Below are 144,179 nucleotides of genomic sequence, written 5' to 3' on the forward strand. Positions count from 1 at the left end.
AAAATGTATTCCCATAATGCTTGTGGCTACAAAATGAAAAAAATCTAAAGAAGTTAAGAAAACGTTGTAAAAATAAGTTTACCAGATAATAAAGATTTGTAGTTTAATAATACAGAAAAGTATGTATTGGATACAAAGCCATAAACACGAAATGTATTTAGTTAAGATAACAAAAGACTGCATTGAATCATGTTGGAAAAAGATATGTTTTGGACCATAAAACAGGGGCAACACCATGGGGCATTATAAAATTTTATTATAAGTAGGTATAATACTTTGTATTTTTGAAATGGCACTTACCTAAAAGAATTATTTATTTCTCATTAAAAATATTTTTATATATAAATGGAAACCCAATGGAGAAAATCAATAACGCAAGTAACACTAATTTATATAAGTAATTAGTGAGCTACAAGTAAATGTTTCGTATAACATTACTCATTGTGAATATGTGAATGGTAGATTTGGAGGAATTATTTCTTTAGAGTTCAATATTGAGTTTAAAATTACTTTTCCAAACAGATATTACAAATAAATCAGTTGCTACCATTTTAATTATTTTGATAATGGGAATATTGAACTAAGATATAAAGGACTAATGGAATGGGGCAAAGTGAGCTAGAAACGCCAAGTTCTCAGCTTAAATTTTTTACATTTTTTTTACGTCTTTTAACATTTTTGCAGGCTTATTAAATTCTGAAAATTTTAGGGGATTAAGAATGTGAGGGAACTGAAAGAAATGTCAGTTTTACTGAGTTATTCCATTTTCTTATCCACATATTCAACGAAAAAGAGGTGATTTCAGCCTAGCGATTTTTCCTGAAAATCTTTAGCGCATATTTTGAAATCTTTTGCACTTATTTATAATAGAATCTAACAAATGACGCAAAGGTTAATAGAGAAAGGGTCTAAAAAGTAGTAAAAATAGTTGAAAATTGATGAAAGGATAAATATTGAAACGGCCGAAAAATGACGGAAAATTGGCACTTTTCTTCGTGCTCGTCTTTTTCAATTTATTTTCTGAAGAAATCTGACATGTTATAATACCATGGTTTTTATACTTTTCTGTGGATTCTAGACGTTTTTTGTGAAATTTGTGCTTATTTTAGTGATTTGGGGAGCTTTGGGGCAAAGTGAGCTAGAAGCTCCTAATAATATCTGCTTCCATGATGTTGAGTGGTTGCCACTTGCTTTTTCAGATCAAATCGCAATGATCGACACAGTTTTCGTCTTACTTCCGACAGTCTGGGGTAGCCACATACGACGAAAGTGAACATTTCTCACCGAGAAGAACTTGACTGCTGCTAGTGCATAGCCCCCTCGTGGGCAACCTGTGAAGCCATTTAACCAGGTACCTTTCCACACTATCCTGGTAGTTGGATTGCGCCAAAACAAAGAGCCTATTTGTGCTGGTCCAGTACATGAAAGGGGTGGTGGAGTGGCACAATCACACCATGGATTACTGTTACATCATGCTGCATTATACATGCAACCCCTGCCTCCATACGTCCAACAGGAACGGCCCAGAATTAAGGAGAGGATACTGTCGCTGTCACACCGCAAGCTACACGATGTGGTAATGACATTGCACCAGCCTTACCAGCGTAACGTTCTAAGAACCAACCACAGCATAGCCAAAGACTTTCGCTGCCATCGTCAGCTCAGCATGAGTCTCACCACACTGGATGGCCAACAGATTACCGCCCAAGTGACCTTCGTAGACGTATTTGTGCAACATTACATCCGTTTCTACAATGGAAGGAACGTGGACTACGGAGCGACTGATGAAGAGTCATGACACATGACCTGCAGCCTAGATGATAATTTGGCAGCATCATTGATCAAGGAAATCATGCAAGACGTTATCAATGAACTACCTGAGAAAGAAGTGGTTAACAAGCCGCCTCGACGAAATGGTTTCCCAATTGAATTCTCTCGACGTTTTCGCGACTTGATGACGTCACGATAGGTGGATATGTACTGGGAACTCCCTCCAACGTACAGAATTCAGCATCATCCACCCAGTGCCAAAACTGGTTGATGTAGCACAAGTCCTTCCTATGCCAGTGGTGCTGGGGCGTCAATTCCCGACGGTTTTTGGTCATTATATTCCCATGGTGTCACTATCCAAGGTTTTCTATGTCCCCCTTCCCCCCCTCCATGTGAAGATGGACTGAGCCTCGTGTGCAGGAGAGGACGATGACCTTATGCATGAGCACAACGATGAAACGATCGACAGAACGCCACACATCCCTCATGCACAGCCTCTTTTAAGTCCTCATGCCTGCCTCTACTTTACCACCAGTGACTGTCGTACATGTTGGACCCCCTCTGCCCCATATTTCAAACTTCGTCGTAGAATATAGCTATGTCCCAACCACATGATCACTGACAGTCAATGATTTTTCCAAGACGCTACTACAACACAGTCCCAACAACGTAATTGATGTTAAGCTCCCAGAAATTGATTGGCCAACAGTGTGGTGGTCTATCTGCATGCCCTTTCATCCCACTGCAGTCAGGACATTGTTATATCGTGGCGGCAGTCACAAATTTGGGACAAAGCTTCATCTCCACGTTAATGGATTAATTAATTCCGGCTTTTTCCTGAATTTTCTTCATCTGGATATCAACGAACACTGACTGACGTGTGGAACATACAACAAAGGGTGCCAATTGGTGACATGCATCATTGTATGTTATCTTCGCACTCCACCTGCAGTTGTTGTATCACAGATGTTTCTCTATCCAGTCTGAACTCACTTCCAACCTTCCAAATATACTGAAATCACATGGTTTGAGGGCATTTTAATGTTTATCTCTTCAAAAATGAGGTAAAAACGAAACCTGGTTACTGGCAGTACTACCAGAACACCCACAACACCATCCAACACACACCATGATACATATGGTACTTCTCTAACTACTTGACAGGAGTCCTTTCTGAACACTCCTCGCCCCCACCCAATTACAGTTTGGGGCTGCCAGGCTTGTGATGGATCTTTACACCGTGGACCAATGCTGGGGAAGCAGCCCTATAAATGAAAAAGTACAACATCGACTGCAGGTGGGAGCCGCGGATGAATAATGGTGTCCCCCTTTTACACCGTATTAAAATGTGTGCATCACTGGAACCCTTCAGTGACATGAACACAATGAGGACGACACCATGGACAGGCCTCATATTTTCGACCCACGCCAAAATGCCCCCCCTCCCTCCCCCTCCCACCCCCCGCCCCCAAAACTTCCTGCCAGAACGCTTTGTTCCCGTTTGGAATAAATTTTTCACCTCGCGGTTTAATGATGCAGCGTCGCCAGCTGACACTACTCTGACAGGCAGTGGAAATACCTAGAGTATATGCCAATAAGTTTGTGAATAAAATGTCTGCAACAGTTGCTCTTTTCTTTTTATTTCAAACTGGTGATGACATTTTCTTCAAAGCCAGTGATACAGCTGCAGAACTTTCAATGTGCTGGGCACGAAATACACCAGCAAGTTTTTACTGGCGTTTCCGTTTAATTCGCGTGTAGGTCTGCGGTGTAGAGAAGAAATAAGTGCCAAGAATGAGGTGAATGTCAGACCAAGTGGAATCTGTCACTAGTATGCTTTCTTACTCTAGAAATTAAGTTTTATTAAGCAACCCATAGTGCTGTTAAGTCAGAAGGCACTTATCTGTTATTGTACTTCAACTCGAGATGTTGATTATGTTATTGGGAATTCATCTCGGATCTCTCATTTCACGGGGGATTTGATCCCTCTGAAACGATTCAGTACCATCTATAAGTAGGTTCCAGAAGAGGTTCTTAATACTTCAATGGTTGCACAAAGTGAGCGTATATTGCTTAGAATCCTAGTCCAACATAAATATTTTCAGCACGTTATTTCAAGGTCTAGCTCGTGAACACCAAACTACTAGCTAGATATCGATATGGTTTCTGAAGTGTATCTGTGTGATGTCAAAAATAATGATGCCATTTTTTTTTTTACTTGCAGTTAGACACAGAACTAGCCATCGTATCATTCCTGTTTCAAACGTCCCAAATGCCTCCCTCCCCTCGCCCCCCTTCTGATACCTCGTGGCAGAACGCTCTGTTCCTGTTTGGAATATATTGACCTCACGGACTGACGATGTAGCCGTGGCAGCTGACACTACTCGTACTCTGACAGGTAGTGGAAATACCTAGAGTACATGCCAATAAGTTTGTGAAGAAAATGTCTGCAACAGTTGCTCTTTTCTTTTTATTTCAAACTGGTGATGACATTTTCTTCAAAGCCAGTGATACAGCTGCAGAACTGTCACTGTGCTGGGCACGAAATTAACCAGTAAGTTTTTACTGGCGTTTCCGTTTAATTCGTATATGGGTCTGTGGTGTAGAGAAGTATAATACGCAAATGTCCTGGCTTAAACTTGAACATTATAGATGAAGAGCAAGGGGAATTACACGGGTGACCCTTCTCTTGAGTAGCTGTCAAAATTGCATCAAGATGACAAAAGACATGGGATAGAGATGTGCATATATACAGATGGCGGTAGTATCGTGTACACAAGGTATATAAGGGCTATGCATTGGCGGAGCTGTCATTCGTACTCAAGTGATTCATGTGAAAGCGTTTCCCACGAGATATGGGCGAACGACGGGCATTAGCAGACCTTGAAGGCGGGATGATACTTGGAGCTAGACACATGGGACATTCCATTTCGGAAGTCGTTAGTGAATTCAATATTCCGAGGTCTACAGTTTCATGAGTGCGCTGAGAATATCAAATTTCAGGTATTACCTCTCATTGTGGACAGCGTAGGGCCGACAGTCTTCACTTAACGTCAGAGAACAGCTGCGTTTGCATAGAGCTGTCAGTGCTAACAGACAATCAAAAAAGAGTAAAATAACGGCAGAAATAAATGTGGAACGTACGACGAACGCATTCGTTAGAATTTGGGATTAATGGGCTACGACAGCAGGTGACCGACGCGTGTGCCTTCCATAACAGCATGACATCGGCTACAACGCCTCTCCAGGGCTAGTGTCCATATCGGTTGGACCCCTAATGGTGTGGCTGTGTTTACATGGAATGGACTGCGTCATCTCATACAACTGAACCCATCTTTGACTGGAAATTGTTTTCTTTGCATCATGAGACGCTACTATGACTAACATCCATTTTAATATTATACACTTGAGGACAGTTTTCCTTACGAATGTTTTCGTTGGCAAATTCTCTAACACAAAATAACGCAAGTGACAAAAGTAGCACTGAATGTAATTTGCGAACATCCAGAAAGAATTTTATATGCTGAAATTACTAGTTTCAAATCAAACTGTTTGAGGAACTCTTGAGCACTGGCAGAAATTTAAGACTGAAATAGCCGGCCTGGATGACTGAGCGGCTCTAGGTGCTACAGTCTGGAACCGCGCCACCGCTACGGTCGCAGGCTCGAATCGTGCCTCGGGCATGGATGTGTGTGGTGCCCTTAGGTTAGTTAGGTTTAAGTAGTTCTAAATTCTAGGGGACTGATGACCTGCGAAGTTAAGTCCCATAGTGCTTAGAGCCATTTGAGCCATAAGACTCAAATACATGTTGTCAACAAACCTTAGTCAACCACCAGGTAGTCAGAAATTTCATCCAGTGTGGAGTATTCTTCACTAAGACAAAATCGTTCAACCGTATGTGTAGTTGTGTAGGCTATTGGAGTGAATCCAGCTTCATTTTCTACAGGTCGGTTCTCCATTCTCACCTTAGACAACCGCTTTTAACTGGCATTAACAGACTCTCTTCACCTCTGGCAACGTCACTTGAACAATTTAGTCTCGCATACTGGTTTTAAACCTAAATTAAACAGAACGTCCTTTCTCTACCGAGTGGGGAGCGTGGTATGGTCTATGCCAGGAATATGGTTAATGTCAGACCAAGTGGAATCTGTCACTAGTAAGCTTTCTTACTCCAGAAATTTCATTTTATTAACCAGCCCATCGTACTGTTAAGTCAGAAGGGACTTAGTCGTTATTGTGTTTCAACTCGAGGCGTTGATTATATTGCTGGGAATTCATCTCGGATCTCCCATTTCGCGGGGGATTTGACCCCTCTGTAACGATTTAGTACCTTCTATAAGTTGATTCCACAAGATTCTTAATACGCCAATGGCTCCATAAAATGAGAGTGTGTGTTGGTTAGAATCCTAGCCCGACATAAAAATGTTCAGCATGTTATTTCAGTCTCTAGCATGTGAACACCAAACTACAAATGAGATATCGATATGGTTTCTGAAGTGTATCCGTGTGATGTGAACAACAGCGACGGGCATCTTTTTCGACTTCGACAGTTAGACACAGAACTATCCATCGTATCATTCCTGTTCCAAACATCCCACTCTACCTTTTGGGGAAAAGTTCGACACCTAACGTCCCTTCGTGTGAAGTCAACGTTAATGAAGCGTGTTTTTGGATTTCCCGTCAGTACAGAATTATTCGTCGCTTTCTTTCTAGTTAAAAGGTGCACACATCTATCTACTGGTAGAAGTCACCGATATTTAACGCCATTTAGTGGCTACAAAACAACGCGATATGTGCCAGGTTCGGATTCCAGTAAGCCAATACGATTTCATCTCATCATTTTAGTTTCACCTCGTTACTAGTGAAAAATTTCGGTATGTGACATTTGGTTGTGCTTACATATCAGCCGAGTATGTGCTGGGTTTAAATCCACATCCTATTCAAAATCTTATGCCACGTCGTTTCAAGTTTAGACATGTGCTCCCTTTGTTACTTGTGAATGAAATATTTAAGATTTTACGTTGTTGTTTAGCAGCTAGAACAGTCGCTGGACAGGAGTAGCAGGTCACATTGCAATACATAAATTTTTTTCATGCAGTTTGAAGTTGGCTCATGCTTTTTGAAATATTACTTGTCATGATGTATTAGCGTTTGAATGCGCTAAGAACTGTGTCGTCTATAATAATGTACTTCTTGGTATTTTTATTATCGTGGTTTTAATTCGCATCTGGACTGGTTGTCATACCGATCAAAGTTCTCTAGTGGTCTTGCAGTAACTAATTTGTATAGTCAAATGACTATGCCGGAAAGAGATTAGAGGGCCTGCAATACACTTTCGTTGTGAGGGTTGCACAGAAAAGGTGGAACGCAGTTCATACTTTTGAGCGTGATAGAACATTGGCCATATGTAAACTTTCAACACTTATTTGTACCTCTTCCGGAAAATACTTGAGGTTTGAAGCCTGTATGAATATTAGATCCAGCAAACCAAGATATCTTTCTGTTTCTCTATTTCTAACGTGAAGTGCATGATTAGTTAAACTTATAGGTTGAGTACACAGCATATACGGTTGTTTCCTGCTGACCCAGTGAGTTGCACCCATCTCAGTATCTCCCTAGTGGATAATGACATCGCTAATGGTATCTTCCTCTTCCTCCTCTTCTTCTCTTCTGCCTCCATCCCTCTAATTGGGTGCGTGCGAGAGCCATTTAAGACTCTGTTACAGGTTTAAACGTTTCTGAGAGAGAATGATCTCGTTCCAACCGTCCTAATTGTAGTAGCCGTAATTTCTGCCGAACAGCCTTTTGTGCCTCAACAATTTTGCATCTTCTAAACACGCTGTTGCATTCTAAAATGATGACTGCAGTGCCTGTTGTTACAACTGGGAGGTGGGAATATTTTAGACACCATCTACACCTGAACAAGAGTGAGAAAAGAGGTGGGCTTAGCTTCTTCCAGAAACTGAATTGGGGGCAAACATTGCACATAACAAGATCTCTGTGTTACTGGTGTTAGAGATGTATATTTTTTAGGTTATAATTAGAATACATGAAGAACGTTACGACGGAATTTAAAAATAACAGACGAGTCCACAGAATGCTTAAGAAAGCTCAGAAAGGTAAGGTTAGTTTATTTCATCATACTATTAGGGAACTGAGCAATATGGTAGAAGAGCTTCCATCTGTTTGGAATGTTTAGAAAGCTCTCAAAAGACAGACATTCTGTATCCATCTCAGCACCTTACAACCACTGGACTAGGAAAGTTCAATACAAAAGTTTAAACTCTAGGACCTTACTTGTGTTGAACTAACATGAAAAAGTAATTTTTGCATATATTACGGCAGAACACAAGCTCAAAAGCCATGACCCGATTGTATTAATCAGTACATAGAAGTGTGTTCATATGAATTAAAACTGAAAACTTTTTCACGTTTAATTCTAACTGTATACTGATACTCACTGGGACACTTTGAACTGTTTATGATGATTCTGGATGTCTTGCTACGTAATCTGTTGGACAGCAAGAATCATTTAGTGGCCTGTGCTGATCGCAATATTGCTTTTATAAAGGATTTTGATAGGAAATCGATCAGGAAGCTTTATTTATAAACTATAATTTGATCTCAGTAGTTAACTTCCCAACATTGGTGGATAAAGGCTGTTGGACCCTAGCTGACGATATTTTATTTCATAAAGCTTAAAGCAAGAAAACCACTGTATACCCGCTAGCAAATCATCCCTCTGATCATGATGCACAGTCAGTTTGGATAAATAAGGTAGTGGCCTTCACTCTTGGCACTAGTAAGTCGACATAGGTTATAATAACTGTCTCCACAACAAATATTTTTTTGTGAATAATTAACAGCAGATCATCTGAGTGCAGATTATGATGAACTGTATGCTGATATAAAATTTTACCTATTCCTTTCCAAATTAATATGACTGTTTGGAAACACCTCTCTGCTTTAAGTAATTAGAATGAACATCAGTCATTTAATAAACCATAGATCACTGCAGGGATTAAAGTATTTTGTTAAACGTAAATTGGCGTATGTGTCTGTTGGCAAGAGCTAGTAGAGGTCCTGAAGTAGTTGCACACTACGAAACATACCCAAAATACAAAGAATAATCGTTACAAAATCAATGAAGTTGCACATTATATCACAAATTAGTAGTTCCATCAACTTACTACAAACTATATGGAATGCAATGAGGTTGGAGAGAGGACGACCAGCTACGGAATGATATAACATCTCTACCGAATTAAATGGAAGGGCTAATATGTGTGCCAGAGGTAGTCAGTGTGTTTAATAACAATATCTTAAACGTAGTAGAAAACATATGGACAAACAGTCGAAGAGAAAAATCACATTAGTATGTTGAAAAAGCAACTCTCATACAAATCAACCATTTGAATGTATCACCAACTTCTCCTTCAGAAATTAAGAAAATTATACAACCTCTCAAAAGTGAAAGATCATCTGGGAAGTATCGTGTTTTCAACAGAGCAGTAAAGATTTATTCCCATGTAATAAACTCTATCTTATCTGAAACGTATACTGCATCACAGACTCAAGGCATTTTTCCAGAGAGACTCAAGTATAACATTGTTAAACCCCTCTATGGACAGATGAAAGGCGAGATGTCAGTAACACCCGACCTCTTTCACTACTGACTTCGTTTTCCAAATTTTTTGAGAAGGTGATGTGTCCTAGAATACTAACCCTCCTAAAAAAGCAATAATATCCTCAACAAATCACAGGTGGGATATCGAAAGGGTTGTTATACTAAGAATGCTATTTGGCCCTTCACATACCAAATTTTACAAACGTTGAATAACAAAATGGAGCTAGCGGGTATTTTTTGCGATCTATCCAAGGCAATTATCTATATGAATTACAATACTGTAATGGGTAAACCAAGGTTTTAGGGAATTGATGGCGTAGCCAACCAAAGAATAGGGGCATTTTAACCGAAGTAATAGAGAAAGTTGTAGTCAGTAATTAAACCAGTGAAATCGGGGGAGAATATTCTGACTAAGGAGAACACGTAAGGGTTTTCCGAGGTTCACTCCTAGGCCTGCTTTGTTCCTTATTTACCTAAATTATCTTCTGTCTAATATACAAAAAGCAGAAATAGATCTTTTGGAGATAACACTAGGAATGTAGTCAATCACAGCATACATATAGTAAAAGATGAAGCGGTAAATAATGTTCTTAGATGTGTCATTGACAGTTTTTCTGGGAATAGACTCACTCAATTTTGAAAAGACTCAACGTATCCAATTCTAAACATCTCAAGATACTACACTAATGATAAACGTATCATATGGGAAGGAAATAATAAATGTGGCAGAGGTTTGAAAATTATTAGATTTGTATATTGATGACAATTTGAATTGGAATAATCACACTTTTTAATTACTAAAACAACTTAGTAAAACCACATTTGCACTCTGAGTCATTATAAATCTTGGGGAGAGACAGATGAGTTAGTTGACATATTTTGTCTATTTTAATTCAATAATATCGTAGGGAATAGTGTTCAGTGGCAACTAATCTCTCAGTATGAAAGTCTCCACTCCCCAAAAACTTCCTGTAAGAATAATGTATGATGCTCACCCACAATCGACTTGTAGACATCAGTTGTTATTAGCACAAAAATGGGTTCACAGTGCTGCAACCAGTGCTGCAACCAGTGCATCAGTGCTCACTGATGCAAAATGTCTCACAGACATCTAAGAAAATTTTGAGAGCAGACTGGCAAAGTTTCACCTTGACAACTCCTACTATTCTGTAGAAGAATTTCTACACACATCAAAAACAGTTTAGTATCACCCCGGTTCCCACAACTCTATAAGATAGTCTTTGACTCTTAATATTGTATCACAGACGAAGTCCCCTTGGCTCTTCAGAGATGTCACTAATCCCGCCCAAAGATTTAAACAACCATACATGAGCAGCGCCTATTAGACGGAGGGGTTATGACAGCCGATCAGTTCCAGTCATTCCACCAGGAAGGAGGTACACGGCTCGTGTTGTCTGTAGTTCAACCACGCCTAGACGATCAAAACCGCGGTTCGATCGCGTCCGCATTGTTACTTGGTGCCAGGAAAGTCTCTCGACGACGAAAGTGTCCAAGCATCTCGGAGTGACCCAAAGCGATGTTGTTCAGAGATGGAGGAGATACAGAGAGACAGGAACCGTCAATGACATGCCCTGCTCAGGCCGCCCAAAGGCTACTACTGCAGTGGAAGACCGCTACCAACGGATTATGGCTCGGAAGAACCCTGACGGGAACGCCACCATGGTGAATAATGCTTTTCGTGCAGAGACAGGACGTCGTGTTATGACTCAAACTGTGATCAACAGGCTGCATGATGCGCAACTTCGCTCCCGACGTCCATGGTGAGGTTTATCCTTGCAACCACGACAGCATACAGCGAGGTACAGATGGGCCCAACAACATGCCGAATGGACCGTTGAAGATTGGCATCACGTTCTCTTCACCGATGAGTGTCGCATATGCCTTCAACCAGACAATTGTCGGATACGAGTTTGAAGGCAACCGGGTAAGGCTGAAGGCCTTACACACACTGTCCAGAGAGTGCAGCAAGGTGGAGGTTCTCTACTGTTTTGGGGTGGAATTTTGTGGGGCTGACGTACGCAGCTGTGGTCATGGAAGTCGCCGTAACGGCTGTACGATACGTGAATGCCATCCTCCAACCCATAGTGCCACCATATCGGCAGCATACTGATGAGGCATTCGTCTTAATGGATGACAATTCGCTCCCCCATCGTGAACATCTTGTGAATGAATTCTTTCAGGGTAACGACATTGCTCGACTAGAGTGGCCAGCATTTTCTCCAGATATGCACTCTATGGCTTATGCCTGGGATACATTGAAAACGGCTGTTTATGGATGATGTCACCTACAACCACTCTGAGGGATCTACGCAGAATCACCGTTGAGGAGTGGGACAATCCGGATCAACTTGTGGATTGTATGTCACGACGAATACAAGCATGCATCAATGCAAGAGGACGTGCTGCTGGGTATCAGAGGTAAAGGTGCGTACAGCAATCTGGACCACCACCTCTGAATGTCTCGCTGTATGGTGGTATAACATGCAATGTGTGGTTGTCATGTGCATTAAAAAGGGCGGAACTGATGTTTATGGTGATCTCTATTCAAATTTTCTGTACAGGTTCCGAAACTCTCGGAACCGAGGTGATGCAAAACTTTTTTTGATGTGTGTATTATCGTTGTGTTGGAATTACTATATCTCTCACTTGCGGTTTATCTTTTTTCTTTTTTGTAAAAGAACTTGTACAAGATTAGCACGTAAGGCTATTTTTTTTTAAATTTTGATGCAAATATAAAATGACTAATTCAACATCATTTCAGTTCACTGTGCAAATGGACCCTGGATCATTTGAGCACTACCAAGGAGACAGGAAGCTTACTACCGCAGTGTAGGAGGCTGCGGCCAGTTGAAGCGCGCTGAGGCGTTGTATACCGACTTAATCAACTGACTTGTCCACCTATCATGAGGTGGGCCGAGTCACACCTCACAATCCTGGCAATGAAATGGAAGTTCAGCGCAGTTACTGGATGTGCCATGATGTTTCTTCATCGTTGAGACACAGGAGATGTGACTCCTATATGTTTGGAAGCCGTGCATCAGCATAAAAGACGTGACATTAACCAGTATAAATACCTATCGATTTTAGCAGTGATATGCACAGTCTGGTGTTGCCCACTATGACACAATGGCCACTCCAGTCACTGCCAAGTTATGGGTCAACAAGCAGCTGAAGTCAGCTCCTAGTGCAGCTCTGCCAACTATCGACTTGGTGTCATGCGACGGATGCGTTGCTCCCAGTTTCTCTTCAGCTGCTGTAGAAATTCTGCTCTGGAGGGAGCGTTTCGTGTCCATGGCGGTACGGTAGTTTCAGCACCAGCCGTCATCAACGAGAGAGGCGAGCTTTTCTTCTGGGTCCTAACACCTCCATGAGAATCCTGGTAGACAGACGCGCTGCTGGCACATGTCACCACCTTGTTCAGTCACGTCGCTGAATGGGCAAAACAGAAATCAGTAGTCTTCTACACCATAGTAGCCTCTCACCTTAGAGCCACTAAAGTTTGGTGTCGGAAGTCCTTCGTTGTCAACCGTTATCGACAGTGCACAGCGTTCAGACGGCTCGTGATGAGGCATAGATAATAATTGGTGTGTTGTAGCGAATAAAATGTTATTAAGAGTTGCTCTGTTTTACTTGGTGTGTATCGGAGACGAAGGCTCACAGGAGCAGATCCGAGAACATCAAGTGTCACTTAGCAAGAGGTTAGGCAGTTATTGCTTAATGAGGTGGCATAATTGGAGCCAAGTACATCAAACATACTTGAGCAGTTTGCAATTAGGGATAAACAGTTAGCATTAGCCAAACAACCAAAAACTCCAATAGAATCAGCCATTCCCAACTTGAGCACGCCATTCTGTGGAAAGTCAACTGAGGATTATTGTATTTCTTGGATTATCTGGAATTAACAGCTAAAGTTGGAGGTTGGTCATAGTATCAGTTACTGTAGATACCCAAGTTACAGCTGATAGGGAAAGGAAAAACATACGCCAGATGTGCAGCTGCGTTAAGAAATACATAGACATTTAAGGAGTTGAAACAGGGCCCCTGGAAAGATATTTTTACGTAAGTAGTTAATAGTTTAACGAGGAAGTATGGTGTGTCCGATGGAAAATACTGCGTAAGGAATACGTAAGATGAATCAGTAAACGTACGAGATGGGGGATAATGATGGAGTCTAAAATAGGGCATTAGATGCCTTTATAACTGTCCTTCTTCCAGATACGTTCAGACGGTTTTGGACAGACACCCTGAAGGACTTATCTTCTGTGGTCAGCTTGGCCACATAGTCTGATTAAACTGAAATAGCTTTGAGAATAAGTATTAGTCGAGGGTTCTCACGCCAGCTCAAAGCCCTGTAAATTTGTACGAAAAGGGCCTATCAGACTGCACTGATGTCTGTAGTATAAATGTATCAGGTGTAGTATGGCTCGACACCACCAACGGCAAGAGTAAGCAAGTGGGAAATGGACAAGGGTTAAACAAAAAAGGAAACCGTATGTCCACCCGGGTGGCGTTTAATGTAAATTTTGATGCTAGAAGTACGTATGCAGAGGCAGGATGTGGTACAGTGGAAGTAGTGAGAAGCAAGAAGCACAATTATTTATTTGGACAAAGGCGCGCATGCATCAGTGGTAAGTGTAGACCTGGTATGTCGAAGGCAATTGAACCCACTAATCCATAGAGTGTGTGGCGTTAGGAATGTAGTGTGAAGTCTTTGGATTCAGCAGTGGTGAATTTTTAGGATGGGAAAGAAAATTTTAAGCAACTTGTGGAAGATGCGCCTGATGTAAGTGAAGGATACTGCATGATCCCAGGGTTAGACATTCTGATACCTCAGCATGCCAAAGCATAACATAAAGGAGATGTGTGTTTGAGCTTAAAGGGATAAAAACGCAGCCTCATAAAGCTGTGACCTATGAAATAATGTCGCAAGGTTCGTCTTTCTTAAGGCGCGAACTGCTTGAAATGCGATCAATAACAACACGAAGGCTTAATTCACGTCATATTACACCCCTACCACTGGGAAGTGTGATTGGGCAACTGTGGAACCAGAGTGGCCGGTGAAAATGTTATTTGTGGTAGAACCACTTGCAGAAAATTATGTTCTGAACACATGATGTTACTTTTTGAATAGAAACGTTGTATGCGTTCAAGGGAAAGATGACGGGAAGTTGTTATTCTGAAATATAGATAATTCTGGTGCCTAAGAGATAGAGCTGACGAAGGGAATACTTACATCTGACCTAGATATCCCAAATGATAATGATTGGGAAATGAATACTGCACACCGTAATTACACGTGGACCACTCCTAAACCCGCATTATGTAAAGAAGGCAGTGAATCAGGAGAGCATGGAAAGAGTGGAAACGGAGAAGCTGCCGTTGCCAGCAACACCTCTGACCCTACATCGAATTCTTAAAGGGAATGAAGCACCAGTATACCTTTAACTTTACCATGTATCTTGGTTTTTGCAGTGAATTATGAAATATTTTAGTAACCAGTAGCTAGTATATATGATAACAGAGGAAACCACTTGTCCATGGGGGGTTGCTGCGGTGGTTGTGCCGAAGAAGGCCATAGATGGATCTAAGAAATATAGATTATGCCAATTTTCTTGTAGTGGCCATTTTCGCAGCAGCTGTATATAAATTGCAATTGTTTCAGAGAAAGTGACTTTTTTGCATGCTGCACATCGAAATCTTTATTTTCATTTTTGCACCCAGATGCGATATGCATTTTATACAGGACATCTTCAGTAGGTGTCCTGAAATATTACATGATTTGTTAATTTTTACACATAGGTTATGATTTAACATCTAGGTTATAGATCTAAGAACAGTTCCTTAACGTTTTTCTGTGCAATGGAAATGTACCTACAGGTAACTTCTAATTAACTGCATCTAAGGAAGCTGCTTTTATCATCTGGCAACCAGGTGGACATCTTACAGTTCACTTTCAGTTCACTGTTTACATTACACATCACTGTAACTGCCTTTTTTTAAATACAGAATGTCATTTCTTCTTCTAGGTGTTACCAACATTCTCAGTTTTCTGCATTCAACAGTTTTGTGAATGTGCGTGTGTAAGTGTGTGTGTTAATGTGTGTGTGTGTGTGTGTGTGTGTGTGTGTGTGTGTGTGTGTGTGTGGGTGTGTGTGGTAAAGAGAGAGAGATATTTTTTTTAAATAAAAATTATTAGTTTTATTTTTATCACTATTCTTTATTGATTTATTTATTCTTAAAAATTATAATAACAATAATTATTATTTTATTTTCCTGTATATAGTTATGAGAGGAATCAGATGCGTAATCATTTGTTGGGATTTCTGTCTATTCTATGATCAACTGAATTGTCTGTTTCGAATACTACGTTTATCTCTTGATTTTTGAAAATATTTGTTATTTTATGTGTGAGTTTGTGTTTGTATGTCATTGTGTACCATCTTGAATCTTCTTTCTTGTTTTCTTGAGTTCTTTGTATCGTTATTGGTCTGTCACTGTTTGTGCCCGTCTGTGTAGTGTTTTGTTGTACTGTTGTTTGTGGGTATTTATGTACTGTGTTCACTGACTGTATTTGTTTTTTTTATTTTTTGTTTAATTTGGTGACTAGATCCCTATTGTACCCATCGTTTGTTGCTATTTGAGTGGTGATGTCTAGTTCTTTCTGGTAATTTTCTGTGCTGAGTGGTACTGTGTTGAGTCTACGAAGCACGTATGTGAGTGCTGATTGTTTCTGAGTTAACACAACTTATAAAAGATATAAAAATCCCAGACACAGCTACTCTACTCTCTTTCGACATAGAATACATGTACTCTAACATTCCAATAGCAGAAACAATAAATACCATAGAACGAAACCTGAAGGACAACAGCCAGCTACCATATGAACACGTCAAAGAAATACCCAAATTGGTGGAACTGATAACTGAGAAGAACTGCTTTCATTTCGATAATAAATGCTATTTACAGGAAGATGGGTTATCAATGGAATCCCCAGTATCAGGTGCCCTAGCAAACGTTTTCATAAACCATTCCTAAAATATCAAAAAACAGAGATATCTACCAAAAAGCAGGAATATACCAACTGCAGTACAACACATGTGATGGGAGGTATATAGGACAAATGAGCAGATCATTTGACACCCGGTACAAAGAACATATCATAGCATGGAAATATAAACACTCAAATTTTGTAGAACATTTGAGAGAAAATAATCACAAACCTACTACAAGAGAAAATGATACGAAAATAATTAGAATAAACAATGAAAGACGTCTCCTAACATTACATAAAATTATCATTTAAGAATAAATGAAGGAATAAAAATAGTACTGAAAATAAAATAAATAATTTTTATTTTATAAAAAAAATAAGAATCTCTCTCCCTCTCTAATATTCACACTCACTCACTCACACACACACACACACACACACACACACACACACACACACACACACACACACACACACACATTCACAAAACTGTTGAATGCAGAAAACCGAGAATGTCGATAAAACTTAGAAAAAAAATTAAACTCTGTATTAAAAAGATGGCAGTTACAGTGATGTGTAACGTAAACAGCGAACTGAAAGTGAACTGTAAGATGTCCACCTGGTTGCCGGATGAGAAGAAGCAGTTTGCTTAGATGCAATGAATTAGAAGTTACTTGTAAGTACCTTTCCATTTGATAAAAAAACATTAACGAACTGTTTTTAAATCAATAACCTAGATGTGAAACCATAACTTACGTGTAAAAATGAACAAATCATGTAATATTTCCGGACATCCACTGAAGATGCCTTGTAAAAGAAGGCGAAACGCGTCAGGGTGCATAAATAAAAATTAAAATTTTGATGGTGCCTGTGTATTTTAGAATGTTGACTAGTGTTTACTAACATACTTAGAGTTCCAGCCTTAGAGGAGACCACGCTCAGTAGCAGCAGCCGCGAGTTATCGATTGCCCACAGATTGTATATATTGTTTTGTTTAGTGCGATTCTTACTTACGTCTAGTAGAAGTGAGCAGTAGTTGATTATTAGATACTTTTAGTAGCGCTATTTATCTTTGTAGTTTCGTATTTTTCTGTTGTTTATCTTTAGTGAACACAATTTCCTGTGGTAGTGTTACATTAACTGTAGTTCTGAAAATAACTGATTACAGACGGATAGGGACCGCAAATGTTGTGCGTGGTTGCAGAAGGAATTGGCCATTGTCTGTAAACAGCTGACGGCTGAGTTGGCCATGCTCGACAGGCTCGGGTTGCTGTTCGCACATACTGTGGTATCTGAGACGAATGCTGTGGCACCTCTGGAGCTTGTAGAGTCGCCTGGAATCCTTGACCGCACTGTGTTCTCCGATCTGCGCGTCCTCGTCGATCGCAACTTACCTGATCGTGATTGGCGATCAGTGACAGGGTCTTGAATCTGTGGGTGGATTGCGAAAGTGGATACTGACAGCACGACTGTGTCTCTAATCTTAAAATCAGTATCGAGATATTGCCTGAAGGTGATAGTACATTGAATCAGCATGGGCATCTCCTGTGTTTGAACCGTGGATGATCATCCTGACCGGTCCGGACAAGCTAAGTGGATCGTATATCTTCTCATTGGGAGCTGCTGTGTTAGACAGGTGATGGAACCCCTCGGGAAAATGACGTGCAGATTGCGATACAAGACCAATGTCCACTGTGTTGGCCTACCTTACGGTGTCAGCCGAGATGTGGAGGGTGCTCTGTCGGCAGCGATTAAGAGCGCTGGGTGCACCCAGATGCCCATTGTGTCTCATGAAGGCACAATGACGCCTACAGCTTGGGTGCAGAGGCCGTCCACGGCTTCTGAAGGTGGCTGGCTGATTTCATGAAGACAAATAGTCTCGCCATCAGGGAGGAAGTTCCAACGTTCCCAGAACAAATCGTGGTCTTCTGGCGGATGCTCTAAATCAGAGGCTCAGACGATTCTGCGACATTATCAGATGGAAATTTCTTGACCTCTGCTATTGGGTGGAGGATTGTAGGGTGCTCCTTAATAGGGCAGGCGTGCAGTACACTCAGCAAATGGCTACTAGGTTATCGGACTTCTACATCTACATCTACATCTACATCTACATCTATACTCCGCGAGCCACCTTACGGTGTGTGGCGGAGGGTACTTATTGTACCACTATCTGATCCCCCCTTCCCTGTTCCATTCACGAATTGTGCGTGGGAAGAACGACTGCTTGTAAGTCTCCGTATTTGCTCTAATTTCTCGGATCTTTTCGTTGTGATCATTACGCGAGATATATGTGGGCGGTAGTAATATGTTGCCCATCTCTTCCCGGAATGTGCTCTCTCGTAATTTCGATAATAAACCTCTCCGTACTGCGTAACGCCTTTCTTGAAGTGTCCGCCACTGGAGCTTGTTCAGCATCTCCGTAACGCTCTCGCGCTGACTAAATGTCCCCATGACGAATCGCGCTGCTTTTCGCTGGATCATGTCTACCTCTTCTATTAATCCAACCTGGTAAGGGTCCCATACCGATGAGCAATACTCAAGAATCGGACGAACAAGCGTTTTGTAAGCTACTTCTTTCGTCGATGAGTCACATTTTCTTAGAATTCTTCCTATGAATCTCAACCTGGCGCCTGCTTTTCCCACTATTTGTTTTATGTGATCATTCCACTTCAGATCGCTCCGGATAGTAACTCCTAAGTATTTTACGGTCGTTACCGCTTCCAATGATTTACCACCTATGGCATAATAGTAATATGTTGCCCATCTCTTCCCGGAATGTGCTCTCTCGTAATTTCGATAATAAACCTCTCCGTATTGCGTAACTCCTTTCTTGAAGTGTCCGCCACTGGAGCTTGTTCAGCATCTCCGTGAACACGTCAAAGAAATACCCAAATTGGTGGAACTGATAACTGAGAAGAACTGCTTTCATTTCGATAATAAATGCTATTTACAGGAAGATGGGTTATCAATGGAATCCCCGGTATCAGGTGCCCTAGCAAACGTTTTCATAAACCATTCCTAAAATATCAAAAAACAGAGATATCTACCAAAAAGCAGGAATATACCAACTGCAGTACAACACATGTGATGGGAGGTATATAGGACAAATGAGCAGATCATTTGACACCCGGTACAAAGAACATATCATAGCATGGAAATATAAACACTCAAATTTTGTAGAACAATTGAGAGAAAATAATCACAAACCTACTACAAGAGAAAATGATACGAAAATAATTAGAATAAACAATGAAAGACGTCTCCTAACATTACATAAAATTATCATTTAAGAATAAATGAAGGAATAAAAATAGTACTGAAAATAAAATAAATAATTTTTATTTTATAAAAAAAATAAAAATCTCTCTCCCTCTCTAATATTCACACTCACTCACTCACACACACACACACACACACACACACACACACATACACACACACACACACACACACCCACATTCACAAAACTGTTGAATGCAGAAAACTGAGAATGTCGATAAAACTTAGAAAAAAAATTAAACTCTGTATTAAAAAGATGGTGGTTACAGTGATGTGTAACGTAAACAGTGAACTGAAAGTGAACTGTAAGATGTCCACCTGGTTGCCAGATGAGAAGAAGCAGTTTGCTTAGATGCAATGAATTAGAATGAATCTCGCGCTGACTAAGTCGTGTGCACCGTTTATTTACTTATTTATTTTAGTATAGATAAACCTCTCCACAGGCTCGAAAGGATGTGTTCTGATTTCACACAGACAGGGTAGCATTCGTCATAGCAGTTTGGAGAAAGAAAATGTTAACACAGTATTAGCTACGTGCAGGTGCATCTATGGAAAGTATCACAACTAGTCTCTCTTGTATATGTCCAAAGAGTTCTATGCACAGGAAGCTGGCTGAAACCAAATATCAGTAGAAATGAAATTCTAAATCTCGATTGGAATGTGTATTCCAAAAACAGACTAAACGCTTGTGGCACGTCTTTATAGCCATCTAAAATTCGATAATATGTTGTGACATTAGTACAGATTTTGTATTCGAAATAATTTGGTGATCTACAAGTATTGAAGGTGGCCCAAACATGGTCATCGAATGCTTTTATATATCCTCTGTCTGAGAAGCAGTACTGACGAAATATTTGAAGGGAACGTGAAGAATATTTCACGTCAATTTCCTGTTAATGTTGTAGTGTTAAGAGGAGAATTGAACCTACCAGCTATAGACTGGAAGACGGATGTGATTACCGTGGGGAGTAGGGACAGAGAATTGTGTGAAATAGTTTTAAACGTCTTATCCGAAAATTACCTCGAGTAACTAATCAGAAAGCTGACTCGTTAAGGTAACACAATAGATCTGATGGTGACATAAAACCCGAATTTTTGAAGCAGTTACAGTAGAAAAGGGAATCAGTGATAGTAAGGCCGTTGTCGCCGAGCGGTTCTAGGCGCTTCAGGCCGGAACCGCGCTGCTGCTACGGTCGCAGGTTCGAATCCTGCCTCGGGCATGGATGTGTGTGATGACTTTATGTTAGTTAGGTTTAGGTAGTTCTAAGTTTAGGGAACCGATGACCTCAGATGTGAAGTCCCATAGTGCTTAGAGACATTTGAACCATTTTGATAATAAGGCCGCTACTGCATCACCGACTACGGTTATAAATAGGAATACCAAGAATGATAGGACGATATTTCTGCTTAGTAAGAGCAAAAACAAAGAGATTTCAGATTACCTGACCTGTATCACTATCAACGTTGGGTATCATTGCGCAGATTTTAAGCGTATTATACAATATATTTCATACACGTATGTGCCGAGCAAAGTTTTGAGGGATGGGAAAGACCCACCTTCATTCTACAGCTATGTTAGAAAGCTGCTACGAAAGCAAAGAGTGCTCCTCTGTGAGTAGAAACGTAATAAAGACCTACAGACGAATAAAAAGTAAACGCAGCGAAAATTAGCCTAAGGAGAGCCACCTGTGAAGCGTTGACCAATTCTGAAGTGTAATTTTGTCTATAGACTTCACAAAAAATCTTAATAAGCTTTGGTCTTAAGCTAAATCCAGATACTCTGGGATTATAATGACAGTGAAGTGGAGGACAACAGATAAAAGGCCGAAATATAGCATGTATTTTTTCCATAATTGTTTCACGAGGAAGATCGAACTGTGATGCCTTCTTTAAATCGTCACACGACGAAATGTGATGCCTTCTTTAAATCGTCACACGAACTAGGAAAAGGCTGATAACCAAAAATGGACCATGGGGTACAAATGCAACTACCATGGCTCAATACGGAAAGGGACGGGACCTGACGGTGAACTATTACAATTGTACACAGAGTACGGAGGACGAACTTAGCCTTCTTCTATCAGCAGTGTACCGTACATCTTTGGCGGAGAAAAGTGTTGCGGATGATCGGGAAAGCCGGCCGAAGTGGCCGTGCGGTTAAAGGCGCTGCAGTCTGGAACCGCAAGACCACTACGGTCGCAGGTTCGAATCCTGCCTCGGGCATGGATGTTTGTGATGTCCTTAGGTTAGTTAGGTTTAACTAGTTCTAAGTTCTAGCGGACTAATGACCTCAGCAGTTGAGTCCCATAGTGCTCAGAGCCATTTGAACCATTTTTGATCGGGAAAGTATTCACGTTGATAAGAAAAGTCGTCGAACAGCTTCACAAAACTTTAGGCCTCTCCTTCTGACGTCGTTCAGTTGTAGAATTTTTAAATAAGTTTTATGCTCGCGTATTATGACATTTCTGGAGAGAGAAAATCTCTATAGGAATCAAAATAGGCTCCCAAAACAACAGTCATGCGAAACCCAACTCGGTCTCTTCATCCATGAGACTCAGAAGACGGTAGATACCGTCGCCCAGATGGATGTAATGAGGCATTCGATACAGCTGCGTACTGCCGCCTAACGAGCAATATACGAGCGTATCGAATATCAGATCAACTGTCTGATTAGGTTTGACTGAAGAGTTTCTAACAAACAGAACACGGCGTAATATTCTCAACGGAGAGAAGGCTTTAGGCGTAAAAGTGATTTTGGGTGTACCTCAAGAGAGTATTATATGCCTATTACCTTTTACAATGACATAACACACCTCATCGGGTGTTCCATGAGGCTTTTCGCGGATGACACTGTTGTATACAGATACGCTGCAACGTTAGAATACTGTGCCTAAATACAGGAAGACCTGCAGACGATGGACGCTTGATGCACGGAGTGGCAACTGACTCTCAACATAAAGAAATGTAATATATTGCGTGTACATAGCCAGAAGGACCCATTATTGTTTCATTACTTGATTGCAGAAAAATCTGTAACTAGTTATTTCCATAAAATATCTAGCAGTATGCGTACAGAGTGATTTAGAGCGGAACCTCAACATAAAAGTAATCGCCGAAAAGACAGACGGCAGACTCATGTTCATTGGAGGAATCCTCAGGAAATGTAGTTCATTAAGCAATGAAATAGCTTACACAATACTTGTTCGACCAGTTCTTAAATATTTGTCAGCAGTGTCCGGTCTGTACCAGACAGGATCTGGTAGAGGAAGTGCAGAAGGTCCAAAGAAGAGTAGCACTCTCGTTAAGGCTGATTTAGTGAGCATAAAAGCGTCACAGAGGTTCATAGCCAATTCCAGTGGCAGATGCTGCAAGAGGAGCGTTCTGTATCACACTATGGTTTACAGTCAAAGCTCCATGAGCGAACATTTCCGGAAGAGATGGGTAATAACTGCTTTCTCTTGATTGTTTCTAACGAAACGACAACGAAGATAAAATTAGAGAGCTTCGAATCAACAGGGAGGCTCAAGGGCAAATTTTCTAGCCATGAACTATCCACGACTGGAACAGAAATGGGGGCAAGTGACAGTACTCCACAAAGTTCCCTTCCCCACACTCCACAAGGTAGCATGTGGAGTATAGAAGTAGAGGTAAATGTAGATGCAATTAACGGTGAGTTAGTTAAGGCAGGCTTGAGGTTGATTTTTGCTCCCAGTTCATGCTTCCATCCAGGCAGTGAGGTGTTATGGGTCACGTGGTGGACGCTTAACGCTTACACTGCTCCAGACGTAAATATACGCTAATCGTTTCAGTGCTACAGGCGAATATATACTATTTGCTATAAAAAATACTTACAGCGGTTCCCTGCTACAGTCGTATAGTTAAGTATAACGCCGACAACCGGGCCATCTAGTCGGAGGTAACTGTTGCGCAAGTATGCATTTAATTGTTCGAATACTAGGAAATACCTGAATGACTATTGAATGCTGAATTCTCTTTCTGCTGAGTTCCTACGTATCGCTATATTACCTAGTTTGTGTGCTGCCGTTTCCGCGTTACCGAAAAAAATGACGCGACGTTACCGTCCGTTTACAGACGATGACCTGCTGAGTATTCTAAAACAAAGTGCGGCGAGGACATCATCATGCCCAATTCAGTTGATTATGGGTGGACAGATAATGACGACGACGAATAAATCTGTCACCACAAATATAAAAAAAATATTTGTGAACCAACAAACGTTGAACCAGTAAATGCTGATCCAAATTTTTATGTTATCGTCGATTCTTTCTCCGATTCCGAAGAAGAGCCTAAGCGTATGCCTGAAAAATCTTCTAAGAGACACCAAACAGTTGATTTTAGATGGGAAGTCTCTGATTTGGACACTAAAGTGTATAATTTCGATAACGTTCCGGTTGAAAAATCGTCAATTGAGATGATTTATGTACTGTATAAGACAGCTTCCTATTTTTTTTTAGCCAAGAAATTGTGAGCTACATAGCTGAGCAATGTAATTTATATTATGAACACCTTTGCAATGATGCCAGTGAAAAATCAAGACAGCGACGTTGGAAAAACACAAACAGTGACGAAGTTTACTGTTTCCTTGCTGTAAATTTTCTGATGGCTCAAGTGGGAAACAATGAAATAAACATTTATAGGACCAATGATCAGTTACCGTCTACTCCAATGTTTGCGCATATCATGCCGAGAGATAGAGATCTTCTGTTACTTAGAATGTTACATTTTGCTGATAACAGTAACGACACTGGAGATGACAAAATCTGCAAATTACGTCAAATGGTGGATCACTTAAGAAACGTTTTTCCAGGTGCTTCCTATCCTTTTAAAAATTTTTGCTTTGACGGAAGTTTAGTTCTCTTCAATCGTCGTGTCTTCTTCAAGCAGTACATTCCTTCCAAACGCCACAGATTTGGTCTAATTTTTTTTGTGTTATGTGATTGTGAAACTGGTTATATTCATGACTTTATTATTTATGTGGGTGCAGCAACAGACGTAAGAAGAGAAACTGACTTCGGTGTAAATGTTGGAATACCTGGAAGCATTGTTCTCACTTTACTTGAACGTTACCTTGGTAAAGGTCACACATTATATGTTGACAATTGGTACACTAGCCCAACGTTATTTTCTTATTTGCATTACAGAGTGACTACTGCCTGTGGAACTGTGAGAACAAACCGCAAAGGCATGCCTGCTCTGTAAAAAAAACTTAGATAAGGTGAGATCGAGTTTATGTCAACAGATAAACTTCTTGCCCTGAAGTGGCAGGACAAGTGGGTTCAAATGGTTCAAATGGCTCTGAGCACTATGGGACTCAACTGCTGTGGTCATAAGTCCCCTAGAACTTAGAACTACTTAAACCTAACTAACCTAAGGACAGCACACAACACCCAGCCATCACGAGGTAGAGAAGGGACAAGTGGGAAGTGAGGATGCTTTCAACTCTTCATACAAGCGAAATTACGTCGACTAACAAAATTGACAGAACCACGAATGAAACAAAAACAAAACCAGCTTGCATCGTTAGCTACACTGAAAATATGGGGGCCGTCGACAGGAGCGACATGATGCTAAGTTCAGTAGAAAGTCTACGAAAAACTGTAAAATGGCACAAAAAAGTATTTTTTCATTTGGTGGATCTGTTTCTGCTCAACGCACATGCATTATATAAAACTCAAACGTGGCGGAATATTTTAGTATCTGATTTTCAACAGAAACGTATCAAGTAGATGCTAGAGATTCACCACCAACCGCAAAGAGAGGGACGTCATTGAAGGAGATCGGCTGGTAGTGACAATCCCTAACCGAGCACAACTTTATCTCGCTAATCCCTGAAACTTAAAAGAAGAAGGCTGCCCAGAGAAGGTGTATTGTATGTGCAAAACATGATAAACGAAGTGACACAAGATACATTTGTGTAAAATATAATGTGCCTTTATGTTTGAATTTTTGTTTCGAGAGATATCACACTTTGAAGTATTACTAATGTAATACGTTTTGTATTTTTTTCTCCTAATAAAGTACCTTTTTTGAACAAAATAAGACTTTCTGAACAAAGATTTAAAAAAAGGAAACGATTTACACCGACAATACTGGATTTTGCGTCTCATTTTTATCTCAACAATAACGGTAGACTGCTACAGCCGTATATATACGCCCCGGGTGAAAACAACGCGCCCAGAACGGGAGCCGCTGAGAGTAAATGCGCCGTGAAAGGGTTAAGAATATGCTGCAGAGTACTCTTCGTGTCATTTTAACAGAGTGGAGAGGAACATCTCTAAGACAAAAAATTAAATGCTTCATTTGATATATAGGATGATGTATTAGTCGTGTTATTTATATGACAAGAAATTTAAGGCTTTCCGGTTGTCACCGGTTGATCCATTGTTGTGTAAGACGCTATTTGTGAGTTTGCCAGTAACATTATAATCCCTTAGCTGCTTTATGAGCGCTGCGCAGATAGGTCGCATGATGGGTCTACTACCTTCAGGTATCGCGACCTGCCTGATTTGCAGTCAGATTAACAGGATTAAACATTTTCAGCATGAATGAAAAAATTCAGAGATATCGTGGAGATTTGAAACAACCCTTCATGAGAATGCCAGGCCAGAGAATTCCTCAGAAGATATTGAACTACAAGCCGAATGGGAAAATAGACATTGGAAGACCTAGAAAAAGATGAGAATGATTTCAGAAAGGCAGCAGCCTAATGCTGGAAAGGAAGACGATGATGAAATTTAAGGTGATAACTGACCATGCAGCTCTTAACTGTTTGTAATGTGTAAACAGCATTTCTAGTTGACTCTCAAAATAGACGCTAAGGCGGAGCAACTTCGAATAAGAAGTAGTAGATAAACTTCGTAAGAGACCTAAGGAACATATCAGGCCAAAACAGTATAGGGTAGGACGAGGGTTAATGTTATCAAACCCTTATCTACCAAAGGTAAGATCAAAATATTTGTTACCAGAGACTGTGAATGGTAATAGAAACTATGTCACCAATTAATTTCAAACTCCAGTATTACCGACACATAAACAATAGTTCATGTTGGTCGCCTGCAACTTTTTCAAGGCTGGAATTTCGTCAGAAGAGCTGTTGCAACATGAGCACACGCACAGTGGTAGTTTCGCTCTGTTTTGGGCAGTCTTTGTGTACCTCTGATAGAGGGCTAATCATCAGTGTGATCCTCCTTTGTATAAGATACCATTAGAATGGTTGACTGTCGGTATGTAAAATAGTGAAGTAGAGTACAGGGAGTTTCAGGTAAGTGTAAATGTAGTTCTTAGGAATGTAAATTTTATTATTAAGAATACATGACACTGAAAGGGCGTGGGTCCCTGAGTAAATTGCTGGTACAAGCACTGTTAGTTGCTCGAATGGAGAGTAGTTCTAATGGCTAATATTAGTCCAAATGATGTTAGTAATTCTGTTATGTTTTTATAAGGTTAATGAAATTTTGGTAGTTATCACAACAAGGTTAAATTCTGTGTAATGTATGAAAGAATAAATAAGAATGGTGGTGCAACATCCAATGGACAGGAACTGTTGAATGAATGTATGGGCTCTGATCTTTCTGGCTCAAGACACGTAGTTTTATGGAGAATAATTTAAAAACACATATTGCGTTTATGTATGGACGTCTTTGCTTACAAACGAATCATTGGTATAGACCAGTGGATTTGATCTTTCCAGATGGGCAAGGTGTGTAGTGCTGCTTCTAAATTTTGACCCCTACCACAGAAACAGCAGCTCTGGTGCTGCTGTGTTGAAAACTACTGATATCTGATGGGTGCAAAGGGAATGTTATGGGGATTTCATCAAGAGGTCTGTTTACCAACGACAATGCAGATTGAACCACGCCCAACAATTTCAGTGGTGTAGCAAAAGTTGTGAACAACTTCGGGACTTGCCATGGGGTTTCTACATCATTGAGGGACATACGCGTCGATTCATACTGCTAGAAAGTCATGCATAAGTGTAACAAACGTGTCATTAACCAGTGTAAATACGTTAGCAGAGAAACGCGTAGCCTGGAAGCCCCAACAACGACGTGAGAGCCAAGCTAGTCAGCCTCAGCAGGGCCACCATGTCTACCAGACCAGCTCCAAGTGCTATGTCTACCATTTGTGGACATGTAGCCATGCATCGGATGAGCTTCTCACAGGCTGACCTTAGCAGTAGCCATTTCTGGGTGGTTTGGTCCTACGCATCGTGTCACCTGAGAGAGCATTCCATCACCTGTCAGTCACCACTGACTTCAGCGGCATGCTCTTCTTCCAGTTTCTCACATCTCCGCAAGAATTCTGGTAGACACACAGTGCTGGTACTTTCTGCATGCGGCCACACTAAACTGGTGTAGACGTCAGTGAGTAGGCCAAACAAGTCAGCAGTTCTGGGCATTGATGGCAAAGCCAGCTACTCAGCTGGAAGCTGGCTTCTACAGAAGTTGTTGGGTCCTACAAGCTGCACACCAAACGAGGTGTGATTGCAGTGTCACCGCACTACGAATGTTATAGCACAAGTTCAATGGAAGTATTTTACTCTCCAGCTGTGTTTTCCTAGCCACCACCAGTCAGCACAAACATCTCCATTGTCCACCGTAGCTCAGTTTCTATACTGTAGTGGCCTCTCACACCTCAGCTACTGCATAATTAAAAGACTTTGAGGTAGTGTACTCTCAGACTAATAGTGTTGACCGATTATTATCTTTTATTCTCCTTTTCTGTATAAACTTCAAGAATATGTAATCTTTCCGTCAGGTCTTGCACCTGGGATTCGTACAACTCAACTTTTATAGTTATTGCCTTGATAAACCCATCCAGTTTCATGAATACTGTGTTGAGACTTTCTTTGACTGCTTCAATTTTTCCCTCAACGTATGATTCACATTAATGGGTTCTTTCATTCAGCTGTTCCACATAGGCCACATATCACGTTTTATAGTTGTGGCTTTGATAAGCCTATATGATCCCATTAATCTTGTCTGTGGACATTCATTGGTTGCTTCAGATTTTTTCATCAACAAACAAACATGTGTTTGGATTGCGTATCATTTGATCAAAATGAATGGGTGACATGCATGCAAATTTGTCTATGGTGCGCTATATACTGACACAGTTATGTATTGTTACACTATATTTCAAAAGAAAACTCCGGAAACTTCGTCGATGGCAGATGTAATTCAATTTTATTGCTCGATCAATAACCAGGAACCCGTGCAGCTAGAAATTACAGCTATCTATGCTCATGATTACCAATTCAGTCATGGTAGTCCTCACATGCGCTTCATAAAACTGTTTAAAAGTCATCTAGTTTTGTTGTAAAGCTACAATATCGTTGGAATTACTCCTTATGAACTGCTTAGGATTCTTAGAATATGTTTGGCTCAACTAGAGTAGTCACCCTACGTAATGTGACGGACATAGAAAGACTTCCGTATTTTATACCAGTTTCCACAGCAATATCTTCAAACACAGTGTTTGGCTTTACACTTTCTGGTGATGGGAAATTGTTGCTGCTGAACTTTGAGCTTGTTACACTGTTAATTGTGGAAAATTTCTTCTGTAGTAGCTGGTATTTGGGCTGAAATAAAATATTTACATATCCTCGAAGTGAATCCCATCGAGGTGTGTTAGCAACGACATAGTAACAGTAGTCTTGTCACAGTCTGATCACCCAACGATTACAGATTGGATTTTGTTGGAAAAGAGTTTCCCATTCTTATTCTTCTTGTCAGTAGCACTATGTGAGCAGTCAGCTACTATGAAGTGCCTCAGACGTGTCTTTATCACCACCGCAACTGTGGTTGTGACTAAACATCTACATTAGCATACAAGGGCCTTAATAAGGAAAAAACACAAAGATGTATCTTACACTCTTTGGATATATAAACTCTTACATTTTTAGGTATATGAACATGCTTAAAGTAGTAAATTTCCACGTTTTGAAGCACAGCATATGTTATAAACTTAAGAGATAATTTACCTTGACCCTTACAGAATTTGGAACACTAAACCCATCGAATTAGTACTTTTTCTCTCGTAGGATCTATAAACATATGGCTGCCAGCTTATTCGCTGGCATAGACTGTGCTGGATCATTTGTCATACACTGAGTGATCTCTTTCTCAATCAAAGGTTTAACAATTCGTGAGGAGTCCCCTGTGTAGATTGTATGACCACATGCTATCTCTGTGGGAATAAGAGCACTTCTGCTGAACACTGTACCAATTTGCATTGAAGTACGATATAGACAAATCAACTCATCTAGGAATTATATGACTTCTGTATCATTGTATTAATGTTTTTCAAAGACACCAATGGATAGAAGTCACGGTGCTGCATCGTTTCCAAACTAACTCTTTCATTTCCACTATTGTTAAATCCTATCAATACCAACACACTATCCGTAATGTACATTACTTGAGGGGGGGGGGGGGTTAGGTGCCTGCCACAAAAGTTAAAAAGGAAAAATTTGTTGAATTTTGTTTACTCATATTAAAAAAAATAATTTTTGATAAAGTTACTGATGTGTAAATAGGATCCAGAACCTCAAAATTTGGGAGTACTTTTTGACTACATAATGACTTTAAAACGGATATTAGTGGTTGCTGACTTTTACTTACAACACACTTTTCAAAAAGATATAGATGTGTGAGTAGGGTCCTGAAGGCGAGTATAATGGCTATGACATTTATTAAGGAAAGTGACCTCACTACTAAGACTGAAATTATTGAGTAAAATCTAACTGAAAAATTTAAAACATTTATAGAAAATAATAGAAGAATTCATCAAACTCACAAATACGTTTTCAAACTTTTAAAATATGAAATAAGTGACTACAATATGATAGTTTCAAAAGGTGAACCTAAAGTACTGAACCTCCCCCCCCCCCCCACACCCAAGTGTTATGAAGTTTTAAGTCATGTGTTAAATTAAACAGGATTATTTTTCTCATCAGGTGATATATGATGGCTTTGTTTCACTGGGACAAAAATAACGCTAATGAGTTGCGCACATATTTGTGAATATATTCTACTACTGTCGTCATTGCAACTAATAGTTCCATGGTGAGTGCATTAAGAAAGACAGGTGCGTTGCTGCAACTTTCAAGTGTTCTCCTTGAGAGCTATTATGCGACTGTGAGAAAGCTACTTCAGCTATTGTTAAAGTAAAACACTTACAGCAGTGTACTCAAAACGACTCTCTATAAGCCTCTGTAAGAGACCTAATTTATCGTATCTTATCTTCGTGGTTCTTGCGCGAAATGTATCGTGGTAGCAGTAGAATCGTATTGAAGTCAGATTCAAATGCCGGTTCTGTAAATTTTCTCAATAGTGTTCATCGAAAAAACGTTTCCTTCCCTCCAGGGATTCACATTTGAGTTCTCAAAGAATCTCCACAATACTTGCTTTTTGTTCGCACCTACCGGTAACAAATGTAGCAGCCCCACTCTGAATTGCTTCGGTGTCTTTTTTTAATCTGAACTGCTACAAACCCCAGTCTCGTGAGCAGTACTCAAGAATAGCTCGCATTCGCGTCCTATATGTGGTCTCGTTCACTGATGAACCATAGTCTCCCAAAATTCTCCCGACAAAACCGAAGTCTATCATTCTCCTTGCCTACCACAGTATTTAAACGAAATGACTGAGTCAGGCTGCCCGCTGCTAATGCTCGGTTCGAACATTACAGATTTGTTTCTCCTACTCATCCGCATTAACTTACACTTTTCTACACTTACAGGTGTCTGTCGTTCATCACACAAACTAGAAATTTTGTCTAAGTCATCTCGTATCCTCCTACAGTCAGTCAACGACGACCCCTTCCTAAACACCATAGCATCATCAGCAAAAAAGCAGATTGCTGCCTTCACTATTCACCAGATCATTTATGTATATAGAAAATAACAGCGGCCCTATCACACTACACTGTATTGGAATCATGAACAAAACCGATCTGGTTACAGAAAAGAAGGGTGTTGCATTATTTATTGAATGCCCCTAACATCTCATTCGGTGTTGCATGTTCTGAACCAGCTGGGAGAATGAGGGAGCACCAAACGTAAAAAGCGGTTGTGGTCCCTAGAACTGGGCAAAAATACCTGATCGCGTCTCTCAGATGCACAATGACATTATTCAGAGGAGCAGTCATTCATCTGGAAGAGTCTAAAATATGCCTTTCAGCTTGGTTTTCTTCTGCTCTCACCAAAGAATAGCCTCAATTTCAGAACTCTGAGGAAGTCGTAATGATATGATTTCCAAAGACTCAACAACATGGAGATCATCGATTGTGAGAAGGTTTCATGAATGCAAAGCTCGAAATATTACGTAGATGTTAGGAAATTATATTTTATATTGTAGTTACACAGTATGTTACTAGCAGTTTCACTTCATTACTGTTAGTAATCACAATAAAGGCGTCATAAATATTGAGAAAATGTTGGACAACATTTTAAGCGTATAAGTGTATTTATCACATGGAGCTAGTTTCAATACGAAATTTCATTTGCGCAATACATTTTCAATGTCAATTTGATTTTTCAAACCTGCTGTTGGCAGTAGTGAATGAACCATCGGTAAAGCATGTTAAGTTAAAACCCGTCAGTGAATTTAAATTGGCTTCTGCTTACTGTTCATTCAAGTATCCTATATGTAGAGATGTAACAGCCAATCAGATTGGGTTTAAGGATTCTAGATACTTTCTGAAAGAGTGTTTTACCATCTTTTGGAACAGGTTGTGTAAAATCAACCAACACTTTAAAAGCATTTTCCCTAGTCTACAACATTCTCTTGATAAGTAAGATTAAATACAAGAAATGAATACAAATACAAAGAAAGTAAATTTTTTGCCACCCAAAATTAATCATGAATGTTACTCAAGTAATTTGTAGAGCCGGGAGAATTATGAACACAAACCAGTTGCATATTAAAAGAAATAAATCAGCAGATTTTTTGTGTTAATGAAAGTAAAGTATTTTATGCAGGACTGTAAAAAACTGCCAGTAGTGTTAATAAATAAAAGTTCAATACTAAAGTTTCACTGAAAGGATAAAGGCTGTCTGAAATGATAAGTGCTAGCTGGTTTGTGTTCTGTAAATTAGAATGCATGATGTGCGTCTGTAACCTCCCCCCCACTTATCGACCTTAATGACAGTGAAAAATTAAACTGCGTGTACCTAATGGAAATTTGGGAAAAGCAATCGTCACCGAAGTCAATTTGTCGGTAAAGAGGGAGGAAATGGTTGCATCTAAATGAAAGGAAAAATGCAAATGAAACTGGTGGAAATTAATTTTGAAAAGGGGTAAAGTTAATAAAGAAAGTAAATGTGCAGCCGTTACGTTAACAATTAACTAGCGGTAATTAGATATTTGAGATTTGGGGGAAATTAAGGTGGTCAGTCCTAATGACAATTACTATAGTAACTGACAAAAGAAAGGTTATTGCACATATAATTAGCACTAGAAGCGTGGCAACTGAAGGTTGACACGCGTAGTGTGAAAACTGAAAGTTTGTCAGAAGTGATAAATTTCGCTACACTGTGACTTAATTTAGCAAAAGAATTAATAAAACCGGAAAATCGAAAGTTAATTTAGTGACTGAAGTTAATAGTGAGCTTTCTTTCTGAAGGTCATCGAAATTCAGTAAAATACGGTTAGTCTTGGACTACCTCAACAATCATTTCAAAAGCTACTTGAATCTACGCAATTTAGAAATAAGTGATTTAACTTTGAACTTGAATTAAATGATTCTGAACAATTTGCAATAGTAAAATTTAGTATGTACCAAGCTGAGCTGCAGTCACAGGTAACTAAAATACGGTAACAAAACTCGCACTCTTAATTTGTGCTTGTGCAATCTAAATATTGTAGCCAGCTATGAATGCCTTAACTGAACTTTGAAATTAAAGCAGTGAAATCGAATGATGCTGGAGTTTGAATTTCAACGACACTCGGGCTCATTTCAGAAAAGGAAGGGACCCTGCTTGGCAATGCAATTGGGACAATGAGCAACAAAGGTTCATTCTAAGTTGCTGTAATTTTGCGATGCAACAATTTTAAAAGTTTGAAAAGCTGAGGTCTGCCATACAGTTCTAAAACTTTACGTGCTTCCAGTCTTGCTTGTTGGCTGATTGAAGGTTTGAAGCCGTCGATCGAGGAGGTAGCGACAGTCACTCATTGTCGGCCGTCGCTGTTCCAGAAGCTGGATGTTGGCGCGCCTTCATCTCGACACGGTCACCAGACGAAACGGGCTCTTGATGTGCGCCAGCTAATGCTTCCTGTCCGCGACACCATGTCAGAAACTATCATCGCAGGTCGAGCGCAATTACATGTTGCCAAACCACGAAAGCGAGGCAACTCGTGGGAGCTTCACACAACACACCTGCTTCACTGCACCACCCCAGCCAAACTCTTTCTCTCTGCGCTCCATGTGGCAGAGTTAACACTACCAAAGATCCTAAACACTTTGGTTCTCCACACGACCTATCGATGTATTCGTTCGATAGCATAGTTTTCTCTAGGCGAGACCCAGCGTATAAATACAAATAATATTCACAAAACAAACCAATTATACATAGACATAAATGCATATATATATACAAATAGTAAAACAATTACAATATACAAAGGTACAGAAATGTTATATCTTCAGGTAACAAAATAAGGAAAACTCTATTGTACAATAGATGGAAACAGGAGGATATGCATTTCTGGCGTTACATGTAAACAAACCAGACTTCGTCACCATACAAATGCCTAGAAAGGAAAAGCACTTGCAAATATTCGAAAAGCTAAATGAATGTAACTGTTAACTAGTGTCATATCCTTCTAATTCTGAGTGGAGGGTCATAAGAAAAAAAGAGGAGAAGAGGGACGAGGAGAGGAAGAGAAAATAATTTTAGGTTGTACAGTTTATGGCACAAATTAACGTCACGAGAAACGAGTAAATCTGTTACAGTTACAGGTTACTACCATTTATCTGGAATGAATATAGAAAATTAATGCAATTTTTCTTTTGGTATTCAGCTGTGAAATTTATGTTCTTGTGTACGTTATTAAACAAGTATATATGATTGTGGTCACCTTCTCTGAAATGGAGGTGTTATCTAGACTTGGGAATAGAAAATCACAACAGCCACAAGTTGAAGATTTACAAAAAGAAGACATCTCCAGCAGCACAAATGCCACCACATCATTTATATAAATGTACACAAGAATGCTGCATACAAAAAGGAGGTTCATGGAACAAAGAAAATTCAGTTGAACAAAGAGGACAAGGATATACAATTAAACATCATAAAGCAAAGTGCAGCATATTATAAGTTCCCCAGGTCAGTGATAGAGTAAATTCAGAAACAAATAGCAAGAAGGAAAGAACTGGTAATACAATGTAATGTATGGCCAGCATACCTTATGTAACTAATATTTCTCGAAAGATGGCGAACATTCTTAGGTTACATCTATAAAAATAGCTTTCTACAAAGAAACCAAATTACAACAGAAATTAGTGCACACTTGAAAGTTGTTAAGGAATGAAAAAAAAAATTCTGAGGCCTAGGAATACATAAAACCACATGAAATGCTTGCTCAAGGTACAACATAGGGCAGATGGGTAGTGTCTTTCACATTAGATATACTGACCACATCAACTGTTCCACCTGTAATCAATTCACCAAATTGGCAATACAAACAGCATTAAAAAGCAATGAACACCCCAAAGCGTAGAATAAGATCTTAAGATTCTCCGCGACTTCCGAAATTTAGATACAGAGAATTTGGTGCAGGAGATGGAAATTCTTCTACACAACAAACTAGACAGAGAATGAATTACGTTTTCAAGTATTTCTCCTCTGCATGTTAACATGCAAAAGGATGTAGAACTGTGTACGTACTTGGAGTTGATAAAGGCTCAAAATTGCTCCATAAGTGGTACGAACAGCTTTTCGAAAACAATCCATTCTCAGAAGAGACAATACAAAAAGGAGAACAACTTATGCAAACCATCATCACGAGCAGCAAAATGGGGCAATCTCTTCGAAAGTTGGGATATGAAGGGTAGCAGCAGACAAGCCTGAAAAATACTGAGAAACCTTAATGGCGATCCTACGGTTTCATCTTCTGGAGTGACCAAGGTTACCACTAACCTAATAGCACACCAACTGCTTTTCAATGACAAAACCACAAAAAGAAGAAAAGTAACAAAACTCGAATAGCGTGAAGAGGACATTCATCATCTTGGCACTTCATTCACATATGAAAAACTGAGAATCTGCAGTTCATCGAATGAAAAGTAACAAAGCTGCAGGCTTGGATGGCTTGAGATCAGAGCAAGGAAAGAACTTTGGCCCCATAACTATAAGATCCTTCTAATGATGAACACTTGGGTTTCTAGAATGATGAACCCAAAGGTCAGGTGCAACGTAAAAGTCGTGGCATTGCTTAAAACGGAAAAAGAACTGAATTACCCAAATAACTTCAGACCTGTACCATTTCCGTGTCAACTGTTTAAAATTCTGAACAGAATGATTTTGAAACGAAATTCTGAGTCTGTCGATAGGAGGATAAAGAACAGTCAAATTCCAGTCCAGGAAAGTCACGTAGTGGTCAGATACTAAATTTAGTCCAGCACACTCAGGCAGGGTATGAAAGGAAGCAGATTACAGGAGATCCCATTATCAATCCTACAGTTGTTTATGACATCGTAAATAATAAGTAACTAATAAAGAAGCTGTACACAACAGCTGAGGGCGACGAAGTGAGGCAGTTTAGTCAGTTTTTGCTGCAGAACAGACGATTGTTTGTCACTCGAAATGCCGAAAGGGGTCGATGCAGAACCGACGATTTTTTTTTCTCTCAAAATGTCGAACGGAGTCGATGGAGAACGCAGTAGAATTGTCTTCCCCTTGGAAGTGTGTTGGGTCCAGTAGTATATAACATATATACCAACGATCAGCCACTCAACACAGGAACCCGGCACTTTCCCTACACAGATGACACTGTTCTCGTTGATCAGGAAGATACATTTGAAGAAGAAGAATCCAAGCTAACGTCTACTCTCGAAGAACTTGCTAACTACTTTGATGACAGCCATTTGAAACCCAATCAGAATAAAATTCAAATATGTGTGTTCCAGACACACTACGAGGAGGCGAGAAGAAAGTTGAACGTCATTTGGAAATGACGTGGTCTAAATCACTGTGCCAACCCCGAATACCTTTGTCATTATCGTTTGTATTATTGTCAACAGAATTTCTACTAGCATCAGTTAAGTGACTTTCACTAAGTTTAGAATAATTCTTCAGTTTTCCTGTTTTAGTAATTGATCGAGTTCTTTTAAAGTTATATATTTTAGTTCTGCTTTATTTATTTTTTTATTCATTTATTATCAACAAATTCATACAGATCTTCTCTGGTTATATTTAAGGAACCATTTTCTTTAGAATAATTTTCTAAATCATTATATCTCGATCCATACTTTCCTTTACAGTAATTTTCCAAGCACTTAACTAGCTCAGCTTTGTTCAACATTTTTCTCCATTGTGTGTATTGATATGGATTTAAAAATTTAAAAATTGGAAAATGAGAATTTGTTTTTTTCAAAATAGTGATATGAAATTACTTGGTTAGAGACACCTGCGAAATTAAATTCTTGGTCCACAACCTGGATATTTAGTTTTTTCTGTGTACGCAAATGAGAATTTTTGGGAAACACTACTCACACAGGTTGGATTTGAAACTTTTAATTGTGAAATTAGAATCTTGGTCGACATCCTGAAACTTTGACTCAGAAATGCTCCTTCAGCCAGAACTCACTTAGAAATACTGCTCACAGAAGTGACAGTCAACCTCATTACCTTAAATACATGTTGTTTCCTAAATCACTGTGCCAACCCCGAATAGCTTTGCCATTATCGTTTGTATTATTGTCAACAGAATTTCTACTAGCATCAGTTAAGTGACTTTCACTAAGTTTAGAATAATTCTTCAGTTTTCCTGTTTAAGTAATTGATCGAGTTCTTTTAAAGTTATATATTTTAGCTCTGTTTTATTTATTTTTTTATTCATTTATTATCAACAAATTCATACAGATCTTCTCTGGTTATATTTAAGGAACCATTTTCTTTACAATAATTTTCTAAATCATTATATCTCGATCCATACTTTCCTTTACAGTAATTTTCCAAGCACTTAACTAGCTCAGCTTTGTTCAATATTTTTCTCCATTGTGTGTATTGATATGGATTTAAAAATTTAAAAATTGGAAAATGAGAATTTGTTTTTTTCAAAATAGTGATATGAAATTACTTGGTTAGAGACACCTGCGAAATTAGATTCTTGGTCCACAACCTGGATATTTAGTTTTTTCTGTGTACGCAAATGAGAATTTTTGGGAAACACTACTCACACAGGTTGGATTTGAAACTTTTAATTGTGAAATTAGAATCTTGGTCGACATCCTGAAACTTTGACTCGGAAATGCTCTTTCAGCCAGAACTCACTTAGAAATACTGCTCACAGAAGTGACAGTCAACCTCATTACCTTAAATACATGTTTTTTCCTAAATCACTGTGCCAACCCCGAATAGCTTTGCCATTATCGTTTGTATTATTGTCAACAGAATTTCTACTAGCATCAGTTAAGTGACTTTCACTAAGTTTAGAATAATTCTTCAGTTTTCCTGTTTTAGTAATTGATCGAGTTCTTTTAAAGTTATATATTTTAGCTCTGCTTTATTTATTTTTTTATTCATTTATTATCAACAAATTCATACAGATCTTCTCTGGTTATATTTAAGGAACCATTTTCTTTACGATAATTTTCTAAATCATTATATCTCGATCCATACTTTCCTTTACAGTAATTTTCCAAGCACTTAACTAGCTCAGCTTTGTTCAATATTTTTCTCCATTGTGTGTATTGATATGGATTTAAAAATTTAAAAATTGGAAAATGAGAATTTGTTTTTTTCAAAATAGTGAAATGAAATTACTTGGTTAGAGACAACTGCGAAATTAGATTCTTGGTCCACAACCTGGATATTTAGTTTTTTCTGTGTACGCAAATGAGATTTTTTGGGAAACGTTACTCACACAGGTTGGATTTGAAAATTTTAATTGTGAAATTAGAATCTTGGTCGAAATCCTGAAACTTTGACTCGGAAATGCTCTTTCAGCCAGAACTCACTTAGAATTACTGCTCACAGAAGTGACAGTCAACCTCATTACGTTAAATACATGTTGTTTTCTGGTCCACCCTGCATTGCAGTGGTCACTACATCCTGTTTTGTCCCCTACTGATCAATTCATTGCTCTGAAGAGATAATTCTATGTTCCTGCACGTTATAAGAGTGCAGAATGGCAACTTATTGTTTGTGGTTAATTCAACATTAGTGCAAAATATTTTTGGGTTATGTATGAATGCAGAGTGTCGCGGCGATAACATTGAATAAAATGTTCTCGGGTTTCCAACTGTGTCAATTCCTCAAAATACACGAGCTTTCGGCCAAGCACTCTTTGGCCATTGTCAAGAGGTATGACAATGGCCATGGAGTGCTTGGCCGAAAGCTCATGTAGTTTTAAGCAACTGACACAGTTGGAAACCCAAGAAATTTTTATTCATTTTTGGGCTTGACTTTCTTTTTGCTTTTGGCTTCCATATGGTTGACAAAGTACATTTTGTGTGTCACTCAGTCAGATTTCAAGATCAGGACATAAGAGCTGTTGTTTGGGAATACCGTGTGTTCGACACGCACGTCCTTTAAGCCATTTGCAAAATTCACATTTGGTTGCCCCACCCCATGCTCCACTCCCAGCACCATGTGTGATTAGGTGGGGGCAAAGTTACATGATTGCTGGGACCTTGGCATAGTTCCTTCTTTTTCACCAAGTCAGGAGGCCACTTCTTCGATGATTATTTAGGAACTCAGTGGCGCCATGCAACGTACTTGTAACCCATTCACTGGTCAGAGACGTTATTGGACAAGTTACTCTAGAGGGTCTGTGTTTTTCACTCACTGACTTGTGCACTGTGTACCTGAGGTTGCCTCTGGACGCCGCTTCTCGGACTTTCTTAGTGCTCAACAACTGCTTTGGGTTTTGTGAGTTTAAGCGCTTACCTTTTACAGTACTGACTGTGCCTGGAACTTATCAACGATATTCGAGCAGCTGATTCAGGAGGTCCTTTGTCGCATAAACTATCTTGACAACATTTGGGTCATGGGCTTCACACGAGAGGAGCACTTATGTTATGTGCAGGCAGTTATCCAACGTCTTTCTGGATAACAGCATCATGGACAAATGGAAAAATTTACTTTTTCACCTGAAGGAGGATTTTTTGCACTACGTGCTCAGGAAACATGGCGTCACCTCTATGGACAAAAACCTCAGAGCCATCAATAGCTCACTGGTGCTGAAGAACTGGAAGGAGCTCTAGTCCTTTTTGGGTAAAATTTCATAATCTCCTTAGTTCGTTCGCCATCTTTTTAACCAGCTGCGCCAAAAGAGCGTCAAGTTGGTCTGGTCTGGGGATTGTCAAGAGGTGGTTCTGTTCTTCGAACAGAGTTTGAGCTTCACTCCGTTTCTGGCTTCATTTAAGCAGGATAAGCCTTTACCCCTGGCCTGTGACGCATCCCAGAGTGTCACGGGTGCAGTCTTGTCATATCGGGACCAGGACGGCACTTAAAAGGCCATCGTTGATGACTGAAAGACACATTTCGTTGAGAAACGTAATTATTCATAGGTGGAAAAGAAGGTACTGGCTATAATTTCCAAAATTCGAAAGCTCATAATTCAGCCCATCTTCTATGCTGTTGGAAAGGACTCCTCACTAGTACACTATACCGGCGTGGCAAAACCGTGTGAGTAGCGGTGAATGGCGATTACTCGCTTCCAACATGCATGCAGAAACATGTGGCTGGCTGTTTCCGCACTCGATATCATGTGGTTTCACTCGGTATCACACGGCACTCAATCAATGAGTGCTGGGCAACGGTCTCCTGGCACTGACACTTGGCTTAGAAATATGGATTCTAACACACTGGTAACAATGAGGCGTCATTACTGAGGCCAACAAACACTGGAATGCATTTTGACTGAAATTTTCTCTTAGCTGTCGATGTTACATATTTTTTATGAAGAGAGTGAATGCCGTATAGCCAGAAATTACCAAGCATCGCCACAGACGGAGATTATTCGATACTGAATGTTACTGAAGGTCACTGGCATCGCTGTGAAAGTATAAACTGTCGTGAATGAAAGCTGATCAAATAATTATCGCATTCAGTCTCCAGCTAAAATCGCAATTACATTGAGATACATTTCGGAAAGCAAATGAGACAGATTTATTTTCATGGAAATTATAACGGGTTATAATACGTTCTTCGGTCATAATTAACAAAAAATTTTAAAGCAGTCACGATGCAGTATCTGTTAACCCCAGCAAGAAAAGTAAGTAACAGGACTTATTGTAGTTGATAACATTAACTGCAATGACAGTAAAGAGAAAGGAAATAGAAGATATATTATTAAACAAAGGTAGCTATTATTCGAATACACTTTTATCTGGATGATTATTCGTATAAGTAGCTCACCGAAACAAATTTATCCGCCAATAATTTATTTGTAACTTAAATTACGAATAGCATAATGTAATGGCACAAATTTTTGATGCTCACTTTTTGTACAGGATTCTGTAACTAATATGTTTACCTAGGCTCGTTGTAGTTTTGATTTGATGAAGAATATCTTAATGGTTTGTGTGGAAGCGTATTACAGTGGCTCAGTGGTTTAAGTTATAGACTACAAAACAAACTTTGGGTTTCAATCCTATTTTCACCGTACGGTTTTCTGTTGCTTATTGCTTTTTCCATCCACGACAGAGAGAAAATACCAAGTCAAGTTGCACTGTGTTTCGGAGTACTTGTTGAAATGTAGGTCATCTATAACTGGCTGTATAAACCTGTTCACAGATGGGAGGAAGTCAAGCCCACACCATCATGTCTAGTAAAGCACTGCAGTGTTCAAACTAACCTTAGAGTTGAGCACTGTTTGACTTGATTTACATCATAACAGATGATACATAAAATTACTTGGCCTTAGCAGTAACACTACCGATGTTGCCCCATTCAACTGTCTCTGTGCCTGCCAGTACTTCTCCCAGACATCTGCTGAAGTAAGTATGCGCTCTACATTAAGTAAGCAAGGATGAAAATGCTGCCAACAAAAACTATTAGTCTTTAACTACCAATATTGGTAACATTATTTAATAATCTGTGTCTCCCTGATATAGTTAAGCAATTTGGTCGAGTTTGTAGTGCTATAAAATGAGTGAACCAAGCAAGAACATATTGGTTGCTAACGACTAACGGCACCTCCCTTTTAATGTTATATCTCCTAAATCGTTTACGGAACGCAGCTGAACATTTAAGACATTCGAAAACGTTTTAGGATTATCTCTCAGTAAGCTTTCCGTTAGATAGAGGCTGGAATAATTTTTCGATGCAACGTGTGTATAAGGAAGTTAAACAGAACTTCGAGTCTTAAAAAGTTCCCAAGATACAGTGAGTTAGTGTACTAAAATAATTCATAATATGGCAGCACACTGGCAACTATTTTATGCAAGTAGTATCAAGAGACAACTGGAAGAATTTTTAGCCTTTTTATACCAACTGCAGTTATTGCAGCATTGTCTTACCCACGAACAATTAGATCATCTGCGTTGCTGTCGATAACCAAGACAGGCTTAACGGCAAACTACAACATACGTAAAATAGTCAAATAATAGTCGAAGATATTTAGTCAGGAGTTTCAACTCATTTTAAGTCGTAAATAGAAAATTATATTTTCAGCATGATTTTGGAGATAAGCGTCACGTGGAATCCCACCGAATTATTTGCACAAAAGACCACAGCGGAATTGATGATTTCTCAGTTTCTGTTAAAGACGATTGTGATCTGAATATCTTGTCTTGTTATCCTGAATAAAGCTGATTTCAGAAAATATAACACATCTGTATGATATATACATGTGTAGAATACATCGTCGACAGTGTGCCACAATGGCAAACTTTCGCGAATCAAATAAACTTTCAGCTGACATGTTTGAGAGAAAGAGTTTACTCGGAAAAATAATTTCAAAACAACAAACAAGGCATGTGTTTAGTAAAAGAGGTGGACCAATAAATGTCATAGGATTTAAAATTTATGTATTATTAGTAAGGTTACTTATTGACACAGAGTACGCGGAAGAACTTGCCCCCCTTCTAACAGCAGTGTACCTCAAGTGTCTAGAGGAACGTAAGGTTCCAAACGATTGGAAAAGAGCACAGGTAGTCCCAGTCTTCCAGTAGGGTCATCGAGCAGATGCGCAAATTTATAGACCTATATCTCTGACGTCGATCTGTTGTAGAATATTAGAACATGCTTTTTGCTCGCGTATCACGTCGTTTTTGGAAACCCAGAATCTACTCAGTAGGAACCAACATGGATTCCGGAAACAGCGATCGTGTGAGACCCAACTCTCTTTATTTGTTCATGAGACCCGGAAAATATTAGATACAGGCTCCCAGGTAGATGCTATTTACCTTGACTTACGGAAGGCGTTCGATACAGTTCCGCACTGTCGCCTAATAAACAAAGTAAGAGCCTACGGAATATCAGAGCAGCTGTGTGGCTGGATTGAAGAGTTTTTAGCAAACAGAACACAGCATGTTGTTATCAATGGAGAGACGTCTACAGACGTTAAGGTAACCTCTGGCGTGCCACAGGGGAGTGTTATCGGACCATTGCTTTTCACAATATATATAAATGACCTAGTAGATAGTGTCGGAAGTTCCATGCGGCTTTTCGCGGATGATGATGTAGTATACAGAGAAGTTGCAGCATTAGAAAATTGTAGCGAAATGCAGGACGACCTGCAGCGGATAGGCACTTGGTGCAGGGAGTGGCAACTGACCCTTAACATAGACAAATGTAATGTATTGCGAATACAAAGAAAGAAGGATCCTTTGTTGTATGATTATATGATAGCGGAACATACACTGGTAGCAGTTACTTCTGTAAAATATCTGGGAGTATGCGTGCGGAACGATTTGAAGTGGAACGATCATATAAAATTAATTGTTGTTAAGGCGGGTACCAGGTTGAGATTCATTGGGAGAGTCCTTAGAAAATGTAGTCCATCAGCAAAGGTGGTGGCTTACAAAACACTCTTTCGACCTATACTTGAGTATTGCTCGTCAATGTGGGATCCGTACCATATCGGGTTGACGGAGGAGATAGAGAAGATCCAAAGAAGTGCGGCGCGTTTTGTCACAGGGTTATTTGGTAACCGTCGTAGCGTTACGGAGATGTTTAGCAAACTCAAGTGGCAGACTCTGCAAGAGAGGCGCTCAGCATCGCGCTGTAGCTTGCCCGCCAGGTTTCGAGAGGGTGCGTTTCTGGATATATTGCTTCCCCATACTTATACCTCCCGAGGAGATCACGAATGTAAAATTAGAGGGACTCGAGCGCGCACGGAGGCTTTCAGACAGTCGTTCTTCCTGCCAACCGTACGCGACTGGAGGTAATAACACACACCGTTGGGTGGCTTGCGGAGTATAAATGTAGATGTAGATGTAGAATTAATGATTTTATTCGTGTAAATAAATAATGCTTAGAAAATTTAAATATTTGTTATTCACAAGTAAAAAATAATTTTTGAAGTATATTTGTCATTCGTCATTTGAGTAAATGTGATCAAACTCATGTGGTAAGCAAAGCACATCACAAATGTGCACACTGACAACTCCGAGCGGGACCGATGGCCTTCGTAGTCTGGTCCCTTCAATCCCCACAAACCAAACAACCAACAACTCGGTTCCTATGAACAAGACAGTGCGATCACGTGATAACAGCGTGGCCACTGCCAAGCGCACTGTGGCTTGTATTATCATGCGAGGAAGTATTGGTCACATTTGACTACTCCCGCCACCGTTCGCAAAACGTTTCGGAGTCTCTGTCGCACACCACAGGAGCGTAGACGCCACGTGGATACGCCTCGTGCTTGCAGGTTTCTGCTGCCCACCGATTGTAGACGTGAACGTTCTTCCTCGGCAATACTCGTAATGAAATTCCACACAAATGCACTGCCCAGCTTGCAAATGCAGATGGACCGTTGTGATTGGCAGGGGGACCAGATCTGGAATGCGACCAACAGGATGCTCTCGTTTCCATCATGCGCTATTTCTTGCAGATGATTATGCTCTATCTTACTTTGGCGGGAAGTTTTGGCCACCGTCCCGCTTTTCTGAAAAACAGTTTCAGCTGTCCAGTTGCGGTCGTAAGGGCGTGGCCTTTACTGAGCAGATTAGGTGTGGTGTACGTTGTTTCTACTCCGTATTGGACTCATCGTTGTCCAGGGGTTCATTGTTCCAATGGATTTTGTGAGGCTTTTTTTTCTTTTTTTTTTTATAGCATGTGTTGTTGGTGGTCGACACATTGTCAAATTTCCCGTACGTTGCTAGGCGGTACTCCACGATATAAATGGTAAGCGTTCGCAAACTATCATTTTTCTCAATCGGGAACTGCCCCCAGACCCTGTTGTACGATAACGGTTGGCAATTAGTGGAGCGGTAGTTCGAAGACTTCGGCGTTCGTAGTGGTATCCAGTATCTGACCCCGACCCCATTTCAACTGGCGTCTAACTAGGAGGTGGAGTGCTTTGTGTTTATTTCTCGCCGACTTTATTCACACCAGTGAATATTACAAGGAGAGATATTCTTGCCAACCTGTTGCAAGTTTGAAAAGTAAATTCATTACTAGTTTGACAAAAGGACATTGAACCCCAACAGGGAGGTCCATACAAGGTTTTCAAACAAAATAAGGCCAAGCCTCAGCGCGAAATCCTCACAACCCGGCATACTACCCCACACTAACTATGCTCATTGTATTTCAGTGAGTCATATTCTGGAATATCGGGAAGGAGTAGTTCACACACACAAGCACTCTAGTAGTACTGATGATGCTGAGATCACTAAACCTCTCAGCAATCAACGAACCACACCAACTCCATGAATTTGTTATACCTTAACTTTCCATAACGAACACCCGCAGTACCACTAAGTGTACCATCGTCCCGGTCGCACTGCACCACTAGCACTGACATAGCCTGCACTACGATCTGAACCTGTGTGAATCACGTGTCAGGCCTACACATGACGTGTACGTCACCGGTTGTGGTTATATACATAGATTTACGTCCAGTTGTATCCACTCGTCAGGACCACATTTATTTGCCCCACCCTGTGCTGGGTCGCCTTTTCTCGATGGCGTCGGTCGGGGCACAGGTGATCGCCTACCAATCTGGGTATCGACGTCGTGGGCAACATTATCCTTCACTGGCACGATATCAGGGTTCTGAATTCCTTTCGGCGTCCGGTGGTGGTTCTCGACAAAGGCGCAAAGGTGTTGAACCTCTTCTGAGCCAGACACTCCCCCCCGCCCCCCTATACCACCACCACCAACAACAATGTATTTGGCGACTGCATCGCATCTTCTGATGCGTGAGCTATGAGTGCGACTGCTTCTCTGGACAACGGCGGTTGCCGGTCTCGATAATGTTGCTACCATCCCTGCACCTCTTCTCCACTCCCTGGTCAGAGCTGAGCAGGCCTTGGATGGAGGGCATTTACATGCACCTGCTTACAGATGGTAAAGTCGGATCCAACAAGGAGCAGATGGTGTCAGCGACTCACTGATGCTGGTCAGGTGTTGCAGCAGAAGACATCGTGGCCGACATGTCGAAAGTTATATGAAGGCATACTGCCCTCATGTGTTTACTTTCCTTCACGAGAAAAGGGGTGGCCTTCGAGGACTGGGATATGAGCTTATAACTCTCCCAAGCCTCCATCGTGATTGAAGCTCCTGCAGTACTAGGAGTTAGTTTCGTCATAGAACAGGTCCTACTAATCTGACTGACGGTATGCCAGGTCCCCATCCCAGATGGAAGTGTGGAACTATACCATGGGTGTATCCACCAGTAGACGAAGTCAGCTCCACACACCAGCACGCACAGAAGGGTCAGCAGCAGCAGGTCATCGGCGACTGCATACAGCTTCTGCTGGAGCCTAATGGGTGACTTGGAGAGGATGTCCAGCTGTCCCTCTAGGTGGCGCCTCAGGTTGAAAGGGCACTTCCCCACCGACGACAAATGCAAGCCAAGGGAATGGAAAGTTGCCGCCAGCCACCCCTACGTGATGGTGTTATCGACTATGAAGGTCACCCCCTTGTCAGCATGGACCTATTTTACGCAGCCATAGGCCACGAGCGCTAGGGAGATACGCTCAGAGCTACCTGCAGCCCTAGATGATTCAGGGATGAGACTTTCGAGTATATAAAGCCCTGCAGCCCTCTCAGCAGAGAGGCTAACAGCAAGATGTTGTCTCTGATGACAGTCGCTTCGATCTGGTAAAGACTTCTGTATTCTCGCTGGTATCCAGTATCTGCCTACTCTACTGCCCCGTTCCACATGGCATCTCGCTCGCTCGGAGGGGGGTGCTTCTTGCATACTTTTAGGGTCTGGATTAAACCATGTGTGTTTGCCTCGTCTCTAAATGCCGGGCGAAGCTCGTTAACAGGTAAAGTATGGCATAACGTTTACATGGGCACCGATCATATGGCCTCTTAGATTTATTGCAATCGAGTTGCCTGCCTCAGTCCACATAAGCCTACCATGACTTCCTCATGTGGCTCCCACTTGGGCTTGGCATTTCGGCCAGCAGCAAGAGTTGTTCCCATTTGTAGTGGTAGGCCACAAATTCACCAGTTATTTGTACTGAATAGCGGTAGGCAATATCTTCTAGTGTCCAGTTAGCACCGCCCTCTCCTTCAAGTGCTGAAACTTTTTATATGTAGAAAATACAGGATTATTCCAGCACAGGATACGGTTTGAAGCAGGAATTTAATGTGCTGAGGGTTTTCACGACTTTCATTCTATTTTCCCTTATGTTCTGAAAGAAATATAAACGCCATTTCAAAATTACAAATCAACTTCAATTTTCTATGATAACAAAAACTATGTGTTATTTAAAACAGGAGTACGCATCACAAATTGGTATTAATTGGACTCACAAGAGTTTTATTACTTATACAAGCTCCCTACACGGAACCTTACACTGAAATTGATGCACAGGCACATGTAAGTGCAAACAATAATTTTGCAAAGAATGTTTCGAAATTTATGAATAACAGCGTATTTTGCAAAACTATGAAGAATGTACAAAATACGATAGACATAAAACTAATATCATCCTGGGCAGGTTGACACAGAGCAGCTACAGTGATTGCACATCTAATTTTCAAATGAGCATTTTTTGGGGGGGGGGGGGGGGAAATATAGTCGGTACTGAATTAAACAGACTTAATGTAGGTTTTGTTAAATGAACTGCAGTAGGAATGGCCATTCTAGATATTTCAAAGACTCCGATTAATAGTCTTCCGTTATGAACTATTACTAAAATGCGTCCAGTGAAGCCCGTGAAAGTGTTCTTATGTTTGAAATAATGAGAAACTGCAGCAGTTACATATTTTTGTCATTCTCATCACGACATGTTTCGAAAATTTATTGTCATTGTCAAATGAATTTTTATACATTAAAACGTTGTGTTGTATGTATGTGTTACTTATTGCCTGTTTTAACGTTAATTTCTTTTTATTTTAACAACAACAAAATTTCAGAACGATTCTCATATGTAAAATATTAGTTATCGATCACGCTGTATTTGTTACGAAATAGTATATGCATACCCTAATGCCGTTTTATCGGTACAGATGAAGTAATTTAGAAGTGAAATAAAAACTTTTATGTAAAATGTATCTACGATTAACACCTCTCCTCGAAGATTGTTTTATAATTGTCTTTCTGTCCTTTCTGAATGGCGACTACGTTAGACGATACCTTTTGCTATTCTGAGTAATTACCATTGTGTAAACTACAACGGCTTTTATTTAGTTCGATGAGGATTCAGCCATTTCTTCCATGACAAATGCAATATGAAACTTTACTTTGACCGTTTTAACTGAGTCGCAGATTGTACACTTTGTGACCCAACGGTCGGGGGCCGTTAGCGCTCTGTCATTATCTATTCAGTGAATCTGCATGTTCATACGAAGTCTTATAAACCTTTTGCAAAGTATTCTTAAATGTGTGTTTGAATATTTATTTAAGCGCGAATTGTCATCAAGCAAGCCGCTGACAAACATCGAATTTGGCCTACACTTTCATGTGGAACTCAAAAATGCCACAAAGTTGAATAACTTACCAGGAAGTATTAAAAACAAAAGTCTTACATCTAAATGACTGAACAGTTTTGGCAGGCAAAGATATTCGGTCCATAACAAACTTTAGCTGTTTCCTTTTACTTGCAATTTTAAATTACATAAATGCAAATACAGCGAACTAAAACACAAAAGGTATGCTTCACTCTCCTGCTAGGTAGTTGTCTTTTCGAGCTTATACTGCAATCCTAAAATGGACAAAAGGTCTGTTCCGATGTTTTTTACATGCTAAAGGTAGACACAACCACGCCCGAGGAAGGACTCGAACCTTCGGCTAGTGGAAGCGAGTCATTTGTGACATGGCGCCTCTAACCGTGCGGCCACTCCGCGCGGCGATGAACACTAAAACACAATTTAATAAGAAAAAGGATCTAATATTAACTACAGACAATTTCCCACTTTATAAGTCCAATGATCAGGAACCAGAACTGCATGGTTATTAGTTGCAAACCAGTTACAGGGTTCGCTCAGGGTAATGCACACCAACAGGTGTTCAGAATCCCCGCACACCCCACATTCGCTATATTCATCATCAATTATACCCCACGTCTTCACATTAGTCGTGCACCTTATCACCCCTGTTCACATCCTAATGAGTGATTTATAGGTCGGCTATTGGAGATGGCTGTCTGATGGGAGCGTCGCTTTTCTGTCCAGAATCTTCCAAGAGATTTCTTTCCACATCTCCAGCGATGTTTGCTGAACGTGGAAGTGGTGCTGTTGTAAGTAGGAAACTTCTTCTAAGTTAGAGTCGTGATTGCTAGGTGTGTGTTCAGAACAATGGCTGTCTTGGATCTATTTTTCTTCATTTCTTTCTCTGCTGTTACCTGTCTTCGTACATTTGGATACGTTACTCCCAATATCTAGTGGACTGGTGTTAGTTTTAGATACCTTGCGACTATGTGGCCAGTCTCATGAAGAGTCACATCAACTTGGTTAGCATATGCAGAGTTCCTCCAGACTTTTACTGCGTACTCTGCAGCAGAGAAACACAGAGCAAGTGCGGATGTGCTGATGGCACCGAGATGCACTCTCCATGTGGTGTTTGTCGGGTTGTGGATAAGGTTTTTCGTGCTGCATACCTTCTGTCTGGTGTCTATACATCGTCGTTTGTAGGTTTCCGAACATTACGGAAGCTCTCCTGCGAACCTTGCAGAACTAGCACTCCTGAAAGAAACGATATTGCGGACACATGGCTTAGCCACAGCCTGGGGGATGTTTCCAGAATGAGATTTTCACTCTGCAACGGAGTGTGCGCTGATATCAAACTTCCTGGCAGATTAAAACTGTGTACCAGACCGAGACTTGAAATCGGGACTGGCAGAAGTAAATCTGTGAGGACGGGGCGTGAGTCGTGTTTGGGTAGCTCAGTGGTAGAGCACTTACCCATGAAAGGCAAAGGTCGCGAGTTCGAGTCTCGGTCTGGCACACAGTTTTAATCTGCCAGGAAGTTTCAATAATGATAACTGTTTGAGTAAAAAATCTTTAAATTATATTCATGAAATTTATAAATGAAAGTATTAAATATTTATATAGATCTTAAAAAACAAAAATTAATCTACCTTATTAATAGATCTGATAGTAAATGTAATAATATATATAACAACAACTACTTTCAATACTTACAATAGGTGAATATGAAGAAATTAAGCAAAATGGATTATCAGAAAAATTTACTAGTTTTCAATTTTCTAACTGATGTAGATATTTCCAAATAAACTAAACACATTTATTGAGAAGCTTCTGCTTTCACATCAAGAATTATAAAAACATAGATCATAAGTGCTTTTTTTCTATAAAATATGCATTGTTTCCTTCAGAAAAAAATTAAGGAAGATTTAATAATTATAAAAAATAGCGATCGGAACTACACGAAATTAATGAAAAAGAGAAAATAAATTTTCCTGTTCAGTTTACAGATCTTACAAAATATAAAAAGAAATCAATTATTTCAATTATTGTTTATGTACATGAAGTCACTGAAGAGGAAAATATTAAATATCCTCTTTATCATACACAAAATAATTAAGAAAAACTTGTTAAACCTCTTTTGATTTGAAATGAAAATATCTCACATTATTGATGCATAAAAGGTTTATCTAAATAAATAAATAAAAACAGGCAAACACAATTAATGGATATAACTTTGTGATAGATGTTGAAGATATTTTAATTCACAAGAACCATTAGACATTCATGTAACCAATTGAAAAGAAAGAACAAAAAATAGATATGCCTCCGGAAGGTCAAAAATTGATTTTAAAAATTATAATCGCCATTGACTGATGACCTAAGATGTTAAGTCCCATAGTGCTCAGAGCCATTTGAACCATTTTATAATCGCCATTAAGGTTTCCCTTTGAAATTCATACAGATTTCGAACGTTCATTAAAAGATATTTAAACTTATCAATTTCATTCACTTCATATGCAAAACATTCTATTAGTGACAGTAAAAATCCAGTTTCATATACACTTAATTATGCACCCAAAAAATTTGTCGACTGTTAAATGACGAATCAATACAAATTACAGGAGTTTATAAACGAAATGCTCCTATGTAATTAGTAAAAAAGATAATCTAATTGCTTATAAGGAATCAGAAACTTGTAATAATTGTGAAAAAGAATTTAGTAGTGGCTTAAAAAAAGTAAGACATCATTGTCTTTAACTGGAAACAATCGAGGAGCTGCACATGATGATGGCAATCTTAATTAACAAAATTTCATTACAATCTTATGATGCCAAAATATTGTGAAAATATAAATTTATGTTAGATGAATACTGATTCTTTCCTTTACAATATAGCAGCTGAAGAATTCTCTGTGGATGTGAAATTAATGATAAATTAATTTGATGCAACTGATTGTCCAAAACATAATACTAATGGACATTTGCAAGGCAACATAAAGTTCTTAGGAAAAATAAAGCATGAAAATTGTGTATAAATTATGATCAAACAGAAGAGTTTAAAATAAAAAAGTATGCTTACGAAGTTCATGAAAAACGACAAAAATCCAAAGTAGATAAGAAATCAGTTGACAGAAAAGAAATTATCCTCGATGATTATAAAAAACATTTCAGTTACAAAACAAAAAAATAGATAAGTAAATTTGATTCGATCATTTAAATATGTATTATATACAGTTCAATGTAAAAAAATTGGTTTAAGTTCTGATGATGTAAAATGTGTAGTATTACTAGACGGAATTAATACATTACCATATGCTCATTAAAAAAACAGTATAAACCAAAAGATGACCGAACTAAATTGTTAAAATAATTGAAAAGTTACACAGATGATGAAAATGATTTTTTAAGAAAATTAAACATTTGCATGAGGATTTCAGTAAAAATTATAGATGTAACTGTTAAATGTTGTGGCAATTTTTGATGCTTTGGTACATAAAATATACAAACACATTATCAACAAAAACATTCAACTTTTAGATAATCTCTGGCTTCATCCTGTTCATGTTTTAAACTTAATTTCTCATCTTTTGATGATCACTGTCACGAACATACTTAGAAGAATTTTTAACTCCCTCTCTACACTTTGAACAAATAAATGTTTCAAATACCAATTATGAATAACTTCTCATGGTCTCTTTGTTGGACTATGTTTACAGCCTGATTTTTAACGTAAATTAAGTCTTGTTAATTTAATAACTTAATGAAGTTCTTTCTCTTCATTGCATAGTGGACAAATGAATATATTTCCACATCGCATTTATTTGGAAAAATTTAGTAGAATTAATATTAAAAAAATATAATATGATTTTTAGATATAAATGTAGTTGAAATTTAAGAAAACATTTGCAATAACAAAAATATTTTAATAATTAGTGTCAAAATTAATAAAGCAAAACATATAGCTTTTCATTTAGAATATAAAAATAAAGAAGGACTTTATACACACAGATGGAGATGGTAAAGATATTTTAAAATAGTTATGACCCTGCAACTTGCAAGGTCTAACGTATAAAGAAAATAAGACAATGCATAGTAATGAATCTGGATTATATTCTTCAGTATTGAAATCAAAAATAAGATGAGAAACAATTTAAAAACGGTTTACTCATGATGTTTTAGTGTCTATAAATTGTATAGTGAATATCAAAGGAAATAGAAAAAAATATAGTACGAAATGTAAATAAAACCAAAGTAAATTTGTAAAATGTTTTAGAGGAGTAATTTATGTTGTAATTAGAACCATAAACAACGGTACTGAAAAAATAATTGGTTTGTTATCCCATGTAGTTACTAAATTAAGTGATGAAAACTTAAGGCCAGCTTATAATATTAAAATTTTACAGGATTTTCATTAAGAATATTATCTTATTCAAACACGTTTAAAAACGGTCAAAATAAAAAATAATTTATTAGACTAATCCTAAATTGTGAATAAATTCTAAGACTTATTTATGTATCCCATTCAATAAAGTTGAGTCAATGAATGAAAGACAATACAGCAATCAATCACAACTGATACGTTATCAATACTTTTGTAGAGTATTCATCAACACAATTACTTCAAGACAATAATCTAGCAAAGATTTCTTAGAATATAAAACTATACAGTAGTACATCGATTATCCGAAGTAATTGGGGGACATGGATGTTTGTTAGGATAATCGAACAATACGTGTTTATTTTCCCAAAAGAAGTACTGTACAATAAATTTATAATAAAAAAAGGCATCTCATTTAGTATTACAAAGTATTATTGAAAAGCAACTTCAGTAGGAATATTCAGGGTGTTACAAAAAGGTATGGCCAAACTTTCAGGAAACATTCCTCACACACAAATAAAGAAAAGATGTTATGTGAACATGTGTCAGGAAATGCTTAGTTTCCATGTTAGAGCTCATTTTAGTTTCGTCAGTATGTTCTGTATTTCCTCGATTCACCGCCAGTTGGCCCAATTTAAGGAAGGTAATGTTGACCTCAGTGGTTCTGTTGACATGCGACTCACTGCTCTACAGTACTAGCATCAAGCATATCAGTACGTAGCATCAACAGGTTAGTGTTCATCACGAACGTGGTTTTGCAGTCAGTGCAATGTTTACAAATGCGGAGTTGGCAGATGCCCATTTGATGTATGGATTAGCACGGGGCAATTGCCATGGCGCAGTACGTTTGTATCGAGACAGATTTACAGAACGAAGGTGTCCCGACAGGAAGACATTCGAACCAATTGATCGGCGTCTTAGGGAGCATGGAACATTTCAGCCTATGACTCGCGACTGGGGAAGACCTAGAACGATGAGGACACCTGCAATGGACGAGGCAATTCTTCGTGCAGTTGACGATAACCCTAATGTTAGCGTCAGAGAATTTACTGCTGTAAGAGGTAACGTTGACCACGTCACTGTATTGAGAGCGCTATGGGATAACCAGTTGGTTCCGTACCATGTACAGTGTGTGCAGGCACTATCAGCAGCACCCTCCACAGGTACACTTCTGCGAATGGTTCATCCAACAATGTGTCATTCCTCATTTCAGTGCAAATGTTCTGTTTACGGACGAGGCGTCATTCCAACGTGATCAAATTGTATATTTTCACAATCAACATGTGTAAGCTGACGAGAATCCGCACGCAATTGTGCAATCACGTCATCAACACAGATTTTCTGTGAACGTTTGGGCAGGCATTGTTGGTGATGTCTTGATTGGGCCCCATGTTCTTCCACCTACGCTCAATGGAGCACATTATCATGATTCGGTGACCGATGGATAAGTAGAGGCGGACCAATTCCATGGCCTCCACGCTCCCCTGACCTCAACCCTCTTGACTTTCGGTTATGGGGGCATTTGATAGCGCTTGTCTTCGCAACCCCGGTAGCAAATGTAGAGACTCTATGTGCTCGTATTGTGGAAGGCTGTGGTACAATATGCGATTCTCCAGGGCTGCATATGCACATCAGGGATTCCATGCAACAGAGGGTGGATACATGTATCCTCACTAACGGAGGACATTTTGAACATATCCTGATAAAGTGTTTGAAGCCACACTGGTACATTCTGTTGCTATGTGTTTCCATTCCATGAGTAATGTGATTTGAAGAGAAGTAATAAAATGAGCTCTGATATGGAGAGTAAGCATTTCTGGACTCATGTCCACATTACACATTTTCTTTCTTTATGAGTGAGCAATGTTTCCTGAAAGTTAGGCTGTACCTTTTTGTAACACACTGTATAGTATGTGGCATAGTTTATTAAACAAAATTATATACATATTATATACGCATTTTGTATGAACAATACACACAGTATACAAAATTAACATTTAAAAAAATCCATTATTTTGGTCTGTCTAAGCAAGCCTACAAGTTCACGAGCAGCTAAGTCACGTTCACTTCTTCACGCAGCAGCACACAAGTGGTCGTAACAGAGAACAGAAGGTTACTGTTTGCACCGTGAGAAGCTCTTCTCGGGCATGTGCCTTCAGATAGGCGGACGAATTTTACGACGAAAGAATTTCCAAGCTCGTCCATCGCTACGATAAGTGCCTTAATTTAAGTGGCAGCTATGTAGGAAAGTAGTATTTAAATGTGACTTTCGTCTGTATATAATAAAAAAATTCCAATACTATATTTATTTTTAATTCCAAAACGTAATGCACTTTGAGGATAGCCCTCGTATAATCATTTATGAACATTAAAAATTTTGAACCCTACACATGTTTATCAAATTTTAATTCCACTTCTAATTTCCGTTTTCTGTTAAAATTCTTCTAACTACTGTTGCAGCTACTTTCTCTCCTAATGAAGCATCACTTGTAGTCTATTTCTCGCCATGAAATGAAGTTTTTTTAATCAGCTGCACCACTTTTATTCTAATCCTTTATTATCTGTATAAGAAGTGTCATCATCAAGTGAATTAATTCCATTATCTCCTCTAGATAATAGCTCTAATATGATTCCCACACCACAAAATCAGTAGTCTGGAAGATGCATTTCGAATGGCAATTTGGTAATAAACATATTAACTAAACCTTTTCAATATTTTCCAAATTTCCCAAATGTATGTGGTATATTATTCAAAAATTGTTTCTAATATAGCAATCTTTAGAGATTATTAATAATAAAATCACTAAATTTGTTTGTAAACATTCGCGTTTATACAACTTCTTCATTATGATAATTTTTTTTGTCCTGCTAATTCTGAACCACGAATTACTGTTAATCTGTCAATTAAATCACCATAATCGTTCATCCAAACATATTTCAATAGATTTAGTGAATATTGTTTTACTTGGTCTTCACCAACTTTTTCTATAGAGTCTTTAAATTTCTTTCTGAAAAACTAGGAATGTATTCTTCAACATTATTCTCATCAACTAATTATGTTTATTTCCCGTGCTTGATTTTATTTTATTAGGTTTACATTCCTCATAATCAGCATATGAATGAACTAAAATTCTTGCATTATTTTGTAAGCCAAGAGAATCAAATTATTTACCAAAATTATCTGGAATCATATGTTTTCTAATTAAAAGCGTCACTAATACATCTGTTTCTTCATATTCTTAGCCACCAATATTTTTGAACAGCATTCAATTAAAGTGATAATTTACCAGTATATTTATAAGGACCAAAAGATCATAATCCAATAATAGAATATTCATTATGATTCATAAAATTATAAAATTCTTTCAATTATATTAAGTTCCTTATACACTCCTGGAAATTGAAATAAGAACACCGTGAATTCATTGTCCCAGGAAGGGGAAACTTTATTGACACATTCCTGGGGTCAGATACATCACATGATCACACTCACAGAACCACAGGCACATAGACACAGGCAACTGAGCATGCACAATGTCGGCACTAGTACAGTGTATATCCACCTTTCGCAGCAATGCAGGCTGCTATTCTCCCATGGAGACGATCGTAGAGATGCTGGATGTAGTCCTGTGGAACGGCTTGCCATGCCATTTCCACCTGGCGCCTCAGTTGGACCAGCGTTCGTGCTGGACGTGCAGACCGCGTGAGACGACGCTTCATCCAGTCCCAAACATGCTCAATGGGGGACAGATCCGGAGATCTTGCTGGCCAGGGTAGTTGACTTACACCTTCTAGAGCACGTTGGGTAGCACGGGATACATGCGGACGTGCATTGTCCTGTTGGAACAGCAAGTTCCCTTGCCGGTCTAGGAATGGTTGAGCGATGGGTTCGATGACGGTTTGGATGTACCGTGCACTATTCAGTGTCCCCTCGACGATCACCAGTGGTTTACGGCCAGTGCAGGAGATCGCTCCCCACACCATGATGCCGGGTGTTGGCCCTGTGTGCCTCGGTCGTATGCAGTCCTGATTGTGGCGCTCACCTGCACGGCGCCAAACATGCATACGACCATCATTGGCACCAAGGCAGAAGCGACTCTCATCACTGAAGACGACACGTCTCCATTCGTCCCTCCATTCACGCCTGTCGCGACACCACTGGAGGCGGGCTGCACGATGTTGGGGCGTGAGCGGAAGATGGCCTAACGGTGTGCGGGACCGTAAGCCAGCTTCATGGAGACGGTTGCGAATGGTCCTCGCCGATACCCCAGGAGCAACAGTGTCCCTAATTTGCTGGGAAGTGGCGGTGCTGTCCCCTACTGTGGAGACGTCACGCCCCACGTGTTGAGCAATTCGGCGGTACGTCCACCCGGCCTCCCGCATGCCCACTATACGCCCTCGCTCAAAGTCCGTCAACTGCACATACGGTTCACGTCCACGCTGTCGCGGCATGCTACCAGTGTTAAAGACTGCGATGTAGCTCCGTATGCCACGGCAAACTGGCTGACACTGACGGCGGCGGTGCACAAATGCTGCGCAGCTAGCGCCATTCGACGGCGAACACCGCGGTTCCTGGTGTGTCCGCTGTGCCGTGCGTGTGATCATTGCTTGTACAGCCCTCTCGCAGTGTCCGGAGCAAGTATGGTGGGTCTGACACACCGGTGACAATGTGTTCTTTTTTCCATTTCCAGGAGCGTATCTTTGTCATTAAATTTTCTTTCTTTTTTATAAATTTGTAACACATCATTTATTTCTGATTCACATAATGTGTAGTCATACTTTGATGGACTATCATCATACCATTCATGTAGTGGAATATTATTAAATTCTTCAAAATAATGTTGATTATAAGGAACCATTTGTTTCTCAATTTCTCTATTTTCTTCAATTGCTCTTAAAACTTATTCTCCTAATCCTTCAGTATCTTGGTTACCTTTTTCTATGGCATCGATTAGTGACTGATGCTATTTTTTACATTTTTCATATTGGGTTTATGATTGTTATTTCCATTTCTTAAACTGTTCCTTTAATTGTTCCATTAGTGTTTTATTTCGTTTGGCTTTTTAACGTTTTCTGTATCGTGTTTTGTGAACATTAATCAAAAATATAAAATACGATAGTCACTTTTGTTTTATGTTTGATGATTATGTTTAGTATTTACATTCAACGTTTCCTGGTTAACATTTGTGGTTAAAGTTTTATGTTTAACATGTATGTCCTATGTTTATATTTACATTCAATTTCTATATTTAGAGTTAATGTTCAATGTTTGTTTAATGTTTCTGGTCAATGTTAATGATTAATGTTCATCTATAAAATTCTTTATCTTTTCTGTATATTCACCATCATTAATTTTTCTTGTATCATCTATTGTTATGAAACCAAATTTGTCTTTATTCCAACAGTTACTACAGAATTGTGTAAATTCATCAATTCTTATATCACCACCAAGAAATTTATGTTGAATATAATTGAAATTTGTGCTATCTTGTCAAAAAATATTTAAAAAATTAAGTTATCTCTAACTAGATATTTTTGGACTTTTGAATATGTTTGACTTAAATAATGACAATCTAATCATTTAAGATATCCTCTATAATCTAACTATGTCTACAATTTCAAATATGAAATCATAAAAAACTACAGCTAAATTATCTTCACATTCACTCAAAGTAATAACTTATTCATTATTTTCAATAGAAGTAGTAAATTTTTGAAAGTATTTTTCTTCAAATTTTTCGCATATTATTCATAATTTTTGACATTTGGGTTCATGTAAACTCTTAGAAGAAACATACAAATGATTACTTTCCAATTTAACCATCCTGGTGCTAAAATGTAATTAACACTAACTAATAGTTTTTTTTCCACAACCACTTTGTCCTGTAATTGTGTGTGGAGTAGTATTTGATAAAGTTTACCCTGCTTATTTTTTAACTTTTTTTGCAATTTTTTTTGGTTTCAATCTATCATTTATTTACGTAATTTTTACTATAGTATATAAACCTTTTATTTCAACTGGATGATAATTTTTCTGTTGCAAAGAAATAGATTAACTATTCCATTAGAAGAAACTTATAAAAATCTTTCCTTAGTTAGTATTTATTCAACTTTTTTAACACCTAATATTGCAGTAAAGATAATTAAATTTTCTGTATTGCAGAAACAATAGAAAAATCTTATTGGCTGATATACTTTGAAAATTTATAAAAGTTTATTCATTCAACACATTATATCAAAGGAGATAAAATTTTAAACTGAACTGTTAACAAAAGAAATAAAACTGCACATTAATAAGATTGTGTTGGTAAAGATTTAGGATTTAATAATGAAATTGTTGAACCTAATAAAAGAAATATTGGTAAAGTTGTTCCTAAAATTAATCCATTACAGTTAATTGAGATAAATTTTAAATTGGGTGTTGGAACATTCATTAAACATAATGATCACTTTTATCAAGAAACTAATGTTGTAGCTTCATTTAAACCTAATTCTGAATTTGTGGGCCTAATAATCTGTGAAACAAAACATCCTATACAACTTCCTATTTTTGCTACAGTATAAAAATTCACAAATATAAATGACTTCAGTGGTGCTTATGTAACATTCGTTTTAGAAATGAATGAGTTAATTTTGTCCTTAATTACTCATGAACCAATCAAAAGTTATCAACTACACCCATTTACCATTAATGCAAACACAAAAAATAATTGAAATATTCCTTACAGGGAACAGGAATTGACATTAATATTAATGATTGATTTATTCATCCTAACTGTTCACTACTTTATATGACTTTTGATGCTATTCATATATGAGGGTAAATAAAATCTTAAATTTATTATGTTATTATAATTAAATTGGAAATAATATTTCATCTAGAATAGAACATCCATTTTTTCCATTTGCAACTCCTATTTGTTTCTCTTAGTCCCTTTCCAATGAATTACATATGGAAGAACATATTCATAGCAATACAAAACTGTAAACTAACCAAAAAAGGTTCCTTAATTATTAGAATTATTTCGTTGATGTTTTAAAGATTATAAGAAATTATGATGGTGAGTTAAGTGTTATATTTGCTTGCAGTTCGAGGAATGATTAAAAAGTGTCCAGTCTTCATTAGACTACATATAACGATAATTGTACACATCCAAAAGAGGGTAAAATTGTTATAAAAATCATGGTAATTCGTGTTCCTGTTGTTAAATATGAACCAGAATATTCACTTGAACTAGAACTAGAATGACTGAAAAATCCATCTACGTATTTCTTTCTTCAAGCTTGAAACTACTTAATTAGCTGGTATCAGTGAAAAAGAAATTTTAAATTAGATATTACTAATTATTATAGTACTACGGAAATTGATGTGCCTTACACTATTTTCGTTGTTTTCGAATTAATAGAAAAAAAAATCAATTAATTGTTTCATCCTTATTTGATCATGTTAAATTACACACTGTCTACATTAAAGATGAAATAAATAAAGGTTTTACACAGGAATTATGGAATCTTGATCCACCAAATACCATCTTAAAAGCTCATAATTCTTTTGGAGTTTTGAAAACAATAATTCAATAAAATAATGATGTACAAGTAAGTCCATTTAATTTTATTCAAAATCATCCAGTATATATAACTGATACAATGAGAGAGATGAATGTTTTATGTAGTCTACTCACAAAACAAATATGAAATCATGTGCATTCTTAATGAGAATATTCCAAATCACAGTATCGCATATATTATTATGTATGGTGAAAATCATTTAACTGATGATTCTCAATATGGAATGCTTACTGAACATTTTTTAATTAAGTTAATGTATGAAAAATTATAAAAATTAAAAATTTATCAAGTTCTGGTTTTGATTTGATTGTGAAATATTTTCTGAAATGCAGAGAAGATGAAAACTGAAAATTGAATAATTGAAATATTTTCCATTCTTTTTTTATTCTTTAAATTTTTCTGTGTAAATAAAAATGTCCATGACCAGTTACACTGAAAATTTAATAACTAGACTTACTAATTATAGTATTTGTTGTTTAGATGTTTTCACTAAATTGTCAGAACTTAAAAAACATAAATCTTACGTCATTTCAAAAGCTCAACTGTTACCTACTAAATTTGGGGAAAAAATGTAATATTTTTAGATAAAAAATATAAAATTCCACTGCCAGATCGATATAATAAAATCTTTAAAAATGATTGAAATGAATGAAATGAAATTGTAAATTTAGAAATTGTTTGTTGAGCTATGAAAGGGAATAAAGATCATCTAAGTCATGTTACTGAATTTGAATTTAAAAAAAAAATGTATTTTTCTTTTAATTTAACTAAGGTTTTGTCACGGAACTGAAATGAGGGTAGGCAGCCAGTAATTTGGAGCCCGCGGATCGGAAACGGACGCACTGTTGTGAGACTGCCAGGGAGTGCACCCTAATGCCATCTATTGGCGAAACCAGGAATTAGCGCTACCTGTCAGACAATGCACTAAGCTCTCGGAGTCAAATGTATTCTTTTCTTGGTAATTATAAGTTATTAGTGTATAATTTAATATTGTAAAGCACTAGTAGTAAATTACTATGACTGGTATGAACTCCAGGGTAATAAAGATAAATTTTCTTAAATACCAAATGATTACAGTGAAATGGTGGTAGGGGAACGCCCCCACTCTTGGTGATACGAGCATAGCCAGGGGTAGCTGGAGACACAGGGACTGAACAATGGAATGGCCTGGGGAGTGTTGACGTGATCGGGCGTAGGTAACTGTGCTCACGCAAAAGTGATTGTGCAACAGCGAAGAGGCGAATATCGTCGCCGCTTGTGGAGTAAAACGCGACGAATGATTATCGAAGCAGCCTCCATGACACTGGGACTGATTGTAATAGTTCCTGCGCCCAGATTTTATGGCGGACGTGCAGTCGCTAATACGAGCGCTACGGCTCGTAGTTCCAGCCGCCATTAAGGGCATGAGGCCTGAAGAGCTGCGTTAGCCACATGCATCTCACCACCAGCATCGACACGTCTGCCCAAGGCAAGACTGCTTGCAATTGTTAATTCGAACTTTGTATAAATGTAAAAGGAGAATACCAGTTTTCTTTCATGCAAGTACTGAGGACAGAATATAGTAATAAGTAAAATTACGGCCTATGCTGTTCATTGTAAAGTGTAGTAACCACAAACATAGTATAGTGAAATCAGACTGAGGCCACCATCGCCTCTTTCATTTACAACTCTTTTTGTTGTTGAATACTTTAGCGTACAAGAATGTTGAAAAGAGCATTGGTCACACCAGAATGAGTCGCCTATTTATAGTTACTTAATTTTTTCTGAGTAACCTTTCAAGTAAAGTCACTTAAGTAATTCTATATCAATTGTCCAAAGAGTAATATCCAAATTCATTACATAAAGTTGAAGGATAGAATTTTGTTAACCCAAATTGCATAAATAGTCTTCGTAGTAATTACCAAGCCAACTCACAGAAATTGAAAGAGTATTTGCTTTGTAGAATCACCTCAAATGATCAAAAATAGTAAAATTCAGAATTAGGTTTAAATTCAACTCAAGCCATTCCACTTTGGAACGAGCCAAAAATTGATTTATTCCTTTGCTCCATCAGAGCTGGCGACTGTAGTTATAAGTATTTTCCGGAGGATTCGACGGTAAGTCTGCTGCTCTCGTCGTGCCGATAGGATTATCCACTGCTGCTAGCAGTGGTGACTGGATACATAAGCTCACTACCAAGTTAAGCGGGTCAGATAGGCAGTGTTACCATGTGAACTGTAGGGCATTGTAGACCGTGGATCGAACCCGTTCAATCATCACAGCTCTTTGGGAAATAGTCCGGTTAGGAGTGTGCTAATCATTAGGTAAATACTGGCGAGTAACGGTCAAAATGTACACGCAAGTGAATTTAGCAAGGTCCACGTAGCACATAATTAATGTGGTGCAATGGCGAGGGTAGGAGTGGAGTAAAAGTGAACTCAGCTTGTGGCAGCTGTGCTGTATTCAAATATTAACAACGTGAATTCACTACTACCTCTTACCATTAGGACTGAGCTATTTACGGTTAAAATAAGTAGCAGTAAGCGCAAAGGTGTGACAGCTACAAGTCCGTACTGGTTTTATACATACGGAATTAGGAAGCGGGTCATTCCATCAGTGGAGGAGGTTAAAACAACCGAGTCAGTTGAGAACATACCCCATTTACTGATCGAAAGATTCGGCGGTTCGGTCGCAGTTTCCTTAAGTATCATTTTCTGAGTTCTTATTAAGAGCTCAACTTTGTTTTCCATTTTTGTTTCCATTGAATGTATTTAAAATTTAATTTTTTTATATAGGAAAATGACTTCTTTTTGGTTTGGGGGACTGTGAAATTACATTCTTGGTCGAAATGCTGGAAATTTAGATTTTTCAGTATAGGCAAACGATATTTTTGGGACCCATTTCTCAGGTGCATTAGATTTGAAAATTTTAATTCTAAAATTAGGTTCATGTTCGGCATACTGGAAATTTGACCTGAAATACTCTTTGAGCCAAGACTCTCATAGGCACACTAGTTCCATGTGTTGCTGAAAATCAAACAGTCGCTCATTCACTGCTAACATCAGTAGAATGCCCTGGGGCATTGCATGAGGGGCGTTGGACTACACCTCCAAGTCCAGGGGAAACACTGGGGATACTGCACATGACTTGTACTTGTCGTACTGTCCTACTGATTAAACTACACTGCTCAAAAGAATGAGGGGAACACATATATCATATCTAACAAGTTATATCTATTTTGATACATGAGGACCTATGCGCTTGCTGCATAGCTAGAGATATTCGGTTTCAATGTAAGCATCTACTGAAGCCATTCGTCATCTGTCTGCTGTTCTGTTCGTTACAGTATCAGGGGCCCTCTCAGCAGGAAGTGAGTATCGGTGTCCCATTGCTCTCTAATTAGGTAACAGACAGCGGTTGTCGTTTGTGGACATTGTATTCACCAAAGCACATGCAACGTGACATCTTAATACAGTGAAAGTTTTCAATGGCAGTCTACTTGACCCAATAAGGATGGATATTCCGTTGTATTCCTACAGATGGCAATATCTCACCATCTGTCATCCATAGATTGTGGACAAGCTACAGGGAGACAGGTCGCACAGAAGGGGAGTTGGACAAGGTCACTAACTCATGAAAACCCCACATGATGAACAATACCTGGCCATTTCTAAGTTACGGCTTCATATGGATACCACCAGAGCACTACGAGACCGTCTTAGAAAGACCACTGGAATCGCTCGGTCTGGCAAGACAATAAGGAACAGGTTACGAGGTAGGTTCTAATGACCTACACCTCCTATTCGAGTAGCCTGCTTGACACGAGAACATCTTCCAGCTCTCTTTCAGTTCTTCAGTTCCACCGCTCCCATGTCAACTGAAAAATTCGTACTGGTGAAACGTGTTACTCTCAGACGAATCCAGATTTCCTCTGACGTAAGATGAAGGCCGCATTCCTGTATAGAGACGCTGCGGTAAGTTGTAACTGCCAAACGTTGTCCAGGAAATCGATAGATCCCAGCAAAGCTCTTTGATGATGTGGAGAGGCATCTATGCTCATAGTCGAACTGTGATTGTCTTTGTCCATGGTCGCATTATCGCCAGACAGAACCAGATCCTGTTGGACCATGCAGTGGCTGCTGCATACGGTGGTGGCCCTGAATCCCTTCTCCTGCACCATAATACCAGGGCCTATGTGGCAGAGGTCACCAGGGGTGGCTTGCGAAGCCTGAACATCCAAGTAATGGAACGGCCAGCGGTGAGTCCCGACTCATGCCCCATAGTGTATGCTTTACAGCCGTGTACATGGTCGTCCTATTTGACTACAGACTCTCCCAAAGCTCTCAAGAGGTCTCACTGAAGAATGGGACAGGATACCACAGGGTAACCTCCGTAGGTTAAACGGAGAATGCCACATGTGTGTCAGGAGGTAGTAAACGTTCACATGTAATTAAAAGTCTCAAATCCTGGCCAATTCTAGTTATCTGAGCGAATGAGGATGTAATCGAGCTGTACTGAATTTTTGAAGATAAAAGTGCAGTTCGGTAAAATATTCAGTCCATAATTATTGCTCAATGGTGTATGGCAAACGCTCAATGTCATATTGCCCATAATCTTTTGAGCTGTGTATATTCCACCACATGAGTCTGATGACCAACATAATTCGTAGGAAACTAAGAAGGATCGGCAAAATGCCTCAATATCGGTAGAGGGCTTCACATTCTGCAAAATTTCTTATTATCCCGCTCTGCCAGACAACAACAATGCAGAAGTATCAACTGGATCAACGAAACGCCTTACGTAACAAAGCAGCTAGAACCGATACATGTAGTTTTTCCACTTTTCAACTACCACCATGTCACAGAGGTTATCTCAAAGTTTCCGGAACTGTGGTTTTAATTATCAAAGTAGATACATGCATTGTAATGGGTCAAACTAATCGTCAACTTCCTATTAAACTGAACTGTTAGAGGCTGTAGAAAGTACCATTCAACTGTTGATGACGGCAAACGGGGTCGGGAACGACGGGAGCTGGGAGCCAACTTCTCGACACAAGCCTGGGCTGCTATCAGCAGAGCGTAAGTATAGAGCAATTCCACATTCTGTTTGAGCAGTTCCTGCAGCTGCTTCCGCTACAGTTTTTTATGTAGCTTCTGGAGGAGCACTACTCCTTTCAGCGTTGCCAAACTGGAGATTAATATTTGTCGCAATTAAACACTATGAAATATCAGACGAGCGTCGTACGCATAATAATATCTGATGTCGGTACTTTAGTGTTCGTACAAGGCATGCAGGCAGCACAGACGTCATATATACGAGCTCACGGTGGATCGATAACGAGCAGAGAGGTGAACTCTGGAGGACGGAACGAAACTAGATGTGTGAGTTAATTTAAGGCGAACAGTGATTCCGAAAGCCACATAGAGTACAGAGGAAAACACAACACACGACCAGCGCCAGCGACTGACAACCAAGCACACCGAAATACAACACTGCGCGAAATGACGGCCTGGCCTGCGAGCGTTAAAATCAGCGTTAGAACTGCCAGGCCAGCTTATTGCCGCCAGCGGGTAAATACCTGGATCAGTGGCTGTGCCCATGCTGCTCTTCGCAAGTGCTCTTCATAGCTACACCATTCCGCTGCGATAACCACGACAGCTCCTCTGCATCTATCTCGGCGTAGGCTGCTGGGGATACCAAACAATTTGTAAATGACTGATTGTACAAAAACCAAAAAAAAGATACATACAATTTCAACTGATTTTTGTGTGAAAATTATAGTATGTAACACAATAATTTTAGTTATGTCATGTGGAGTTTCCTTTCTACAGCCTCTAAAAGCTCAGTTTCACAGTTAGTGGATAATTAACTTGACTCATTATAGTGCATATAACTTCTTTGATAAAGAAAAGAGATTGTTCCCGAACTCTTAAGATAATCTCGGTGAAAAGGTAGTACACGCACTTTGACGTAAGGAGAAAATAGTATCCACTCTGTCTTATGGCACTGAATATAATGTAAGACAAAGATATCAATAAGAATGAAGCAACGAAATTTGCTTATGATGTAGTACTTTATTTGGCAGGCACATTTTTAGTGAATTATGAATGTGTGTGTGAGTGAATGAGATGGAGAGAGAGAGAGAGAGAGAGAGAGAGAGAGAGAGAGAGAGGGAGGGAGAGGAACAGAGACAGAGAGAGAAAGAGTAAATTTGTGCATGCTTAGGTACTTTGATAAATAAACTAGACATTTTAGACTGGGAATACTGCATATTACACCATTATAGTCAATACCATTACATATTTCAGATCATTAGCATGCTTTCCAACCTGACGCCAACACACGGAATTCATGTAGTTTGGGTGCCTATAAACATAGCCACTATGGTAGTTGTAAGGCTTCGTACTGATTGGATGTTCCATCTCATTGCCTGGTAAATATTGAGCTGTCATTGGAAGATCTAAATTTGTGTGTGTGTGTGTGTGTGTGTGTGTGTGTGTGTGTGTGTGTGTGTGTGTGTGTGTGTCTGTGTGTGTGGGAGGGTGGGTAGGATGGTGGGAAAATCCGATGAAGCTTTGCACAGACGTGTTGAGCAATGTCTCTGGTATGTCCATCGATCACGTCGCATCACCCTTTCAGTTTTCATTTCTGAGAGCAAAATGGGCACTTAAGGATGCCTAGAACAACAGAGTCTCCCACCAAGTTTAAAGAGCATGCTATCATTGGATCTCATCAATCTGAGGAGTTCCGCCTGTTTCATGCAGCCCGCATAGCGTAACTGTCATCCATGATAGTAAAGTGCGGCAATGTTGCAGGAACTCTGAAGTAGGACGAACAGACATTTATGGTGAAGGAGGTCAGGGAAGGAAGTGATTGTCAACGAATGATCTTGCTCAGCGAGTGGATCAGGTGACTCGAGAAAGTCGTCTGCGAAGGGAAATTCAGAACAAGTGAAGGGGTACGTTGGCATGAGGCACTGTCTTTCTTCATGATAATGTTCTGCTACACAGTGCATTTGCAACAAAAATGCTCCTTCAGCGTGTTCGGTAGGGTGTTTCTGATCACCCAGCGTACAGTCTTTGCTCATATGAAACATAGGTTACGAGGAAGCGTTTTGGCGCAGACAGTGGGCTGCAGAGCAGCGCAGAGGATTGGTGGAAACCACAGGCGGCTGTCTTCTATGACAATAATACTGGAAACTTAGTACCGCGCTACGACAAATACCGAATTCGGCGCAGTGGCTATGTAGAGAGGTAGCTGGAAAGTGTAGCTAAATGTTGAAAATAAAATTTTTTATTTTCATTGTGGTTTCTGTATCACGACCGATGGGATCTTGGAAATGTAAATATCTCTCCTAAGATACTTGAGCTGCTTAAACTGAGCGTCTCCTTGGCCTCTATTTATTGGTTCTCTCAGAGCTTAAATCGTTGCAAATATTCAGTTGATGAGAAATTTTAACACTGCAACGCGTCAGCAATCGTGAATAATTTAATGATTATAAAGAATCCGCCTCGATTGCAAATAGAAACCAGATGTTGACCTAGGTTTCGGTGCGAATAATCACGCCTTCTTCGGAACACACTATAACTATAAACTGCCTAAAGAGGCATGGTGCAACGTTAATACAGAACGCCCAAAAGGGCAAAAGACTCGCATAAAATGTAAAATAAACGGTACGTTATACCATGTCATTAGTTGTACTTAGCTCAAACGCTAGAAGCATGCTTCCTCACTCCAGGCAACGTTCGGTGAGCCGCGGGCTCTCAGGTAAAATGAGGTGGCGTCGGCAGCTAGGCTGTGATAATGTCAGAAAGGAACGCGCATGCGCAAATTGAGAAATCGTCTTCTTCCATGTGATTGTTAAAAAATGTGTTACAAAAGTAATCCGATGACCGGGCCATAGGCGCAGGACGTTAATGCGCGTCGAGGACGCTTTTATAGAACTATACAACGTGGGTAGGCTCAAACTATGTATGTGGGATAGCAAATTCCACTGACGGTCAAAACGCATGCACGAAGGACAGACAAAATATCATCAGCTAGAAGCAGGCTAAAAATATGGCGGATGAATAACCCATTCTTCAATTACTTGGGGTCGGTGATATTATTTGATGACTGCGCTTGGATAAGCGTGTAAAGTTACTGTATTAAATTGTAAGCGGTATTGACCAGAAAAGGGTCCGTGGAATTTGCTATCCCACATATATAGTTTCAGCGTACCCACGATGTATAGTTCTATAAAAGCGTCCTCGAGCTAGGACTTATACACACACGCGCATTAACGTCCTGCGCCTATGACCCGGTCATCGGATCACTTTTGTAACACATTTTTTAACAATCACATGGAAGAAGACGATTTCTCAATTTGCGCATGCGCGTTCCTTTCTGACATTCTCACAGCCTAGCTGCCAGCGCCACCTCAATTTACCTGAGAGCCCGCGGCCTACCGAACGTTGGCTGGGATGAGGAAGCACGCTTCTGGCGTTTGAGCTAAGTACAACTATTGACATGGTACACACGTACCTTTTATTTTACATTTTATGCAACTCTTTCGCCCTTTTGGGCATTCTATATTAATGTTGGACCATGCTATTTTACGCAGTTTGTAGTTTTAGTGTGTTCCGAAGAAGGCGTGGTTATCTGCGCCGAAACCTAGTTCAGCATCCAGTTTCTAATCGCAGTCGAGGAGGATTCTTCATAATAATTATACAGTTGATGTTTGTCATTGATAAAGGGGAAGATAGATACTTACATGATTAACTAATAACTGCACCATAAATCTGTACTTTGATACTGCAGGGAAGCAGCCTACTCACGCCGTATAAAATTCACATCAGTCTTTCCACTGTGTGCCAGCCTAGTCCGCTGTAACTAGCTCTGATGTCATAAATGTTGCGCAATACTTTAAAAATCGAGTAAATAACCTAAAACGTTTCTAGCATGTCAGGAGTAATACTAAATCAATATGTGTTGAATATCAGTTCAATAACTTTAACCATTTTCGAAATTACGACGTTTTTCTGTAAAAATCATTGGCGCAACAGAAAAGAGCTAGAAACTTAAAAATTTGTGTTTAGATTCCTTTTTCATAATAATTTAGTAGAAACTGTATTCTGGATCTCACAAATTAAAATTTCAGTTGAAATTCTCGATTTTCTTGCTTTTGTCTTAGAAATTAAGGAAGCAAGATAGATTAAGTAGGCGAATAAATAAGGCTAGGATGTTTAAATTTAAGTAGAAGGGAGATCGGCTATAATCATAAAGATGTGAGAAGTTTCAACTGAATAACTATAAAATTATAGCGATAGCGTATCTCCAAAGGGCAAGTTCAGAGCTCATCTACTGCGTGTAGTATAATTAAAGTAATTGTCTGGCCCAAAATATTTTACTTAGCCACGTCAGACTTTTATTATGATTACTTACCTGTGTGCCGATTGCACATTTAAATTGAGAGCTTCATCGGCCATCAGCATGGGAAGCAATGATTTATTCTATAACTTGAAGTGGTGCATTACTAGCCCAGCAGCTAGTCCGGAGAGCGGATTTGATCAGGCGTTCCCTTAGCCGTCTGCACCGCGACTTTATATGTAAGAACACTGCGCGAGGAAGAAAGGCCCCAGTTCTCTCCAGACGCTGATTAGCGCACCACCTGTGCCAGGAGTCGCGTCGCATCGGTATCATTGCTATAAACAGCCTTGGATGCCATAATAAGTTACTCGGGATACGCGTAACCATGAAATCGTTTTCGAGTGAAATGTTAATTCTGGGATGACTTTAATGATCTATCTTCAGTTTGCGTATGTCGTATTTTCACATGCCGCCACGGGACAGACATTCTACCATTATTTAGCGTGGCGTTTCATGAACATTATCATCAAATTATGGCGAGCATTCGCTTTAACATTTAATTTGAACAGTTATAGTTGCATCAGCACATTAGACTCTGAACTGCTCTGGTGGTTGGATTGTGTGGATTCTTTTTGGTCTGTGACTTTCAGAATATAGTGAACATTTAAGAGAGAATGGCTTTTGATTATGAATCCCAGACAATCCCCTAATTCCTCAGAGCTATAAGCTGTAGCTATAAATGTCTTTCTCAGATGAAGTGGGCTCTAGGAATTTTAATTACAGGCTTCACGTTTTGCTAATCACTTTCTGGTTGCCAATATTGTAGTTAGAGGGCCAGTGCTGAGAACGGCAAACAACAGCAATAAATAAATAATAGGAACATTTATAACAAACTATTCCACCTGCCGCCCATCATATGTTGCTAATCGGCTGGGAAATGCATCTTTACTACATTACAAACATTATAATATACAATTATTCCACCCGCCACCCCACATATGTTGCTAATCGGACGGGAAACAAACTGAGTAAAAGTGAAAGCGATTTTTAAATATTCGGATTCTGGAGTGAAATGCGACACGCAACTGAGTAATAGAACAGTGATAGTGTTATGTGTGCACATGGACGACGCAATTGGATTAACAACGCATCTGGATTGACGGAGCTGGCACTGAGTCTAGTGGCGCTGCCGGCATCGCGAGAAGCCAGTTTCGCCTCACCGCAGCAACCGGAGCTGAGCCTGCAGTTGCGGGACGCGCAAACACACAGCAGCCGTCGAAATGCCGTCTGCAGTTCAACGCGCCGCGTCGCATCAGTAATCCTGGTACGCTGTGCCGGCAATGCTATACGTCGTGCAGAAGGAACTCAGTTAAGTGGAAAGCTATTAAAATTTTTACTAACCTGCACTAAAAGACCGTCAGCGATGGAACCGCCAGAAGAAACTGAGGTTAAGCTTAAATCAGAACCTATGTCTGTTGAGGGAACTGTAAATCCAGATAACGGTTCAAGTGTAAATATGCATGGAAATAGTAATGTTAAAGTCAAATATGAAGTATTGTCTCCTGACAGTAGTGTGAAAAGGGGCAATGATTCAATAATAGAGACCCCTGTAGTAAAGCAGAAATCAGAAATTGTTAATTTATTGGATGATAGTTTCTCCGATGAATTAAAAATGAAACAGTCATCAGAGATGGTAGAGTTTAAGAAGGGGAAGTGAGATATGACTGATCAATCAGAAGTTTCATTTAGTTTTGATGATTCTGGTGTTGGAGCTAGTTTTTCATCACCTGAGTGTGATAAAAAGCCAGCTAGTGAGCAACCCAAAGATACTGGGGCTATTGATTTAAATGTAATATTGCAAGCAATAGCTGCCAGTAATGCTGAATTAAAGTCTGAAATAACTGAGGTCAAAAGTAGTAATGCAAAAATGTCAGCCAGTAATGCTAAAATGACAGCTGAATTAAAGTATGAGATTGTGGCCAGCCAAACTAGTTTCAATAAACGATTGGAGATAATGGACAATACCTTCAAGGCTGGTTGCAATAAGTTGAAAGAGTATCTGGACAGTTTCAATTATAAAATTGATTACAATCATGAGGATATTAAGAAAAAGGTTGCCCAACAATTTTCTGAAATGTATAAAACAATAAAATCCGAAGTTGCTGAGGTTCGCAAAGACTTCCAAATGGAAGATGCGAAGCTGGAGCACAAGTTAACAGAAAAGATCGAGGCGGAATCTGAACTGTGCTCAGATAGGTTTAAAGATGTTAATATAAAAGTAAACATATGTCAAGCAGAAGTAGACGCAATCAAAACTGGTACTACTCATATTGTGCAAAGAGTAGATACTGATGAAATGAAATTAGAAAATATTAGTAATAACATTGCTAACATTGAGAGTAAAGTAGCTTCAGTAACTTCTGATAATGGTAGTATGCAACAAATTGTTGCTGCAAACGCCGCTTTTATCGGGTGTCGGCGGTTCTTGCGGTTCGATCCAGATAAAAATATCCACCCGCTAGATTTCTGGAACGATTTTGAAGATGTGATTACATCAACTTGGTAATGAATATTGGTCAAGTAATAAGCAAAATGAAGTGTTGAGAGAATTTTGGAGTGGAAAACGCTTCAATGCAGGCAAGGAATCAATTAAAGAATTTGCTTGGTCATGGATCTCACGTTCGTCACATTTGGCCGAAAAGCTAAAACCTGAAATGATAATACTAGGTCTTGAAGCCAAATTGCCATGGTATTGGCCAACTAGAACTACATCTGCCCCTAGAGACAACCTGGATCGTTTCATTGAATATTTAGAACGTGTAGAGCGTGTGGCTGCCAATGAGGAGCAAGCACGTAATAACAGAAATGCTAGTAACACTAGTAGTAATTTTAAGAACGAGTAGAATGGCAATGTAAACATCAGAACAGTAGGTGTTCGCCATCCTAAGAGAGGTAGGAATTGGAGAAATAATTATCAGAACCAACAATGGCATCCAAATGATAGTAATTTTGTTCCGAACAGAATTATGCAGGTAAAGAACAGTGCGGAAAGCAATGCTGTACCTGTTAACTATGATGGAAATAAAGGAAACAGTAGTAGGCCGAGGCAGGAAAACTAGTTCCCGTCTATGAGGACACTGGCGCTCACCAGGCGGTTACTTTTTCTAAGCCAGTAATTACAGTAATTGATGAGACAGATCAGAATACTCAGACTGAGGATTCGGATGATGGGTCGGTAGCACCTAGGGATACAGCAGAAATATTAGATCACTCACAGTATTTGATAGATACCGTGTTAGAGACGCTTTCTAAGTGGGAAGAGAAAGAGAAGGCGCAACAGTGTAACGGTAGGGAAGAGCTTCAAAATACTGAATTGTCAGGTGAAGAAGCAGAAGAAATTCATGCTTATATTTACGATGAGGATGATGTGCTCTTATCTAAAATGCCTGTGCAGGATGTTCATATTGTACTAATAGATTTAGGACAGGAGGTAAGTGAGAGTGTAGACGATAGCCTGTTGGGGGTCGATGAACCCAGTAGCTCTGACCAGCTGTCACTTGAGAAGCAACCCGACGAATAATGAAAGTGGTTTAGCTGTAACTAGTGTTATGGCCGGTCTGGAGGCGCAGAATCACTCAGACTACAGTCATTTGGGTCATGTTCAGCAAACTAAACGTAATGGAGTCGTGCAGTGTTTCGATTTGAAATTAATAGACCGACTGGAAAAGGCAGCTGAAAATGTAATTCAGGGAACCCCTACATACTTTGACCTAAATGTAATGAAGACAGATGTCGATCACTTTAGTTGGAGACAAATCCAAAAGGAACTATTGGATGAGTTTGAGGAACCACCTGTACAAACTAGAATAAGCCACCCTATAATAATAGTGAATATGTTGGGTATCAATGTACGTTGTCTCTTACACAGTGGAAGTGAGGTGAGTGCGATATCTCAGTCCTTCTTTGATGCATTACCTGGTAAAGACAAGCTTACAGTAATGAGGGTATCAGGACTAAGAATAATTGGTGCTGCTGGCAAGGTGTCAAAAACGGTAACACAAGAAGCTTTGTTGCCCTTTAACATTAATGGTAATTTAATTGATGATCCATGTTTAATTGTAAACAATCTCAGTATTGAGGTTTTAATTGCCATAGATTTCTTGTCGAAATATCAGAGTGCTGTTGACTTTGAAAGAAGACAGTTAAAATGGTCTTGCCGATAACCGGAGTATTTACGGTACCTTTTATTGATAAACATGTAGTAACTAATGATGAAACTTGGGAGCTGCCTATACGAGTTCTGAAAATTAGGAAATATTGGGACGAAGGTATTAATCTTAGTAAAAGTAAGCTAAACACAGAAGAAGAAGAAGAAGAAGAAGTAGAAGCAATTATTTTGGACAAGAAAGAAGCTAAATTGCAGGAAATCGATAAAATTTCAGCTACTCAGAAGGAAGAACTGAGACAGGTTTTAAAAAGGCATCATAAGGTATTTTGAAATCGACCTGGCGTGGTCAAAGGTTATGAATGCCAATTAAAGGTGAAACCTGGCCAAGTGTTTTTCAGGAAGGCATACCAAATACATGTAGCTAGGAAGGAGGTGGTTCGAAGGGAGATACAGAGAATGCTAGAGTGGGGTGTGATTGAAAAAGCGGTCAGTGAGTACAATAATCCTCTTGTTGTTGTACCAAAAAGAGACGGGAGTGTCAGATTGGTCTCGGACGCTCGTTGATTGAATGAAATAATGAAATAGTGGTTAGGGAAAGTGATAGACCGCAAAACATGGACGAGTTATTGCAAAAGTTCCGGGGAGTAAAATTCTTAACCTCTATGGATATCACGTGTGGATATCGGAATTTGCCACTGGCAGAAAGTTCAAGGATGTACACAGCTTTCTTGTACGAAATAATTTGTTACCAATACCGTGCGGTACCTTTCGGACTTAATATCTCTGTCTGTGCCTTCGTACGTGTGATGTGCCATGTTTTAGGAGCAGCCTTAAGTAATAAAATAACAGTCTACGTAGATGATCTGTTAATAGCAACTCCTACCTGGGAAGAACACATAGTTTCATTAGAGGAAGTGTTAGAGGCTGTTGAGAGAGGTGGCATGAAACTATAGATTGAAAAGACAGAGTGCGTTAAAGAGGAAATAGGTTTCTTGGGATATATGATAAGTGGAAAAGGTATTTTGCCTGACACAGGCAAGCTAGCAGTCATTGAAAAATTGAAGGCTCCCAGAAACAAGAAGCAGTTGAGATCGATATTCGGTCTTTTCGGCTTCTATAGGCGTTTTGTTAGTGATCAGGCTTTTAATGCGCCCTGTTTTCACCTCCTGCTGAAAAAGAATACCCCTTGGGTTTGGACAGCAGAATGTGAACAGGCGTTCGAGGTGCTAAAACAATCTTCAGTTAATAGTCCTATTTTACGTCATCCTGATTTCGAAAATCATTCTGTATGTCTGTTGATGCTAGTGGCTATGGTATAGCTGTGGAGATATTCCAAGTAGAAATAGAAAACAAACAAGAAGTGCACAAGACTATATCTTTCGCAAGTCGATCTTTACAGGCAGCAGAGAGAAATTATGGCATCTCAGTACTGGAAGCATTGGCAATTGTATTTAGGGTACAGAAGTTTGAGCAGTATCTATTGGGTCACAAGATAATTGTTTACAGTGACCATAAGGCGTTGACCTTTTTAAAGACCTGTAAGTTGAGGAATGCTCGTTTGGTAAGATGGTCATTGTATCTCCAGCAGTTTGACCTTGAGGTTAGATATATTCAAGGGAAAGATAATTTGGTAGCTGATGGGTTATCTAGAAGTGCGGAGCTCTGTGAAACGCGGGAATTACAGCAACAGACCTAAGTGAAGTACGAATGTTTGCGTTGCACGAAGTAAAAGAAGAAAGTGCATTAAAGAGGGTGATTACGAACTTGAGACGTGAGCAGAATGCAGATGACCAGCTGAAATTTTAAACAGCTATTTGGGAGATGCGAACTATCATAAGGTTTCGCAATACTACTGTCTGCATAAAGGTATTCTGTTTAGGAGGAAAAAGGTAAGTGCTTTCCCTCACAACATGTAGTCTTACTAATTGACTATGTACACCTGAGGTATGGGCACCATGGTGCAAAGAAGTGCATTGCAAAATTAAAAGAGAAAGTTGTGTTTCACAACATGTACCGGCGTGTTGCCAGGCGTCTAGCATCTTGTGTAGTGTGCCAGAATACAAGGGGATATGCATTCAGTAGAGCCAACTGAAACGCTAGAATTACTGGCTTGTGATTTGTTTGGCCCTCTTCCTGCTTCGAGAGGTGGGTGCACCCATGTTTTTGTTGTTGTGGATGGATTTAGTAAATATGTTAAGCTATACCCAATTAAAAGAGAAAATGCAAAAACGTTGGTAGAAAAGTTGGAAAAAGATTTCTTCGTAAACGTTGGCGTTCCGAAGAATTTGCTGTCAAACAATGGGCCTCAATTTACTTCTGATAGATTTAAAGAATGTCTGGATAAGGCCGGAGTGAAACATCTGAAAATATCTGCGTATTTCCCCCAAGGAAATATGAGGGAACGTATTATGAGAGAATTTAATAGGCTTTGCAGGACTTATTGTGGTCGGAAACACTCAAGTTGGGCAGAGCACATGAAGTATTTTGAGAATGTAATTAACAACTTAAGGCATGATGCAACTGGTTTTGCGTCTTGAGAATTGATGTTTGGCCAAGAACCGCACAATGTGATTGCAGATATGGTTGAATTCCCTATTCTAGCGCAAATATCCACAGACGAGAAGAAGTTAAGGCCTAGGGCAAATATAAGAAAAAGAGCATTGGAAAGGAAGAAGCGTCATGATGCAAAAGTTGTGCCCACCAGTTTTGAAATAGGTCAGTTAGTCCTTGTCAAAACCAAGGAAAAACCTACGAAAATATATGCAGAAACAAAGAAATTCATGTTCGTATACCAAGGACCTTTCAGGAACATAGGAAAACCACATGCCAATGCATATAGGCTAGAGTACCGTAAGAGTAAAAAGATATTAGGTCTCAGGTACGTGATCGACCTAAAGAAGTTCATAGGTAGTGAATGAATTCTGTAGGGAGGAGGTTGTTCTGTAACCTCTACACAGTGTGGCAGCTGTGCAGTCCCAGCTGTGTGAGATCTTCTTTCCCATTTCAGATTTCACTCACTCTTCATCTTTTCTATCCACCTAAAGATTCGACCTCTCCTTTCCAACACATTAAATTTCCCGTTACGGTTATCAAGCCAATAATAAACTAATGAATTCTGTATGGAGGAGGTTGTTCTGTAACCTCTACACAGTGCGGCAGCTGTGCAGTCCCAGCTGTGTGAGATCTTCTTTCCCATTTCAGATTTCACTCTCTCTTCGTCTTTTCTATCCACCTAAAATTTCGACTTCTTCTTTCCAACACATTAAATTTTCCGTTATGGTTATCAAGCCAATAATAAACTAATGAATTCTGTAAGGAGGAGGTTGTTCTGTAACCTCCATACAGTGAGGCAGCTGTGCAGTCCCAGCTGTGTGAGATCTTCTTTCCCATTTCAGGTCTCACTCATTCTTCATCTTTCCTATCCACCAAAGTTTCGGCTCTTACTCTCAAATACTAAAATCTTCCGGTATGACTATCAAGCCAGCATTAAACTAATGAATTCTGTAGGGAGGAGGTTATTCTGTAACCTCTACACAGTGTGGCAGCTGTGCAGTCCCAGCAGTGTGAGATCTTCTTTCCTTTTCAGGCCTCACTCACTCTTCATCTTTTCTGTCCACCTAAAATTTTGACCTCTTCTTCTCAACCCGTTAAATTTTCCGTTATGGTTATCAAGCCAATAATAAACTAATGAATTCTGTAGGGAGTAGGTTGTTCTGTAACCTCTACACAGTGTGGCAGCTGTGCAGTCCCAGCTGTGTGAGATCTTCTTTCCTTCTCAGGTCTCACCCATTCTTCATCTTTCCTATCCACCAAAATTTCGACTCCTTCTCTGCAATACAAAAATTTTCCATCATGGCTATCAAGCCAAGAGTTCTGTAACCATTCTATCCACCGATTAGTGAAGCAAATACCTAATGTGACAAACCTAACAGTGGCATAAACCACAGAGAAGTATGATGTAATTAAGATACAAAGGTATCTGAGTAACAAGTATGTATAGAACCCTTGTAATATTATAAGTACAAAGTTGTTGTTTTATTGGAAATGGTCCACCAACAGTAATTTAAAAAGATATACAAATTCGTGTACAAGCAGGATCTGAAGTAGCAGTGAAACCTATTGTATGCTGTAGAGATAACTAATTAATAGTAAAAGATATTGCTTAGTGTTATGAAAAATATGCAGATAAGTTGTAAGAATGAACTCACCTTGTGTAGCAAGGAATGGCAGTGTAATAGAATTGAACAGTGTTTGTGGTTGAGACGTGAAGGACAAGTCCTTGAAATATTTATAAGGTTGGAGCTGGCCGTTATTTGGTGTAGTGTGTGACAGAACACACCTACATGTATTGAGGTTATGAGTTGGAGGCGTGAATGCGACCATAGGTACCCTTATGTTAGATGAGACAGAGCAGCTCATGGTGTCCTATAGGTTTACGGAATTTAGCATTACGCTCGTCGATAATTACTTAATGCACTTTAGTGGTAGGTGGTAGGTGGTTTCAGCGTCCGATCGAGTGGAAATGGATTGCCACGTGAGCAAACTGATCAGCTGCAATACACTATAGATATGAAATAAATGTGCTATCCTATGCGTTAAATGTTAATAGAGTGAGTGTTAAATAAGTACATACACTAGCAACATAATGGAGTAACATAATGGCAGACGTGAAACATTATTTATAGCTCAGCATAAATACACTTCGATAAAGTAAGTACATAATTGCAGATGTGGAACTGACACAGCAGCAGAGGACCAATAAGTGGATTTAGTGGTCAACTAAACGTAGTGTGTTTTGAACACTCAGAACTGTACTATTACCACAAGTTACTCACATTTAAAAAGAAGCTGAGAAGACAACTAGTAATCAAATATACTCATACTATCTCTAAGAATAAGGTAATCGAAGATGAGTCAGTTAAGTAAATAAAACACAGATTTATCAGAAATGCACCGAGCATTGGTTCAGTGTTCCAGCTCAGAAATAATAAATAGAAATTAAATAGGATTTATGATTGTATGCCTTGATCATAAATTTTCTCTAGTATGTGACTAACGGCGTTTTGAGCCATTTGTTTACCGATTTTATGACAGTTAAGTAACCGCGAGAGTAAAATTGAAAAAGTTCTGTTAACTTTGTTCCAGTAACATACTGAAAGATAAAATGTATATATCCACATTTCATTGTGACCCACCCTTAGATATTAAGTGAATAGAGTCTGAGGCATTCTTTTTGTTTGTTGTACAGGACAAACCAGATAATGGCAGCCTGGTAGCTGCGTGAAAGTGTGGAGTGACTTGGACACAACTCACAGTGACCCCCCCCCCCCCTTTCCCGATGTAATTTAGAGTGAATGTGAAGGACGCGCACCATAGCAACTTCCCCTCTTCTACCCTTGTGAATGGAAGTGTAAAACGCCAGCCAAAGCGGCTACAATCAGGTGTGTAAAAATGAAATGGTCATGATTTGTGAAATTTTCTTTCAGGTTTAGAAAAGACTGTTAAGATATAATTATCTGTTTATGTATCATGAATAACTGTGTTATTTTCTTCGAATTTGTGTATGTAAAAATGCATTTAATGGATTTAAGATTTTCATAATTTTGCATAGCTTATGTGTTTGTCTGTCTAAGGCAATATGTATGCCAAAGTGTGTCATTGATTTTGCTTAAATTTCAAGTAATAATGTTGCTTATTAAGCAGTGAACATCCCAGAAATTTAAATAATTGAAGTGGGTAATCAGTTTTCTTTTAATATTTCTATATGTTTACATTTCAATTTTAATTTTCATAGGGAGTTAAGCTGTACTCTTGCTTCCCTTTCTGTAATTAATTTTTTTTCCATTTACATTAAAAAAGAAGTAAGTAGAGGCTGATGTAGGGAAGCAGCCTACTCACGCCGTATAAAATTCACATCAGTCTTTCCAATGTGTGCCAACCTAGTCCGCTGTAACTAGCTCTGACATCATAAGTGTTGCGCAATACTTTAAAAATCAAGTAAATAAAATGAAACGTTTCTAGCATGTCAGGAGTAATACTAAATCAATATGTGTTGAATATCAGTTCAATAACTTTAACCATTTTCGAAATTACGACGTTTTTCTGTAAATATCATTGGTGCAACAGAAAAGAGCTAGAAACTTAAAAATTTATATTTAGATTCCCTCTTCATAATAATTTAGTTGAAACTGTATTCTGGATCTCACAAATTAAAATTTCAGTTGAAATTCTCGATTTTCTTGCTTTTGTCTTAGAAATTAAGGAAGCAAGATAGATTAAGTAGGCTAATAAATAAGGCTAGGATGTTTAAATTTAAGTAGAAGGGAGATCCGCTATAAGCATAAAGATGTTAGAAGTTTCAATTGAATAACTATAAAACTATAGCGATAGCGTATCTCCAAAGGACAAGTTCAGAGCTCATGTACTGCGTGTAGTGTACTTAAATTAATTGTCTGGCCCAAAATATTTTACTTAGCCACGTCAGACTTTTATTATGATTACTTACCTGTGTGCTGACTCCACATTTAAATTGAAAGCTTCATCGGCCATCAGCAAAGGAAGCAATGATTTATTCTATAACCTGAAGTGGTGCATTACTAGCCCAGCAGCTAGTAGGAGAGCGGATTTGATCAGGCGTTCCCTTAGCCGTCCGCACCGCGGCTTTATATGTAAGAACACTGCCCGAGGAAGAAAGGCCCCGGTTCTCTCCAGACGCTGATTAGCGCACCACATGTGCCAGGCGTCTCGTCGCGTCGGTATCATTGCTATAAACAGCCTTGGATGCCATAGTAAGTTACTCGGGATACGCGTTATCATGAAATCGTTTTCGAGTGAAGTGTTAATTCTGGGATGACTTTAATGAACTACCTTCAGTTTGCGTATGTCGTATTTTCATGTGCCGCCACGGGACGCTTTAATGAGCTACCTTCAGTTTGCGTATGTCGTATTTTCATGTGCCGCCGCGTGACAGACTTTCTACCATTATTTAGCGTGGCGTTTCATGAACATTATCATCAAATTATGGAGAGCATTCACTTAAACATTTAATTTGAACAGTTATAGTTGCATCAGCGCATTAGACTCTGAACTGCTCTGGTAGTAGGATTGTGTGGATTCTTTTTGGTCTGTGACTTTCAGAATATAGTGAACATTTTAGAGAGAATGGCTTTTGATTATGAATCCCAGACAATTCCCTAATTCCTCAGAGCTATAAGCTGTAGCTATAAATGTCTTTCTCAGATGAAGTGGGCACTAGGAATTTTAATTAGAGGCTTCACGTTTTGCTAATCACTTTCTGGTTGCCAATATTGTAGTTAGAGAGCCAGTGTTAAGAACGGCAAACAACAACAATAAATAAATAGTAGGAACATTTATAACAAACTATTCCACCCGCCACCCCACATATGTTGCTAATCGGCCAGGAAATGCATCTTTTATACATTACATTCTACATTTAATAACAATTATTTCCACCCGGCGCCCCACAATACGTTGTGAAAAATTATTTGGTTCTGCTTATAGATTACTATATTCATATTAGGTGTGTATGTGGAGGACTCAGTATTGCGCCACAATAGTAAGATCCTATAAAATTACAAAATGCTGCAATACTAATTTTACTTGTTGTCATTTCAGTTAAACAACTTCTGTGATTGTGGCTGTAAGCTGCAGGTATTATTATTTACTAGTATTTTGTGTAAGTATTGCTTAACCCAAGCAAATATAACTATCTTAATTTTAAAACTTTTATCAGTTGTGGATGGGGAACACTGCAACTCTCATGAATAACGGTTTACAGAAATTCATGTAACCAATCACATTTTCCACGTTTCCTGATGGTAGAATTTTTTTAAATTTACTATTACTGGTGTCATACCGCCTAGCAAGTCATCATTTCATGATATTGCGTTCTCAGAGTTTGTTTATTCATTCAGGGAGTTTTCGTATACCTATGGCAAGACAGGAAATTCCAAACAAGTAAGCACTGATTGTAGCAAAGTATTTGGAATAATTTAAGTCATAGTATTGACTTGAGGGTATTACATACGGTAACTTATTTGCCTTAATTATGGTGCACCAATCTGCCGGCCGCGGTTGCCGAGCGGTTCTAGGCGCTTCAGTTTGGAACCGCACGACTGCCACAGTCGTAGGTTCGAATCCTGCCTCGGGCATAGAAGTGTGTGATGTCCTTAGGTTGGTTAGGTTTAAGTATTTCTTAGTTATAGGGGACTGATGACCTCAGATGTTACGTCCCATAGTGCTCAGAGCCATTTGAACCATTTTGCGCTAATCTCTCAAAAAAACATAGTTTTTGTCCTCAGTTATGTTAAAAGCATAGCACTGCTGAAGGTCTGTGAGAACAGCTCGCACTTACTTAACAATATGTAAACAAACCAAAGGGTGTAACTTAAGATGATTTTCAAAGATTTCCCGTTCGAATAGACATTTTCTTTCGTCAGTATATACAGGTAGATTGTAATTAATATCCCAATTGCAAAATGCTATGAAAAAGAAAAACCAAGCGTATTGTGCAATGCGTATGCCCACACAAGTTTGGCGTTCAACGTTTGGGGCTTTGTTTGTTAGATAAGCCATTCCACCGCGGGAAGGTAGTACCATATCGGATAGGAAAAGCCGGTTTCAATCATCCTGGTTAGAAAAGCAAGAATGATACAGGTTATATCACTCTCAGACCCAAACGGATCCGGCCGGAGTGGTCGAGCGGTTCTAGGCGCTACAGTCTGGAATCGCGCGACCGCTACGGTCGCAGGTTCAAATCCTGCCTCGGGCATGGACGTATGTGATGTCGTTAGGTTAGTTTGGTTTAAGTAGTTCTAAGTTCTAGGGGACTGATGACCTCAGCAGTTAAGTCCCATAGTGCTCCCCCCTCTGTCCATGTCCTCCTCGCCCTCTCCCTGTCCATCTCCTCCTTCCTCTCTGTCCATTTCCTCCTCCCCCTCTCTCTGTCCACGTCATCCAGCCACCAGTCTGTGGCTATCTCCCCCCCTGCCTTTCGCTGTAACACATATCCTTCTGCCCCTCCATTTGCCCATCTCCTCCTCCCTCTTTTCTCTCCATCTTCTACATCCATTCCCTCTGTCCAACTCCTTGAACACCTCTCTGTCACCTCCTACTCCACCTTTGCCTGCGTTATCCACCAGCACACTCCATCCACCTCCTCCTGACCCCACTCCATCTTCTCCTCCCCCTTCACTGTCATTCTGCTCCTTCCCCTCCGGCCATACGCACCTGGCTCCTCAGCCCATCTCCTTCTCCCATCACTAATTCAATCTCCTCGTCTTCCTCTATCTGTCCATCTGCTCCTCCCCTGCTCTACCTGGCCATCTCCTGCTCCCCTTCTCTCTGTCCACCTCTTCCTCCCACCCATAGGTCTCGTCCTTCCTTCCCACAGTCCATCTTCTCTTCCCTCCTCTCTCTGACCACCTTTTCCAATTTCTTTTCTCTGTCCACCTCCCATTCTTCCCTTTTTGTTTGCATCTCCTCCTCACTCCTTTCTCTGTCCATTTCTTTCTCCCCTCTCCCCATCCATCTCCACCTTCCACTCTCTCAGCCTGTACCTTCCTCCCCCTCGTTTGTACATCTCCTCCTCTTATATTTCCTGTTCATCTCCTGTCCTCCCTATGTGCTCCTCTCCAACTCTTCATTATCCCTCCTTCTTCCTACCTGTCTGTTCACCTCCTCCTCCCCATTGTCTTTGAACATTACAACCCCCAACCAAATGGGAATTTGCTGGTGTTTAATTCCAGATAATTTATAAGTATATCAAATTTGGTTGAAATCGATCTATGGGTTTAGGAGGAGCTTTTTACCAGTGACATCGTCTGACTATGCATGTATCACAAATATTTAACGTATCTCACACATATTTGTACACATATTTCTCCTGTGTCTGTATGTGAATGGGCCTGCAGTTCCGTTTTTCCACAATTCAATGTTTGCAACGTCGTATCTCCTGAACTACGTGTCGCACAATGAAATATTTTTTCGTGTACACCCGGTGGCATACTTGGATACGGTCTAAACGACATCGTGTAATAGGGCTACGAGAAGCTGCATCTTCCCATTGTGACATTGCAGAAAATCTTGATAAGAATGTAGCCAATGTACATGATTGCTGACAGAGGGAAGACCGTCATGTTCAGTATATGGCACCGGCGCGTAGCACTGCATCTGCAGCAGCAATCTGAGCAGAAGTTGGCACCACAGTGATACAAAGAGCTGTTACAAATCGGTTACTTCCAGGTCAGCTCCAAGCCAGACGCCTTGTTGTGTGTAATTAAACGTCCCAAAACCATCGCCAGTTTCGTCTTCAGTGGTGTTAAGGAAGAGCTTATTGGCGGGCAGGGTGGGGGTCTATTGCGTTTTCTGATTACAGCTGGTTTTCCTTCAATGGCAGTGATGGCCGTATGTTGGTTAGGAGGAGGCCAGTTGTGGGCCTGCAAACAACGTGTCTGTGTGCTGGACACATTGGACCTACAGAGCGAGGTGGCGCAGTGGTTAGACACTGGACTCGCATTCGGAAGGACGACGGTTCAATCCCGCGTCCGGCCATCCTGATTTAGGTTTTCCGTGATTTCCCTAAATCACTCCAGGCAAATGCCGGGATAGTTCCTCTGAAAGGGCACGGCCGACTTCCTTCCCCATCCTTCCCTAATCTGATGAGACCGATGACCACGCTGTCTGGTCTCCTTCCCCAAACCAACCAACCATTGGACCTACTCCTTCAGTTATGGTCTGGTGTGAAATTTTGTATGACAGCAGGAGCACTCTCGTGTCTATCCCAAGCACCATGATTTCAAATTTGTACGTCAATCTCGTGATTCGACCTGCTGTGTTACTATCCATGAACAGTATTAGAAGAGGTGTTTTCCAATAGGACAATGCTCGCCCAGGTACCGATGTTGTAACCCAACATGCTCTTCAGAGTATCGACATGTTGCCTTGGCCTATTGGATCACCAGATCTGTCTTCAGTCGAGCATATATGGGACATTGTCAGACCACAACTCCAGCATAATCTACAAACAGCATTAACTGTCCCTGTAATGAGCGACCATGTGCCGCAAGCATGGATCTCCATCCCACAGACTGATAAGCGGCATATGTACTACACAAGGTATGCACTTTTGCATGTTTGCATTCAACATTTTAGCTGTTCCACCGGTTATTAAAGTACCAGCATTTCACATTTGCTATGGTTTATCTCGCACTGCAATGATAATCACTTGAATATGTATCCTAGACAAATGTGTTCCCGAAACTTCATTACCGTACATTGCCCCATCGAGGGCAACCTGATAATTATTTTTTAGTGTTGTGATTTTATCCCGTCCGTGTATAATTAGAACTTGGGAAGTAACCCCAAGTCGTTTAACAAAACTGTTAAGTCCATCGTGGCCACTGGTTGAAAAACTGTCTGTTGGCTTCTGTCTCGGGTACTTCGGCCGACGTTTGTCTGATGATTATTTTTGTGACGTTTAGGCAGCAGGAGTCGCTGGCATTGTCCATGCTTCACCCTGTACGGCAGGTGGTTGACGAGCCGAGTTCGCGGCCGCAGACTATATCTACCTTTCGTGCCACCGTCTAAGGGCTTCCCCGCGATCATTTCCTGTGCGGTTCTCCTCTTGCTACCTGCAGCTGTCGTTCGCTGCAGCACGGGAATCAAGGATCGGTTTACCTTGAGACACTCTTATTTCTTGTTAGAGCTGTTGCCGTGTGTGTGTATTTCAATAGCTTCTCCGAACAAGAGGGTGTGATAGCTCTTATCTTCAGCCAGAACTTCCGTGTCAGAGAATTGTACTCTGTGGTCGGCATCACACAGCGCTGCTGTGCCACGGCCGATTTCACCACACGCCCCAACCTGCAAAGTCACTTATGTTCGCTGATCCTAGTGTTGACTGATCGTCCAGTCATTCCAACACAAACCTCTTCCGCATTTGCGTGGTATGCGGTATATTCCCGACATTGCAAGTGGGTTCCTTTTCTCCTTTGCCGATCTGAGATACTCTTTGATCTTATTTGTCTCTTTGGAAATAGTCTTCACGTCGTGTTTGCGCAATATACCGCCGATTCTGGCCGTCACTCTGGAATGTGTCACTTTGCTGAGTGTTTGACTATGTTATACTTCTGATATAACCTGCGGAATACCCATTTATCCTCAAAACACTTTCCAGGTGTTCCATTTCACGACTGAGGTGCTATGGCTCACATATTCGTCTTGCTCACGTTACGAGTGTATTAATCCTACCGCTTTTCTAGCTCGGGTGGTAATATGACACTTTGTGTAGGTGTCAGTCCTTGTGTGTCGGTTTTCTACGAGGGCCGTTCAGAAAGTAACCTCCGGTTGATTTAAAAAAAATACACCAAGTTAAATAAAAATATTTTAATATATACATCTTACAACTACATCTTTGCACTATTTTTCTACATAGTCTCCATAGCGATTGAGGCACTTATCGTATCTCTTCACAAGCTTTGAAATTCCTTCTGCATAAAAATCACCCGCTTGTGCCTGGAGCCAGCCTGTGACCGCATCTTTGAGCTCTTCGTCGTCATCAAACCGCTGTGACCCGAGCCATTTCTTCAAATGCATGAAGAGGTGGTAATCACTTGGCGCCAGGTCTGGGCTGTAAGGTGGATGGTTGATAACGTCCCACTTGAAGAACTCAAGAAGGGCCGTTGTTCTGCGAGCAGAGTGAGGACGGGCGTTATCGTGCAAAAAAACGATACCGGAAGTCAGCATACCACGGCGTTTGTTCTGTATAGCCCGTCGTAACTTTTTTATTGTTTCACAGTACACGTCTTGATTAATGGTCGTACCACGTTCCATGAATTCAACCAACAACACCCCTTTGGCATCCCAAAACACCGTTGCCATCAGTTTTCTGGCAGAAAAATCTTGCGAGGCTTTTCTTGGTTTGGTAGGCGAATTTGAATGTGCCCACATCTTTGATTGTTCTTTTGTCTCAGGGTTCACGTACTTAATCCAGGTTTCGTCACCGGACACGATTCTGTTTAACAATGGTTCTCCTTCGTCCTCATAACGTGACAGAAAGTCTAATGCAGAGGCCATTCTTTGAGTTTTGTGGTGGTCGGTAAGAATTTTGGGCGCCCATCGTGCACAGAACTTACGTTAACCCAATCTTGCTGTCACTATCTCGTACAAGAGAGTCTTAGAAATCTGTGGAAAACCAGTAGACAACTCCGACATTGAGAAACGTCGATTTTCACGAACTTTTGCATCAACTGTCTGAACGAGTTCGTCAGTCACCAATGATGGTCTACCACTCCTCTCTTCATCATGAACGTTTTCTCGTCCACTTTTAAATAAACGTACCCATTCGCGGACAACTCCTTCACTCATAACTCTTGGTCCGTACACGGCACAAAGCTCACGATGAATAGCTGCTGCAGAATATCCTTTGGCTGTAAAAAAACCTTATGACAGCACGCACTTCACATTTGGCGGGGTTTTCTATTGCAGCACACATTTCAAACTGCCACAAAAACTAAACTAGCGCAGGTACGACGTTCACTCGACCACGGCTTGATGCCGACTGACCTGTTGAGTGCGTGAACGCACAGATGGCGTCGCTACTCCCCCCACAACCCGCACTGTGACCAATCGGAGGTTACTTTCTGTGTCTCAGACTTTCCCCTTCCCTTGTGACCAGCACATCTAGAAAGGGTAGTGGTTTATCCTTTTCTACTTCCATGGTCAGTTTTCTGTTGACATGGAGGCTGTTCAAGTTCAGATGGTTCAAATGGCTCTGAGGACTATGGGAATTAACTGCTGAGCTCATCAGTCCCCTAGAACGTAGAACTACTTAAACCAAACTAACCTAAGGACATGACACACAGCCACGCCCGAGGCAGGATTCGAACCTGAGACCGTAGCAGTCGCGCGGTTCCAGATTGTAGCGCCTCGAACCGCTCGGCCACACCGGCTGGCGCTGTTCAAGTGTCGCAGGAAGTCACCGAGCTGTTCGTCACTATGTCTCCGCACAATAAAGGTGTAACCGAAGTACCTCTACCACACCTTAGGTGTACAAGGTGCCAAATCAAGTGCCTGTGCTTCAAAATGTTTCATGAAGAAGTTGGCCACCACTGGACTAAGAGGACTAGCCATGGTGACGCGTTCCAGCTGTTCGTAGAAGTTACTATTCTACGTGCAATAGCACGTGGTGAGACATGCATGGAAGATCTTGGTGTTGACTTGAGAGAAAATGGAATCAATATGCTCCAGAGAGTCACTGAGTGACACTTTCGTATACATAAAAAAACATCAAAGCTGACCGGGCGTCAGAACCCGAAACAGAAGCCAAGAAGCAGTTTGTCTCAAGTCGTTTGCTTCTAGCAGCCAGTAGGTACCAATATATAATTATTGTTGTGTATTTAAAGTATTACAAAAAAATGGTTCAAATGGCTCTGAGCACTATGCGACTTAACTTCTGAGGTCGTCAGTCGCCTAGAACTTAGAACTAATTAAACCTAATTAACCTAAGGACATAACACGCATCCATGCCCGAGGCAGGATTCGAACCTGCGACCGGAGCGGTCGCTCGGCTCCAGATTGTAGCGCCTAGAACCGCACGGCCACTCCGGCCAGCTAAAGTATTACTACGAGCACTATAGAATATGTCAGTAATACGTAAATTAGTAATATAGTCAACGGTAAATAATTTTGAATTTATTAAGAGAAAAATAAGCGTTTTTACTCATCCTTGACGTGACGTATATACGATAAAGTGATGTATTGCACGTAAAAAAAATTATTAGTACAACGTCTACCAATTCCATAATCGGAGTGTCAAGTATTTGTTCGTTGCAAAAGCCACGTAACAAGAGTGATGCGAAAAGGAGTCATAGTGAGTCCCACGGATAAACCGTTCCGTTGCGGTAGAAAGGAGCTGCATGTGTAGCCCTTGTGCGCACAAATACGTACTCGTCGCGTTGGTGCCTCATTCCTTTATACTCCTGAAGAAGTCACTGGGTCACGCCACGAGCTATGACGAAATGGCCAACGATGTATGTGTCATTTGCAGTACCCGTCCTTTGGTATGCTTCCCACTTGGCAGCCACCCACACGTAAGTAAGAGGACTGGAATTTCTTGTCAGTTATCACGGAAAGGCTTGCTGCGTGGAGAAGTTCTTTAAGCCCTTTGGAAGGTGCTTTCTTTTGAAAGAGAATGTAGGCGTTTCGTGACACTCCCATGCTTCCATGATTCCCATGTTTTCCTGAGTCTTCCTTATGTGGTGCCTGAAGGTCTGTAATGTTGGTAACTGTGACCTTTCCGACGTTTGTGAGGAGAGCAGTAGTATTTGACTTACCCTCCATTTATGTAATGGTGTTCGTGGTGATTCTGATGTAATTGAGTTGAACCACCTAATTCCACTGCGGCAGCTTGAAATTTGAAGTAAACATGGTAGTGAAGGTAGGGGCTTTCAGAGCCTTATAGATGTTCTTTGCAGCACAGTACGTGATGCTCCTCAACCACTACGAGTATATTACCAATTCTTCGAAGTACGCAGTACATTCTCCTCTCCAGACGTGAAGGTCCTCTGAAAATATAACCCAACTTGCAGGAGTCCAATACATATCTCCAACGTAGGCAGCCTTGCCACATTTTCAAACAGGCTGCCTATCTCGTACGAGCTAGAACTTTATGCTTGAAATGCTGGCATTTAAAGGAGCACATCGCATTTGGTACGCACGGTTTCACATTTTGGGAATGTATCAGTCGTTATGATAGGTAGATCTAATGCGACCATTTTTTTGAGATGACTGTCTATCCATTTATTATGCTCCTGATTGCTTTTATGCATTCCAGGGACCAGTCGTCTTTCAGTTCCTCTTTAGTTATATCCGCAAGGTCTAAATGGTTCAAATGGCTCTGAGCACTATGGGACTTAACATCTGAGGTCATCAGTCCCCTAGAAAACTACTTAAACCTAACTAACCTAAGGACATCACACACATCCATTCCCGAGGCAGGATTCGAACCTGCGATCGTAGCGGTCGCGCGGTTCCAGACTGAAACGCCTAGAGCCACTCGGCCACACCGGCCAGCATCCAGAAGAAGAGTTACTACTTTCCACCTCGATATTACCAGAAGACTGGAACTGTAAATTGACTCAGGAAGATCCCGCACTTTTTAGGAAGCCTTCGGCATGTGAGATACGGCATACGTCCTCCAAGGAGCGTGCCAACGGCAGTTTAGTCTCAGTAGCCGTCTATCTCACAGACGTACAGCGCATCTTGAGGTTGAAGTTTTATTTAGAGATGTGTACTACTCCCGCGGTATATATTGTTGGTCCTCGATCACCATTATCAGTAACGTACAATGTTCCACGTCCAAGCCACACATCAGTAATTGAAACACGAGTGGTCTCAAAAGTCCCTAGTTATGGAACCCCTGGCTCGTCAGAATCAAACTCATCTAACTAATACTGTGCTTACCAGTTTCTACGACCCTAGGGGCACGTATGGCTTATCAAATGTGCTATCGACGGCGTCTATGTTGACCACACACGGCGCACTGCACGTCGCCCAACGCTCAGCTGAAGACGTAGCATTTAAACACGCCACCAATATGCGCCTCCTCAAGCATTTATTTTCATAGCTCGCAGAATTCCTGCGTATGGCGCTACGGACGCCACCAGAGTACTCCTCCACTTCTACTCAATGTATGTAAATGTACCCATCCGCGCGTCTCTTTAAGATCCCGAGCTCTGCCCCAGATCTTGGAAGACTTGCAGTGAGCAGACAACTACGAAGATTTTACGATGTTATTAATATTCAACGACCATACAGAAACACTTCCTGAAGAGTGTGAAACAAAGAAACCCAGTGACACTAAGAATATGCATAAGTATACTACGCAGCACAGATAAACGTGGTGATTTTTTAGTCATTTATTAAATCAGAATGAAATTTTCGCTGTGCTGGACAAAATATGACTCTGGAAGAGGGACTGTGTGACCACCCCGTTATCGATTTCATTCATATGGACAGTGTATGTAGGTTACCAATAGGACTTCCAAATACGTTAACAAGGAGAGGTAACCCTCAACTGATTCCGAGAAAATTGAATTAGAATGTTTTAGGCGTGCCTATATCCTGTGTGTTGTCAGTAGCACTCAAGAAGTCCGCTGCCGAGCGAGTAATCACTTAGTTACACAAGCGCGAGTCAGTAGATCGATTTTTACTATTGGTACGTTTATTCAGTCAAATGTAATTGTAATAGCAGACTTATTATGACTGTGCAAATTCTCAAAATCCGTCCTGTATAATCTATTGGTAGATTGACGACTCTAATCATGTAATGTCGCGGAAAATAATTTCTGTCCATTTTCACCTGCTTGTCATTGGGCTCGTAATCGTCTGATGAAGATGAGACGACTTCTTCGGATTCTTCAAACGGACCTTCTTAATCGATTTCTTGCTGGGCAATTAGTTAATCTTGTACCATGAGTTGTTTCCCTGCTAGCATTAAAAAGTGTTGCGAAATATTTCTTCTCCAGTATCCATGTATTTGTGATTTATTACTGCGGAAAAATTCGAATAATTATAAATCAATCCGGCTCTAAAATCAATTCCACTTTCCCCTACTGAAGAAGTGCCGTGCACATCACTCATAAACCAAATACCTTGAAGCGCTGGGAAGTAACTAGCTTGAGGGCTAAAATACGAACGAACTAATATCTGCGTTTGTAAACGGGCTTCCAACGGAAAGTCGTTCCTGCAGATGAAAATTTTTCTTGTGGGTCAAAACAACCTGCAGGACCACGGAGAAAATTGGTTCATGCCGCGAGTCATACCTTAAATGGATATATACTGGGAAAATGGGTTCATAGTTGGTCGAAACGTACCTGCACAGACACGGGGAAAATGGGCTCGTGGTGAGTTGCAGGAACACGGCTATAACTAGAAAGTGCTTAAAAATTTTAGAATAAAACTAATTATTCACCGTACAGTTCGTGAAAATAGTAAAATATTCATTAGATATCGATAATTTTCACTGTAATAACCAATCCGTCGTTATAATTATGTGATAAAGAAAAGGGAGTATCAGCATCGACATTCGATCAACAGAGCTCGCACATGTCAAATCTAGCGGTCTACTTCGACACAGACGCTCATACACAAATTATAAACACGTCTAACATTTTCAAACTGTATTTCCTCGAAAACGGTTGAAGATTGTAGCTTTCTCTTTATCTTTACATATGTTGAACTTCTGGCAGTCCACCTCCGTAGCTGCTCGGTGAAAGCAATTGTTTTTATAACGGAAGAGGCCGGGTTCGATTCCCGGCCGCGTAGGAGATTTTCGCCGTTCGGGGAGTGGATGTTGTGGCCTCTTCACATTCGTATTTTCGTAATTGACGTTCCACGACTAAGATGACTGCATGGGTACGTCCAGAAAGCCAATAACAAAATGATACGAAAAGGTACTGGTTGTGTGCTACACACCTAATCAGCATGTATCAAATCGGTGTGGGATGTTCGTACGATTTATTTGTGAGCGTCCGCTGCACTGAATCGTCGTCGTTGCAGGATTCTCTGTATTTATTCCCACCAATAACTTATTTTAATAAGTGTACGTTGAAAATTGTTGATAGCTGAATTTCCTAAAGCTAGATAACGTTATAAAGAAGATTTTTACGTGATATATTTCAAAACAAGGAGCCACATGCAGTATTATATCACATTGTTTACCCCAGTAACACGATAACTGTCGCCTTGTTCTTGATTCACGTGATGAATCTTCTTACACGTCAATATTGCTTTAACGGCAGTTCAGCAATACTTTGAAAGTGCCTTTCTCGAAACCTCTATGTGTTACGGCCTAAGGTCAAACACCGGCACGCCAGTCGGGAAAGAGAGAGCAGAGAGGGCTGTGAAGAAGACGTCAGCCACTTGCACGCTGACCGTCCTCTCTCCAGGCCGACGACGTGACAGCAGCGGCCTGTATGCGACGAGAACATAAGCACCGCGCCTGACCGGTCACGACCAAGTTCTAGAATAGCATCAAGACTAGTCATTTCGCTTCTACTATGTAGCATTGTCCATACTGAAGAAACTTGCTTCTTGTTTATGTCGCCCTTTGACATCTGTGTATTTCTCAAACTTAAGTACTGTCAGCTACTTTTCGTAATAAAGCTCTTAATACGATTTGCTCGAATTGTTGTTTAGCGATACCGGAAAGCAGGTTTCCTAGACACCCCAGATTCAACGATTAGTCAGGATTCAATACAACGGATCTTCGTCGTATCATTGACGACCTCTAGATGATTTCCTTTGTTGGTGGCACGCCTCTCAACTCTCACGAATGAAGCTGAGATTAAATTCAGTTTCTTAAATATTCTTCCCAGTATAAACAGTGTAAATAACGTAGAGATTTAGTACGCACATATCTAAAGGGCGCAAAAAGAGATTTTTGTACCATTTTAGTGATCTACGAACACAGTCCGTTGAGGTAAGTAGCATGTTGTATTTCTCCACTTCACTCATAGTCATGTGTAATTCACCGCAAATTTCAGTTTAAATTTTTCAGTAGTTTCGCGATACATTTTCGCTGATTTCATTGCGTCTGTATGGCATCCGTCATTTTTGTCATGCCGCTTCAAAGCCAACGTACTGCGTGTTGACCCAAATCCCATCTCTTCTTTTGGCAGTCTGGCTTCAAATTTTGGAGTACCTTTCCTGTTCATGGGAACAGTACTTTTCACATTTTATCTTCTTTCATACAATTAGTGGAAGAGAAATTGACTTTTGTACCAGTACTAACTTAGTTTACGTGTTCGGTTTACCAGCTGAACTGCATATTTCCAATAATCAGCCACATGGATGACTTTGTCATTTGCTATGATGCGGTCTGCCACTGTGCAAGTTTTGCCCATTTTTGGGTATATCAGTGGATGTTGATGGTTTTATGTTGCACCCCAGTCGTGGAGTCGTTCTCTTTGCATCCCCATTTTCTCAGGCTGGTATTGCGCCGAGTGACACCATTTCGTAATGGTTAAGCGTCCTCAATGTCGGAAACGGTAGATGATTCCCAGGAGCGAGTTGTTCTTTAGGCTTTATCAGCGTCTAATTAATAGAGTTTTGCCATAAATTTTCTCATTGTATTTCAGGTGGCCCGTCTAACGGTCTCTGTACCGATTGTTCACATATGGTGTGTGTTTTACCGTGCGAATTTCCTACGAAGCCTCGAAACGTATGCGTTTGACGCTAGCACTCCTGCAATGCTGAGCTTCAGTCCCATATATACCTTGTTAATACTGGAGGGACGACGATTGTGCACAGACATACAGTGTCTGAAACTGGCAGTAATAGGGTTAATGTAATTATTTTCTTTTGTTTTGTGCATTTCAGAAGTATCAAAAAACAACCGAAAACATTTTTCGTGTGTTCTTAATTTTTGTATAAAATATGGCAACCACGTAAGAGCCATCATTTACTGCACTTATTCAATTTCAGAGCCAACAAATTGAAACTTTACTGTCGAGCAATCACAGTTTGCTGGGTGCGCAACGAGCCCAGCGGCCAACTACGACTGAAGCTCCGGGGGCCTGGTGCCACTTACTCCCTTCCATTCCCTCCATGCAAAACAAGAGGACAGGACGGAATACTAAATTCAACGGATGTAAATCCTCCCACATTAGGTCCATGGTGCAGCAACTGTTATATATTTTCAGTAGGAAAGAGACAGTCACTAATGAACTAAAGAGTTCGCACAAAATCGTTAATTAGTTGGACGTAAAACGTCAGCTCGACAATAACGAAACAAATTTTCATAACTTTCGTAAACCAACTACCGGTGACTCAATAAATCATGCATCATCATGCCACTTACATCGGCACAACATGAGCTTCTTTTCAGAGCCCTGATAGCCCGTCAAACCGAACTTCCTTTAGCCCCAGGCACTATGACCCTGAACTAGCCAATTTACAGTTCGTTGCTAGTACTATTGAAGACAACTTGAATATTGTCGATAAGTTGTACAAACAAATAGTAGAGGAAAGTGGTTGTCTAACTCATGCTAATTTAGTAATTCCTAAAGCAAAATTTGTGGTCCTACTGTTACTGGGTAATGTTTCCTATCAGCTCGCCAGGGTGTTGAAGAGTTATAATGTTAAAGTAGTTTACACTATCCAGAACAAGCTACAGTATCACTGATACATAATGAATGACCGAGCGACGGGCTCATTCATTAGCACCCTGGACTTGCATTCGGGAGAACGACGTTTCAAATCCGCGTCCGGCCATTCACATTTAGATTTTAAGTGATTTCCCTAAATCGTTAAAGGACATTCCGGGGTGGTTCCTTTGAAAGGGCACGGCCGATGTCCTGCTCCATCATTGACATAATCCGTGCTTGTGCTCCGTCTCTAATGACTTCATTGTTGACGGGCCGTTAAACTCAGTCTTCCTTCCTTCCTTATACATAATGAGCAGCCGTGCAAAGACAAATTCTCCCATTCCGGAGTTTATAAATTAACATGCGCTCGATGTCGCGTATCTTAAATTGGGCAGACTGGCCGGATGTTAATAACGAGATTTTAGGAGCTTATGCTCACGAAAAAGGTGCAATTAAGCATAATTCTTAGTTGGCTGGGCATTTAAAAGCCAGCGGACACGCAGCAATTCTACTACACTCATGCTCATAAATTAAGGATAATACCGATACATGGTGAAACAACGTTCTGGTGCGCGGTTTGCGGATTTCAATCACGTCGGGGTATGACCATGCGGTGCATTTCATTTGCGGTCGTCGCACGGTGGCGCTGGCAGCCGTCCACATATGCACAGGTGAGTTGGTGCGTGTCAGAGTACGGTGCAGCGAGTAAGTGTGCAGACTTTTTCAGACTTGCTAATGGCAACTGTGTGTTGAAAATGGCTCAAAGAACACATATTGATGACATTATGTGGGGTAGTATACTAGGGTGACTGTAGGCTGGTCAAACACAGCAAGTCGTTGCACGGGCCCTCCGTGTGCCACAAAGTGTGATCTCAAGATTATGGCAACGATTCCAGCAGACAGGAAACTGTTCAGGCGCTACAGTACGGGACGTCCACAGTGTACAACACCACAAGGAGACCGATATCTCACCATTAGTGCCCACAGACGGCCACGGAATACTGCAGGTAGCCTTGCTCGGGACCTTACCGCAGCCACTAGGACAGTTGTCTCCAGACACACAGTCAACAGCCGACTGAACAGACATGGTTTATTCGCTCGGAGACCTGCAAGGTACATTCTACTGACCCCTGGTCACAGGAGAGCCAGTAAAGCCTGCTGTCAAGAACACAGCACATAGTCATTGGAACAGTGGACCCAGGTTATGTTCACGGACGAGTCCAGGTATAGTCTGAACAGTGATTCACGCCGTGTTTTCATCTGGCGTGAACCAGGAACCAGATATCAACCCCTAATTGTCCTTGAAAGGGACTTGTATGTAGGTCGTGGTTTGATGGTGTTGGGTGGGATTTTGATTGGTGCACGTACACACCTGCATGACTTTGACAGAGGAACTGTAACAGGTCAGGTGTATCGGGACGTCATTTTGCACCAGTATGTCCGCCTTTTCAGGGCTGCAGTGGCTCCCAACTTCCTCGTGATGGATGATAACCCACGGCCCCACCGAGCTGCCATCGTGGAGGGGTACCTTCAAACAGAAGATATCAGGCGAATGGAGTGGCCTGCCTGTTCTCCAGGCCTGAACCCCATCGAGCACGTCTGGCATGCTCTCGGTCGACGTATCGCGGCACGTCTTCAAACCCCTAGGACACTTCAGGAGCTCCGACAGGCACTGGTGCTAGAATGGGGGCTATAGCCCAGCAGCTGCTCGACCACTTGATACAGAGTATGTCAACCCGTTGTGCGGCCTGTGTACGAGTGCATGGTGATCAAATCCTATATTGATGTCGGAGTACATGCGCAGGAAAGAGTGGCGTTTTGTAGCACATGTGTTTTGGGACGGTTTTCTCATCTTATCACCAATACCGTGGACTTACAGATCTGTGTCGAGTCTGTTCCCTATGTGCCTATGCTATTAGCACCAGTTTTGTGTAGTGCCACGCTGTGAGGCAGCACATTCGACAATTATCCTTAATTTCTGAGCATGAGCGTACAATCATTCCAAATTTTGCATCGTGCATCAAAGATCAAAAATTGACTTCGCTGGAGGAACTGGAGATTGTGAAACACTTTCGTTTAGTAAAATGTAAGTCTTAATGACCAACTTGTTACCAAGAATCAGACTTATTATGATTCAACGTTTCCAATTTTTGGAATATGGTAGCTGAGGAATGGCAAAACTCTCCTCATAAAGATGTTGATCTATTTCTGTGTCATGTATATTACATTTTTTTACGGATTTTTTTATATATTTATGTCTCTTCTGTAAAGTAGCTGTAATATACTTGTTTTTCTTACTAACTTCTTGCATTTACCTTTGATTCCAAAAGATGGCACCATGTGTTAGCTATTTTATTTCTTCTTTGTTCCTACACCTCCTTCAAACCTACTTTTCATTTGCACTGACTTTATGTACCACTATATGTTTCACTTATTTCTTATTTACTGTATTTTTAAACATGTAAGCTACAGCTAGCGGAACTTTCGCCCGCTGTGCCTTGTTTGCCAGGTTCATAAAGCGTCCGCACATGCAGTCATGTATCCACGGCCACTACAATATGTATTCTAATATCTTTGCCAATATTAGAAGTGTGGCCCTGTCTTTGCAACACTGCAAGTCTTTGCCGAAGGTAAACACCGACGGTTTTGGGTATTTATGACTAATGCGTTACCCGCAGTGTCTAAATAAATTCTGAAAGTGCTTCAAAAAGGCGAAACGCGTCAACAGAGCTTCTGTTGTCATAGACATCTTGACTGTTTTCTCCTACTGAAAATTAGGAGGAATGTATCGCTGAAATAAAGGGAATGACTAGAAATTGTAAATTTAACAAAGGTGGTGGATTTTCTCTTCGAGACAGAATGCTTCCAGATTCAATCATTCGGGACCTTGCTGACAAGACGCTACAGCCTGAGATTGTAAAGCTTCGTAGTCCTGGACCCATCGATGTACTTAAAGTGACTGAATCTCAGGAAGTACGAGACTTCACGGAACCAGACTTCATAGTGCCCGTTGTTGCAACACTGAGCGTGTATAGTTCTAAGCGAACACAGACCTGCATGCCACCTGCTAACAACAGCCACAGGCAGCAGCATAGGCACGACACGAGATGTTCCGCCAGCTTTCCTGCAAGTTCATGCGCTCCAAATTCCTACGTAAGCTGTTGTGTCTCACATCACCGCAAACACTGCTTTTTCCGCCAAGCCGACTGCTGAAACTGACATAAGTCAGGACACACGTAGCAAGTGCGCCTGCAACAGACTTGCAGGTAAATTATGTTCTACATAAACCTAGATTTTTGAGAAAATGGAAATAAATATGATCTCACATACCAAATCCTCACCCGCCCCTCCAGATAATACTCTCAGGAACCGTAGACGCAAGCACCAAGGTCGCAAAGCTATACTCACAGTGCCAAACCTTTCCCACTTACATCAACTCACCCCAAACAGACGAACAGGAAACGCTACTTAACTCACAGATCAGGCAAACGTAGGGTTTGCAGTCTAACTGTACTGTTTTAGTTAGATACTAGTACGTCAGTCACATTAATTAATCCGAATAACTGCGAGCAATTGAGACACCGCAAGCTCCTGAAACCACTCCTGCATGCCAAGGCCAATAACGTTGAATGTATCTCTATTCTTTGGACGTGCACTTAGCAAACCAAATAAACGGTCCAGTCACGTCAATGTAACCACCACTTATGTTTGACTTCAACTTGCAATAATTTCTCTCAGGCGGCAGGTGCCAGCACTAGTATTGGAGGATATATAAGGCACATCAATGGACACGATAAACATAGCACCTGTTGTTATTCGGAAACGGAGCGATTTATCTGAGGTCCAAAGGGGATGATAATTGGCTTTCGGGCCTGGGGTACAAGCATTTCCGAAACGGCTTAATTCGCATGCCGCTGTAGTTAAAGTATACAGTGCGTGTGATAATGGTACTATCCAAAACCGGTGCCGCGACAACAGTGGAACACCACGGGCCATAGATAACAAGTGTGAATTACGGCTGCCGAGATGTGTACGGGCAAGCAGACGTGCAATAGTTGAGCAACTGACCACCCAAATGAACCAAGGGGATATGAACAGTAACCTCTCAACGACTGTTTACCGAACTGTGCAGCCTATACGACGATGCATCAAGCGCATGGTTCATGCACCAGCGCTGAGTACTGTTTTTCGGTGACGAAGGCTGCAATTTGCACGCCATTATCGCAACTGGTTATCGATTGATGAATCATGTTTCGTTACAGAGTGTCGGTTAGACCGTCAGAGAGAGCAGCACCGCTAGTTCCTGCTACTAATAAGGCGAGTACACCATTCGCTTGTTACATATTTTTACGAGCTTCAAACAGGAGCCACTGCAGTAATGGGTAGGAACTGTGATTTTTGTGTACAGATGCGAACTGAGTTGGCGACCTTTCGCTCACAGCTCCAGGCAGCTCTGGATTCCGTCACACAGCCTGAGGCTGCTGCCAAGGGGCGTCACTGTGGGGGATCGAACAAGGGGAAGCGCGGGACGTCGAGCACGTCCCATGTGTGCTCCGATCGGTCCAATGCTGTGGCTGCCCGTGTACTGGCTGCACTGAGGTTGACCCCTCACCCGTGGTCGAGTGGAAGATCATTCCGAAGTCTGGCAGGCAGCGAAAAACTTTCCGAGGGACTGATCGTAGGGCATGTCCGGCTCGTTTGACGAACAGGTATCGGGCGTTACCTGTGGCTGACGATGTCTCTGAGATGGATGCAGTTGTTCAGCGTGTTCCAGAGGAAGTTTCTCGACCCGCAAGGTCTGGGCGTTCACAGAGGGTGGGTTTGCCGGTAGTTGGGAGCTCCAATGTTAGACGCGTAATGGGGCCTCTTAGATTTGGATTGTTTTGGGGGAGGAGACCAGACAGCGAGGTCATCGGTCTCATAGGATTAGGGAAGGAAGTCAGCCGTGCCCTTTCAAAGGAACCATCCCGGCATTTGCCTGGAGCGATTTGGGGAAATCACGGAAAACCTAAATCAGGATGGCCGGACGCGGGATTGAACCGCTTCCTCCCGAATGCGAGTCCAGTGTGGGGCCCCTTAGGAACTTGGCTGCCAAAGGAAGGCAGTGTGCACTACATGTGCATTCTGGGGGAAGTCATTTCGGATGTGGAAAGGGTGCTTCCGGATGCCATGAAGAGTACAGGGTGCAGCCAACTGCAGGTGGTGGCTCATGTCGGTACCAGTGATGCGTGTCGCTTTGGATAGGAGCAGATTCTGTATGGTATAGGTCGTCTGCCGGAAATTGTAAATCTGCCAGTCTTGCTTCAGAGATTAAGGCGGAGCTCACCATCTGCAGCATCGACGATAGAATCGATTGTGGTCCTTTGGTGCAGAGCCGAGTGGAGGCTGTGAACAGAGGCTCAGACGCTTCTGAAACCGTGTAGGCTGCAGATTCCTTGACTTGCGCCATCGGGTGGTGGGTTTCCGGATTCCGCTTAGTAGGTCAGGAGTCCAGTACACACAGCAGGCGGCTACAGGGGTAGCGGGGCCTGTGTGAAAAGGACTCGGCGGCTTTTTAAGTTACAGGGTCTCAGGGAACCACAGAAGGAACGTCCGTCTAAAAGCAAGCAGGTAAAACACTGTAAGGTAGTTGTAGAAACGATTGGGATTGTAGTTGAAAACTGTCGTTGCTGTTTTGGGGAAGAATCAGAGCTCCAAGCCCTAAGAGAAAGCACTGAAGCTCAAATTTTTGTAGTTACAGAGAGCTGGCTTAAGCGGGAAATAAGTTCAGTCGAATTTTTTTCACACGATCTAATAGTGTTCAGAAAGCATAAATTAAATACAGTTGGTGGTGGAGTGTGGAGTATTTACTGCTGTCAGAGGTAGCTTGCCTTGTAGCGAAGTTGAAGTAGATAGTTTGTGTGAAATAGTATGGGTAGAGGTTATACCTGACGATCGGACTAAACTATTAATTGCATCGTTCTACCGACCACCCGAATCAGAAGATATAGTTGCTAAACGGTTCAAAGAAAACGTCAGTCTCATTTCAAATAAGTACCCCGCTCAAAGAATTATAGTCGGTGGTGACTTTAATCTACCCTAGACATGCTGTGAAAAATTATACGTTTAAAGCCGGTGGCAGGCATAAAAGGTCATCCGAAATTGTACTGAATACTTTCTCAGAAAATTATTTTCAACAATTAGTTCATGAGTCCACTCGAAGCGTAAATGGTTGCGAAAGCAAACTTGACCTTTTAGCAACAAATAATCCTGGACAAATAGTGAGTATTGTGACGAATACAGGGATTAGCGACCACAAGGCAGTTGCTGCTAGGCTGAATACCGTAACACCTACAACCATCAAAAACAAACGCAAAGTACATCTGTTTAAAAAAGCTGATAAGACGCTCTTAACGCCTTTTTAAGAGACGGTCTTCTCTCCTTCCGATCTGATCATGTAGGTGTAGAAAAGTTGTGGAATGTTTTCAAAGAGATAGTATCGACAGCAATTGAGAGATATGTACCATTTCAAACAACAGTGATGGTACTGATCCCCCATGGAACTGACTATGCAAATGTACACGAGATGTGGCTCAAATTCAAAGATATAGCAGCAACAGCAATTGAGAGATTCATACCTCATACATTAGTAAGAGATGGAACTGATCCCCCTTGGTACACAAAACAGGTCCGAACGCTGTTGCAGAGGCAACGGAAAAAGCATGCGAAGTTCAGAAGAACGCGAAATCCCGAAGATTGGCTAAAATTTACAGACGCGAGAAATTTGGCTCGGACTTCAATGCGAGATGGCTTTAATAGGTTCCACAACGAAACATTGTCTCGAAATTTGGTAGAAATTCCGAAGAAGTTCTGGTCGTATGTTAAGTACCCAAGCGGCAAGACGCAGTCAATACCTTCGCTGCGCAGTGCCGATGGTACTGCTACCGACGACTGTACCGTTAAAGCGGAGTTATTGAACGCAGTTTTCTGAAATTCCTTCACCAGGGAAGACGAATGGAATATTCCAGAATTTGAAACACGAACAGCTGCTAGCATCAGTTTGATAGAAATAGATACGTTAGGGGTTGCGAAGCAACTCAAATCGCTTGATACGGGCAAGTCTTCAGGTCCAGATTGTGTACCGATTAGGTTCCTTTCAGATTACGCTGATACAATAGCTTCCTACTTAGCACTCATATACAACCGCTCGCTCACCGATTGATCTGTACCTACAGTTTGGAAAATTGCGCTGGTCGCACCAGTGTTTAAGAAGGGTAGTAGGCGTAATCCATCTAACTACAGACCTATATCATAGACGTCGGTTTGCAGTAGGGTTTTGGAGCATATACTGTATTCAAACATTATGAATCACCTCGAAGGGAACGATCTATTGATACGTAATCAGCATGGTTTCAGAAACATTGTTCTTGTGCAACGCAGCTAGCTCTTTATTCGCATGAAGTAATGGCCGCTATCGACAGGGGATCTCAAGTTGATTCCGTATTTCTAGATTTCCGGAAAGCTTTTGACACCGTTCCTCACAAGCGACTTCTAATCAAGCAGCGTGCCTATGGGGTATCGTCTCAGTTGTGCGACTGGATTCGTGATTTCCTGTCAGGAAGGTCGCAGTTCGTAGTAATAGACGGCAAATCATCGAGTAAAACTGAAGTGATATCAGGTGTTCCCCAGGGAAGCGTCCTGGGACCTCTGCTCTTCCTGATCTGTATAAATGACCTGGGTGACAATCTGAGCAGTTCTCTTAGGTTGTTCGCAGATGATGCTGTAATTTACCGTCTAGTAAGGTCATCCGAAGGCCAGTATCAGTTGCAAAGCGATTTAGAAAAGATTGCTGTATGGTGTGGCAGGTGGCAGTTGACGCTAAATAACGAAAAGTGAGAGGTGATCCACATGAGTTCCAAAAGAAATCCTTTGGAAATCGATTACTCGATAAATAGTACAATTCTCAAGGCAGTCAATTCAACTAAGTACCTATGTGTTAAAATTACGAACCACTTAAGTTGGAAAGACCCCATAGATAACATTGTGGGGAAGGCGAGCAAAAGGTTGCGTTTCATTGGCAGGACACTTAGAGAAGATGCAACAAGTCCACTAAAGAGACAGCTTACAGTACACTCGTTCGTCCTCTGTTAGAATATTGCTGCGCGGTGTGGGATCCTTACCAGGTGGGATTGACGGAGGACATCGAAAGGGTGCAAAAAAGGGCTGCTCGTTTTGTATTATCACGTAATAGGGGAGAGAGTGTGGCAGATATGATACGCGAATTGGGATGGAAGTCATTACAGCAAAGACGTTTTTCGTCACGGCGAGATCTATTTACGAAATTTCAGTCACCAACTTTCTCTTCCGAATGCGAAAATATTTTGTTGAGCCCAACCTACATAGGTAGGAATGATTATCAAAATAAAATAAGAGAAATCAGTGCTCGAACAGAAAGGTTTAGGTGTTCGTTTTTTCCGCGCGCTGTTCGGGAGTGGAATGCTAGAGAGGTAGTATGATTGTGGTTCGATGAACCCTCTGCCAAGCACTTAAATGTGAACTGCAGAGTATTCATGTAGATGTAGATGTAGATGGTACAAAAACGGGTCAGATCGTTGTTGCAGAAGCAACGGAAAAAGCATGCCAAATTTAAAAGAAAGCAAAATCCCCAAGATTGGCAAAGTTTTACAGAAGTTCGAAATATGGCGCGTACTTCAAACCAAACTGCGAGCCTACGGAATATCGCCTCAGTTGTGAGACTGTATTCATGATTTCCTGTCAGAAAGGTCACAGTTCGCACTAATAGACGGAAAGCCATCGAGTAAAACAGGAGTAATATACGGCGTTCCGCAAGGAATTGTTATATGCCCACTATTGTTCCTGATCTATGTTAACGACATAGGAGACAGTTATAGTACCGTCTTAGATTCTTTTCAGATGATGTTATCAGTTACCCTCTTGTAAAGTCATCAGATGATCAAAACGACTTGCAAAATGATTTAGATTAGATATCTAAAATGGTTCAAATGGCTCTGAGCACTATGGGACTCAACATCTTAGGTCATAAGTCCCCTAGAACTTAGAACTACTTAAACCTAACTAACCTAATGACATCACACACACCCATGCCCGAGGCAGGATTCGAACCTGCGACCGTAGCAGCCTCGCGGTTCCGGACTGCAGCGCCAGAACCGCACGGCCACCGCGGCCGGCGATAAGATATCTGTATGGTGCGAAAGGTGGCAATTGATCTTTAATAAGGAAATGTGTGAAGTTACTCACATGAGTACTAAAAGAAATGAGCTGAATTTCTATTACGCGATAGGTCACACAAATCCGAAGGCTGTTAATTCAACTAAATACTTATGGATTACAATTACATATAACCTAAACTGGAATAATCACATAGATAATATTGTGGGTAGAGCAAACCAAAGACTGCGATTCATTGGCAGAACACTTAGAAGGTGCAACAAGACTACTAAAGAGACTGCATACAGTACGCATGTCCGCCCTATTCTGGAGTATTGCTGTGCGGTGTGGGATCCGCATCAGGTGGGACTGACGGATGTCATTGAAAGAGTACAAAAAAGGGCAGCTCGTTTTGTATTATCGCGAAATAGGGGAGATAGTGTCACAGACATGATACGTGAATTGGAATGGCAATCATTAAAACAAAGGGGTTTTTCATTGCAACGGGATCTTCTCATGAAATTTCAATCACCAGTTTTCTTCTCCTATTGCTAAAACATTCCGTTAGCACCCACTTACATAGGGAGAAATGATCATCACAATAATATAAGAGAAATCAGGGCTCGCACAGAAAAATTTAATTGCTCGTTTTTCCCTCGTGCCGTTCGAGAGTCGAACGGTATAGAGACAGCTTGAAGGTTGTTCATTGAACCCTCTGCTAGGCACTTTATTGTGAATAGCAAAGTAATCACGTAGATGTAGATGTAGATGTAGGCGGCCCTGCAACATTCGCCGGAAGTGTTCAGGCCGGAGGAGGAGCGCTATGGTATGGGGAATGTTTTTGTGGCATTTTGTGGCTGATCTTGTCGTTCTGAAAGTCACCATGGATGAACAGACGTGTGCATCTTGGGGACCACTTCCACCCCTACATGCAGCCTGTCTCCTCGGCAAGATGGCCTCTTCCACCAGGAGAATTCAACGTGTCAAACAGTTTGCAGTGTACGTACGTGGTTCGTAGAGCGCCTGGACGAGTTTACCGCACCCCCTCAGGCTTCCAGAATCCCCGGATTTAAACCCAATCGAGAATCTACCGGACCGCTTCGATTGCGCTGTTCTCGCCATGGAGCCTGAATTAAAAACCTAGCACAGCTGGCCACGGCGCTAGAGTTGGCACTGCTCCACATACTGTCGGTACCTTCCAGAAGCTTGCTGAACCTATTCCTGCATGTCAGCACCGCCGATGTGTTTATGCAATTTTTTGACAGATGTAAAGGGTAATGTGACGGGACCGTGTATACAAATGCAACTGCAATAGTGCCTCTCATGGTAGACCGGTCGCGCTCTTGTCCCAACGTTTTTGGCATGGATTTCATTTTTTGGTGTTAGATATTAAGACTAATGTGAATTCTATCGCTGCTCAAGTTTACCATGACTGCTCTGAATAATTGTGAGAAAAATATGGACGTCGGCTTGATGGCACATGCAACAGACTGAGCATTTTCAAGCTCACATTACGTTCAAGGACATAGCTCAAACTAAGTTCTATCGTGCACGTGCATTACCTCACTCCGTTAACTATGAATCTGATTATGAACGCAACAGATGGGAACAAATCGGTGTTTTGAAACCCATTTCTTTAAGCCAACTGTCGTATATTCTAGTTACCATCATAGAAACGAACGGGAAATTCGACTACACGCACACTTTAAAGCAACACTTAATGCTCGGAGAGTTACTGACTCTTCGCCGCCTCCAATTTCCGAGGAGCTCTTGAGTCACATAGCAGATGGAGATTCTTATCCAGAACTGGTATAGCGGAGTCTACCCATCAGCTTCCCTCGGATGGGGAAACGAAGCAATTTATGATGGTCAAAACGCTTTTGGGTAGAAGGCCTGCCAAAAACAATCGTATTTGACAATGGTCTGCATGCTTTCTCTTTGAAATTTCAACAGTTTTGCCAAAAACTGGATTCAACATATGCTAGCGGGTCCAGTCTTTCCTCAATCGGATGGTGAAGCTAAGCGTTTCTTTTGCTGTTTCAAAGCTTAAACGCACAGTCTTCGTGCTTCGCGCTCGACGGAAGATGCTTTGTTATTCCTTGAGCACTATTCGCATTTATTTCTCCATCAACACCCCACTTAAGACGCTAATTTCGCAACGACGTTCTGCACGATGGGAAAATGGGGACTCCGGCAACGTCACTCAGACGACTGGTTGAGCTAATTACACCGTTCACTTCGAGAAAGATATTCACTGACGACACCAAAATCAACTTTCTTTTCGTGATTATTGTGCTCCTGTCGAAGATTTGCATGTTTCAGAAACGTTCCCAGCAACCCAGACTGCAGGCCTTGCTGGCACCTCATGTTTGCTGTATGGGAAGATAGGTAATTCCGCCGTGGAGGTCCAAGTAAGTAACTTTTCGTGGTTGAATATAAGAAGTTCATACTTCAACACAACACCAAACTAGCACGAGTTCTAAAAATGACAACAAACAGTTAGCTTAAGAAAATTTTGGAAGATAAGAGCTTATCAGCATGGGATAAGATTCTGAAATAAACTACTAAATCGCAACACATGAAGAAAAAGAAATGAAGAAATAGTTTTACCCAAAAATCTCTGATCCACTATTTTCGAGAAGGAAATGTTTTTCGATAGGTTTCAGACACAATTTTTACGTTATAAATCTCTAATTTACTTGTACGTCGTCTGCGACCGCCCTCACTTGGATGCACTGGTTGTCGTCAGATCGCCGAAGTTCAGCACCGTCTGGCGTGGCCAGTACTTGGGTAGGTGACAGTGCAGGTACGCCGCGTGTTGTTGAAGTTTTTCTCATTTATGGTAGAGGAAAAGGAGGGGTTGTGATGTAGAGTTCCTGATCAGCAGTATTTTCGCCACTATCCTACATTAAGTTCTGAACCATTCCGCAGTGTCTCATGAGGGGAGGGCATGTGACACTGTTGATGGAGATCCTTCCGTCGGATGGAAACGCTAAGCTCAGCGGTTTCCTTGGCGCTCTTCGAAAGAAGTACACTATGTGCGGGCACATTGTGTCAAACTCTCGAGTCTCTCATCAGCTCCAGCACGAAAATGACACTACACTACATATACAACGTTAGTCACCTACAATTAACAGATAGAGTTACACAGACAGCTCTTGTGGTTCGCGAATGACAGGTACTTGCGGAAGCGGAGGATAAGGAAAACATTTCCACTTAAGTGGCTGAAGCTGCTCGTCTGTCTGTTGTAGCAAAATGGTTCGAATGGCTCTGAGCACTATGGGAATTAACATCTGAGGTCATCAGTCCCCTAGAACTTAGAACCACTTAAACCTAACTAACCTGAGGACATCACACACATTCATGCCCGAAGCAGGATTCGAACCTGCGACCGTAGAGATCGCGCGGTTCCAGACTGAAGCGCCTAGAACCACTCGGCCACTTCGGCCGGCGTCCGTCGTAGTCTCCCAGCCATTGATGCAATAAGATTTTACTATACTTTTCGATGTGTCAGAAGGATAGTACTAATTACTTCTTTTTTATTTTTAATGAGAATTTATAACACACCAGAGCACAGTGCTGTCCTCATAGAAAGTCATATGCTGCAGTTCACCTGTTGTAATACAGCGACTCAAAAGAAACAGGCTAATTGAATTATTAAACGAGGGTATGTGCTTGCCAGTTTCTGTGCTTTGTGCTAGGCTTGTGCACCGCGACAGGTTTCATCAAAATGGATGAAAGATCCAACTGTTAAGTACATATGATCGAACAAGGTAAGCCACCCTGTGTGGGAACTTGAAATAGAACCTCTAAATTTGCCAATATTAAGCAGACATGCGACCCACGACAACTACGAGCAATGGAACAATGTTTTTTCTGAAAGCAGGTAGGTTGTTTCAGGATTCATATATTATCACCTACTCTTTTGGCTACAACATAATATTTCTCAACGCAAGCACCTAACTGGAAGGACGTGTATGCCCGCATGGTACCACTCTATCGGTTGACATCGGAGCCAACGTCTTGCTGCATCAATAGCCTCCCCATCATCCACGTACTGCTTCCCGTGGAGTGCATACTTCATTGGGTTCAAACGAATGGAAGTCGGAAGGGTCGAGATCCTGGCTGTAGGGTGGGTGAGGAAGAAAACAGTCCAGTGCAGGTTTTGTGAGCACGTCTCGGATGCGTAGACTTGTCTGAGGCATCACGTTACATACATCTACATCTACAACTGCATGATTACTCTGCTATTCACAGTAACGTACCTGGAAAAGGGCTCAGCGAATCACCTTCAAGCTGTCTCTCCACCGTTCCACTCTCGATCGGCGCGCGGGAAAAACGAGCAATTCAATTTTTCCGTACGAGCCGTGATTTCTCTTATTTTACCGTGAATATCATTTCTCCCTATGTAGGCGGATGCTAACAGAATGTTTTCGCAAACGGAGGAGAAAACTGGTGATTGAAATTTTATGAGAAGATCCCGTGAAATTTCATGAGAAGATCCTGCCGCAACGAAGAACGCCTTTGTTTTAATGATTCCGACTCCAATTCACGTATTATGTCTGTGGCACTAACTCCTCTATTTCGCGATAGTACAAAACGAGCTGCCCTTCTTCCAACTTTTTCAATTTAGAATGTTTGTAAATGTAATCCATAAGATTTCTGTTGAATTTACAGCCTTCAGATTTGTGTGACGTATCGTGCAATTTAAATTTAGCGTATTTCTTTTAGTACTCATGTGAATAACTTCACACTTCTCTTTATTCAGGGTCAATTGACACTTTTCACACCATACAGATATCTTATCTAAATCATTTTGCAATTCGTTCTGGTCATCTGATGACTTTACAAGAGGGTAAATGACAGTATCATATGCAAACAATCTAAGACGGCTACTCAGATTGTCTCCTGTGTCGTTAATTTATATAATGAGCAATAGAGGGCATATAACACTTCCTTGGAGAACGCCAGATATTAATTACATTTTACTTGATGACTTTCCGTCTATTACTACGAACTGTGACCTTTCTGACAGGAAATCACGAATCCAGTCTAAGAAATGAGGTGATATTCGATAGGCATGGAGTTAGGTTAGAAGACGCTTGTGAGTAACGATGTCGAAAGCCTTCTGGAAATCTAAAAATATGGAATCAATTTGATATCCATTGTCGACAGTACTCATTACCTCATAAGTATAAAGAGCTAGTTGCGTTTCACAAGAACGATATCTCTGAATCCGTGCTGACTATGTGTCAATAAAACGAAGAAAACGTTTTATTGAAGTACGTCATAATGTTCGAACTCAGTATATATTCCAAATCCCCTTAGCAAATCGGCGTTAGTGATATGGGCCTGTAATTCAGCGGATTACTCCTACTTCCCTCTTTGGGTATTGGTGTGACTTGGGCAATTTTCCAGTCTTTGGGTACGGATCTTTCTGTGAGCGAGCGGTTGTATATATTTGCTAAAATTGGAGCTATTTTATCAGCATACTGTGAGAGGAACCTGACTGGTATACAGTCTGGACCGGAGGCCTTGCCTTTATTAAGTGATTTAAGCTGCTTCGTTACTCCGAGGATATCTACTTCGATGTTTCTCATCTTGGCAGTTGTTCTTGAATGGAATTCAGGAATATTTACTTCGTCTTCCTTGGTGAAGGAGTTTCAGAAAACCGTGTTCAATAATTCTGCTTTAGTGGCAATGTCATCAGTGACTTCACCGTTTTTATGGCACAGTGAAGGTATTGATTGCGTCTTGCCACTGCTGTGCTTTATGTATGATCAGAATCTCGTTGGGTTTTCTGCCGCATTCCGAGACACAATTTCTTTGTGGAAATTATTAAAAGCACCTGGAATTGAAGTACACGCTATATTTCGAACTTCTGAAAACCTTTGCCAATGCTGGGGATTTTGCGTTATTTTAAATTTGTCATGCTTTTTTCGTTGCATCGGTAACAGCAGTGTGACCCGTTTTGTGTATCATGGGGGATCAGTACCATTACTTATTAATTTATGTGGTATATATTAATAAATGCCGTCGATACTATATCTTTGAAACCATTCCACACCGTTTTTACGCTTACGTGTTCACATCGGAAGGAGTGAAGACTGTGCCTTAAAATAGCATTAAGAGCATTTTTATCAGATTTTTAAAATAGATAGACCTTTGGTTCCTTTTCGATGGTTGTAAGTGTTACGATATTCAGTCTATCAGCAACTGTCTTGTAGTCGCTAATCCTTGTATTCATCACAATAGTCCCTATTTACCAAGATTATTTATTGCTAAGAGGTCAAGCATGCTTTCGCAACCATTTAAGCTTCGAGTGGGCTCATGAAATAATTGTTCAAAATAATTTTCTGAGAAAGCTTTTGGTACAATTTAGGATGACGTTTCATGCCTGCCGCCTGCTTTAAGCGTATAATTTTTCCAGCATATCGAGGGTAGATTGAAGTCACCACCGACTATAATTGTATGAGTGCGGTTCCTATTTGAAATGAGACTCAAGTTTTCTTTGTACGGTTCAGCAACTGTATCTTTGGAGTCGGACGGTCGGTAAAACGACCCAACTAATAGTTTAGTCCGATTGTCAAGTATAACCTCTACCCATACTATTTCGCAGGAACTATCTGCTTTAATTTCGCTAGAAGGAAAACTACTTCTGACAGCAATAAATACTCAACCACCAACTGTATTCAATCTATCCTTTCCGAACACCGTTAGATCGTTTGAAAAAATTTTGGCTTAATTTATTTCCGGTTTTAGCCAGCTTTCTGTACCTATAGCTATTTTAGCTTTAGTGCTCTCTATTAGGACTTGGAGCTCTCGTTCTCTTCCAACACAGCTACGACAATGTACAACTACAATAACGATCGTTTTTACAACTACATTACTGTTTCTTGCCTGCCCCCTTTTAGAAAGACTCCTTCTCTGTGGTTTCCTGAGACCCTCTAACCTAAAAAAACCACCCAGCCCCTTCCACACAGCCTCCTCCCCCCTCCCCCCGCCTCCCCCACCAACCTACATGTGTAGCTGCTTCCTGTGTGTAGTGGACTCCTGACCTATTAAGTGGAACCCGGAAACCTACTACCCGATGGAGCAAGTCAAGGAATCTGCAGCCTACACGATCACAGAGCCGCCTGAGTCTCTGATTCAGACCCTCCTCTCGGCTCTGCACCAAAGGAACATAGTCGGTTCTATCGACGATGCTGCAGAAGGTAAGATCCGCCTTAATTTCTCGAGCAAGACTGACCGTCTTTACCATTTCCGCTAGCTGGCTGAAACCAGAGAGAATCTCCTTCGATTAAAAGCGACACACGTCACTGGTACCGACATGAGCCCCCACCTGCAGTTGGCTGCACCCTGTACTCTTCATGGCATCCGGAAGCACCCTTTTCACATCCGGAACGACTTCCCCTGCGTATTCACACGGAGTGCACACTGGCCTCCTTTCCCTCCTTGGCAGCTATGTTCCTAAGCAATCACAGTTCCTATCCATTACTGAAGTCGATCCTGTTTGAAGGTCATAAAAATATGTTACAAACGAACGGTGTACTCGTCTAACTAGCAACGGGAATTCGAAGTGTTCTCTGATTGACAGGCTGAGCTACACTAACCAAAACAAACAAAAGCCTGTACGATACGAGGGTCAATAACAACGGCGGTACTGTATGCTACACTGTTATTAAAATAAAAGGTTGTGCCTAGTAAGTACTCGAACACGCAAGAAATTACAAAAATAAATTAGTAGCTTCATTGGTATCTGCAAATGAGTCGCTCCTGTTGGAAAGTCGTAAAAATATATAAAAAATGAACGGTGTACTCGCCTTAATAGCAGGAAGAATTCGAGGTGCTCTCTCACTGACGGTCTATCCGACACATGTCATGGAGAAGGAGATGTTCGTTTGCATTTTTGTGGAGATGAACACGCCGAAGGAGGTCGTTTCTTCAGTTTCCTAAGGGTAGCGCAGTACACTACAGAGCTGATCGTTGCACCATAGGGAGGATATCAAATAGAATAAACCCTTACCGAGCGAGGTGGCGCAGTGTTTAGCACACTGGACTCGCATTCGGGAGGACGACGGTTCAATCCCGCGTCCGGCCATCCAGATTTAAGTTTTACATTATTTCCCTAAATCGCTCCAGGCAAATGCCGGGATGGTTCCTTTGAAAGGGCACGGGCGACTACCTTCCCCGTCCTTCCCTAATCCAATGGGACCGATGACCTCGCTGTTTGGTCTCTGCCGCCAAACAACCCAACTCAGAGTGAACCCTTCATAATGGTTCAAATGGCTCTGAGTAGTATGGGACTTAACTTCTAAGGTCATCAGTCCCCTAGAACTTAAAACTACTTAAACCTAACCAACCTAAGGACATCACATACATCCATGCCCGAGGCAGGATTCGAACCTGTGACCGTAGCGGTCGTGCGGTTCCAGACTGTAGCGCCTAGAAGCGCTCGGCCACACGGGCTAATAAACGCTTCAGATTCGCAGAAAACCGTAGCCATCGCTGACAGTGCGGCTTTGAAGATTTTCATCGGAGAAGAGGTTGTGTGGCGCCACTTCATAGACTATCGTTTTGTAACCTTTACGCGGTGATGAACCCATGATATGCAAAAAAATTTCACCATCAGCACCATAACGAGCAATCAGTTTCGCACAGTTAGTACTCCGTTACTCTTTATGGTCTTCTGTTAGGCGGCGTGGAACCCCGCGGGCACAAATCTTTGAGTACACCAAATGGTGGACGGGTGTGTGAGCACTATCAACAGAGACGTCCAGTTGTGTAGCGAGGTGTTTGATTGTGATCCGTCGATTATATCGAATGAGAGCGACCATACGTCGCTACACTGTAAGACTCAAAGTTTTGTCCAGTCGTCCGGCACGCAAGAGATCGAATATTTTTGCACGACCTTGTTACATTGATGACAGACGCTTTGCCGAAAGATTCAGTAAGCTTTTGCTCACTGCCAGTTATCCGTAGACATTCTCCAAGCGCCTATAAGTATGTGTGATGCTCTGGTTTTCTGCCAAAGGAAACTCAATAACAGATATCTGCTTTTAACACCTCTCCGTTACAGACGCAATTTTGAAGGCTACGCGCGGTGCCACTACCTATTGGAACTTCATGACTATAGACGCTGAAGCGAGAGTAATCCACCATGTCCTACAACAAATTCCACATCTCTTCAACAGAAATTGGCCCAGTAAAAATGGGTTGCATATTGTATTGAATGTCCCTCGTATGTCAGCCTGGTAGTTTGTACCAGGAGAGAGATTGGCTCTTAAATCTTGCAGGAAACACTTAAAAGTACCAGAAACTGAGACATTTATGATGAAAGTCTTTGAAAATGGCGCAAATACAGGTGAATAGCGATCAAAATTATTGTTTGAACAGCTTGTCCAGCTGTAATTGTAAATAAGCCTCAAGTAAATCAGTGTTCAGAAAGAATCTGCAGTATCCTGCCCGTTAATTACACCAGTTGTGGGACGCGTAAAAAATCCATGACATTTTGAGGGATTACTATGGCTTTGAAGGTAACACACAGACGTGAACCTCCTGGGTGCTTTGTAAAAACTAACTTGCAGAAACGGGTTGTATCACCCCATTTTCTTTCACTGTTGCACCTCCTTTGAAGCCTGCTCACGTATAGCATGGGGGACAGGCCTACCACGATAAAATTGTATTTGCGCATTGCCTTTAAGTGGGTCTCCAAATCCTTAGCCGTCATAAACCAGCTTCAAAAAGTTTACTGTACTTATTGTACAAGTCAGAAACATCAGTATGAGGCATTCATACACTGATTTGTAACACATTGTCTTCTTAGCACAGGTGATCATATCGACCAAGTGGAAGCCAGAAATGTTCACACTGTTTCTAGAATATAGTACGTGGAATGTAACGTACTTTGTTATGTCACGAAAACTTGCTGGCAAACTGTGTATGCCAAGTGCTGGTATTTCACCTCCGTTAAATGCATACAGGATAGAAATAGAATTTTTAGCTGTATCTGAGCCCTGTTTTGATTCACTTTAATATAAACTGGAAACTGAGTACCTTGTGTACTGTGAACAAGAGAAATAGACACTGCCTCAAAATCAACTTCAATTGTGTCGACAATACTTAGAGCTTCACTAATGGACACTATTGTTTTCAGACCCGGATTTGTCAACTTTAAGATAGCAATGCGTATGCATCCATCTGACATGTGTTGTATGATTGCATCACACACAATAACATCACTACATTTCTGCCCTCAAGAACACTTGGAACTTTTTAGCTATCTAAGTTTAGCAGTTCACTGTTTTAATGACTCTTCGGGTTGTTCCTTATAAAGAAAAAATTTGATCTATCCACAGTGGCATGAATCTGTGCCTCTACAATTATCCTAACGGGTTCTTTATAGTCGACAGCTTCTGGACGCGAATCTGGAAGCAATTTGAGACACAAGCGATGTACATCGGCTGCAACAGAGGACAGAAAGAATACAATGCGCGCCAAATTTTTAATCCTGTAGGTGGAGCTGAGAGCTCCGTGTTGAGCGCGATATTCCAACAGAGGCGAAACTTGGGCGCCGCAACCGGCTGTGATGCTGCTTGTTGCGACAGTAAATTTCGTCATCTATTGAACACTCAGCAGCATTCGTTTAACCTGCTGCCCCTGGAACTGAACAACTTCATTTAAAAACGGTTCACATTGGGACCCAGACATTGTTAAACACTTTAGACTAGCTACAAAGATACAAGAATATTATTTCTGCTGGGACTAACGGAACATGAAGGACGTTCACACACCCTGAGGAGAGCATGACACTATTCAGCAATTCTTGCCGTCATGTTCATATATGGCGGACTAGAAAACACACTTGAACACAGAAGAGACTACAGTCGTCGCCAATTTTATGTACGGCGTAGGAAACCTAGACAGCCGTACAATAGATATTACTTCCGAAAGAGGTCGAGTGGAGGCTACAATATATACGGGGTGAGTCACCTAACATTACCGCTGGGTATATTTCGTAAACCACATCAAATACTGACGAATCGATTCCACAGACCGAACGTGAGGATAGGGGCTAGTGCGATTGGTTAATACAAACCATAAAAAAATGCACGGAAGTATGTTTTTTAACACAAACCTACGTTTTTTTAAATGGAACCCCGTTAGTTTTGTTAGCACATCTGAACATAAGAACAAATACGTAATCAGTGACGTTTGTTGCACTGTAAAATGTTAATTACATCCGGAGATATTGTAACCTAAAGTTGACGCTTGAGTACCACTCCTCCGCTGTTCGATCGTGTGTATCGGAGAGCACCGAATTACGTAGGGATCCAAAGGGAACGGTGATGGACCTTAGGTACAGAAGAGACTAGAACAGCATATTACGTCCACATGCTAACACCTTTTTATTGGTCTTTTTCACTGACGCACATGTACATTACCATGAGGGGTGAGGTACACGTACACACGTGGTTTCCGTTTTCAATTGCGGAGTGGAATAGAGTGTGTCCCGACATGTCAGGCCAATAGATGTTCAGTGTGGTGCCCATCATTTGCTGCACACAATTGCAATCTCTGGCATAATGAATGTCGTACACGCCGTAGTACATCTGGTGTAATGTCGCCACGGGCTGCCACAATACGTTGGTTCATATCCTCTGGGGTTGTAGGCACATCACGGTACACATTCTCCTTTAACGTACCCCACAGAAAGAAGTCCAGAGGTGTAAGATCAGGAGAACGGGCTGGCCAATTTATGCGTCCTCCACGTCCTATGAAACGCCCGTAGAACATCCTGTCAAGGGTCAGCCTAGTGTTAACTGCGGAATGTGCAGGTGCACCATCATGCTGATACCACATACGTCGAAGCGTTTCCAGTGGGACATTTTCGAGCAACGTTGGGAGATCATTCTGTAGAAACGCGATGTATGTAGCAGCTGTTTGGGCCCATGCAATGAAGTGAGGACCAATGAGGTGGTCGCCAATGATTCCGCACCATACATTTACAGTCCACGGTCGCTGTCGCTCTACCTGTCTGAGCCAGCGAGGATTATCCATGGACCAGTAATGCATGTTCCGTAGATTCACTGCCTCGTGGTTTGTGAAAGCCGCTTCATCGGTAAACAGGTAGAACTGCAACGCATTCTCTGTTAATGCCCATTGACAGAGTTGCACTCGATGATTAAAGTCATCACCATGTAATTGCTGATGTGGCGACACATGAAACGGGTGAAAGCGGTGACGATGCAGTATGCGCATGACACTACTTTGACTCAGTCCACCGGCTCTCGCTATGTCCCGTGTACTCATGTGTGGGTTCATGGCAACAGCTGCTAACACACCAACTGCACCCGCTTCTCCTGTGATGGGCCTGTTACGGACCCGTTTGCGTGCTACGACCATACCTGTTGCATACGTTTGGCGGTAGATGTTTTGCAATGTGCGGCACGTTGGATGAACTCTGTCCGGGTACCGTTCTGCATACACCCTGCAGGCTTCAGCTGCATTTCGTCGACACTCGCCATAAATGAGTATCATCTCCGCTTTTTCAGAGTTCGAATACACTATCGTCACAGTTCCTACAACACTACACTATCACAGACGTCTGGTAACACGGTGTACTACAGTTGGTCTGCGTGCGGAGACGAATGCATAATAACAATAGCAGCAAGCGCTACATGCGGACACTGCGACAGCTAGACCAAACCACAACAGTGCACTACAGCCACACTCGTAAACACGGTCATCATCGTAAACATGTCCCTGCAGATGCTGCTCGCCGACCGTAGCCCGTGTTTGTTACAACAAGCAACTGAACGTCGGAGGGTTCAAGCGTCACCTTTAGGTTACAATATCTCCGGATGTAATTAACATTTTACAATGCAACAAACGGCACTGATTACGTATTTGTTTATACGTTCAGATGTGCTAACAAACCTAACGTGGTTCCATTTAAAAAAACGTAGGTTTGTGTTAAAAAAAACATACTTCTGTGCATTTTTTTATGGTTTGTATTAAACAATTACACTAGCGCCTCTCCTCACGTTCGGTCTGTGAAATCGGTTAGTCAGTATTTGATGTGGTTCATGAGAAATATCCAGCGGTAACGTTAGGTGACTCACCCTGTATATTGAATATTAGTTTCAGAAAAACTCAGTAGGTAACGTCCAAGTACGTGTGAATAACGATATACAATTGATATTATAGAAGAACGTAATGAGAACCATGTAGTTCAAATGGCTCTGAGCACTTAGCGACTTAATTTCTGAGGTCATAAGTCGCCTAGAACTTAGAACTAATTAAACCTAACTAACCTAAGGACATCACCCACATCCATTCCCGAGGCAGGATTCGAACCAGTGACCGTAGCGGTCGCTCCGTTCCAGACTGTAGCGCCTAGAACCGCACGGCCACTCCCGCCGGCAGAACCATTTAGTGCTTCCTCGGAATGACAGTCAGTTACCTCTCTACAATTAACAATGAATTTTGATGCAGAGCTCTTAGTGTGATGCTGCTATCAGAGTGGACTATCAAAGAGTGAGCTTCAGAGTATTGGCGCTCCGCTCTGACGTAAGAAGACTTCCAGCAGTGGCGGCGCGTCATAGCGAACCTCTGGAGAGCGTGTCTTCGGAGACGTTTCTCAATCGTGGCTCCATCTGGAAACGACTGTCTTTAGTTTGCGGTTCTGAAGTGAGGTACCTACTTTCAAATGATTTTTCACTCTTTAGACGACATCGCAGCACATAATTCAGCAACCACGATGTAGCACAACTATACAAACATACTTAAGAGGTATCCTTAACCCCAAGGTGTCCTACGTGCCGGTGCGCTGGAAGGTTTTTGAGACGAAATATTGATCAGTGAACAACTTATGGCGCACCTGCCACACCTCAACTATGTAAGGCTTACCCTGTTAAGCAGATCTCCGTCTGGCTGCAACATTATTACCCGTAAAGCTAGTGGGACGTAAATAAGAACTATTAATTATATGCAATCCACCGGTAAGTACTCGCAACAAATCATCGAAGAGACCTGTCAAATGTAGGAAAAACTCACATTATATGCGTAATTAATAACAGTTCACATTTGTACCAAAATATGTCTCTAATAAAATTAATTGGTACTTCATAAAATTCTTCATTTTACATCCAAAACGTATTAGAGATAGTAAGTCGATGAATGGCCCGAGCAATGGTATGACGCTCATTGGAACATCAACTTCTTAGAGTGGAGAACGTCTTCTTAAATGTAAGGAACCGAGTGAATACATTGTTACTGTCGAAAAACACAATGTACTGAATTACAAATATGTTATTACATCCTGCCGTGATATAACTGCAACTAAGATTAGTGAACTTCAAATTGAATGGTCCTAAAGTCTATAGAGAGCTACTTGGCATTATCAAATTGGTAAATTGAGATTGAAGTGCGTATTTGATTTAGTAGTTTTGGCATGGTATACAAAGAGGGATTAATTCGGCATGAAATAGCGACAATATATTCCAGATCTCTTGCGTTGCTATAAATGTCACGGTTATGGACACACTACTCGCAGTTGTAAGCTTTGTAAAGAGTGGTGAAGCTAGAAAGAAGTGTGGGCGGCAGAACAGACTGGGAATTTAGGGGTAATTCGATGAAAGAATAACTGATACAAAATTGATTTATACAAGTTACATGACACCGTTTCAGAGACTTTACTGGTTTCATACAGAAATGATTTTATGTAGGTAGATTGAAGCGGTGATTGAAAATTTGTACCACGGCCGGGAATCGAAGCCATGTCTCCTGTTTATAAGGTATGTGTGTTAGCCACTGAGCCACCTGAGGACGGCGGTTCAGATAACTGTATGGATTACCGTCGCACGCCTCCCTCCTCGATCCAAATTCTTACTGCCGCCCCAGTCTTCTTTAAATCCTCCCCTTACACACGAACGCCGGCCGGGGCGGCCGAGCGGTTCTAGGCACGACAGTCTGGAACCGCGCGATCGCTACGGTCGCAGTTTCGAATCCTGCCTCGGGCATGGATGTGTGTGGCGTCCTTAGGTTAGTTAGGTTTAAGTAGTTCTAAGTTCTAGGTTTCTGATATCCTCAGAAGTTAAGTCCCATAGTGCTCTGAGTCATTCGAATTTGAGCCTTACATTCTTACAGAATAGAGGATCCAGCCTGAAACCCCCATTTACGTTCGGCGCTGAGGTGCTGTTCTAGAACACGGAGAGCCTCGGCAGTTTTGTTCGTCTGTAAGGGGAGAATTTAAAGTAAACTGGGGCGGCAGTGAGAAGGGAGGCGTGCGAGGGTAATTAGTGCAGTTGTGTGAACCACTGCGCCAGGACGGCTTTGTGGCTAACGTTCCCGCCTAGTAATCTGGAGACCCGGGATCGATTGCCGACCTTGACACAAATTGTTGCTTGTCGCTTCAGTTTATATACACAAAATGATTATTGGAGAGAACGTTTACAGAGATCCTACAAACGGGGAGGCCTTGTGGAAAACTTCAGTCCCTCCAAAACCTATCCGACGCTTGCCAAACCCAGTAACATAGAGCGACATACCTCCCAGTATCGCAATACAGGCAAGTCGTCCAAACTATTTGGTAGAAGCTCAATGGTTGCCTGAGAAGCGCCGCAACATCAGCGCTAACACCCTAACATTCGTACTGGCGGTACGTCATCTGGACCCTCGCATCCCTGCCCCAACCCTGGGAGAACAATCGAAAATGTCGAGGGTGTAACAATGATTAATAATACTTTGTGCCCTCCTCCCTCGTCACAAACGTCCACGTGACGTAGTGATTTTGCTGTAACTTGGGGCTCATAACAAAGAGAGGGATTGTTAAAAAAGAATAAGATTTTAAAGGAGTTACATTATAAAATTCTGTTTTCAAAGGCCATAAGAGCAACTATAAAAGTAACATTTTTGTGACTGGCCTTCCGATGAGCAGTGGCTGTGACGTGGCAGAAACATAGAGGTGTAGAAAGAACAGAGTAGCTGCCAGGCTGCTACATGCTAGTACGCACGTAGAGGCTAGTGAAGCACGTACGACTTCTTCGAGCACAGTGACTGGGGACGTATTACGTTATCACCCTACAAGGAAGGCTATGGACAATTGTAATCTAAGACTTTTACTCGGTACAGTGAAGTTGAAATTAACAATAAATACTGTGTTTCTTGTTTCCTTTCGCTGTGAGAATGAAGTGACAACATATTATTGTGTTAAGAGGAACAATGACGAAGTAGAAGTTAAGAAATTCATACCTCTTTCTGGAAATTCTGGGATTGTCACCAACTAAATACAGAGTGTTCGGAAATTCCCGTTCCATACGTTTAGGACTTGTGGAGGGGAGTGAGTACATAATATTTTCAATAGGAACCCATTACACAGGGTAAATCAAGGTAATGCAGCATAATCTGTCCCTAAACTGGGATAAACATATTTTAGGGAAGAAAGTATTGTGTAGAAATATATCTTCGAAATGCTGTTAGTAATACGTATGGGATAAAACGAAACTTAGTACCACAGTGTACAAACCACTTACTTACATTCCAATAACCTATGTAATATAAATAAACATCTTTCACCTATTTAAGCATAAGTACTATTGGGTTAACTACACACAATCATACATCAATATTTGTCAATTGGATACTATAATAGTCTTCAATATATAGACTAGGCACGACAGCACCTGTAATTACGGTATCCTTCCTCCTATAATTAATCAAAAATTCTTATAACTAATAAAGTTGTGATTGTACATGAGGTAAATGGGGTTAAGTACTCTGAGGTGGGAAGTATCATGGGATACCTCCGAATATCGCATCGGAACTCTTTTGCCTGACGTAATGCAGCAGCTCGATCTGGCTTGGACTCAATAAGGCGTTGGAAGCCCCTACAGATATACTGAGCAATGCTGCCACTAAGCTGTTCATAACTGCGAAAGTATTTTCGATGCACTCGATTACGTCCCATAAATGTTCGATGGGACTCATGTTGGGCGATCTGGGTGGGCAGATCATTGGCTCAAACCGTGCAGACTGATCTTAAAACCAATCGTGAACAATTGTAGCACAGTAACAGGGCGCATTGTCGTATTTAAAATTCAATAGTCGTTTGTGGATATGCAGTCCATGAATGGCTGTACATGCTTTCCAAGTAGCCGGACATAACCATTTCAGTGAAAGAGTGGTTCAGTGGGACCAGTGCACTGATTCCATTCTATTCAAACATTGCCAACACCATTATGGAGCCACCACCAGCTTGCACAGTAGTAATGGGGCTACCTTCGTGTCACCCCAAGTACCGTTATCCAAGATGGTGGCTATGACATCAACCAAGATGTTGGCCATGACGTCATCCCCCCCCCCCCCCCGCCCGGAAGTGGCGGAAAGTCCAAATTCCATCAGGAGAAAGCAACCTCTACCAACCTAAAAAATGGTGTGAAAATACATCACTTGGGCTACCTCCACTAACCTAAGTCACCTGACCGCCACCTCTTCCTAGGGATTGGCTGGTAAAGGACTCGGCCTGTATTGGACATAAGTCTTCATTCTGCATGCAGTCTTTATTTGAACAATTTGGCACGTGTGCATGGCTTGGCAGCTGCCAGTGCATCCCGACTTCTGGGAGCTTGTGGAGTAACTTCCTGTGTGGTCCAGTGTACAGGGGGCGACCACACTGTTTCCCTCCATTTCCCCCCACCATCTTGGATTATGTCACGACAGCGCCATTTGGCGGCAGTGCTGTGTACTAGGTTAGTTAGACTCCAGACCATATGGAAACAATACTGTTTTCCTCCATTTTCCCACGCCATCTTGATATATGTCACGGAATGGACAACAGTGACCTCTGCAGGCAGTACTGTGTACTAGGCCAGTTGGACTTCTGACCTTGTGTTGATTACACTGGATGACTGTACTGCATCATATTGTTTAAATAAAGGCTACATGCTAAATAAAGACTTATGTCCAGCACAGGCTGAGTCCTTTCCCCATCTGTCCCTAGGAAGAGGTGGTTCAAATGGTTCAAATGGCTCTGAGCACTATGGTACTTAACATCTAAGGTCATCAGTCCCCTAGAACTTAGAACTACTTAAACCTAACTAACCTAAGGACATCACACACATCCATGCCCGAGGCAGGATTCGAACCTGCGACCGTAGCGGTCGCGCGGATCCAGACTGAAGCGCCTAGAACCGCTCGGCTACAACAGCCGGTAGGAAGAGGTGGCGGTCGGGTGATTTACGCTAGTGTAGGTAGCCCAAGTGACCTATTTTCCCACCTACCTCTTAGGTTAGTAGAGTTTGCATTGTCTTGAATTTGAACTTCCTGCCATTTACCAGGTGTGTGTGGGGGGGGGGGGGGGGGGGGGGAGGGTGGTGGTGGGGAGTTAGGTTAGTGGAGGTAGCAAATTGACCTATCTTCTCACCAAAATTCAAACTTCCCACCAAAATCCGCCATCTTGGATGACGTCACAGCTGCCATCTTGGATGACGTCATTGCCGCCATCTTGGATAACGGTACTCGGGGTGACACGAAGGTAGCCCTACTACTCACAACTTGTGTCATGGCTTTGTGGGGTCTGCGGTAGACTCGAACCTTATCATCTGTACTTGTCAACTGAAATCTGGACTCATCAGAGCAGCCCACGGTTTTCCAGTCGCCTAGAGTCCAATAGATATAGTCACAAGCGAAGGAGAGGCGCTGCAGGCGATGTCGTGCTGTTGGCAAGGGCACTCGAGTCGGTCGGCTGCTGTCATAGCCCATTAACACCAAATTTCTTCGCACTATCCTAACAGACACGTTTGTCGTACGTCCAACATTTATTTCTGAGGTTATGTCACGCAATGTCGCTTGTCTGTTAGCACCGGAAACCCTACGCAAATGTCGCTACCGTCGCCATAAAATGAAGGCCGTCGGCCACTGCGTTGTCCGTGGTGAGAGGTAACGCCTAAAATTTGGTATTCTCGACATCCTCTTGACGCTGTGGAACTTGCAACACTGAATTTCCTAACATTTCCGAAATGGAATGTCCCATGGGTCTAGCTGTAACTACCATTCCGCATTCAGAGATTGTTAATTCCCGCAGTGTGGCCACAATCACGTCAAACACTATTTCACATGAATCACTTGAGTACAAATGACAGCTCCGCCAATGCACCACCCTTTTATACCTCGTCTACGCGATATTACCACTATCTCTACACGTGCGTATCAATAACCTGTGACTTCTGTCATCTCAGGATGTTCTTTTGTGATTATGGAAATCTGAGGTGTAGGGAACTGCTTTTCCACAAAGAGAGTGGCTCGTTTCAAAAAGCTTTGATTCATCTTTAGTGGGATTAGTCAGTTCCTGCAACAGGTTAGGGTGTTGTAAAGAGAACATCAATATGGAGAAAAAGAACAAACACTTTAAATCGACAAATAGGAAACATTCAAAAATGAAAAAAAGTATTGGAGGCTACTGGCGATAGCAGGAAAGTGCGTAAGAACGGTGAAAGTGCTGAGGTGACACAGGGTGCAGTAGCGCGTCACTGACAGGCGACACTGTACTGTAGAACAAACACCAATAGTTACAGGGCAACCTCGGTGCTACTACTACGGCGTCGGAGGGCTGTTTATGACAGTGGTTCCATTAGCCCCATTGTAGGTCTGACATTAATATACAAAGAAGAGTTGATCAACAGAATGTAATTTTAACCACTGGTTCTGGTTTAGCGAAAACCATTTTTGAAATGGGAATAGATATACTGTGCTACGGATATTACTAGGATGTGGAAGGTATCCATTGCTTACAAGAAATTGCGACATTCTAGGACAATACTCTGCGCAACACAATTGAAGAACCACACATTGAGTACCTCGTAATAACCTCCCATTAACTTTGAAATTTCAAACAAAAGTGTGTAATGTGCAAAGGCGTGGCGTCTTGGTTAAACCTTGGGCTCGGCGACGCTTCAAACAACAAGGTGCTGAAATACGCAAAAAAGGCTACAGTTCCGAGTTGAGGTGTAAAGTGTGCCAGTGATGCCACATTATCACGAAATTACATCAAAAAACTGCCCATCGGCACTGCAGACATGACACATTGCGGGAAAGTCGTTGCACAACGTCTTACCCACAGTTCACCCCTTCTTTTGGCGCCTCAGCGACGGAAGTCAGAACCGCAACGTCCAGCGTTCAAATCATGCAGTTTTCGTATGAGTGGCTACGGAATACATTTCATACGCACTGCCGCTCAGAATCGTCACGAAAAGGCCTTACGGAGAGACATAAAAGGCGCCAATCAATGCATCCCTTCCTTTGGGGCCTTGTTGCCGCAGACTGAGTGGTCTAAAAAACAGTGCGCATTCCAATGGGCAACAGGACGACGTTCTTACCAACCTTGACAACGATGACACTTTCTGGACGTTCAACCCTTATATAAGCACATCGTGAGCCACAAATGACGTTCAATGTGATGGTATACGTTTGGAGTGTAGTGCGACAACAATATTTCCTCTGGTGTACAGGGTGGAATCACAAGCGGTATTTAGCAACCATTCGACGACATTAAAGGGAGAATATAGGCACATTTGGGAGAAATTTCTAACTTACACGTCGCAGTGGGAGAAAGTTATGTGATTTCGAAAATGTAAGATTTCAGTTGTATTGAGCAATATCGTCTCGCTGGCCAGTCGGACTACCTTCGTTCTTCGTCAATACGACATGGCGCTGCAGCTGAAAGGGTTTATCTGGCTATAATGGATAATGCCCCATCCCCCCATGAACCATGCTCCTTGCCGTTGGTGGCGAGGCTTCTGTGCCTCAGCCATAAAGATAGCCGTACTGTAGGTGCAACTACAACGGAGGGGTATCTGTTGAGAGGCCAGACAAACGTGTGGTTTCTGAAGAGGGGCAGCAGCCTTCTCAGTAGTTGCAGGGGCAACAGTCTGGATGATTGACTGATCTGGCCTTGTAACACTAACAAAGACGGCCTTGCTGTGCTGCTACTGCGAACGGCTGAAAGCAAGTGGAAACTAGAGCGGTAATTTTTTACTGAGGACATGCAGCTTTACTGTATGATTAAATGATTATGGCGTCCTCTTGAGTAAAATATTCCGGAGGTAAAATAGTCCCCCATTCAGATCTCCGGGAGGGATTTATACAGGAGGACGTCGTTATCAAGAGAAGCAAAACTGGCGTTCTACGGATCAGAACGTGGAATGTCAGATCCCTTAGGTTAGAAAACTTAAAAAGGGAAAAGGATAGGTTAAAGTTAGATATAGTGGGGATTTGTGAAGTTCGGTGGCAGGAGGAACAAGAATCCTCGTCAGGTGAATACAGGGCTATAAACACAAAATTAAACAGAATTCATGCACGAATAGGTTCAATAACGAATAAAAAGAAAAGGAACGCGGATAAGCTACTATGAACAGCTTAGCGAACGCAGTATTGTAGCCAAGATAGACACGAAACCCACACCCACCACACTAGTACACGTTTGTATGTCAACTAGTTCTGTAGATGAGGAGGAGATAGAGGAAATGTATGATGAGATAAGAGAAATTATACAGATAGTTAAGGAAGACGAAAGTTTAACAAAGATTGGGGACTGGAATTCGATAGTAGGGAAAGGAAGAGATGGAAAAGCAGTAGGTGAATATGGAAAGGGGTTAAGGAATGAAACAGGAAGCCGCTTGGTAGAATTTTGCACAAAGCATAACTTAATCATAGATAACACTTGGTTTAACAATCCTGAAAGAAGAGCGTATACGTGGACGAGGCAAGGATGCAATGGAAATTTTGAAATAAGTTATATACTGGTAAGACAGAGATTTAGGAACCAAGTTTTAAACTGTAAGATATTTTCGGGGGCAGATGTGGACTCTGACCACAATCTATTGGTTATGAACCGTAGAAACTACAGAATGTTGGGAATTTAAGGAGATGGGACGTGGATAAACTGTAAGAACCAGAGGTTCAGAGAGAGCATTAGGGATTGGTGGACAAGAACAGCGGAAAGAAATACAGTAGAAGAAGAATGCGTAGTGAAGGCAACAGAGGATCAAGTAGATAAACGGACGAGGACCAATAGAAATCCTTAGGTAACGGAAGAGATATTGTATGCAATTGATGAAAGGAGAAAAAATGAAAGTTCAGTAAATGAAGCAGGAAAAAAGGAATAAAAACTTTTTAAAAATTAAATTGATGGGAAGTGCAAAATGGCTAAGCAGTGATGGCTAGACAGCAAATGTAAGGATGTAGAGGCAGATATCAGTAGGGGCAAGATAGATACTGCCTACAGGAAAATAAGAGAGACCGTGGGAGAAAAAAGAAGCACTTGTATGAATATCAAGAGCTCAGGTGGAAAACCAGTTCTAAACAAAGAAGGGAAATCCGAAAGGTGAAAGGAGTATATAGAGGGTCTATACAAGGCCGATGTACTCGAGGGAAATATTATGGAAATACGTTTGAGACAGTCGAAGTTCCCTCAGACTAAAAAGGAAAATAATAATCCCAATCTCAAAGAAAGCAGGTGCTGACAGGTGTGAAAATTACCGAACTATCAGTTTAATAAGTCAAGGATGCAAAATACTAACACGAGTTCTTTACAGACGAATGGAAAAACTAGTAGAAGTCGACCTCGGGGAGGATCATTTTGGAGAAATGTTGGAACACGTGAAGCAATACTGATTCTACAACTTATCCTAGAAGATAGAGCAAGGAAAGGCAAACCTACATTTCTAGCATTTGTAGACTTAGAGAAAGCTTTTGACAATGTTGACTAGAATACTCTCTTTCAAATTCTGAATGTGGCAGGGGTCAAATACAAGGAGACAAAGGCTATTTACAATTTGTACAGAAACCTGATGGCAGTTATAAGAGTCGAGGGGCATGCAAGGGAAGTAGTGGTGGGGAAGGAAGTGAGACAGGTTTGTAGCCTATCCCAGATGTTACTCGTTCTATATATTGAGCAAGCAGTAAAGGAAACAAAAGAAAAATCTGGAGCAGGAATTAAAATCTATGGAGAAGAAATAAAAACTTTGAGGTTTGGCAATGACACTGTATCTCTGTCAGAGACAGCAATGGACCTGGAAGAGCAGATGAACGGAGTGGACAGTGTGGTGACGGAGTGGACAGTGTGCTCAAAAGAGAATACAAGACGAACATCAACAAAAGCAAAACGAGGATAATGGAATGTAGTCTAATAAAATCAGGTGATGGTGACAGAATTAGATTAGGAAATGAGACACTTAACGAAGTAGATGCGTTCTGCTATTTAAGGAGCAAAATAACTGATGATGGTCAAAGTAGAGATGATATAAACTGTAGTCTGGCAATGGCAAGAAAAGCGTTTCAGAAGAAGAGAAATTTGTTAACAAGGAATATAGATTCAAGTATTAGAAAGACTTTTCTAAAAGTATTTCTGTGGATTGTAGCCATGTATGGATGTGAAAAAAAGGACGATAAATAGTTTAGACAAGAAAAGAATTGAAGCTTTCGAAATGTGACGCTACAGAAGAATGCTGAAGATTAGATGTGTTACAACTTCTGGCACCACTTGTTAGCAGCAGACACAGTGGCTTCGCCAAAGACTGAGATGGTGTGGAGTTTTACAGTTATTTATTGAACTTTCTTTACAATTTCTCCCTCGCCGTCGCTGACCAGTCCTGCGGCTCCCTCCGCCTGGCTGCTGCTGTGTAGATTCTCCGACAATGCGCGCCACGCACGCCGCTGATCGCACTCGGAGCCTCAGGCCACCAGTGCTCCGCTGAAGCTAGGATGCCTTGTGGTTGAGATGAACTCGTCGTTACTCGGCGCCCGGTACGGGCACGCCCACGGAGCCGCATCGCCGTGAGATCAGCTGCCGACGCCTGCTCCACCGGCGGCTGGGAACCCGTCAGTCACGATGTCCGCGAGGTCCCGTCATTGACGGACCACGCGCCGTGGGGTCGTGTTGCCATGAAGTCCGGGCGTCAGTGACCAAGACCGCGCTGCGGCCAGTCCTGCTGGAAGTTCCCACTGTAGTTAGTCAGCCATGGTGCCGACTGAACTCGGGTCCACCTCCAGAGCTGAAGTTGACATCTGGCGGCGAACGGATGACTCCTGCGAGCTGGAACAGACTTCTGGAATCGTCACCTACGAAGATTGAACATTCTGACACGGACCATGTCAGATCCTCAGATCCGAACTGCTGCCTAATGGCTTGTGTCTGTTGCTGCCTGCGCTCCAGTATTTATATCCGACAGGAGGACTTTTTTGCCTCGGTGCTAGCTTTTTGTTATTACTCCCGCAGTATATTGCAGCATAACGTAGCGTGCTGGCCTCACTTCCCCTTACTCAGCACTCTCCAGGTTTCACTCGGCGCTCAGTCTGTGTGCGTCCTTGCGTCAGCCTGTTGGTAGACTGCTGCTGTCAGCAAGGCTAGCTGTGCCTGCCTACTTCGCAATGCCGCGGTCGCCAGGGTGCCTCTGTTTTGCCATTCTCCACTGCATGAAGCAACACCTACTACATGTGGCCGCAACAGGTGGGCAGATCAGGCAACCAAGTTAGTACTGGAGGGCAGTGTGAAGGGTACAAATCGTAGAGGGAGTCCAAGAGATCAATACACTAAGCAGGTTCAGAAGGATGTAGGAAGCAGTAGCTACTTGGAGGTGAAGAAGCTTGCACAGGTTAGAGTAGCATGGAAAGCTGCATCAAACTAGTCTCTGGACTGAAGACCACAACAACCACAACAACAACAACAACAACAACACAATAATGGATAATGATGAGCCATGGTTTGACTCCAAAGAGCACATGTTTCGAGGTCATTTTTTAGTACCTGTAGGATGTTGATACCAGCATGATGCCCCAGAGGGATTGGAAAGCAGCAGATACACTGAAGATATTGTGTCGTATAACGCTCTATTTCAGAGGGTATGAAGAAATCACAAGAATACAACAAGCGGCACTATATTTTTTCTCCTCGCGGCGGATTACGTATCTTAACAGACCATAACCCAGTTTCCTCGATTCACATTTACAAAGACTGCCACTACGCAACCGTTGTATGGCTTCATGCTCTTCTGTCAACACATCGACAGACATTTCTCTGTTGCCACAAAGCTATACCATATGCTGTTGAACCCTACACTAGTTCATGTATTAAGTAAAAGGAATTCATTGTATCAATCAGTACATATATCAGTCATTATGCGCCACAAGCCATTTGTTAAGAGGTTTGATAGTATAGGGACATTCTGGTACAAAACGATGCCAGTAGTTTGTTAAACCGAGAGAGGACTTAAGTTATTTACGTTACAAGGGGCATTGAATTCCTTTACTGCATTAGTTAACCGTGCATTATGTTGAACTCCATCAGCCCAACTTACATGACCCTAATAATTAAATTGTGGTTCTCCAAATTTGCATTTCCCCAATCTGACACTGTGGTTTTCATTATGTATGCTCAGAAGTACGACTATTAATCGTTGTGTGTGTTCCTCTGCGGAACTGGACAACACAGCAATGTTGCCTAGATACACTAAACGCACGGAAGATTTTAGTTCCCTCAACTATGAATCCACAAACTTTAGGAATGTTGTGAGTGCATTTCGTAATCCATAATGTATCATAAGATGGTAATACGAAACCAGTTTTCTCGCGATCTGCTGGGGCGAGAGGTATTTTGCCATAGCCAGAACTCCTATATGTCATAGTGAAATATTGAGAATTACCTAAACGGTGCCGGCCGGTGTGGCCGAGCGGTTCTAGGCGCTTCAGTCTGGAACGGCGCCACCGCTATGGTCTCAGGTTCGAATCCTGCCTCGTGTATGGATGTATGTGATGTCCTTATGTTAGTTAGGTTTAAGTAGTTTCAAGTTCTAGGGGACTGATGACCTCAGTAATGTATCATAAGATGGTAATACGAAACCAGTTTTCTCGCGATCTGCTGGGGCGAGAGGTATTTTGCCATAGCCAGAACTCCTATATATCATAGTGAAATATTGAGAATTACCTAAACGGTGCCGGCCGGTGTGGCCGAGCGGTTCTAGGCGCTTCAGTCTGGAACGGCGCCACCGCTATGGTCTCAGGTTCGAATCCTGCCTCGTGTATGGATGTATGTGATGTCCTTATGTTAGTTAGGTTTAAGTAGTTTCAAGTTCTAGGGGACTGATGACCTCAGATGTTAAGTCCCATAGTGCTCAAAGCCATTTGAATCATTATTGAACCTAAACGGTCCAATGTTTTGTCTGTTCTTGGTATTGGATATGAGTCCAGAGTTGTTACCTTATTCAAAGCTCATATGTCAACAACTTTCGGGTAAACTTGTTAACCATCTTGTTTCTGTTTTGTAACAGTGACAACAGGTGAAGAATATGGACTTACAGATGGTTGTAATATCCCTGCTTCTACGTGTTCTCCAATGCTGTTTTCAACCTGGCGTTCTAAAAAACGTAGAGTAAGCTTGGTGTTTGACCGATCAGGATAGCATCTTCAGTGGGAATCTCAAATTTCATGAAATTTGTTACAGACAAATCCTGATGTTCGTCAAATATGGTACTGAATTTCTCAGTAACTAAATCGAACGTATTTCTATCGATCTGAAGCAATGCATGAACTGACCTGTAATTTCTGTTTTAAAAGGGTTGTAGCATCTGCATTATTTAAATTTTCTCTTACACATCTTAATTCCCAACTTCATTTTCTTTAATTTTCCTGTTTCGCAAATTCATTTACTGGAATCTCATGTATACTTGGTAAAACTGTTCCGTTTGGCATCATGGCATCTGTCCTGTCAAAATTATCAGTACAAACAGGCAAAAATATTCCTTCATTCATTACAGGTGGGTGACATATACGTCTTTTCACACCCACTTGCAACTCACTGAGCAACTAATTCCTCGATATCAGATTCAGCAGAATAACGAAGTGCATGGTGAACTTAGATTTGACCTGCACTCAGAGAATCCTTTCCATGCCACTACGTAAAATATTGCAATCAGTTGCCTTCAACGTTGAAAGGGGTCGATTTTCCGACAATGGCGGGAGGGGTCTTTCCTGCTCATCCAAGATGCACGTACTGTACTGTCACAGCCAAACAGAAATTCTTGGTCACCTGTTCACACTGTATGCGACCCATAGACAACTGCACAGTGAACGCAGCACAGGAAATCACTTCTTATAAGGACGCCAGTATTTTGATTTTCCTGTGGCATTATCTCTACTGTATGAGCAAATACGTCTATGCCAATAATCAAATTAATCTCTCACAAGGCTAGAGAGTGTATCACTTCACCTAATAACGAACTCGAATCACAGCAGTGCTGCACGAGGCACACCAGTTGCTAAAGAAGGAGACGCTTAAACTCACCTGCTGTACTGCATGAAAGAGTATCTTCACATTTTTCTTATCTAATTCTCCAATCAATGTCACATTTCCTACCTCTCCTAGTCCTTAGCTCCTAATCGATTTAATCTGAGTCAGTGGAAGCTCAGAGTGGTGGCTACTCTGGGTCCGATTGCATTTTCAGACCACTAGTATTCTGAACAAATATGTAAACACATTCATTTGACTTTCCTGGAAAATCTGCCATTGCCACAGATGGCGTATCCAAAGCGGTTTTAGCGTATGACACTGCTGTTACAGGAGATCTGGTTTTAATTTTTGCATCCCTACTGTAGAGTACTGCAGCCGCAACTGCGTAGTTTAAACTTTGTTTCAGTTGCTGCTTTTCAAACATGAACGGAGCAATTTGCTGCTGCAACTGATCTTATTGATCCATATCCACCTCCTTAACAACACATTTACTGTTAATAATTACCTCTACAACTCTAGTCGTTTGGCTACATGCACGTCTTCCCTGATTTCTAGCCCTAACCATTCTTTGTGTTAATCTACATCGTATAAAGACTTTCCCAAATTTCGTACAGAGTAACGCAGAAAAATAAATAACATAGTTACACACTTCAATTACACAGGACAGCAAGTAACTAACAATAACAAACAAATATAGCAAGGCTAATGAATATAGCCAAGGTTAATGTCATCGTTCTGTTAAGTTATAAATGAAGCTATATTTTGAAATAGATACTCTCGGGATTTCTTTTTCTGTTTCCAGCTCAGTACACATCACGGTGGCCCAGAACCATTACAGTTCGACATTCATAATCGGCATCTTCGGGTTGCAACGAGAATAATGTCGCGGTGGGCAGAGCCAACTTTCGATGCATGGTGGATGTGTGGTGGAGCAGGAACCGACCCCACGACCATGCGCTAAGAGTAATGGGCAGGCAGGCAACTATCCAGGCGATCAGACACCCGCATCCACAAAGTGCACATACGTGATGTTTCATTGTACATAGTGTCGTACCCGTCATGTTTGAATGGACAGCAATATATTACCATTCCGAACGACAGCCAGCTGCAGGTAAACGACAACTGCTTACTCCTCGCTGTGCACACACTTCACAGCGCACACACCGGTGCGGCAGACGTAGTGAAATCGGAAGTCATTGAAAGCATGGCACAACAGGTCTAACAAGTACGATCTTGCGCTGTAAGGAAATACCACCTTCCGTATAAATGTGCTATTCTGGGTGTCTTTTAGTAGCCACGAACAGGCTCAAGGATTACATGTACGATCCCACTTCTGTTCACCAGTGAACACAGTGAATAAACCAGGAGTGTGGACGACAGGAGAACCTGTGAATTTAAGGGTACGACTATAGTTAAGCCGCTCCCGACCTCTTTGTCAAACCTCAATGGTCGCTTGGGAAGCGCCGCTGATTCAGAACTGACACGGCAGGTTCAACATTGGCTACGAGACATGGGTCCTCACCTCATCTACCCAGCTTGGGAAGAATAATCGAAAATATCGACGCTGCGACAACACTGAACTCTTAAAAATATCCGTGTGTTTATTTATCAACCGATGTGGCACTGTTTTGTTTACAATTCCGGTCATTTTGCAACACTGCCATTCCGCTATTATGTACCGTTATCACCGGCTCTGATTTTGTACTGTGCAGCCATGTGCTACGCAGTCACTATTATTTCCGTAGGTACGTACCGGTTGACATCGGAATCTACACCAAGAAGTTACAACTGTTTCCTTTCTTATCTGTCATCACAAATTGTTTTACGTTCCTGTTAACATAATGGAGTTAAGTTCGTATGATATTCAAATTTTTCCGTTATTATTAGCAAGCCACCCAACGGTGTGTGGCGGAGGGCACTTTACGTGCCAGTGTCATTACTTCCCTTTCCTGTTCCAGTCGCGTATGGATCGCGGGAAGAACGACTGCCGGAAAGCCTCCGTGCGCGCTAGAATCTGTCTAATTTTACATTCGTGATCTCCTCGGGAGGTATAAGTAGGGGGAAGCAATACATTCGATAGCTCATCGAGAAACGCACCCTCTCGAAACCTGGACAGCAAGCTACACCGCGATGAAGAGCGCCCTTCTTGCAGAGTCTGCCACTTGAGGTTGCTAAACATCTCCGTAACGCTATCAAGCTTACCAAATAACCCTGTGACGAAACGCGCCGCTCTTCTTTGGATCTTCTCTATCTCCTCTGTCAACCCGACCTTGTACGGATCCCACACTGATGAGCAATACTCAAGTATAGGTCGAACGAGTGTTTTGTAAGCCACTTCCTTTGTTGACCGACTACATTTTCTAAGGACTCTCCCAATGAATCTCAACCTGGCACCCTCCTTACCAACAACTAATTTTATAGGATCATTCCACTTCAAATCGTTCCGTACGCTTACTTCCAGATATTTTACAGAAGTAACTGGTACCAGTGTTTGTTCCACTATCAAATAATCATACAATAAAGGAGCCTTCTTTCTATGTATTCGCAATACATTACGTTTGTCCACGTTAAGCGTCAGTTGCCACTCCCTGCACCAAGTGCCTATCCGCTGCAGATCTTTCTTCATTTCTCTGCAATTTTCTAATGCTGCAACTTCTCTGTATACTACAGCATCATCCGCGAAAAGCCGCATGGAAATTTCGACACTATCTACTAGGTCATTTATATATATTGTGAAAAGCAATGGTCCCATAACCCTCCCCTGTGGCACGCCAGAAGGTACTTTAACGTCTGTAGACGCCTCTCGATTGAGTACAACATGCTCTGTTGTGTTTGCTAAAAACTCTTCAATCCAGCACACTGCTAGTCTGATATTCCGTAGGTTCTTAGTTTGTTTATCAGGCGACAGTGCGTAACTGTATTGAACGCCTTCCGGAAGTCAAGAAAAATAGCATCTATCTGGGAGCCTGTATATAATATTTTCTGGGTCTCATGAACAAATAAAGCGGGTTGGGTCTCACATGATCGCTGTTTCCGGACTCCATCTTGATTTCTACAGAGTAGATTCTGGGTTACCAGAAATGACATGATACGCGAGCAGAAAACATGTCCTAAAATTCTACAACAGATCGATGTCAGAGATACAGGCCTATAGTTTTGCGCAGGTGCTCGACGACCCTTCTTGACAACTGGAACTACCTGTGCTCTTTTCCAGTCATTTGGAACCTTCCGTTCCTCTAGAGACTTGCGGTACACGGCTGTTAGAAGGGTGGCAAGTTCTTTCGCGTACTCTGTGTAGAATCGAATTGGTATCGCGCTAGGTCCTGTTGACTTTCCTCTGTTGAGTCATTTCAGTTTCTTTTCTATTCCTTGGACACTTATTTCGATGACAGCCATTTTTTCGTTCGTACGAGGAATTATAGAAGGAACTGCAGTGCGGTATTCCTCTGTGAAACAGCTTTGGAAAAAGGTGTTTAGTATTTCAGCTTTACGCGTGTCATCCTCTGTTTCAATGCCATTATCATCCCACAGTGTCTGGATATGCTGTTTTGACCCACTTACTGATTTAACGTAAGACCAGAACTTCCTAGGATTTTCTGTCAAGTCGGTACCTAGAATTTTACTTTCGAATTCACTGAACGCTTCACGAAAAGCCCTCTTTACGCCTACTTTGACATAGTTTAGCTTCTGTTTGTCTGAGAGGTTTTGGCTGCGTTTAAATTTGCAGTGAAGCTCTCTTTGCTTTCGCAATAGTTTCCTAACTTTGTTGTTGAACTACGGTGGGTTTTTCCTATCCCTCACAGTTTTACTCGACACGTAAAAACGCATTTTACGATTGCCTTGAACTTTTTCCATAAACACTGAACATTGTCAGTGTCGGAACAGAAATTTTCGTTTTGATCTGTTAGGTAGTCCGAAATCTGCCTCCTATTACTCTTACTAAACAGATAAACCCTCCTCACTTTTTTTATACTCCTATTTACTTCCATATTCAGGGATGCTGCAACGGCCTTACGATCACTGATTCCCTGTTCTGCGCTTACAGAGTCGAAAAGTTAGGGTCTTTTTGTTATCAGTAGGTCCAAGATGTTTTCTCCACGATTCGGTTCTCTGTTTAATTGCTCGAGGTAATTTTCGGATGTGCACCCAGTATAATGTCACATGATGCTCTGTCCCTACCACCCGTCCTAAACATCTGAGTGTGCCAGTCTACCTCTGGCAAATTGAAATCTCCACCTAAGACTATAACATGCTGAGGAAATTTATGTGAAATGTATTCCAGATTTTCTCTCAGTTGTTCTGCCACTAATGCAGCTGAGTCGGGAGGTCGGTAAAAGGAGCCAATTATTAACCTAGATCGGTTGTTGTGTATAACTTGCACCCATAATAATTCATAGGAACTATCCACTTCTATTTGACTACACGATAAACTGCTACTAACAGCAACAAACACGCCACCACCGGTTGCATGCAATCTATCCTTTCTAAACACCGTCTGTACCTCTGTAAAAATTTCGGCATACCTTATCTCCGGATTCAGCCAGCTTTCCGTACCTATACCGGTTTCAGCTTCGGTGCTTTCTATCAGCGCGTGAAGTTCCGGTACCAACGCAGCTTCGACAGTTTGCAATTACAATACTGACTGCTGCTTGTTCCCCGCAAGTCCTGACTTTTCCGCGCACCCTTTGAGGCTGTTGCCCTTTCTTTATTTGCCCGAGGCCATCTAACCTAAAAAAAACCGCCCAGTCCACGCCACACAACCCCTGCAACCCGTGTAGGCACCGGCTGTGTGTAGTGGACTCCTGACCTGTCCAGCGGAACCCGAAACCCCACCACCCTACGGCGCAAGTCGAGGAATCTGCAGCCCACACGGTCGCAGAATCGTCTCAGCTTCTGATTCAGACCCTCCACTCAGCTCTGTACCAAAGGTCCGCAGTCAGTCCTGTCGACGATGCTGCAGATGGTGAGCTCTTCTTTCATCCTCCTAGCGAGACTGGCAGTCTTCACCAAATCAGATAGCCGCCAGAAGCCAGAGAGGATTTCCTCCGATCCACAGCGACACACATCATTGGTGCCGACATGAGCGACCACCTGCAGATGGGTGCACCCTCTAACCTTCATGGCATCCGGAAGGACCCTTTCCACATGTGGAATGACTCTCCCCAGTATGCACACGGAGTGCACATTGGTTTTCTTCCCCTCCCTTGCAGCCATAACCCTAAGGGGCCCCATTACGTGCGTGACGTTGGAGCTCCCAACTACCAGTAAGCTCACCCTCTGCGACCGCCCAGATCTTGCAGTTTGAGGGGCAACATCTGGAACAGGACAAGCAGCCATGTCCAGCAGAAGATCAGTATCAGCTGGAGACAGAGCATGAAACCGGTTCGTCAGACAAACTGGAGAGGCTTTCCGTTTAGCCCTCCGGAATGTCTTTCGCCCCCTGCCACACCTCGAGAGGACCTCCCACTCTACCACAGGTGGGGGTCAGCCTCAGTGTGGGCAGTACCCCAGGCAGCCACAGCTGTAGTCCGATCGGGGGATGCGTGGGAAGAGCTGGCCGTCCCCGACAAACCCCTGTCTGGACCCCCACAGTGATGCCTATTGGCGACAGCCTCAAGTTGTGTGACCGAACCCAACACTGCCTGAAGCTGGGAGCGAAGGGATGCCAACACAGCCAGCATCCGAACACAGCAGTCGCAGTCCCTGTCCATGCTAAATACTGTTGTGCAAAGAACGTCTGAACTAATTTGCAGAGAGCACAAACAATTCGACACAGAATTTAAAAGGTTATTAAAATACAAGACTTCCTAGTAAATGCAGTAATGCTGCTACTTGCGCACTGCTGACGCACTGCTCAGCGGCGGAAGGCTAACTGTATTGTCAGTGACGTACAAAGACTATTTGAAAGAAATAAACCAATGACAGACGACTACCTGACTTTACACGTCACAGATGGTAAAATTCAAATCTGCCCCTGCTAATTACGAACTACACAATGATTTCACGGATTTAACTAAACAAGTGCGCTAAGAACACTCAAATCAATATTCAACTTGATTACTACTTATATGAACGCTAAATAAGCTACTTACTGCTACTTGCACACTGCTGACACACTGCTCGGCGGCAGAAGGCTAACTGTACTGTCAGTAACGTACAAAGACTATTTGAAAGAAAGAAACAGATGTCAGATGACTACGCGACTTTACACGTCACAGATATTAAAATTCAAATCTGCCCCTGCTAGTTACGAAACTACACAATGATTTGGCGGATTTAACTAAACAAGTGCGCTAAGAACACTCAAACAAATTTTCAACTTGACTACAACACTTATATGAACTCATTGGATACAACTAGATTCTTTAGTAATATGAGCTGAGTTTAGTGAGAACGAACCAGAAAAATACCGCCGGAAAAAGAAAGAAATCAGTACACCCAGAAATGGAACGCTCACAGCCAGAAACCTCAGTGTGGTGCCAACGTGTGAAGCAAGCAGACAATCATTCTACGGAGAGACATTAGTGCTTCCTACAGTCAACTGAGTGAGTTTGAAGGAGGTCAAATTGTGGCCTTCCGAGCGACGGTATAGTCCTGTTGGAGAATTTTGCAACGCATGTTGGTCGCTCTGCGTTGGTTGTGCAACAGTACTGTTATCAATGGCCATGCAAACATTCTGACATCCGTAGACGAGGTTCTGGACGTCCACGCATCACAGACGCCCGCCAGGTTCATCGTATTGTAAGGGCAGCTGCGGCAGATTGTACAACTACCACAACACATGTAAGAAGGGTTGAGAGCCTAGACGTGTCAACACAAACTGTTGCGAACCAGTGATTTGCAGTAGGACTACTGATATGCACTCATCTGTCCTGCCTTCCACTCAAGCCACAACATCAATATGCGTTGCTCGACTGGTGCTGTCAGAGGATCACTTGGAAGATGGAATGGTGCGTCGTGATCTTCAGCGATGAAAGCACATTCTGTCTGCTCACAAGTGATGATCTTCTTCGACGCAGAACTGGTGAACACTGTCTCGTGGAGTGCATTCGTCCAAGACACACAGGCCCCACCCCAGGCCATATGGTATGGGGCGCCACAAGCAAAACTCTGCTCTCGTTCACCTTTGGTGTTTATAGAGGGGACGCTAACCAGCGCTCGGTATGTGCAGAATGTTGTTAGCCCCGCTCTTTTGCCGTTCTTGCAACAGGTATGCTATCTGTTGTTACAACAGGATAATGCTCGGCCGGTGAAATTCAGCGTGCTCTGCATGCTAAGTAGCAACTTCCCTGGCGAGCACGATCCCCGGACATGACTTCACTAGGGCACGTGTGGGATGTGATGGGATCAGAAGTGACTCATAGGACTCGTCGACCAACAACTCTTACATAAATACGTGAACAGGCCAAGTAGGTGTGGCATAACGTATCTAAAGACAGTATTCGCCATCTGTACTATCAACGTGAAGGCAGAATCTGGGCCTGAATTGCCGCCCGTGGGGGCTAGCTACGTGCTAATACGGGTGTTTCAGCATGGGTCGAGTCCTGGTGCCATCGAACCGCTTGTGCTGTTGATCTGTAAATGTAACTATTTCATGTACTTCATATGAAATTTGAAATCTTAACCTTAACAAGTGTGTACTAATTGTTTTCTAGCGGTGTACATTATCATGACATTTATGACGTGATAGAGGACGATGAAGAGCCAGAAGAACAGAATGCTCGCGAAGAAATCATAGAAAGAGTTAGACAGGCTGGTGAATTTTATGGGAAAACCGTTATCAATAAGAATAGCAAATCGGTGCGTCTAGATTTTTTTAAAAAAAAGTTGGTACTGACCAAATCAAATAGTCGAGAGAGCCAAATTAATTCCAGAAATTTTACTACAGCGTGAGAGACTGTAAGTAACGAGGTTCTTCGCAAAAATTTTGGAAATGATAGCAGTGTCGACGAATCTGCAGAACCGAGCCAGCCAAAGAGTGGGACGATGCCACACATTTCCACGTCGTAAGACATAAAAAAAAACTTCTGAAAGGTATTCTAAATGTCAAAAATCCGTGATCAGAATGCATTCAATTGGCAAAAAGATACGTCCTGACTCGGTTAAATAGAAATAAGTGCTCAACGGATTCCTTCAAATCCCTGCTGTCACTTTTATTGAAAGTCATCGTTAAATTCTTTCTTTATATTTCTTTTAACTGACCATTATTTTATCGCAAAGTATTTTCTGAACATTGTTGAAGCAGGTTTCCCTTGTTCCAAAAAAATCTAAGTAAGAGGCCAGTGTTAATGTAAGAGCCCCAATTGTTAGTAAGCTCGTGTTTCCTTTAAGGATTGATTTTCCGTAATTAGAAGCATTTCTTTTATTTTTTCCGTAACAACAGTTATGGGAAACAGAAACAAATAAGTATCAGGTGGTTTTCCTTTTTTGGGTCAGGGAGTACCCTACTAACGTCAATAGTAAGTGTAGTTACGGGTTAGTAAAAATTGTACATTGGACAGTAATGTCGTAGATAAAACGTAGAGGCCCATAGAAGAATCATGTGTTCTTTTTGCTGTGTCAGTGTCGACTAACCGGGATCACACGGTCAGATGAAAGATAATTGTAAATTAACGTCGTGGCCCTGTCTTACAGTGAACCAAAATAAAGCCAAAAAGCAAGCCATAGAAACTAGGATTAAAATTTGACAACTGTACTCATACACAAACAAGTAAGCAGTACGAAAACCTATTGCAATTCCAGAGCCTCTCTAACCCAAACACAAACAAAATTAAAATTAACAGCGTTGTATATAGATAATGCTAACATCGAACTTAGTAACGCTCCTGAAATTGAAGTCAGCCGGCCGAAGTGGCCGTGCGGTTCAAGGCGCTGCAGTCTGGAACCGCAAGACCGCTACGGTCGCAGGTTCGAATCCTGCCTCGGGCATGGATGTTTGTGATGCCCTTAGGTTAGTTAGGTTTAACTAGGTCTAAGTTCTAGGGGACTAATGACCTCAGCAGTTGAGTCCCATAGTGCTCAGAGCCATTTGAACCATTTTTGAAATTGAAGTCATTAAAAACTGCGTGCAACACCACCACCATTGTAACAGAAACGGAGATAAAACATCAAAAACAGCAACACAAGGGTATAAAGCTGTCAGATGCCTTGGGACGTCTTCTTGTGACGTACCTAATGCTGTGATGGAAATTGACGTCAATTGTAGCTAACGAAAAAGCCGTATATCCTTTGGTTCAATTACCATCTTTCCAGGTAAAGGTAAAGTTAACAGCGGAAAGCTGAAGATAGAGACTAATATCTGCATACATATTTCTCGAGCCACTTTACGCTTAGAGCGGGGAACACTCCATACTAATATTTTGACAAGTTCCTTGTGGTGACCGTTTACGGAGTAGCTACTTTTAAATAACAGTGGCTTAAAAGAAAAACGACATTTGCATGGTGCCCATAAATTTTGTACCTAACGTGCGCACCAAGATGCTTTTCGTGTTATTTACATGCCATCTGCAGTGGTTGTCCTGAAATATTACATGATTTCTTCGTTTGAACACACTGTTTATAGATCCTAAAACGTTCATGTATGTTTTTATAATAAAATAGAAAGTTAGCTACAGATCAGCTTCTAGTTAGTTATTTGTAAGTCAAACAGCTCTCCCCCCTCTCAAAAATCTGTTGGAAGCTTGCAGTTTTTCTTGTTGTCGCTCCATTTACGAAACACAGCCCTGTACCTACTATTGGCGTAAGTTTTGTATCTCAGTGTTTGTGGTTGTGTATGTTTGTGTGAGAGAGATATCCCCTTTATTTTATGATATTATGTAAGTTTCTGGTTTTTATTATTTTACTTATTTATATGATGTTATTTATTTATTTATATTTATTCCTGTTTGCATTTTTATTTATAAACTCGGAGAGGAATGAGATTTGTAATGATCTATCGGGATTTCTGTCTGTCACCTGATCAATCAGTGTAAATAGTGAGTGGCTTGTCATGTAATAGTAACTTTTCTTCAGCCTTTTTTGTGTATATAGTAATATATTTGCAAGGTTAGTAAGATTAAGGGGTGTGTTTCATTATATCTCTAAGTATTTTTCTCCCTTATAGCAGGTTTCATGTTTGTTCCATATGACTGCAATTAACAAGAATGAGGGGTCCTAGCAAACATTTACGTAAACCATATAGAGGGCATTTTAGAAACATAATCACAAAGAGCCACAGCATAATTTATTGTGTTAGATACGTGGAAGAGAACCTTTGTTTAACTGATAAATCGCCAGAAAAATTTGGTCAGTTGCACGTAGAAATAAATACGATAGGCACTAATACAAGATTCACGATGGAAAATGAAGATAACAACCAAATAAACTTTTTAGATATAGCTATTAAAAAATAAACCAATCAGCATAGCTTTGATTTTTACCATAAATCTACACCAACTGACACAATCATAAATGAGACTTGCAGTCACCCACACTCACAAAAACAAGCAGATCTCACATACATGCTTCATAGAATCAACACTGAACCACTCACCACCAGAAAACTACCAGAAAGAGGCAGACGTCTTCACGCAAACAGCACCTAACAATGTGTATAGTAGTAACGAAGTCACAAAATTAAAAAAATAATCAAACAACAAATACAGTCAATAAATACATTGCTTACACAGCCAAAAACAACACCACAACATAAAACCATATGAACAAGCATACACAATGTCATGACAATGACGTTAAAAATATCTCAAAACAAGACAAATGATTCAATGTGGTACACAGTGACACACAAGCAGAAACTCTCACACAAAACAACAAAAATTTTCAAAAGAGAAGGCGTGAATACAGCATTCGAAACAGACAGTTCAGTCAAAATGTACATCATAAAAATAAACAAAAGACACAGATATCTACCGGGAAATGGGACTGTACCAACTACAATACAATACATGTTTGCATTTTACTGGAAGTATGAAGGACAAACCAGCAGAACATTTGGCACCTGGTATGAAGAACACATCCAAGCATGGAAATACGGGACAAGCAATACAACTTTTAAAGAACATTTAAGAGAATATAATCACAAACCCACAACAATCGAGAAAAATATGAAAATAGAGCAGACAATGAAAGACACTTCCTGACCTTACTAGAATATTATCACACACACAGAACAAAGGCTGTTAAGAATTTAACACTAAATGACCAAGTGACTATAACTAACCACACACTGTTTACACACATCGATTATATAGTAGGTTCAAATCCCAAGAGTCAATCCCATATCATATTCCTATACAATATACATCAATGAAAGATGAAAAATAAATAATAAATAAATAAAAACAAAAATGAAAAGAATATCACACACACACACAAAACTTACATCAACAAACATACAGTCAAACAAAAAACAATCTGAAACAAAGTTGGCAACCCTTACTAAAGCGGACGACGCTCTGGGTACAGAAAATGGTTGTTAGAGTGCTATTTTGGAAAACAGAGGGACCACAAGGAAAACTGCAAACCTCCAACCAGTTTTCCAGATGAGATAAGGTTGTTTGGATTACAAATAATGACTTATACTCTGACCTGTAAATAACTTTCATTTCATTGTAAAATCTTCCATTAACTGTTTTACATCTATAACCAATATATACCAATGAAAAAAAATCCTGTTACGTTTCAGGACTGCCACAAAAGATGCGTTGTAAATTATGGGAAACGCTTCTGGGTACAGAAAAAGTCTTAAAATGTCAATGTATAAATGGGAAAGTCGTTTTTCCTTTAAACTACTCCTATTCATAAATGATAGTTTTCAGTCGTGTATCATTCGCTTACGGAGAGAGCGAAAAATGATTGTCTGTATACCTCTCTAGACACTGTCATCTCTCTTATCTCGTTCTCATGTTCGCTCCTTGAAATATAAGAGGTGTATGCACAGGGTTCCGTGTGCACTACTTCGTCTTTTTTTCGAGGGTTAACATTTAAGTTCCCAGAGAATTCCCATAACAAAAAACTTAATTTTAATGTGTAGTTGCGCGATTAGCATAAAAAATTAAATCTGCATTAACGTTAATATTAAACCTAGACATATCTTGTAAACTGACTCCTCCTACATCATTTCGATATAGTAGCCGTACAAATGTTCTGCGGAACATGTAACTAAATAACTGCGTTACGGTTTGAGCTATACCGACATCTT

This window comes from Schistocerca americana, chromosome X, assembly GCF_021461395.2.
Source record: "Schistocerca americana isolate TAMUIC-IGC-003095 chromosome X, iqSchAmer2.1, whole genome shotgun sequence".
NCBI classification, from domain to species: Eukaryota; Metazoa; Arthropoda; class Insecta; order Orthoptera; family Acrididae; genus Schistocerca; species Schistocerca americana.